The 144,179-nt window shown below is 42.8% G+C and overlaps 2 protein-coding genes across 2 annotated transcripts; one reads left to right on the top strand and one right to left on the bottom strand.

The window, feature by feature from the left end:
• Window positions 1-52,444: 52,444 nt before the first annotated feature.
• LOC107186466 lies at window positions 52,445-107,785 on the bottom strand. The gene is made up of 6 exons (XM_015574329.1): window positions 107,754-107,785; window positions 107,617-107,663; window positions 107,413-107,484; window positions 107,267-107,352; window positions 68,429-68,554; window positions 52,445-52,515 (listed from the first exon to the last, which is right to left on the bottom strand). Exons 1-6 carry the CDS (start codon window positions 107,783-107,785, stop codon window positions 52,483-52,485), a joined length of 396 nt encoding a protein of 131 aa, XP_015429815.1. The 3' UTR covers window positions 52,445-52,482.
• Window positions 107,786-108,061: 276 nt separating this feature from the next.
• On the top strand, window positions 108,062-108,780 carry LOC107186615. The gene is made up of 3 exons (XM_015574512.1): window positions 108,062-108,175; window positions 108,240-108,395; window positions 108,537-108,780. Exons 1-3 carry the CDS (start codon window positions 108,112-108,114, stop codon window positions 108,629-108,631), a joined length of 315 nt encoding a protein of 104 aa, XP_015429998.1. The 5' UTR covers window positions 108,062-108,111; the 3' UTR covers window positions 108,632-108,780.
• Window positions 108,781-144,179: the final 35,399 nt, after the last annotated feature.

Below are 144,179 nucleotides of genomic sequence, written 5' to 3'. Positions count from 1 at the left end.
CCGACGCCGCCGATATCGTTACCAGCGCGCTTACAGGCTATCGATTCGACGATTATCTCGCCACTTCCGCCTCGGTACACGGCGCATCCCAGGAGGGACACGATCTTCGAGCTGATTTCGTTTCGTACTGTACGATGTCTAAACTTTTCTGGACGATCGTTACCGGGGAATCTTGGACCATTTTGAGACTATACGGAGTAGATAAAGGAATTTGTGGATAAGGAAACTGTTTTGGTCCTGCGAGAGTATTATTGATTGTGGTTGAAATTTACCTAGTCGATTGGGACAGTTTTTTCGAGCCAATCTATGTAGATCAAGTGGTCCCTAAGTATACTAACATTCTTGTGGATTGTTAGTAATCACATTACTCGTATTATACAGCAAGTGACAACACCTCGTTTCTGTACATAATTCTGTCACCGATCGTGTCGAACAATAACCAAAACAATTCATCCAAAATACCTACATTCTTCCACCAAGACTTACCAATCCCAAAAACAAAATTCTAATTAAAAAAGAATCAACCCATCAATTCCTAGCAGCTACACATACCAAATTTCAAACAATTCTCCATTCCACAAATAAAAGTTCCCAAATTGATCCACTGAATGAGATTCGAAGCCGTTTCCACGCAGAAGTGATGGATTTATCAAGGGGTTAACGATCTCCAGGCGAATCTACGGTGTCCATCGGGGTTAGGACACGGAACTAGCGGAAAGGGTGAGTCGGTTCGCCAAGGAAGAAGCGGCGAAACGTAGGTATACAATCGGTGCAGCAGCAGCCGATGCTCCCGGGTGTGCAGGAATTGCAGCACCGCGTCGCATCGGAGTCCTCGCGAAAGGGGTCTGTTATCTGAACGGCGGCGGCATAAGGACAGGGGGGGCTTAAATCTCGCCGGTATCTCCTCCTCGTGGCGGTAACAAGTTTCAATTCCTACCAATTCCACGGCCATACATCACTCCCCCGGGTAGATACAATGGTGACTTCGGGGGAGACTCGGGCCACGGCCTCGACTTCCATCCGCGCGGACGATAAATATCTTATTGTGCCGCGAGAAAGAAGTGTACTGGACACCCGTGGTAACCGGCACCGCGCCGATGCCGATATCGACGGGGGCCCCCGGAGGCCAATGAGCGACGATCGGCCCTACACGGGAATAAATACGTATATATACGGGATCGGAGAGTGCCTCCCCTCGATTCAGACGTGATCGTTAATTTAGGGAAGAGGAGATGGTGGAGAAGCAGGAAGAGAGACTTTCTCTCTCTTTCTCAAGCCATTGCTTGGCGACCAGAGCCAACGATATCATTTGTGCGTTATTTGCTTCGATGGATTATGGAGAATTTTAGTGTTTTTTTTGTGCTTCCGTTGTGCTGTGGGAGGTTCTTAGAGTTCTGTATTATTGGATGTTCCAAGACTAGATATGTAGATGAAGAATAGATTATCTGAGAACTGATGTTCGATGAAGAAGAATACCAAGTGGTATACTTTTTTTTCTATGGAAATGTCGAAATCGGGATGATTTCTTGCGGGGAAGTTAATCGAATATTTGTTCCAGAGATTAATCCTGAAAGAGGGGTTCGCGATGGGAAATTTCTGCCATCCAGGAAGACGTTTGTCCCCGAAAGTGGCCCGGTTTCATTGAAAAGGAAACACGCGGGATCGTCCGGGGGATTCTGTAACGAATCGGCAATCGCTATAATTAACCGGGAATATGATCGTAAATCGCCTTTGTCGCGCGAAGACACCGCCTACCAGAGGGGAGGGAAAGACGAAGAGACCTCCTGGCGAAATCGTCGGTCGCCAGTTCCTCCGGATGAGACTGGAACGGCCGAAATTACCGATCGATCGAGGTCCCCCCTTCCGATGAATCGGGGGAGAGCGTGGCCGATCGGTCGGTCTTCCCACAGGCCGACGGGAATATTTCGTCCGTCGAGATAACTAGCTTCCGCGCCTTTAAAACCGATCTTTCTCGGCTCCTTTTTCTTCGTCCTGTTCTGATCGTCACTTCTCGCCCGTTCGCCGTCTCTGTTGGGTCGAGGATGGCTCTTTTAAACGGGCACTGTAACGAAGGAGCTTAACGAATCGCAAAGTATAGTTATTAAAAGAGAACAGCCCATCCCCGCCACCGCCGCGTGGGCTTCGATCGAGCTGGCCCAGGCGACAGGCATCGATGGTGATTTTCGATTTCGTAAGCTCGTACACCAGGGAGATCCGGATCACGGTGGAGCCTCGATCGAGGTGTGCCGGAAAAATTAAAAAGGATCTCCCCCCCCCCCCCCCCTCGTTCCTTTTACCCTCCTTCTCACTTTAGATCGACCTGGAATTTGAATATGCATAAAGAACGCCGAGTCGATTGTGTTTCAACCCGCCACGTCGCGAGCGACAGGTCGCCCCGGTGGATTTTTAATTGCTGGACAATAATTTAAAGCCGGCGTCAGAGATTAAAATATAACCCTCGCGGGCTATTACGGGTACACACGCCTTGGGCGATTTTATTACGGGACCGGTGATCCATCTTTCTCTTTCTTTCGACCGATGCCGCGGGTCGCTTAATTTATACCCCCTCGCAATTACCAGAGGACTCCACAGCGTTCAAAATGTTGCAAATTCGAGGCCCTTGCGGCCGGCCAAACCGGCTGCGGTAAAGAACTTGTATTTAACGTGTAAGCAGCGTTAATCGCGACGGCAAGAAAGTTTTACCGACTCTGTACGATGGGATCGGAGTGGGTTGTATTTTAATGAGATCCCGGAGTCGTGTGTTACGAAGCAGGTCTCGGAGTTTCGGAGAGAGATCTCGTAATTCGATGGATCCGTGAGTCCACAGTGGACGGGAAAATTTTCATTTGTTTACTGTGCAAGATAGTTTCAAAGTGGATACACTGGAAATTCTAGTACAGTTCGAGGAACATTTCGTATGACTTTAAACACGATGGTATAGAGTTGGGCACAATTTTATTCGGATAATAAACGTGTTTCTGATACCAAAAAAATCGATGTATTATATTGTTATGACGTTTGAAGCCACGAAGCTGACTTCGCGTTATAACCGAAGATGCCTCTGACTTCGAGAATCGATTTGTGGATCAGTCAGTCGTTTCGTTGACAACCCCCAGTATTTAAAAAGAGAGTCTACGACATTAACTTGTATATAATTGTATGTAATTAACGTTGTACAGTTGTACAGTTATAAGTAAAATTCGTATGTGTTACAATTTAATAATAAAATACTGCTATGTCGCGTGGCGGAACAATATAATACGCGATACTCTTATCCCTTACAATATCTACAAATTATACTTCATTCACGTAAAAAAACTTCAATTATTATGATCTCTTCCATGTGAAAGAAATATTTTATTTAAACTAAAATTCTTAAATAAGAACTTCTTTCAAATAAATTGAAGACGTAAACTAATAAAATTCATTGGTAATTCGACGATCCTTTTTCTCCCTCAAACTCAAGCTTCCCCTCCTTCTTCGTGTCGATGAATCAATTTCACGCACACGTCTTGAGTCGAAATAGCGTAAGGATAGGCAAAGACGACGATTCATTGCGTCTCGATGCGTTTTAAGGATCGCTGCGTTTATTTGCAATCTGTTCGAGGCGCGACTCCGCCTCGTCACGCCGCGGCGGAATCAATTCCGACGCTGCTTTAATCAACGAACCACAAATCGCGAGAACTGGAGGGTTTTCACGGGATCGATAAGATCGTCTTCGTACGCGCGAGCGCGATCGGACGAGGCGTTAAATATCGGTAATTTCAGGCGTACTTACAAGCTCGTTAAGACGTCGCCGGTACGGCAGTTAATAAAATCGGTACATTAGAAGAAATTCGCGCTCCGCGAAGCGAACAACTTAATTCGAGACGATTATCCCCGTACCAGAAGAGTTTAATTGCTTACGTCAGAGCCGTATTTTCTCGAACGTCTCGGGAATTCGCCGATTCGACGCCATTCTCTGTCAGCTACTGGAACTAAATGCATATTGTGTTCGTGCCAGATGGTTCGCATTTACTTACTCGAAGTACCATTAAAGGTTTATCACTCCATTCTTCTTCTACTTTCTTTATTTTCCGAGTTTTAATGGTCCATTACAGCGGATTATGTCGTTATCTCTCAATGACTTTGCTTCTTAAGAGGTAATCGTGAGAGGTATCAGGGAATAAAACAGTGAATATAATATTACGATGTGTGTTTGTTACAGTAAACAAGAATTATGCACAGAATATTCAGTAGTTATCGACGTGAAGAATTGAGAAACATTTTTATGGTCCTTCACGAAGATGACACAGACAAGATAGATGCTGAGATTCTCTAATTTATATTCCACAGAATTAATTTATTCCTGATTCACATGTTCAATAACCAAAATTTAAAAATATAATCGAAAGAAGGAATTTATTTTCCAGTTTCCTGCACGAAGACCCAAACCAAACTCGTTCATTTACCAAATATCATTTTCAACACTCGATTCATCGAACCAGCTGAAATACCCTCGGCGTAGTAAAATATTCAAAGGCAGGAAGCGGGTTTCGATCGATTCGCGAACGAATATTACAATGAATGGCTCACAGTGAAGACAATCGACGCAATCGCAAAGACAAGCAAATTACGTCACAATCGTGAACCGAGGTCGGTTAACACACGCCAGGCTTTGGCTAGCACCGCGTTCTTTTCTGGCAATTCCGATCGTTTGAAAAAACAATCCCGCGAATTCGCCATAGGTGGCGTGCACGGTTTGTTTGGAGACCACTGGATAACGCCCACGCCCGATGACCGTGTAATTCCGGCGATTACGAGATCTCCACAAAACATTATCGGATCCCTGTCAATGCTCGGCTTCTAGCTGTGTCTTCACGCTATTTTATCCCTTTTATGGGCTTACGTAACAATTAACGATGGTCCAGTAAGGCTTGACTATTTAATTTTCTTTTCAGATAAAAGTCATCCTTCTATTACAAAAATCTCCATCGATGAGTAAAATTCTGAATGGTAAATTCTTACATTGGATCGAGTTCGACATACTTTCCATCAGAGTTGGGTACAACTTGAATCGAATATCGAATTTAATGAGATTAAATAATTGTTTGTCAAATGTCGACTCATTCAAGAAGTATTATTTACCATAAAAATTAGAATATTTACGTGTAAATGTTCACAGATGACGAAGCACTTTTTCATCTTTTATTTGTTATTCGAAACTGTTTTATCTAGACAATGAGTTTGCCCATCTCTAGTTTCCATATCTTTCGATTAAATTTCTTTATATCGTAGGCATCCAGAAATTAACTTTCACCCGCTGTAGGCGGTAGAACACGGCGAATCGTCTCAGTTTACGACACACGAATTAGGAAAGGAAGAATCGCCGATCACACGGATAGCTTGGTTTCGATTTCTTTTTCTCCTACGCGATATGATTCATCGTCGTTCGGTTTAATAATTACCGTAAATAGGTATTTCTCATCGTTAGACTTCGACTATTCGTGTGAATCTTCGTTATCTACGGTTGAAGTATCCCGATTCGACGGGAGACGGGAAAAGATCGCGAGTCAAGGCGTCGAAATGCGGCGGAGCTGACGTAACGAGCGTTCGCAATAAAAATAATCGACTCGCCCGCGGAGACGACGGTTGCGCCGGGTAAATCGACGCGAGATTATCTCCTTTTCCCATAAAACAGCGCGTCGATCGGACGGACCTCGCCCTCGACCAGGCTAATAGTTCCCTCTCTCGACTGATTGCGATGCAAAGGAAATCGTAAAAGCCCCCCGGGGGCGAGCTGGAACCTTGTGCGCGCCGTGGCATTGTACAGGGTGTCCTCGAACCAGAAGATATTACGCAGATTGTATTCATTGAATTTTTAACAACATACTGATGTACACTGCGGAGCTCGATGGAGAACTGGAGGTACGAAAAGTCCCTCCAGGGAGTCTAAATCTCAATTCCAATCTGTAATTTTCATTTGTTAACACTCTCTTTCTGATTCAAAAGAAAGCGAATTGAACTGACCAGACCAAACAGAAGGTAAACTTTTTCGATTGAAAACGTGAAAATGAGAATTAACAGGAGTGAGGATGATAATCACCGATAGGTGACCATCGCCATCCATGTTTAATTAAAATACTTACATAGATCAAGTGGTCTGTACAATTTTATTATACTCCTTGATATTATTAATATTGGAACGTAAACCGGTAACCCTCCAGAAACTAAATGTACGAAATATCATGATAAATCTACATTCTGAATTTCTTAAAATTTTTGATCGGTGCTTAACTTTTTATATGTTTATATTATAGTCAATCACTTGTGTAACCAACCAACACATATATCAGTCGCATAATTTTGAATTAACGATTTAAAGACCTATGCGTTAAAGAGTTAACAATCTATTTAATTTCCATTTCAATATAATAAGCCAGACAAGCCTATATTCCCACGCAATCCGATAACAAGAGTAGGTACATTTTACTGAAATCACTTTCCATGTTTTCGTATCAAATCCACCTCACCAGAACGACCCGATAAAAAGTTCAGGATGCTAAAGCTATCTTCTACCACCTTAGGAAATTCTCATCTACTCCGAAAGATCTTAGCTAATCTCTCCTATTCGACTTCACCCTGCGTTTCTCGGCGTAGTTACGCAACAGGCGTTCAACGGAGCCATTAGCGAGCCATACTATTCGGTGTACACGCGACGATTTCACGATGCGGGACGGCAATATCGCGGCACACCTTGCTGTACGCAGATCTCGCAGCCGGTACCGGTTACCGGTCCTCACGCGATATTAACCTGGTATTTTAATGGTGCCCCACCGTTCGGTCCTCAGGCCACAATACGCGGCCGTCGCAATGCCGTTTAACGCGGATCATAATAAAAAGTAATGTTTGCGCTTTCACGCGATTGTTGTTTTCATGCTGCTGGCACCCGAACTATGCTGGCCACGCGGACGGAGACACGGGGGACCTAGGAGTAATTGCTGTTACGCGACGCGCGATAACAGGACGCTGAGAAACCAGCGATGCTGTAATTTTGTGCCGTGACTGGCGATCGTTCCGTTGATTTCCAGCCACCTTTATTCATCGTACAATGCTCGTGAGCCGAGCCAAAAATGCGCTAACCCTGATTTACGTCTTTAGGTGACAGTGAGCCTGTGATTTGAGACCGTTTCCCGCGTTAATGGTGAACAAATTCGAAAGGAATGTTGTGTACGTTTATTTGCGGTTTCAATGTGGTAATTGGCGAGGGGATTCGGTCGTGTTTATGCTATTAGGTTGAAGGCTTTGAGGAACAGGAATTTTTTATTATTATGGGATCCTATGGATACAGACTCCTCTCGATTATCGTCTGGCTTGTTCTACACGATTATTGTCCAGGCGTTATCTCCATCTCTGGGGAAGGGGTTTCCTCGGTTTTTCTGCCGAAAGTAGGGCATTGGAGTTTCAAAAATATGAACTTAATATCATTTTTCGACTATTCCGTACTTATATTAAAAACTAGACGACTTAGAACGAAATAATTTTTACCACCTGAAAGAGTGAAATATTTGATACAGAAAACATGTGAAATCTCACTTTTTCAAAAAGCGGAATTAATACGCTCTGGCTCTGCGGTCAACATACGAATACTCAACGTTATAGAATTTTCCGTCGGTGAATATTCCTTGGAAGAACGTTCGAACAGAAGACGCTTGCGGCGAACAAAAAGACTTTCCATCGTTACGGAGGTCTCGAACTGGCTCGCGATAAAACAATAACGAGCGACATCGCGATCGAGGTAAATCGCATAGCTGCGAAATTGCGTCGCTTCTGACCCATTTCCGGCCGTGTGCGGCCCGATAATTTCTGCGAACGCAGACCACGGCAATTGGAAAGCGGGATCGGAGGGGAGGGAGGAAGGGAGAAACCGAAAAAAAAAAAAAAAAAAGAACGTGCCACGGATACCTGGGTGCCCCGCAGTCGTTTCCCCGTATCCAAGGGGCAAGAAAACCCGCGAACAATCGATTCCGCGGAACGGATCGCGATCTCGAGAGATCGATGCGGCAGCCAGCCCGTCGCCGAACCGCTGACAGCGAACGAGTTTACAAAGTAAACACGATTCGACGCGGTTTTACCTGGCCAGGAACGCTCGTTCCCCCTTTACCAAACATCACCTCCGTTCAATCACCTGTCGAGGCTTTAACACTTTACGGACAAACTTTCGTATAGCGAAAAACGTATAGCGTGTAATTGCAACTTTTGTATTGAGATTTACACGCGAGTAATTTGTTTCTGGTGAGTAATATTTTTTACACGGGAAATTCAGTACGCGGAGGATTAAGTGTTAGGACACTTATCGAAAATACTGTCAATGGGATTAAGTGACCTTTAATTTACCTTGAATGATAAAAATCACACTAGATAAAGAGTTTTGAATAAAGAGTAAAAGATAAAAAAAAGTATTTTCGAAATTCCAATTTTTATAATAAATTAATATTTCTTCTTAAACGAGTAGACACTTGACAGACAATTATTTCATCTCAGTAACTGTCTGAAGGCCACGACAGCGATTTTAGAAACCGTTGTTTTTCAGTATTTTCGAATAAAATTCTGCCCAACTCTGTCACCCAGACATCCAATTCTTCTCAGTGATGTTATCGTTCAACACGTACAAGATCACTTCCGTGGATCCTCAGGTGTATATTTCCCGCAAATTAACGAGCACGGTGTTCCCGGGAACGGTAAGAACGTTCAGCTAATGGCTGCCAGGATATATTCGTTCCGGCTTCGTCGAGGCCGGCTCTGGTCTTTCAGGTTCTACGTTTCACGGATTCGATTTGATGAACGATCCCAGGGAGCCTCGTGTTATTTACGAGGGAATAGCTAGCGCGTCGTTTTTCCGCTCGGCGATTTCGTTAATGTGCAGCTAAGGGGACACGCGGCTGGACTCTTATCTCGAGTGGTTTTTCGAAACGGCGTAACGCGATGCTGTTCTCTCGGTTGATTTGTAACCTGTTTAGCCTGGAGGAACGCGAGTTATCTGTTGCGCTCGGAAGAGGAGTCCGTGTAATGGCGACGTTCAAGTTTCTGGAACGCGATCGCACTGAAAACCGAAAGTACGAGCCTCTTGTTTCCATTTCACTTGCGGTGAAATGGTTTCTTTGTAACAGGAAATTGTACTCTATTTTTGGATAAGTATGCCGCATAGAATTATATTGAGTATTTAGTGAAATTTACTGATCCGAGTGGACAATAGTACCTCCTAAACGGTTGGGAATAGATGAAGATGGTATAAGTAAAAGTTAAATGGTAGACGGTGCATAATATGCAACTAATTGTATGCACTGTTGTGTATCGGTGTATCAGAAAAATGCATCTGCACTTTTTTTTATAATGGAAACCTATGTTTTTGACTGCACCAATCGATGCAGTTTCTTGTGCTCTACATAAAAGTACTGACATACTTATGCCCTAAACTTATTCGTTAGGAAGTTATCAAACCTTCATGTTTACAAACATTGTAATGGAATATAATGTAAATAGGTACTTAGGAACACTTGCCGAGAGAGCGAAATAATTCAGAGAACTTTTAGCTTCGATAACTTCCTAACGAATAAGTTTAGGGCATAAGTATGTCAGTACTTTTATGTAGAGCACACGAAACTGCATCGACTGGTGTAGTCAAAAACATAGGTTTCCACTTTTAAAAAAAAATGCAGTTGCATTTTTCTGATGCACCGATGCACAAAAGTACATAAAACTGGTTGCATATTTTGCACCATCGCATACCATGTAACTATTACTTATAACATCTTCTTCTATTCCCAAATGTTTAGGAGGTACATTCTGTTCCAATTGCGTGGAACACCCTGTATGTATATTGTGTATAGAATAGAGTAGAACAGATAATACAAGTGGACAAAAGGTCATTCTAGATGCCAAAATATGTGGAAAATGTGGAATAAAATGTTTTCGTATGATGCTCCGTTTTTCAGATAATCGATTTCGAAAATTCATCTGAAATGATTATACAGACCAGCTGTCCCAATCCTTAAGAACAGAAGTGTATTCATGCTGACAGTAAGTAGAAACGAAATGTAATGAACAGACACGTCAGTCATGTACGTATTATTGTCCAGCAGATGTTCGAATCCAATTTTCTCGTAACCGACGTGTCAAATGAAAAAATGTTATCCTGCAATTTCGACTTATTGCATACACGTATACTGACCTCCTGTCCGGTTGGACCATCCGTCTTGCCCCACCCAGTACAACACACACACACACACACACGTACGTAAATCGGACGAAACATCGAGTTGGAAAGAAACGATCAAGCACGCACGCAACCCATTAAATCTTCTTAAATTACCCATTTACGTGGCATAACTAGCACTCGAGGTTACCTTAATGAGAGAGCCCCTAATTACGTTAAGCACGATATTACCGCCCGAAAATGTCTCAATCATTCAAAAAATCGCAGAAGCCTTTACCCCGACTCATCCAGCAACAAGATTCATTTACCCCTCTCGTAATCGAAAAACCATGCTGTCGGAATGTGTAACCCGTTCAAAAATCGATCCGCCTTAATTCCTCCCCGGTCGCGAGAAAAAGAGAAAAAGAACGCCGGTTTCGTCGACCAGGAAATTGCTCCATTCGCCCGACTGTTCCACGGTCCGAGCCACGAAATACACCGGTTCGACGAGGGGGTAATCGATCGTTTTAATACTTTCCGAACGAACGTACTGACAAATTAACGAGGAAGCAAACGCGTTAAGAAAAAAGCCCCGCGAGTGTTTATGAAAAATTGCCCCAGCGTCGATAAGAATCATTAAGCAGGACCGTAATTATCTTCGGTGAGCGCGCGAGCGTACGACCGTGACATCTAATTAAAGTGACTGGCAACACGGCATAAGGTAGGGGGCATAGGACCCAGTAACCGCAGCGCTTGTAATCTCGCGAATACCTGCATTTATAAACAACCACGTAATGATTACCAATTACGTAATTTTATGTGTTTTTCACAGGTTCGATTTACGCGGAATTCGCCGCGAGGCCAATGACTTCCTTCGTTCATCCGTTCCCTCCGCCCCTGTACCGTGTTCCGGGGTCTCGATTTGCATAACGATGCGCATTAAGAACGAACTAGCGCCCGTAAAGTCGAATTAATTAAAGGACACCGACCGTGAACCGCGCCGAAAATGAGTCACGCGTGATTTACGCTCTTGCCGGAGCAATATGCTGGGCCACAGTGGGCCGAATTAAACGGCACACGTTTGATGAACCGGGATGTGTTCGGGTGGAGTCATTTCTTTCACCGTTCGGTGGTTCATTATAATTAAGCACTGATTAAGGGGCAGTTGGATCGAATGATTAGGAGATGGAACAGTTCCATTTGGTACTTTACTTGTCTCAATGACGTCTCATGGTATTGATTGTAAGTGAAATAGTTAGTAGAAGTTAGTTTCAACGGTTGTTATACGTAATCAAATATCGCTTCATGATTAGTAGATTGGGAAACGACAACGGAATCAAGTGGGCGGAAACATACGTGCAGTCATAGAATGAGGAACTGTCAGTAGAAACGTCCAGTATGAGGTCAGACACGAAGTAATATTGCTGAATGGAAGTTTTACTTCAGGAGAATTATAAAATCATTTGTATATGTACCGATTCTGTAATTTTTATTATATCGTAACAGAATAATTAATTACTGTTCCATCAATCATGAACTCTGGTTCCATACTTCTGGCTGGTAGGGTATGTATTATTTACTGTTACCTCTTACTATTAATTATAATACCTGTTCACATGATTATGTTTATTAGAACAAACACTATATCAATCGAAACAATTCTATTTTTTAAGAATCAGAACATATTGCACGTTGAATAACGACGAAACGTCGTCGGATTTTTGTCGATCGATTTCGCGAATCGGAATCATGTGAGCCACTTTTGCGCGAGACGGGTGTGACTCGACGTGGATCGGGCACACCGGATAGCCGATCGGTGTAAAATTCGGTAAAATGTATCGACACGCGGAGCACCGTCAATTACGTTCCGTGAAATTAATCGGAGAAGCAGGCCGGTTTCTCCCGTGAGAGAAACGCGAACGGTTCCCGGATCGCAGCGCGCCGAAATCCGACTTTTATATTACGCAAAAATGTCGCCTCTACGGGCCTTGTATTTCGTTGCAACATTGTATAACGGGTTTCGAGTATACATATACATAAGTGTAATGTACAACGAGCTACAAGAGGCGTGCGTTTGCTTTCAATTAATTTATTTATTGGTCGGATCGAGTGGGTCAGGGAGGGGATTGGAGACCCTTTGGTCACAAAGATCATTGAAAGACGATGTACAGGCTGAACCTATAATACCACCACCTTACATATCCCTCAAATCAATGGAATTGTGAGAAAAGTGTTTCGATCAATATTTCTTCCACAAGAAAACCAATTCGACCATACAATGGCATAATTTATTCCCATAGTAAAACAATGCAGGCAATAAACCAGGGGTCACTAAAATGGTGAAACTCTAACGCCGTTAATTACACCGTTGAATCATTTGCGCAACATCAAAAAATATGTCCATACAATTTATTATTATCCGAAGCAGCATCGAGTTCTCCTATAGTCAAAACTCGATCGAAACGTGTTTTTTGCAAGGACCCCAGGGACCGAATCCAGGCTCTCTCGACGCTCTAAATCTCCTCGCGGCGCGTAATTGCGCTACGAATTAACCGGAGTTGCAGACACACTCGCGGGCGCGCACGTAGCCCCTGATGGGGCCATGGGAAACGACCTCTGAGTTAATACTGTTTCCACCGGTTTGCCGCCGACACCGCGAGCTTCGACCTCCTGTGTGTCCCTCTAACACCGTCACGTGCAGCCCCGCCGTTACGGCACAACGCCCACGCAACGCAGGGGCCCGACCGGCCGTGCACGTGCAACGTCCATCGAACGGCCCATGGAATCACTTCGGTCCGGGGACGAACAATACCAACCGACAACGCCACGTTCCAGTTGGATATTCTCTCTCCTGGCTTCTTGGGTTTCACGTGCCTCACCCGTGATACCTACTTGCACACTTCTACAGAATGTTTAAACATTCCTGCCACGAATTTCGGTGTCTTACACTACAAGGTTGTTGATGAAAATGTGGCACACCTTTTCACTGATGCAATATGACACTGCATGTTTACGCGATGGTCACTTAGACTTTTTTATTTTCAATTTACCATTATGAAAATACAGTGATTCCTCAATGAATGCGACACGGATAATGGCGTTATTCCCACCACTGGGGGAGGGTTCCCCTCTGGAACCAATCAAAACAGAGTAAGCAGAAGCTAAGCAGAGGTTCGACTTCTTACTGAAAATATTACTGAATTTTTAATTTCAGATGTACCGTTACGAAGTTACAGTGATCACGGCAGACCACTCTTTGTGAAAAGACATCCGGGAGATCGCTCGCCATTTGTTTACTAATACATATATTCAAATAAAAAAATTACCTTATAATCTAAAAACTGCAATCTTTGAAACAAAAATACATTTTTTGAAAAAGGTTTTATAGTTTTTGAGAAAAAAATGCCCAAAGAACACTCATTTTTCGACCTCCTAACTGAGCATGACCCCTTAAGAAAGAAAAAACGAACTCAACCGTGTCTGGCTACACACATCCTTTTTCACTGTGGAACTATCGTGTTAACGATCCAGCCGCTAGAAACCGTGGACGTGATCCACACGGAACCAGTCGACTGCTCCCCTTTTTGCCCTTAAATCTCGTTCTATCAAATACCTTCCGGGGTCCGGTATTCAATCAGGCTTCCCGCGAAATCGAAAGAAAGGCAACGACAAAAAAATGGTTTATCGCGCGTTACAAATCGGCATTTACGCGAAATGGGCCCAGGGTGGTGCGGGCCCCGGCTAGTAGGTACTATCTGGGCGAGGCTGGGCACTCGCGGTGGCTAGCTCGCCGCCGCGGTAAAAAGAAAAGCCGCATTCCGCGCGGGATTCCGCGTGAGGTGTACCGCGATCTCACGCGTGAAATCGCATCCACCGGCGTGAGCGCGCTCGCGCGACCAAGCGTTATCTTCGGACAACGATCGCCGGAGAGATCTCGGCTACTGATTTACAGCCCCCCGTGAATCATAACGCCGATACAGGACCGTTGTCGTGTCCACTAGCCCCCTTCTCGTATGAAGATATTTTCCCCTGGACGAGATATGAATCAGATCCCCCTTCTCCCATTATCGCAGCTACCGTGTTCCGAACGAAATCGCGAGAACTGCGCGCGGAATGTTGCGCAAACTGGAACCTGTCTACGGAGAGTGGGTATGCTGAGAGGCGGGAATTCCTGGAGGCAGGTGAACGACTAAATTGATTGTGTTGTATAGACTTGATAGTTGAGGATTAACGCGTTCGTTGTGGTGGATGGTATGTGTACGATGGATTTGATCGTTTTAGATTTTTCGAGAGGTGATTAACCCTTGCTGGGCGGTGCTTGAGATTGTGGATTTTGTGAGGGAAATTATATTTTCGGAAGTAATTCGTGAAGATCAAAACGAATTTAGGAATTTGTTTCTTGTTTTGAAGGTGTTATTAAGCCTTGAGGTTGGGAGATGGACTAATTTTTATGAGACGACAGATTTAGTAGCTTGCATTTGGAAGGACTGAGGGGTTAACCCACCCTGATCGCTTGGAAATTAAATGTAGGTACCTTTGTGAATTTTTTGTGAGAATACAATAAGGTAAACTGGAAATCAGTTGCAAAGCCTGTAATATATATATATATATATATGTTGAAATGTACAAACATTTTTTTTTTTCATACAAAATGGCGGTGCTGATGGCGCTTCTGGAGAGCACCTTTTCGGCCGACTGTTTCCGCGGTGGCGTCGATCACGGTCGCTAGGTTTGAGCTAAAACAGAAACAAGAATTTTTCATTTTCTAGACGAGATTTGCCGAGGAGGTACGTAGGATTTTTTTAAAAACGTTTAGTTTTGTAAAAATGGTGAGCATTTGAAATTAAAAGAATCGATTTTGGCCAAAATGTGTTATACAAAAACGTCTGTGAGAAAGAAAGTTTTTGAGATATCGAAATAATCCTACGTATTTCCCCAGCAAATTTCTTCTACAAAATGAAAACTTCTTGTATTTTCTTTTAGTTCAAGCCAAGCGACCGTGATCGATGCTGCCGCGGAAACAGTCTGCCGAAAAGGGGCTCTAAAAGGAGTTGGCACTAATACCACCATTTTGTATGGTAAAAAAATATTTTTGTACATTTGAATATATATATTACAGGCTTTGCAATTGATTTCTAGTTTAATTTATTGTATTCCCATAAAAAATTGACAAAAGTACCCAAGATTTTCAAGCGTCAGGGTGGGCTAACCCCTTAATCCTCGCAGGACGATGCCAGGATCCATTTGATCCAAATTTTTAACTGCGCAACATACCTAGACCACGGATTTTTATGCAAAATGGCATTATCTAAAGTAATTCATAAAGACAAGAACAAATTTAGAAATTTTTTTCTTCTCTTAAATACCTCATTGCGTCTCGAGGTTGGAAGATCGAACGAATTTTTACGAGGCGACAGATCCCATAGCTTGTGCTTCGAAAGGTTTAAGGATTCTGAAGGAAGTTTCGTGTATATTTAGATTTCAGACGTGAAATCGGATGATTCAGCGCTGTAAATTTTCCGATACGGATCTACGTGGTTTCTGGATCACGCTCATTCATTTCTCGGCTGAAGCACGTAAAGTTTCGCGTATTTATTAATACATTACTATTCGCAGGTTCTGCGCACCAGATGTTCCACGGTTCTCTATGTACGAAATCGCAATCCATCATACCACTTTGAGGCGACTAGCCGGTCTTTCATTAATTTCTGCCGGACAGTTACTCCGAAGACCAAAAGCAGAGCACCTAGGCTGTCCGAAATATTTTCCGGACGCTCTGTATTCTGGATATAGACACTCTTGTATAAAACATTTTCAAGCTTTTCCTTGTCTATTGTGTATTTTTGTGTGACCAAAGCTTTCTGTAATTGATTCAGATTATCCCTGTCGATACAAATAGATGTAGGATATTATAAATAAATATGAAATCATTCTGGTTCATATGAAAATTTTGTCTTTTTTGTATGTGCATTTCAATAACAAGGTAGGGAACCATTGTCTGCAAAAAATGTACAGTACACACAAGTCTTTTAGGTATATTGCTCAGAATGAATTACTACAGTTCGAATTATGTAATGGAAATGTTTACGAGATAATTCAAGAATCTAGAAAATTATTTTCAAAAACTGTTTGTGTATAAACGCCTATTCCACGTTGCATCATCGCTTATCCGAGACCTACTTAGAACTTCCATTACATCCCAACACATCATAATTTTCGTCATTTCATCCAACAGAACATATCACCGCTCCAATAGTAATGTTGTGAAAGTGTAATTTCAGCGAATCTTAGATAAATGCACGATTTCACTTGTATACCCACCGTTACTCAACGATTCGTCAAAACAATCTTCGATTATCACATTCATCACTGGGATCGTTTATAAACCCTCGAGCTTAAACAAATTTCCTGTTTCTCAGACGGCACAAAAAGCTTGGAGTACTGTTTTTCTTATTCTAATCGCGCTTTCGCCCGAGCAGTCCCATTGTCTACCGACTTAGAAAGTTACCACTGTGCGTGGACGACGAAGAAGAAGGAAAAACTGCTCGGTAAGGAAACGCCTTTCAACGATTCCCGCATAAATTAAGTCGGACAAGAATGAGGCGCGTGGTGGGCACAGGAGAGTTACTCGACGCGTCTTGGTGTTCGTTCAGCGTACGCGTTTAACTCTATAAACAGTGTAATAAAATGATGAGAAAAGACAGCAAAGAATGCCATGGTTTTTCGCCATCTAAATTACCCCCATTTGTAACAACGTAGACAGAAAAAAAAACTCGTTCCACCGACTCGCTTTTCCTTTTCTCCACGCTCTCGATTCATCCGCGAGGCATTAATAAACGCGTTCGACGCGTACACACCGGGGGAACGTTCGGGCGTATGAATCAACGGAATCCGGCAGCATACGGATATACGGACGAGGGAATGTCGACCGTTTAGAGGTCTGTTAATGGGGAAAAATGCGATGGAATTTAATTCGACGTCGAGGAAAGTTATGGGAAGCCGATGGAAATACAGATATGTACAGGATGTCCAAGGATGGGGTGGTATAACCGGACAGACGGTTACTCTACATGTAAAGTTAAGGCGAAAATGTGTAATAATATTTTTTTGTACGACGCTTCATTCCCGAGATAATTAACTTTGAATATCTGCTGGAAACGTGTGCAACTGAATAGGTCTCGGCTGGCGCGTCTGTTCATTACAGTCTGTTTCTACTTACTGACGCACTCTAAAAATTCGATTACCTCGATAACGAAGCATTGTAGGAACAAATTTTATTCCACATTTTCGACGTATGTTTCTATGTAGAATCACCTCCTGCCAGTCCTTACTTAACACCTTATATACAGGGTAACTCATAACTTTAGTGCAGTCGACAGGATACTAATCTTTGTGGAGTTCTGTTCGTGAAAAAATCGATAATTAAATAATTTTAAAGCATACAGTTCGAGGTTTGTCATACCGTTGTCGTCGATTCGACGGTTCTCGGAGTACCCTCTCCCTCCCGAATGATAGAAGGATATTCGAGGTTAGCAATTTCTACCCGCTCTCGGCGAGATTACCCCGTAAATACGCTCGTCTAAAAGTTACAGCAGCCGGGACGGTTATCCGCGCTAACGCAAGCATTATTCTGGATTCACGAGAAAGGGCCCGGGATTTATGCGACGTGCCGTAACGTGGACTCGGAGTTCGCGAGGAGGCCACCGAGCGCTTTTATTGCTACTACACCGAATTCATTACTACGCCTCGTTTACCCGGTATTCGTCTGCTCGTTATAATTGCACCATTGTGTACGGGGATCGACTGGCTGCAAGGAAGGGAGAACGAAAAGGAAGAAAAGGAAAGAAAAAAGAACAACAACGGCGGCATCGTTCGAGCCCCCGGGAGCCTTTAAACCACAACCAGTCGACCACCATTGTGCACCCGGGGCTCTTGATGCGGTTAGCATAAAACGACCCTATAGTGTGTCGTCCAATGAACAAAAATCAAAGGATCACAACGTGTCGGGGATCTACAAATTTTTCTGTCTTGATATGTTAACAATAAAATGTAGTTTGTACTGTTACTTTTAATTTTTAAAACTAACAATTTTGAAGGATTAGCTGAATGTTTTTTAACACAACTGTATTTTTTTCTATGCACTGATCGATGCATTTAAAAAAAGTATTAGGATACTTGAGTCGAAAATTGATTAGTTGAGAAATTATGATTTTTGTCTCAACTGCACTCTGTAGCGCGTTACTCGGGTACAAAATAATCGTTATCGCGTATAACCTTCTTTTGTTTCGTTTCGAAACCACGCCAATGAGAAACAATTCGGTGTGGCCTCGTTTTAATTAAGCGAAACACGAGAAACGATCCTCTGTCGTGGCGAAGGCGACGCGACTCGGGGACACGCATTGTTCACGGAGAGATCTATGAAGGAGCAGGTGGAATCGCCGTGGTGACCGACGACGGGAGCAAACAAAGTCGTCGACGATCGTTCGTCACTCGAGCAGTCACGCGCGAACGGTCCGGAGATTCTTCAACAAGGTGTCCAAACACGACGGGAACGGACGTCTGTTTCCGATACCGACGAAGGGTGGTTGGATGGAAGTGTGACACGGTGATATATAAATAAATTGTGCGTAATGGTGGCATTAATCGATCACGATCGAACTAAAATAAGGGAAACAGTAGGAATAATAATAAATAAGGTAAATAGTGTGTATTAATTGGCGATAGATTTGAATTGTAATTAACTCCTTAAGGGATTACACACAGTGAGTCACAGAAGTATTCGTACCCTCGCAATTCTTGAATTGATATATTGTGCAATAACTAAGCTTTCGAATGTTACAGACTTGTGTCTGATCACGCACAGTACGTTTCTACTTACGACATCGCTTCAGTTACTGAATCCAGGCAAACAACATGATGAGGTATAGTTTGTGTTTAAACAATATATATTAGTATACACTGTATAATGTATATTATGATAAACAAATGTACGTACGTATACTATAATAATAAAATTATATATCTTAATTTCACGAAACCTACATACAACCTATCGATCTCTGCAAAGACAAATGGAACTTCACGAAACTATAAAGCTCCATCAAATTGTATGGATACATACGATACTCTATTTTGTTCTCTGACAGATTCAAATAACAAAAATGGCATCAACTGACTTTAATTCTCAACAAATTCACGCTCTCACTTTCAAGATTCCCCATCGCCATCGGCAACGACCAAAAACACACTATTCACTGCCTATTGGAATCAATAAACTCGATAAACCCGACTGAAATTAAAATAAGTCCCCGATAAACTCTCCCACAGAGCATACAAACCTTGATTCGTATACACAATACACCGATCATCGAGCTTATATTGAAACCGCTTGACGCAAGCATCGGATCAAGACCGCATTTTTCGCCTTAATTTTAAACGAGAATTTACTCGCAAATGGGATCTCGTGTACCGGATCCAAGAGTCGAGAAAGAGGATACTCGTTCGAGGACCGCTGCTTCGGGAGGAAAAACGGTCACCGGAGAATAATAAGAGGATAATGGGCGAATAAACGAGACCGCGCGGGCGGTTCTCATGAAAAATCCGCGAAAACTCGTCCAGAACGAACTCGAACGGAGCCAGACAGCAGAAGAAGAGGGCGTGTACGCAACACTTGTAAAATGTTAACCGTCCACACGGGTATGCGAACGTTACGACGGCCAGACGAGCCTTGGGTGGACAAATTTTATTAGCCCGTACCCCGCGCATAATAATGCGAGAGGCAAGTGAAGCAGAGCGGGCGTCAGGGCCGCGCGCGCTCGTCTCGACCGACTTTATACAGGGTGTCCATACAATCATAGTATAACTGAACAGAAGGTGATTCTATATGAAAAAATAAGTCGAAAAAGAAGAATAACATTTTTTCATTTACGGCTTCGTTTTCGGAAAAAATGAGTTTAAAGGTGCGTCAGATACTCGTGTATTAATCCACTCGCGTCATATTAAAGTACCTTGACTGAGGAGTCATGTTTGAATACTCTTAGTTAATACCCGCTGGTTGTACCTGCCATGATTTTGGGGACACCCTGTATTTCGTACCTCGAGACCAGGGCCTCGCCTTCGTCCTTACCGTGCCACGATCATCGTTTCAACGTCGTCCACGAATTTGCGGCGCTGATGCTCGGATGGCCCCTCGCTCGTGGGTGAAATCGCTGAAACGACCAAACCGATTCTACCGTTACCATGCTCCGGAAAGACCTGTTTTCGCGGACGACGATATTTCTCGGTAGCTTGTGGAACGAAGTGAGGTAATGGAGTCCCGTGAATCTCGATTTGAAATAGGAACTCGGGGGCGGGATTTCGGAACGCTCGCGGTGGGGACACTCTGGCGGAACACGGACGTCGAATGTAGATTTTACGATGATTGCGATTCCATTTAAATGTTGGGAATACTCGGACTGGAATAGTGCTCGGGGTGTTCCTACCGTTCACGTGGAAGAGGGGAACGATTGTTTCTCTTACGGAGTTTAAATTACTTTCTTGTTATTCTCGATTCGATATTACGGGATTCACGAAGTTTTAAATTTCTTCTGAACCTGACGAATAAGGAAACAGATCTGCGAGCCCCTTTACTGCAATACTGAATGTAAGGATGTAAAAAGTTTGGTGATTTCTGTAATCTACGTTCTTTTATATTCGAAGATTTTAAATCTGAAAAATTACAATCTCAACAAGTTTAACATTTTCACTGCCACGACACCGAAATATAGATGACACGTATATTGCAAAGTGGCTGGATTATTTAAATACCTTCAGAAAAGTTTTGTGTGAAATTAATATCGCAGTATAATTGAAAACATGATCAACGATTTATGACTTCAAACACGAAATAAAATGTGTCTGGCTACGTATGACATTTTCCACTGTGGAAGTCAACGTGTTAATTATTATCAAAACGGAGGTGGACTTTTTTCTATTGATAACTAGATTCATGTTTTACGTGGTTAAAAGTTTGAATTTCATGTACTGCTTACGTTAATACGGAATAGGATTCGATGCAGAGTGTACATACGCAGAGAAACTTCAAATTGAATTCCCCGACCCTGGCCGCCGCGGGCCGAGCATCTCCTCAGGTATGAAACGAACGCGTGTTCTCGCGAGCACGAAGCGTTTTACGATTACCTGTCCAACCAAGCCGTAACTTCATGGTGCATCGTACCAAGTGATTCGAATTAGATTCGCTCGGAAACCGGGAAGTTCCGCGTACGCGCGCCACGAGTCAAAGACGAGACGAGATTTGCTCTGTTTCAGACGATTGCGATGTCTGGCGCGGATATCTGGATTTTTGAACCGTGGAATGTTCCTTTCTTCTATTTTATGTCAACAGAGAGTTGAACAGTCGATCGAATTAATTTTATTTTGTTCAATTTTGTAGAATAAAATATTGTTCCCCACATAGTAAATTGAGATCAATTACTTTTATTTGAATTTGGCGGAAAAACATTTAAAGGATTACTATCCTTAGTATATTCCGTCTTCATTGCCTAGCAATATTGAATTTAACTCCTGTTCTCATAAAACTCAAGATAACTAACATCTTTTCTGTAAAACATCAATGCTTAATTTTGTTTTCACAACTCGAATATTTCATAAAAAAACAGAAGCATTAGTACCTTCCAGAAAAGCTGTTAGTTCATCAAGCCCGGAACAACTGATTTACTTCCCACGCAAGATTGCCGCAACAAAACCGCCCACTCGAATTCCTTCAGGTAAATGTATTTCAATCACAAAGAAAAATACCTTGTAACGCTTTCTTCTAAAAAAAAAAAAAAAAAAAAAAAGAAGAAATAAAACCTCCGCAATTTTCCCAGCAATCGTAAACCACGTAACAAAAATCCCGCCAGATTCTCCTCTCTCTCTTTCTGTCGCGAGCCCCGAACGAAAGAGGGAAAAGCACCAGAGAATTTATCGGGGCGGCGCGCGAAACGTGCGCTGGTTTCCGAATCGAACCGTGCCAATCAGCGACGATCCTCGAAAACCGCCCGACTCTTTGTTCGATCCCCCCCCCCACACACCCCACCCCCTAGCGAACAGGTTCGCGAACAAGGAGAAATAAAATGAAAACACAAAAGCGTTGGGAACGGTCGGTGCCGCGAGGAAAATATTCTCGAGCCAGCTGATCGGACTTCCTGCTACAAATAGGCGCGATATATGTACAACGCGCCGGTTTATTTCAATAATTCGGTCGTTAAAATGCTGATCGAGAAGAAGCAGAGAGGAGGGGAAGCGAGACGGGGCCGACAGACACCGTCTCGCATCTGTCGGCGGGTTCAAGTCGGAATCCTCTAGAGCGAGCGAGGCAGTCGCGCTCGCATAAGTGAAATAACTGCATACGGGCAGCCCCGGTGATCTCGGTTTCTTGGCACTAGGCCGTGTGCGCGCGCGATCCTCTCGGCGTGGTTCACCGGATCATCTCATACGTTCGTTGGTTCGTTCCACGACGAAATAAAACGTCTCGATGCTCATCCTCGCCCGGCGAAAGTCCCCATCGGTTGACACAGTTCGACGTGTCTTCCCAGTTGCGGTTTCGCACGCCTGTTTCGTCGGTCACGCCTCCCTTCCGCTTCCGTTTTCGCGCGCTGGAAGGTGAACCCTACCGATTCCACGAGGGGAATCTCTAGTTTTTTTTTTGGGGGGGGGGGGAAACGTTGAAGAAGGTTTATGTAATCTTTAAAAAAGGGTTTGGGAAGGTTTATGTAACTTTTTTGTAAAAATTGAATTCTCCTGGTGGAGGATTTTTAATTTAAATGTAGTAAAAGAAGAAAATCGAGATAAAGAAGATATAAAATCGAGACGATGGAATAGTAACTCTTAAACTCAGTTTACTGTAAACTTGATACTGGTTACATAACATCTTCGTTATCCAAAGCCTTCAATTCTCCATTAGAACATTTTTCCTATTCCGAGTGTGACCGTCGAATTCGAACGGTTTAACGTAAAACACGAACGGGTACCTGTGGGGTGGGGGGGAGGGGGCAGTTTTTATTGGCCAGAATCGCGGACGCGTTACGAAATCGCGAGAACTCGTTTCGCGGGCCTGATATGAGTTAGTGGTTAATTAAGAGATTTAACCGTTGCACGCACGGAGCATCGATTACGACCGGGGGCCCCGGAACACGTTCGATAATAAATTCCTTAATTATGATTTAATTATCGGCCACGGTTGTCGTTGTGTCGGGCGTGCAACACAGAAGCTCACCGCGAGTCGCTAATTCAAATTCGGACCGTTTTACGAACCCGCTCGACCGTACGCCTGTATCAATCACGGTTATTTAATTTCCACCGGTTGTTTCATTGAATTTACGGGGAAGATTAATTAAAACGACAGCTAGCCGGGGGCTTCCGTGCGCACCGAGCCGTTAATCCTTCGCCTGGTAACGCGATTTCTTTCATGGAAACACAGTTTCACCGTGGAGACTGTGGCACTTTTTAATTCGCGGTGGACTTGGACTTCCCCCCGTTGATATCGATCGAAATGTTTCGTATGCAAAAGAGCTACCGGAATGGGACGAATCGTGAAATTAAAAAGATACATTATGATTCAAGTCGGTGTACATACAAGCCATACCGATAAATAATCGTCGAATTCTTTCGATGCGCAAACGGTAATATCTTTATCCTAGAATTTATTACCTTTCGAATATTTTTCGTTGCAAGGTGAAAGTCTAGAAATCAATATTCTTTAATATATCACGCCGTATTACGTTCCTTTCGACCAATTACAGAAATCAACCGAAATATTCGAGTCAATAAGAAATTACTAGTGGAAAATTACATAATACGCCTCACTATTCGATCATACATAATCCAAATTTCTGTATATTTTTCTGCAGACCCGTAATAATGACACATTTCCAAGACCCCAGCAACGAAGCACCAGCAATAAATCACGACCACCCAACGATCATAAAGCAATCGCAGTGTCGAAAGTTTCCGAAAGAACAGTCGACCACGCGGTGACGCAATCGTCGAGGAGAAAATTCGCATTAGTTTCGCGGCTCGTCAGTCCACTCGCCGACGAAACAAGATGAAAGGAGGACCCAACGAATCGTCGAATATTCGCCAACGAAACCGAATGAAAGAGGGAACAAATCGTCGGATATTCGCCGACGAATTTTCTGAACGGGACACACTATACACACCGTTGTATCGTGTTGCTCGTTAGCGATTATTATGAACTCGCCACGCGGCTGAATCACCGTCCTCGAGTTTCGTGGCCGAACCGAGTCCACAGCCACGAAACGATCGGAGCGCTCGCAATCCACCAAGGGGGATCGAACAATGAATAAGAAGGAGACGAGCATCGAACCGTGAGATACGCCTGGTAATAAGCCGGGCGGGGTTCATTAAGCGCATTGTTGTATCCGAGGCAAACTTTCTTGGTCCCTCTTGTTCGCTGGCTGACTGCAAACACGCCCGGATCCTCGCCATTCCCTTTGACCGATCCACGGCCCACCGCGGTACCGATCGAAAGGAAGCCACGGAGACACCGTCCAGTCCCCTCGAATCTTTATTTATCCACGCTCGTCCTCGAGGATCGACGCGATGAAAGGACACGCGGCAAGTTTGAGCGACACACGCCCGAAATCGCGGCGTTCCATTGTCGTCGAATCTCGCGGCGTTTCATCGTGTCCTTGTGGGCGGATTTCTGTGACGTGACTCGAGAATTATTACGGTGATTTTTCTGGTGAACTCGATGTTAGGAGGCAATTAACCCTTTAAGCACCAGCTTCGTAATATTTCGTTTGTTACGAACGGTTCTAAAATTCTACGATCTAAAGTTCGATGAAATTTGACCGTGTCTTGTGTACTACTCTTGTCTTATATTGGATATATTATTGTAATGTTCTATACGATTCTTTTCTTTTTAGAAATTAATATTATTATTATGTTCTTCCTAGGTTACAAACTCCGGAATAGAATCGTTTCTAACCACATATTATGTGCCTTTTTTGTGCTCCAATCATCTCGAGACATCTAGGATATATTTATGGATGACACATGTAACATAAATTTTCCTAAATCCTCCGATTATTGTTAAAACGATAGGCGATACAAATTCTGATATTGAAAAAAGATTTTGATAAATATCTACAGAACCTTAACTCAAGATCACCAAAGTCTATGGACGAAAATCGACTCCGATTTCACGAAAATAACACACCATTCCATCGAATCGAAATGCATCGTTCTGTGCGTGTGTTCGACCACCGAACCGTGACAAACACGCTCGACGTAATTTTAACCTCTTCGTCTTCTTCTTCTTCTTCGTGTACTCACACAGAATAAATACGAGGACACTAGAGCTATAGCAGCTGGCCCCTGTTTGTCACCGCGTATAATCCCAACAATGGCTTCGGGGAGTAAACAAAATCGTGGGAGGTAACGACAAGGCGGTACCGCGTACGCCCAAAGCAAATAACCGAAATAAACGGCCTCCCGTTATAATTATCGCGACGATACACCATTTCACGTCGCGTTCCGTCGGTCCATCCGTCCATCGAGGAGCCGCACACACACACACACACACACATCGACCGCAGAAGTGGAGCAAAAGTCCGCGCATCATATGGGCGTCTACTCGTCCATGCGAGGAACCGGTACCGAACCGGAGCCACATTTTTCACAAAGATGTCTTCTCGACACCGTCGAATTCCTGCTTCGATTTCGCTGGGAACCGAATCTGAGATCCCGTGCGTCATCAAGTTTCATGAACCCTTTAACACCGTTGTTTTTCGCAGTGAAAAAGGCCGTACGTAGCCAGACACATTTTATTTTCAATTATTTTACGGTATTAATTTTGTGCAAAAATTTTCTAACGGTATTTAGTTAATCCAGTCTCTTTGCAATGTATGTGTCGCCTATATTTGGATTAGGTGGCAGTCAAAGTGTTAACCAGATGTACGAAGACAGTTATAAATTAAGCGACAATAATTAGACACTAAGAGGTGCCAGAATGAATAATCTTGTAGCATAGCTCTTGCACTGGACCCTTCAATTTGTACATGGCAACTGATAAATTATCAGACGATTAGAAGACTAAATCAAGTTCTTTCGCCAGGTGTATTGTTGAACAGAAAAATGGGCAAATTTCAATCAACGGGTTAGGCCTGTCGGAGCCCTTTAATAATAATGTCAATCGCGTCTAACAGCAAAGGAAGATAATGGCCGACGAAGGGACGAGATAAGGGCGCGCTAGCCGGCCGAGTAATTAATATTCGAGCGGCGAGCTAATGGCGTGCATGTACCTGCATTATGCCGGTTGATTGAGCTCTCTCGAAAATCCGCTGACTCCTCGCGGCTCATTATTTCAAGCAAGCCTCGCTGATATACCGTTCTCTCATACCTTCTTCGTGAATTAATCGGGGGCTCCTGTCCCCGCCCCCGCGTACCTCCTGTTTTTTTCGTGATCGAACGACTCCGTCCGCGTTTATTTGCTCGATTGTACCGCGTGAACGCGTCGAATGCTTAAAAGACGAAATTAAGAACGAAACTCGGTTATCGTTTGTACGCCTGAAACCATGTCTTCCATTGTTTTGTCGTTTCAGGTATTACAAACGAATGGTCGAAAATTATATCGAAAATACTGGAATAATGATTTCTGTTTATTTTAGATCGTTTTGGTGATCGAGAAACCACACCCAATCTCAACATTAGTGCGAATGGGGATTTTGATTTTTGAAACAAAGGCAAATTGAACTGGTAATATATATTTTAGAGTAAAATTTCCGATTGAAATTCAATGGTGATCATTGCAAAAATGAGAAATAATTTATGTTTGTAAACTTGTTATAAAGAAATGGTAAATTTCAAAATGAGAATAAATAAAACAATGTTTCGCTGGTGCGAATTCGCACTAGTGTGGTGACTGAGGAATAAGAATAAGGAGAAGAAACTGTAAAAAGGTGGTTGGAAATAGTGTCAAGTACAGAGTGTGACTTCAATTTCACTGATTATGAAGACTCGAAGTACACACGATTTACCAAGCTGCAGTTCGTGATACAATCGTCATCGCAGATGGCCGCCGGACGAAGCATTCGAATGATATTTTCACGCCGGAAAATAGACTGTATATTAATACCATCCTTGTTAAACCGTGTTCCCGAGTTTGATCCGTAACGTTCAGGCGTGGCCAGAGCTTAATAAGCTCAGTTCTGCCAACAACCCAGCCGTGCGTGGTTAAACGAACGGTATCCAGGTATATCACGACGTATTCACACGTCTTCACCCAGAGCATTTCCAAAGAAACCGATCTTACTACTTTCAAAAACAGATTTTCAGAAGAATATTTTACGATGACAATAACATGGACTGCAAGTTCTTCTTAATTATCGTAACATAGATTGTTAAAATAATGAATAAACGAATTAAGTTTCTTTTTAAAAATTTGTCACAAGATTTAATTATAGTACTGTTAGAATAATTTTAAGTCAGCAATTGGGACACGGCTGAGAGTATTCCCCTCGAATTTTGAGGAAGCATGTTCGCGCGGTTACGGGCTTACGAGAGTCAGGGCCTAAAAGCTGAACCCCATACCGGGTGTTAGGAATGTCCGAGCCGCAACATGCCTCGGATGTTTGGTAGTGCAAACCCCGTTTGGGGATTGGTTGCATAACGGGCGAAGGAAACGCGAATAGAAAGGAGAAGATTTGTGCCAGCACTTTACACGACGAAACCTTCTCCGCAAACTCCAGACTCTACCATTTAACAAAAGAGACATCTAAAAATCTCTTCTATCCATTATTTAAAATAACAATGATTAAACATTGTTTTAAAAATTCAAATACATTTTTAGTAGAAAACTCATCGAAATTACGATAAATCGCTGAATCTGGCAACACTGCTCCATATTCCGCTTATTTGTTCCCCTCAAACATTCTCCCCCTGTACAAACCTCTGATCGATGGTGTATACCGAATGTAGCGACCGATCGAAAATAAATCCTTCTTTTCTTTACGGGCGGAAATAGATCGAATCGAAAATAAACCTCGGTTCGGTAGCGTTGTTGACGTCCCCCATCGTCAGCACGTACGTCGTGGAAACGACGAGCAAGGGAAATCGTGCTCGCGTGTGTCCCTTCGCGCCCAGAGACGCGGAAGAGGATCTAATCTCCTCCATTCACGTGTGCCCGCTGTCAAATAAAAGCGGTTCGTGGTACTTGTCAGCGGGCGAGCAGAGAGAGCCTCGTTGCTCGTAACCACGCACCGAAATAGAAAGTGTCGCGCTCGGTTTTAGGACCGCTAGTTACCGGTTAACAGCCGCCTAGAGTGTCGTCTAGGGGACCCTTTCGTGAAGAAGACCGTGCTGCCTTCCGTCGTCCCATCTGGGAACGACAGGTCGAGAAAATAAAATTGACTTTTTAACGCGCCTGTCGTCCGATTCACGCCCGACACGATACCCACACGGTGACGTTAAGGAGCGAACGGTGATAACTGGTGATGACGCGAGGGAGACGTCGGTTTCGTCGACCCAAACGTAACGGGATAATTACTTCCGAAACAATGGACCAGTCGACAGGGATCGAAACGGGTGTTTATAATTGGGGAGACGTGGGCGTTCGTTGTCGATAATTTTAGGGGAAATTATGTTCTTGGTATTGTTGCAGGGCTATCTTGAGCGACTGAAACGAAGATTTGGTCTGGACGAGTATGCTTCTAGGCCGAATATTAAATTCAATTTTAGAATGTAGAATCCTTAATAAAGGGAAAATTCGCGATGGTAGAATTTGCCTCTGTATGTATAATAAAATACGTGATAGGTTATCGTAGTGATTCAAGTGACTTCGTACCATCTAGAGACGCACCATTTTGGACTGGTGATGAAACTATAGAGAGCAGTGGACATGATTCTACGGTCGCCTTCTTTCTCGTCGTTATGCTATCGACTTGAAAATTCTATTATCGACATTTACCAAAATTTACTAAAAGAGTAAGTCACCAATTCAACTTTCAACAAAAGTATCCATGAAAGTGCAGGTGCAAAAAGTTACTCCCGTGTGGACTTCAAGAGAACAGTGACGTGATACCAAGAAATACCCTGCACAAAATGTCCAGAAAGCTCAAACTAGGACGCAAGAAACAATTCCTCGAACGATCCTAACACAGCTCTGTGGATGTCAAAACGATCCTGGAACGTTCCTCAATTGCCCCTGATAATTTTCTTCCTTCCATTCGCACATCAGACAACCACACACACACACACACATGCACACTGTCACAGACGGGGAAACGTCGCGGAATTAACATTCCTAGCGTAACGATTATAGGGTCGTCGCGGTTTTTCTCTATTCCACCGCTCCAAGGACCTTCGGCTGGGATCGCCTCAATTCTCAAGAAATTCCCTCCCTCGGCCGGTTTGCGGTTTTCTACCGCGCCCGTCACGGCAACCGCATCCAAGGATGCGCCTTTCTCTGATTCGCTCGCGAACGCATCGGTGTCGTCGGGGTCCTATTCCCCGTGTATTTCTTGCTTCTTTTTCTCTGTTCACCGGCTGAGGACACCCGCGCTCGCGCGCGAACTTTCAACCGACTTATCGAGAGGGGAAATGAGAAGTTTAATTGGTCTGCCGAGATTGCGCCGACAATCACGCCGAGCCAATCTCCAGGCTTCCGTGATCTCAGCGAATTTTATCTCTCGATGCTCCTTGGAGAACGTGACTCGAATCACGATTCTTACGAAATGTCATCCGTGGATCTTCTCTTACGTTCTAGATTCTAGTCGTTGAAAAAATTCAGAAACATATTTTTCATCGTTTATGGCGACGGAGAGACTAGAGTGTTTGTTCTAGTCCAGTTCAGGTGAGAAATAAGTAGATAGATGAGTCAATAGAAAGAAAATAGTATACAGATTTGGGTAAAATCTATCTATGTGAATTATACCGTATTCTTACTTATGTGGAGCGATCAGTTGATCTGTAGATTGGGGATTTACCAACATCTGACTTGCCTTAGCAATTTGTATCGTGACATTTATATGTATTACTATTATTAACGATTGATAATCTACTTTACCAGTGCTGTTAAGCTCTGCCAATAGAAGGGTAAAACTGGAAGCTTGCTTACCTGGAACAAAAAAGAAAAACTGTTTTTAATGACAAGATTCGAAGTTCTTGAAAGAAGAATTCTTCAAAGTCTTTCAAGGCACACAAAATTTCAACCTTTCTGATTCAAAGCTTTCATGCTGAACCTTTCGAGATCCCTCTGCATCGTTCAAGGTTCCCAACATTCATCGGAACATTTCAAGATTCATAAAACCCATCAACATTCTTCAAGACTGGTTAAATCCTTTCAAGACAGTCAAGAGGCTTTCCAGATTTTCTGGATTGATCAAGACCCTTCTAGACATTCAGGGGGCATTTGAAACTATTAGATTCGTCAAGGTTTCCAAGGAGTTCAACACCTGCTGAATCTTCTAACGATCAAACCTCCAAATTTCTTCTTTCTAGCCATTTTCAAAGGAATTCGTTTTTTTTTTCATATCTTTTTGAGTAATTTGTATGTCTCCAGGTAAAAGAAACTCGATCATCGATGTAGATCACGTGTGTACATGTTAATCTTGCCAGAGACCAAACGCATAAAAACGCACCATAGTACGGAATTTCGGGGGTAAGACGACGAGAGCGCGGATATCCTTGAAGCCACTGAACATTACGTGCCCGGGTTGTTACGTAAGCATTGTTATTTATCTTGGTGAGGATCGCCAGAACGTTCACGTTAAAATAATAACGCGACGGCTGCCAATGTCCCCGAGAATGCAACCGGCTGACGGAAAACTGCTTGTTATTCCGTTTACTGCTTGTAACACCGCTTAACGCTAGCCGGAGCTCGATTTATCGACACGGCCATTTGTCTTCGCTCGAACCGCCAGGTCATTCTTGTACGAGAGAAAACGTGAAAACGACAATTAGTTTAATAGCTTCTTGCAATAAAGAAATGGTACGTCACGGATACTTTTGTAATATAATCCACGAATCTACATGATCGATTAGGTACATGTTGTTCATACCGAGGACTTCGAAAAATTCTCGTTAAACCCCTACTTGCAACTTTGAACTCACAGACGAATTTCATCACCATTATTATGCAGGTAAAAGTGTATTCTTTCACGGTAGACCAATGTAACTTGAAAGTTACACTACTGGCCTAAATTATTGCTGCACTAGTGAAAAATCGTCGAAATTCGATGTTCAATAATATTCTTAATATTCACAAAAATTTGACAATTTTTCAAAGAAAAGCCTAAAACCACCGAAATTGGAAATTCCAGTTCCACGTGTTCAATTTTTAAACAATACAAACACACAATACATTTCCTGACAATGAAAATTAATTTAACAAGTAGAAGGGTAATGCATCACGTTGCGTAAAAAATTGCAGAAGTAAATGCATCGACCCAAACCCTATTCCAGTTCGAATCACGAACAAAAGATAATTTCGTCCGAAATAAAATCGAATAAACAAAGACCACTGCACCTATTCCCTCGAACCCGGAATTCACCAAATGTCCTCCCGCGTTCGACAGCTCGAATAACCTGCGATATTTATCCCCGAGCAAACCGAGCACGGAGAAAAACTCGCTCGTGTCCCGATACCGGGTCGAGATTCCTTTGCATAATGGGCGACCAGCTTGCGTAAATTACGACGAATATTCGCGTTCGATCGTACGATACGGGGCCTCGTTAACCGAGGGGCGCTTGTTATCATCCCGCGTAAATAATCCGACGTGGTCCGTATCCCGATGGACGATGTCGGACAACAACGATTTTTAATCTGCTATTCGACGAACAATTGATTTGGATTCAAGACGGAGCTTTTTATTTAACCCTGCTGTTATCTTCACTTCTTAAAAAACATATGTTCCGTCAAGTAAAATACCTCTAAATATATTATTTTATAGTAATAACGATTTTTAGAAAGGTCCTTTTTTTAATGCAATAGTCAGATTTAAGCATAGGGAAAAGAAAATAAAAAATAGAACATTTTTCCAGATACACTACCTTCATATTAATAAGTTCAACTCTGTTGTTCACCTCGGGTCTATATAACCCGAAATGAAGATTACATTTCAGTAGATATTATGTTTTTAAATATTTATTTCTGGCATCCAACGTACGTAAATTTTAGGTTTACTTTCTGTGTATTTATCATTTCTTAAGAACGAATCATTTCAAAGTTTTAAATAATTTTACTCAAAGAGATACAAACGCGAAGAATAACTAAAACGAACAGCAGGGTCAGGCTCCTGATTCACCGAATCCTCGATCACCGATCAAACTGTAACGATGTAAAGAGACTAAATATTTATCAACTATATTTACCAAACAACAAACTATCACCCTACAATTTCCTCTAGCAAAGTGAAATACTAGACTCTATCGGCTACCTACTTTTAATCCATCGGATTACAGCGATCAAAGCCGAGACTTCCAATATCGAATTATTCGGCACGGTACGAGTGAGCCACGATCCGCGGAACCAGTTGGCGTAATTGAACGTCAAATCCTCGAGCCTGGCCGTCGTTAAGGAGATCATTACCGCCGTTGCTCGCGGGGAGCTCTTCTTGCGACTATCGGTGAGGCTGGCACGCAGCGCTACCGATAATCGCTACTGCTAGACAGCAAGAAACATTCCCGATAAGTGCTTTCCAGATAAAATCGCGCATGTATGCGGTCGTTAGCGGTTCGTTTTTTTTTTATATATATATATTACATATATACAGTGGCTGCCGCTACTCTCGGTTGCATCTTAATCGGTTGCGGTCTGTGTATATCGATGTATATTATTATACCAGAACGCTTTTTCGTCGAGTCCTTATTTCACACCCGACAACCCACGATCATAGAAATTTGCGTTATCGGTGCTTGACGATAACTCGATTTAACGAGACAATAAGATCACGAGTGTCCGCGAGATTATCCACCTGACTGCGAACTGTTATCGTTTCGACGTAAATGGTATCACTCGACGCAATTAGGTAATGTTGTTTTAGATGAAAACACCTTGCGACGATCATCTGGTTTAGATCGCAATGGAATTTCAGTTATCAGGTTCGATTTTCTTTCTTTGGTAGATTTAGATATACAGATTGCTATTGTAATACTGTTTTTGGATTAGTGTATCGAGAATTATTGTATTATGTAAGAATTAAGTATTGTGGTCACAAACACTACTCCTTTACTTTATATATTTTTTTATGTTGATACTTGTACTAGATGTACAAATACTAATGTTTGTTCTCTTTCAGCCACATATGACCATTAGTTTATGAAATATTTGATGTTCCGTGCCGAGGAGCCTTCGAGCACTAATCGCGAATTTACTGCAGCACACCATAATACTGAATTCCCGTAATACATTACAATATAATTAAAATTGTTGACTAGCGCCCTTCTAATTTTACCCAGTCATCTAATTATTCAAGTCATTCAAAATTTCCCACTCAATGACAATTCATCTAATTTCAACCATTCCAAGACCAGTCATCGCTAACCACCATAACCCTACCCGCAAGACAAGCGCCGGTCACAGATCACCACAATGCCAGTGAACAAGTAGTAAACATTCCAACGAACACCGAAGAATCTCCAAAGATTCATCCATGGGCAGAAAACCTCGTAGACCGTATCGGCGTGCGCGTGTCATCGTCGTCGAGCACGGAAGCAGAGAGGAGAGCATGGTGGCACGGTCGTTCCCGGTCGACGAGGTTCGCCGACGCGGCACGGTATCATTAGTTATCGCGTGCTCGAACCGGAAAACAGAGGCAGAAGAAAGTTCGGGAATCCTTCCAAGCTCTACGACCGGGTTTCTGGTGTGTGGCATCGGCAATTCAGATTAGGTCTGACCGCGTTGCTGACCGCCGGTTGCTAGATAGACTCTTCTCTACGGGGGGATGCCGAAGAGGGAAACGAGCGGACACCGCCGACGACGACGACGACGAGGATGGCGGCGGCGGGTCGGGGTGGCGCGGGTCGGGTCGGAGTTGGTGGGAAGGGGGAGAACAGGACGTAAGAAGTCAAGACGCAAATAGAACTCCCAAGTTAGACTAACAGGCTTGCCAGAGGCGGATCGGGGGAAAGGAGGAGAAAGGGGACCGTTCGAAGACCAAGCACATGCTTACCAACCATCTTCTACGTTTGCCCATAGCTTTCATCCTCTTTCGCTGTATCCTCTCGACACCTTTTACGCCCTGCACGCAAGTCCGTTTCACCGATCGTCTTCCGCACGTTATCTAGCAACTACTCGATCGTTGATATACTCAACAGATAAATTGCTGATCACCAGAGAACGTAAGGTGACATTCGTCAGGGTGGATTCTAGAGCGACGTGTGGTAGAAATGTGGTGTAACTAGTTCGACGTCGGACTGTTCTGTTTATCGTAACCGAGGATATCTCATGGGAATCTTGGGCTAGGTGCTGAGGGGAAGATCAGTTTGTTGATTTTCTGAGGCGTTCGGAAAATTCCGGTCTGATCGATAACATATGTGGACTTTGGTTCGATGGTTTTAGGAGGGTATCGTGGAAATGTTTGCGATCCTTGTTGCTTGAATTGTATGGCGATAGGATAATCGAGGCATGGATTATTGATGGTATGTGTAAGAACGAAGGTGAATAAACATATCATGGGAATTGAGACTGAACAGAGACAATTTTCAAACATTTTTCAATGTTATAGATCATGACTGATTACTTGAGATTATTTTTTACAAATAGTACATGGAATTAGTGAAATTTTCTACTTGAGGGTAGCTACAAGTTATGACATTTTCGCACATCGATTTCGCAGATCCTTCGGTTGCAGGAAGTCAAGATCGATGACAAGGAGACTGGTCCACGTTTGACCAAAGCGACAGATCCTACGACACCCAGTCCGATATGTTTCGTTAACGTCGTTCTTGACAAGCGCAAAGATTGATCGCGCGAATGTTGGAAAAAAAAAAAGAATGGGAGCAATGAACGAATCAGCGCGGAGGGCTGTCGCGGCTGTGAGCAAGACTCTCCTCTCGCACCTTCCTTAATTCAATATTTGCTCTTCGGCCGAGGGGGATGAGGGCGAAGGGATCGAGAGGCTTCACGGAGGGGGGCTTCTGTTGAGGAGGATTCTGCGGGTCGACGACAGCTTTATGAAAGCGCAGTTTTTTCTCGCCGGCCACGGACCAGTCTGCCTTGCTCTGATGGGAAAAAATAGAGGTTCCTGGTGACTTTCTTCGTATCGAAACTAACTTGGACTGATGCCAGGATATCGAGGAAAATAGTCGGTATATGGAAGAACAACTCAGACAAATTTCGAACGAATTATAGAGAAGGATTATAGGACAATTGTGTATCTGTGGCTAATTCGACAACGAAGATTGTTATCGATGTTTTGTACAGAACTGAGGGATGAAGTTTATGGCGAAATACTTTTTATAGTTGCCACAGAGGGCTGAACATTACTTAAATGTTCGAAGCCTCTTCGGCCCTGACAAGGTGAAGTCCCCAGGTGTAACTCAGACTTTGTAATGAGGTTTTACCCAGTGATAGAGCCTGGAATTCTCAAGCCAATGATATTTATTTCAACCACATACAGCTATTAGTTTATGAAATATTTAATGCTCAGTGCCGAGGAACCTTCGAACACTCGACAATGATTTATTGTAATTATTACCGGAATATTTCTAAAAATTTTGCTGGCATTTTAACAGAAATTAATACAACTTCCCGGTTATTCTACTCGAAAGATGATCACGCAAACGATGGAAACACGCGTGCTTGATACGTGCTGATCCTGAAACGTGATCTCATCATCGCGGGCGGATGCGTCGGTCCCGTGGAATTCGCGGTTCGAGTATCACGGTCCCGCGTCTGTTTCGATGAAAAAGGAAAATGAAGGGGCAAAAGGAAGGCAATGAAACGAACGGAGAGAGAGAGAGAGAGAGAGGCTCCTCGTGCAAACATTTCAGTTTGCAACGCGGGGGCTGCTGGCGTGCCACGAACTGGCGGTTGCACCCGCCGCGATCTTTACATCTGCACTTTATATATATTTTTATATCGCTCGACCAAGCGCGTCGACCCGCTGACACAAAGATTTCCGTACCACCACATGCCTGCGACTGCCTGCCAGCGAACAAGGAACGGGTTCGCGTAACTTTTAATGAGTCCCTTGCACCCGAATTTAAACCACACATCCGTCTTCGAAATCTTTTCTTGTATACGGTGATTGTAAAATGATCGGTAAGCACTTTGATTAGAAATTTTATGTGCTCAGACAATAACTGAAACTTGGCAACAGGACTTGCTTGACCATCTTTGATGGAACTTTGTTCCAGGAAGATTTCATCCCCTTACGTGGGAAAAGCAGATTCATCCGCGTTGGCTTATACCTTTGTATACAACCTTACGTCGAGAAAATGGCCGCCAGGTCAATTCATTTTAATAATATTCTAAGGAAAGAAACATTCCTTTTGTTTTCAATTAACTTTAAAAATTGGAATTTGCTTTTTATAGTCAAAATCTCATGATTCGATGAGAGGCAATATCGAGACAATATTTTTCGATCTACCGACAGTTCGTAAATATTGCACCAAACATATCCAAAATATAAACAAAAGAATTACAAGATCTTCACATCCAAATGGAATTCACAACCACCACAAATCACTCTTTTAACCCGACCAATTTATCCAACTCTTTCGCCACGATGTTCCTCCCCCCACAATCAGGAGATATCCAAGATTTTTCCACAGAAAACAACGCAACAGAGTAAACGACCGTTGGATCAGAAAAACTTCCAGGCACTGACAACAGGAATTTCACGCCTGGAGACGTCATTTTTTTTTCATCCACAAACCGAGGGGGTCTGTTTCTGGTTACAAAGAGGGTGCAATAATTCTCGAGGCGTTCTTTCGTTCGGCCTAGCAAGACTCTTTCTCGTTAGTGGTGCTTTATTGTGTCCGTGTGTCGGTGATTACGCGAGAATTACCGACGCGGGAAAATAAGCCGTGATTAATAGGGAACGACGGGGTGGCCGTGAGGAGTTATGGCAGGCAGGTGCCGCGAGAGAAACGGAACTGTTCCGATTCGACGATTTCTTTATTCGTTGGATTCCGCGGACGAACCCCGTGCTGTTACAGGAGAACCATGGTGTATCGACTGAATTTTTTCGTGAAAGATCCTCTACCGTTGGAGACATGAGATTTGCGGGCCACTCGAGACTGACGCTTAACGAACACCGAACACCCGCACCGACGTCTTTATTATATGATTGATGCCATCCCCGTTCGAAATCACCACCACCAATTATAACTGTTACGCGAAGAGACCGGACGAATGTTCGGAGGAGGGATTAACGACCAACCGTTACGCGATTCTACGAGCGGTCGTAGAATATCCGCCAACGGATTAAGAATACATTCACGAGAAACACCGGAAATCTGCTGTTTTTAACCCTTTAATTCTGGGCCGTTTAATGGGTGCGTATGGTTCGGAGCTTGCAACAGAAGGGGTGAGTTTAATATATTCGAAGACGTAAAGATTTTTCATGGTATTGTCTTAACTGTTGACAAAGTAAGAATAGCATGAGATGATTAGATTGCAGATAGAATATTATAATAAAATTTGTAATAGAATCATTAATAGAAATTATTGACAGTAAAATAATTCTGGAGACTGCAGTCGTCGAAGAAATCATCGACCAAAGGGTTAATAATAAATCCACTACAGGAATATAAAATGCAAATACTCGCATACAATAATATAATCTTATACATATATAAGTCATGTTAACAGTCATATACGTTCACCTGTTGGATAACACGAACATTCTTTCGCTATTTTCATTTGGCTGCCAATCCTAATAATACCACTATTCATTCAGAAACAAACAGATCAAGAGGTCCCCATTTACAACACTGACCTATACGAACAAGTAACCAGCCAACGAAAATTCTACGCTACACAGTTTTTCAATCTTGCCAATCTCACGCGACGTAGAAGCTTCTCGATAGCGCCACGAAGCAGACTCACCGAGCCGGTTTCATTTGGCAAACACACAGAGGCACGAACTCGAAAGCACACGGCTCGATTATTCGGCTCGCGGCGAATTTTCCGTGGCGGGAAAACATCGGTGTTCGGTTGTGTACCGAGCCCATTCGACAGACAGTGGGACAGACTAACGCACGATCTGCTTATCGTGAGTCATTCGAGAAAATGTGGAGTGGTGCCAGCCGACAAGAGGGCGGATGAGGTCGGTTGGCACTTCGACCCTGGTAGTAATACATCATTCGTGTCTGGTTTCTAGTTTTAATATCCATTTCGCGGTTTTACCGACCAGCCCCGTATCTTGGTTCCCTCGTTACCCTTATATTTAGCGTATTTCCACTGCCTAGAATGAGAACCGTACCTCTAGAATGCCGACGTGAACAAAAATCCACTGGTGGACCAGGCTCTCGAAATAACGCGGAAATGATTTTTCTCGGGACGCTGAACTGTGACGACTGAACAGAGACATTTTCACGAAAGGAACACGACTGTTCCATTTGAGACCATTATTCTTGAGTGATGCGGGGCGTTGATCCACTTATATTTCTGTTGTACAAGGTACAAGGCTGATGTACAGATTTACACGAAAAATCAATCGGAAGAACCATCACATTTTCATCACATCGAGAAGACAAGTCGAATATATGGAATCCTATTTTTGGACAAGAGGCCCGGTTTCTGAAGAAATCGATTGGGAAACACGCAGTGCTCGACTGTCCGTCTACTGTCGACTGTTTCTACTTGCTGGAGTGCTGTTATCTGTTTCCTATCGATCTTAGTATCTTCTAATTACGTGTTAATGAACCATCGCGAAAAAACAAACAACCTTAGATTGTCAGACTTTATAAGTGCTCACCGAAATAATTCTTAATCGCGGCAATTACCGTGAGACTTTAACATATTAAAATAGACACCGATAAACGAAGAAACGGATCTTGTATAAAACAGCTTACGTGAAATCGGAGAAAGAGAAACAGAGAGGACACGCGGTGGTGGCCCGTCAACTTCGACTTTAACCGGCAGATTTCAATAACGAGCGTGAAATTGAATTCGGCTGGACGATAAGAAAAGCCACACGGCTCTTCGCCAAACGACGCCGTCGCTCGACAAAGACTGTGTACAGGGTGTTTCGTAACAGCGATGTGTGTGTGTGTGTGTGTGTGTGTGTTTTTTCACAAAGCCGAAAGAAAGAGAGATAATGTCTTAACTGGCCGACGCTGGAGAGTCGTTCGCACATCGATCTGGAACGAGTTTAAGTAGCCGAGGCAAAGCCGTTTACACCTTCCACCAAAAACACGACTCCGTCTGGACGAGGCCGCGGTGATTATGGAACGCCACCTCTTTCCTATAGACGCCAGCATTTACATACGCCGCGAACGATACTTTTCACTTTTTTACTTTTATCTCAACTACTGCTTTTTGCCGAAACGCGCTGAGTTAAGCTCGATTCACAACGTGGTCTTGGCTGGTGACTTTTAGCAGGGTTGCAAATCCTGAGTATCTTATTAACACATTGACTGCCACAGTGAAAATGGTCGTACCTAGCCAGACACACTTTATCTCGATTTTGAAGTCGTAAATCATCGAAAATATATGCGTGTAGTTAATAGACGTTGTTGGTCTTGTTTTAAATTATACTGAGATCGTAATTTATGCAAAATTTTTATAACAATATTTAGGTAATCCAGATTCTTTGCAATGTACGTGTCACCCACATTTGGGTGACGTGGCAGTCAAAGTGTTAATAATGTTTAATGAATCACAGTTTGATTGTAGTATATCATTAATGAGGAATGGAATACAGTAAAGTATAGATGAGTGTTCGAAGGCTCCTCGGCACTGAACATTAAATATTTTATAAACTAATAGCCATGTGCGGCTGAAACAAATATTATTGACTTCAGTTCCAATCTCTTCTTGTGAGTGTCGAGGAGCCTTCGATCACTCATTGAAGATTTACTGTACAAATCTCTGAGTATTTGTACGATCATATGAATTATTAGTTTACAAATAGAAAAGTGAGATAAGATTAGAAGAGCCAAAAAACAAAGATTACTTAATTATCTACACGTCCAATTCGAAAAATATAATTATCCATTCAGAAAATGTACAAAAACGAATACGTAGAAAGCAATTATTTACAATTCGCATACGCAAGTAGATTGTAGATGAATATCGAGGTTCCATGTGAACAAGGCCTAACGAAAAAACCAAGTCAGCCGAGGCATCGAGGAACACGATCGATAAAAAACAGCGGCGACTCGATGAAGGGTAAATATTAATTTGCTTCGAACACCGTTGCGCCCCAACAGCCCGGTCGCAAGAACCGCCGATGATAATTGCGATAAACGGCCGCTTGTCGATGCGTTAAAATTCGACGGCGACGATTACGTACACGCCCGAAGAGAAAATTGCGCGCGCGGATAGCGAAAGAAACGTCGAAAGAAACGATTACGACGCATCCTTCCTCCCCGTCGCACCCGTGACCGTGCTCGCTCCTCCTCTGAGTTCGAACGAGCGCTTTCTTCTCGGAGATCCCCTCACCATTCTGTCCCCACCCCGAATATTCCCGTGAAGACTCACGAGATAATGCGCTTTATCGCTGTTTGGACCGGTGCTTTACACCGGACGACCGTACACGACCGGCCTGGGGAGAAAAAAAAACCGCAATTGTAAACGTCAGGTGTATCGATGGACGCGATCGTTAATTTTATGGGGGCCGTGTCCCCGGGAACGAAAGTGGGCTGAATGCCTGGTGAAAGAAGGGCCAACAGATGGACGCTGCTCGGGGATCAATCATTCGTCTAACCGACGACGAGGCTCTTGGTAAAACTGATCTAGGAAAATTCGTGTCTGCTGGTTAAATGAGGGATGTTTCAATTTGATTTAGAGGGTTTCAGGGAAATTCTTTAGGGTGTACGTAGTAGATTCCTAAATTTAAGTAACTAATTGCTACGTCTAGGTAATAGATTGGTAAGTCTCTGGGTAACAGGTTGTTAAGTCTAGGCAATAGGTTGCTAAGTCTTTAGGTAACAGATTGCTAAGTCGATGTAATAGGTTGCTAAGTCTAAGTAACAGGTTGCTAAGTCTCTAGGTGATAGGTTGCTAAATCTAGGTAACAGATTGCTAACTCTTTAGGTAACGGGTTGCTAAGTCTTTAGGTAACAGATAAGTCGATGTAATAGGTTGCTAAGTCTAAGTAACAGATTGCTAAGTCTCTAGGTAATAGGTTGCTAAGCAATGGGAAATACTTTTGCAGAATTGTAGTTTATATAAACGATAAAATGTCATCGAATGTTTGATACGAAAGAACAAGTACGAAGTGGAACTTCAGCAATTCGGTTGACAAGTTTTTTTCGCCTGTTCACATCTTCGCCGCATTCTGCTAGCCAAACGTTTCGCGGCAGGTGCGACTCGCAGCCAAGCAGACTGGCACGAACAAATCAATTTAAGCTTCCAACGAGAGAAATGCAGGAAGTCTACCATGCCTAAAACTGCAAACGAAGCTCGTAAATCCGAGAAGAGACCGGGAATGTTTGACTTCGATTACGCAACCTAGCTAGGGCTTGACTTCGCGTACGTTTATAAATTCTTTCGAAAATCCGTTTGAAGCCGATCCAGGGACGATCAATTTCGTTCGGAGTAGAATGAAGACGATATAGACCAGACAAGCTGTAATTGAATAACACGGAGAAGTAAAACGAAGGATAAACAAATCGTGAATTCGAGTAAATTAACGAACAGACTAAATACAAGAACGAAAAAAAGAAAATAATCGTCGTTGGGTGATAAATAATATAACAACGATAGCACAGAAATCTAGAAGAAAAACAAAATTACGATGGATTCAATGCACAGAAAGTATCCAATGAGACAAATGGCGAAAGTATCAAGCAGAAGTAAAGAAACAACGAAAGAAATAGACGATCGAAATCAATATACGAATCGATTAGATGGTTAGTTCCTCCGTTTTGTGTGCGCGGCCACGTAAATATAGATCGATATTATAGGTTCGAGCACGTTTCCACGCGATCGAATATCTTCGCGGCAAGAAACGAACCATTAACGTCTTAACTGGGATCCGAGAACTGGTTTAGAAGCGAGCGGCCCGGTTCGCAGCGGGTTCGCACCTTCCGCGAAAACAGCCAACAAAATGATCGCCACACGGTCGTGGAATAGGCCGCTATCGACGCCTCGAACGTCACTGCTATCGAATGCTAACGGAATTCCTTCGAAACGGTGTCGTAAATTACGCTGGCCTCGATATCGACCATCGCTGCACGGTCGACAAGTGCAATCAGGTGCACCAATTAATTGCTATCACACTTCGATTATATGATTAATATTTCTCCGAACCTCTGGGTTGATTAACTTTCACTTTAATGAGGTGGAAAGACAATTTCTTAACGAATCTAAAAGGTTCTTTAAAACAATTTTCTCATTCGGCCAAATGCCTCGTCAGCTTTCTACCTGAGACCAGAAAATACCGATCGTTAAAATGTTCGAGAATTTACTAATCGTTTAAATATTAAATTGGGCAGCTGTATTTCATCTAATAGCAAATTAAAAAATTGTTTTAAAACGCGTTCTATATCTTCAGAAATCTTAATACTTTCTAAAGTATCTCTACATACCTTGAACCGTCCAAGACGTTGCATCCTCATCGAGAAAATCTTGCTCGATCCGCAATTTCATGAAACTGTTCTTTCACACAATCACGCACTCCCTATCAATCTCAGATTAGATAAGACACTGAAATGATACTACGCGTACAGCACTATTAACTGTTATTCGACCTCGAATCGACCACCTCGGAAACTCCACGAAACCAAAATGGCCTAAGAACTCCGGAAGATCATCACACGACCACTATCACTCGTCGATTGAAGCCTCGAGCTTTCCTTCGCGAATTCACCTACATATTTCACGAGTGTCCCGTTTCACCGGAACGTAAACACAAAACAAAGAAAGTTCGTTGGGTGATCCAAGGACGATTTTCCGGTCGAACCCAAACATATGGCCTGGCCGACCGAGCGAAAGAGGAGGGCGGCTGTGGCCCAGGTTCGTTTAGAGGCAAAAAAGGGGCAGAAAGATTCGCAGCGGTCGCTTTACATAGCGTTTGCCAACGTCTGGCCATGCCGGGAATGGCAGAGGGGAGACGTTCCCTGCCTTTATACCGTCTAATACTTTGGACGGAAATATCCGTAATGCAAGGACAGAGGCTGGTCTAGCCGGAGAGCCCTCGAGCGCGAAAATCTCGGGCTCGTGGCGCGCGACTGTGATCGTCGTGGGCTAAGCTTCAGAGCCGTTTCCTCGGCTATGGAGCGAGCTGAACAGCTACTGAAAGTCACGGTGACTTTTCGAAGATTATCCTAGCTGAGATTAACTTCATGCAGGGCTGAAGTGATTTGAAAGAAAAATGTCCGATATATGAAACACTCGTAGTTAAAGTACAGATGTTATGCACTTATAACCTGAAGGACTCTGCGAAATATAATAAAAAATAAAACTTTCATCAGGCACAACGAGCTTTCTATTTCATTCAGATTCCAATAATATACTTAACACATTATCCACCGGTTGCTATTTCAAAGAAAAAGTGTTCGGACCAAATAAAGAGTAGAAAAATCAACAAAACTTGGTAACAAATCTAATATTCCGAGTATATTGCAGATATTATCTGCAAATTACCACATTTTCATAAACCAATTCAAGACAGGCGAAACGATCTTCGAGGCGACCCAACCATCAAATTAATCTTCTTTCTGGTAGCTGTACCATCGCGTGAAACGTGGCGTGCACTTTTCGAAAAGCCAGTGGGCGCGTTTGACAGGTCGTTCTTGAACTTGAGGCGGTTCGTTAGCGGAAGCCCACTTTCTGCCCACACGTACGATCGTTCGTAGGCGAGGAAATCGCACGGAAATATCCCCCGCAACCGTTGCTTTTCGGGCATACAATGTCTTATCGCGTGGCGCGACGACCGTTGAAACTGTACGTGACGTCCGAGGAGACCTTAAATGCGCCTAGTTGTTTATCTCGTCTGCCAACTCACAGCCACCTAGCCGGATACCCAAGAAACGCGGAGATTTAGTCTATTCTGCGGGCACGATTATATCTTTCGAGGTAACGTTACCAATTTTATCGTCCAGTATCCGGGAATTCGAGAACAATAATGCTTCGCACGGAAACAAAACGAGCGGTAATATCGTTTTCGAATGACGTCAGAGCCCTGCTTCGATTCCTCTTGGAATTATTCAGATCGGATCAGACGTGGGATTAATATGCGAATTTATTATGCTTGCTTAAGACACCGTCTGTGTCTATTTATAGTTAGGAAAGTACTTCTGTTAGAGTGTATCTTGTGACAATGCAGTAAATGATCGATAAGTGTTCGAAGACTCCCCGGTACTGAACATTAAATATTATTGGTTTCAGAATTCCAAGCTCTATCAGTGCGCTAAACCTCAGTAGAGTCAGCGTTACACCGGGGACCTCATCTTGTCAGTTCCGAGGAGCCTCCAAACAGTCATTGATGGTTTTCTGTATTTTGTGATCTTCGTTTATTTATTTGCCTCGAAATTTCTCTATTTAATTGTAACATCCTATATGTCACTTAGTTAATGATTAGGTATATAGAAATTAATTCCTCTATCCTTGGACCACCAAGTATGGATATAGTGCAACCGAGAGGGACACACCTGAAGTCACTTTGGCTCGACGAGGCACTACACTACCGTACTAACATCGATGTTTAAGAACTGACTTTTTACTTCATAATAAAATTTAAGTTGATGTTGACACTAAATTATTGCCAATCTTCAATCTCCACAACTCTCCACTGATTTGCCTCACTAACTATTACTGAAAATGAGATTAACCTTATTAACCTTGCAGTCCCAACGTCGAACCGAACAAGACAATCGTAATGTACACATATACCGTAATATACAAACAGTTAAGCAACTCTCGGTAGGTACATTTAAGCCTGAAGACGATAAGAGAAACGTTCGCACGAAACGATTCAGCCGCGTTCTCCCCTCAAGGGGAGCTATCAATGAAACGAGTCGGTGTCGCAACGCCCGCCGAAATTCCCCCGCGGCGAACCCCGACACGGACCGGGACGGATTAAGACAAATGGTGGCGGTTCGAAGTCGCGTTCACTCACAATGCCTCGGGTAATAAGGGCGCCAGCAGTGGCTGCGGCGCTGTCATCCTCTTGACGCAACTGTATCCCATCTGATTAAACGGCGTTACACTCCCCGGGCTTTTGACAAATTCGGCGCATTAAGCTGTCGCCGTTCGTAATTTTAGTTGCGAACTGAAAGCGAAGGAAGCCACCTAGCTAACGACTATGCCTCGCACCTATCCCCTATCCTCTCAATCCGCGATACACCGGCGTGCACGGTTTACGTTTTCCAACTGATTAATAATCGTGTCGTCTGCGCGTGAAATTGAATAAGCGGAGGGGCATTAATCACCGTTGTGCGACCGAGTTTCCCTGGTCTCCAAAACAATTCGCCGTACCTCATGGGACTTCAACCGAAATCCTAGGGCCTATCGCGACCAACCGGTCATCAGGAACGTGTCTGACTACAACACCTGACGGACTTTACGCACTGGTCTTGATTCGATCACCGTACGCTGCTTGTTAACACGTTTCGTTTCGTAGGAGATCTTACGGTGTTTCGAAGTAGGCTAATGTAAGCTCGTTACGATATCTCTTGTATGACACTGAACTTTATTGAAGACTCTAAGGGGAATAGGTACCTTAAGTGTCAGACAGTCGACTACACTATTCGAAGAGAACGATGAATATGATTTTCGATGATGTCCATTGATTTTAATTCGTTTCAATCAAATCGGTCCAATCGACCATCAAAGAATCGCCATGGCTAGCGATACGAAGAAACAGTAACAGGTGATAAAGACTTTCGAAGAAGTTTTATCGAAGCGTCAGAAAATGATTCTGGGACGTCTGTCTTCATTACCATACTCGTTACCAATTTGTTAACGAACCGACGTATATAGAAGGGCTATGGATCGAGAACGAGTAACGTAAACGAGTTAACCAGACCGCCGTGGACAGCGTTAAGCCGTGATCTTACGAAATCGGGCAATTTGCTGCGACAATGTTGTCGAGAGGCCAAATCCCCGACTCTCGTAACGACACACGCGGTGGCGGCGGCGACTTTTAACGAAAATCAGGCACATATCACGGACCGGGACAAATCGCGCCTGTTATTCTCAAGGTCGTCGATAAATCCGGCGAACCAGTTAGCGGGGCAACCGTAAATACCAAGCGCTGAAACGAGGCGATTCGTGGACGCTACAAACTTGCGTTTCTCATGCGCAAAAATAGACAATTCCAATTTGTTCCATGTCCGTACCTGGGCTTATTTGTGTTCACCTGTTCGACCAGCCTCGAGCGTTTTGGTCTTGCCAATCGTTCGATCTCTTTATCGTATACTAATTCGGTTCCCATCGATCGCGCGAAACTTCGATGACAATCCGTCGATTACAGTTCACAGAAATATGAAATGCTTCGATACCTGACTAATCATCTGTACAAATTATATTTAGAACCGATAAATACTTGAACGGAATTGATCGTGAATCACTTAACTCTGCTTGTAATAATACTCAGTTCAGCTGTGCATTTTAAATGGCATTCAGAAAGTGTTTTAAAGTTTCTTTTTAGAGAAATTAGACCATAATTGTGTCGAAGGCGATTGGATGACAACAATAGTTTTAAAGGAAGCATTATTGGACAGAAAAGATTCTAAGAAGTACCTAGGTTGATCTACATCTAAAACTGCATCTACACAAGTCAAACGAACACGAACAAACACGAACAAATATGATGAAACATAATCAAACGCGAACGAATTTCCTTCCCTGTCCCAACAATCAATGAATCCCGTTCGCTAGCATTCGACGAAGTTTATTCGAGATTGTTTGACCTCGTTTGAACCTCTGTGTATGCGCAAACGCAAAGAATGAAATTTCTGACTCAGACTCTTAAAAAAAAACGACCGAAAATTGCGCTCCTATTGCCGAACGTTGGCCATAACACCTCAATTAACTTTCGAAAACTGTCCCCATTTTATCGCATCAATCGTCGCTACGCGACAGCTGCAAACACTATTCCACGCCCGTCCGTAATAAACAGACGTCATTATTCCGTATCATCGAAGCGAAATGCCAATAATTACGCGTGAGCACGCGCAATAATATCGCCAGACTCGCCGTCACCGTGCCGCGATTTGATACGTAAAGGAGTTATGAAGTCATTAAAGCGAGTACCAGCGCGGGTCCGGTACGAAATCGCAGGAACGGCTGTCATCGCGGCAATAATATCTTCGCGCGCGCTGCTTCCAATTTTCTCGTCGCGGCGGCGCAACGTTACGACTCGATAAACTCGCTTGTTTCCACCGCGACAGGAGCGAACGAGCAAGAAACGACGTTAAGCTGTTGTTCTAACAGCCGCATAGTTCAACATAGTTAGCAGACAAATTAACGCGCGTCATCTTGGATGCACCTCTATCGTCGTTCGTCCTTGATTCCACAGAACGATCCTGTTCGCTGTTTTTCAAATGTCTCGCTAATATATATCCATGGACTTTTTTTCTTAAGTTCTCAATCCTTTTGTTCTCTCCATCTGTTCGGTACTCTGGTCGAACGTATGGAAACTAGGTTGATATTTCGATATTACAGGCTAGCGATTGGTAAGCTGTTCCATAAATTTAGGACAGTAGCTTTTCGTGAAATACATGGGAAATCGAGTGTTCCGAAAAATAGATCGCGAAAGTCCTGAACTGGACGTCCAAAGTTAAAAAATACCCTTGGAAAATAACCCTTCTAATGAGACAAAATTCCACTTTAACAATTTCAATTCGAGAAGTTCTAAGCTTAAAGAATTACTGTGTAAGATTAGTTGAACAATATAATTCTGAAGGTGAATGCTGTTCTATGAGTCTGGATTTCCGTAACGACACTTTCATAATAGCGCTCCGTTATTGTTTTCCTTGAACAATCATCTTCACAAGACGTCGTGACAGCAAACAACACGCTTCTTCATCGGACCTTCATAATTCTTAACAATCCGAAACAAAGGCCCTCATCGTCGCGCAACAGTTCCTGACACACGAGTTGCTTTAAATAGCTCGCCTCCTCCTCCATTTGTTCGCACCATCGGCGCAATATCTCTGACAAACGGCCTGCAAATACACACTTGAAAATGGCGACACACATCGACATCCATCATTTAAAAATAAATAAATAGATATTCACCGAAGAAATTGGCCTGGTTTTACGCGTACCCACCGATCGGGAACGCGTCCGGAAGGCAGCCAATTCGACGAACGGCTAGGAAAACACAAAAGCCACGGCGACAGGAAGCGGATAATGCACAGAAGCTTTTTGGCAAGATTCGACGAACGCAGGGTGCGTTCACGCGATCGCTTGGAGTTAACTCCGTTCGAGAATGCTCTGCTTTAACATTGGCATTGAATCGTTTTCCTGGTCGATCGGCGTCGTTATCGATCGCTCGACGCTGAACCGTCACTTGTTCACTTAGTTGCCCGCGGAATACACTAACTCGATGAAAACTGATTGATATCGAATATGTTTCGACAGCTAGAGTCAACAAGGTTGGAAATTATATTGTCCGTTCGCGGGTTGTTTCATCGATCCTTCGAGTCACCTTTGGAATTCTGAATCGGATCGAGGTTTGCAAGGTCAATAAGGGAATTGAAATTTTTAACAAATACGGATCTCGAGAATGATTTAGAGTATTAACTTACAAATTTAAGAACCCCAATTTCAGTTTAGACAGAATTAGGTCATAGGAAAGACTGACCTTGTGGAACCGTTTTACACTTCACTAGTATGCTCGGCGTGTAGAATGGTGGAACTACTCGAAAGCGATCACTTGGCAGCAGGATCGAAGGTGAACACGCGGATTGAGAAGTAAAATCCCTCTGCCTGGAAGTTCATAGGCTATGTAAACAATTGGAATGGCAAAAGCTCTAGCAACCAATCCACAGACCTACAAGCTAGTGATCCAAAAGCCCTAAAAGAAATCGGTTCTAAGGACACAAAAGAATGATGAACCTGGGCGAGGCCAGGGAATCCGATAAATTTCGTGAACACTCGAATTGGTCGTTTATTAATCCCCCGTGACAGATACAAAGCTGTTTACCAGAGCGACCCCAGAGTTACCGGGCAAAACTGGTGCAACGCGCGGTTCTCCAAAATGGCGGCGACGAAAAAGGCAGCGACGAGGATGGTATTTCGTTTGGGCACCATCCAGGTCACGCTCCGGCCGGCGATGGTGATGAGGGTGGAGAGAGAGAGAGAGAAAGGCCAAGGGTGGGGAGGAGCAGGAGGAAGAGAAGGAGAAGACAGCCAGACCGCGAAGCAGACAGAAGCAGTTGACAGGAGAAACAGAGTTAAAGAGGCTGGACCGGTCCCGTGTTAGGCTCATTAAGGGCTACAACGGTCGAAGAGGCCAAGCTTCCTAGACCCGAAGCCAAGTCCATGCCAGGCGTCGTCATATCTTGTCCGATTCATCGTTTTTCATCTGCTGGTGCTTTCCCTTGTTCAAACCGTGGTTCTGTAATCCGCGCGTTATTAAGCGGCCCCGTTATGCCACCTGATATTCCGTCGACCGTGTGAATTATGATCATCCTCGAGCGCGGAGATAGGCTAGCTGTCCGAAATTCGCACAAAGGTCTAGAATAAACTGGCCGATTCTCGGAGACGTTCCCTTCGCGACGTAGATCGTGGACGACGTGGATGGGCTCGTTCGAAGTCAGAATTAGGTAAAGAGGTATATGGAGACTATGGTTTGTCTCCTGATTCATTTTAACGCGTTAGTTTTACAATTCTTGTCATTTTGGAATAGTATCTTCTAGAAAACTGTTTGAAGTGTTTATTGATACTTCCACATTTTTAACGTAATGTGATTCCACGAATGTAAAGTCTCCAATCTTTAACCCTTAACAACAGATGTTTGGCAAAGAGGTCTGGATATCGTGGTACGTCTCCCGAATCCTTTTAGCTGTTAATTTCAGGATACTCGAACGGTACTTCCAAAATTCTTCACTAGGTTGTGACAGTGTAATGAAGATTCAAATTCGTCTGTAAAGCAACTGGTTTATAGTTAGAGGTTAACGAAGAATACAATGACTGCAATAGTCCAGGTCAAATGATCCAGCACCCACTGAGCGAGGGGTTACTAAAACGTCTTACATCTCGCTTGTGGGGTTTCACCATACGTTTTTTTCTCCACGAAGAACATCTCGGCGCTTGGCAGCGCGCATGGTAAGGGAAAGGTATATTCATAACGCGAGGAATGGTGCACATCAACCGGAACATCCTGACACTCTAGCCCGAGGCTACGAGGGTGGTCAGGGTGTCATAAATAACAAGGAAGATTAACGACGATCGCCTCCAAGGGGTTGTTGTTCTTCCTCTCTCCCCCTCTGGACAACTCGACGGTGTTTATTTTTTCTAGAAGAACAAATCCATAGACTGATAGATCCTTTTTCCAGGACTCGATAATATCAGAAATGGTAAAGGGTATAACGCGCGAACGATCGTGCAAGGTCATCGTGTTTTTCCCTCGTAAATTTTCCCAGACACTTCCTCGTGTGTTATTGCGCGAACGAATTTACGATTACGCGTAACACCCCGTGAAATGATCTTTAATCTCGTGTACCGGGTAACGTTTCAGGACTGCCGCCCTACCGACATACATTGTATACCAGCAACCATCTGGGCGCAAACGACGGCCCCGATGAATCAATGCCGGTTAGAGCGATGCAGCAACGAACAGCCGGCCGCTCGCCTCCTCTGTATAATCCGCGCCGTTGCGATCTAATTTCGTGAACCGTCCAGCTCTCACTGACTCACTTGGCACGTCTCGGGCCTACGTATTCTTTCCTGCCCGACGCGCTGTCGTTTTCGTGGAATATGCCCGATGATCGCGAGACACCGGGGAAGGTCAGGAACTTTGGCCAACTCGGAGGAACGAAAATCGAAGATCTAACTCGTTAACACGTTCACTGCCAAACCAATATCCATGGAAAGTTCTAACGGAGTCAAATCGACTTTTTTCGAGGAAGTTGAAACCTTGAAAGTTAATTCTGCTGAACTAACAAACTGATCAACATGAAAATTATGGGTGTTTACAGTGGAGACATAAGGGTATTTATTAAAAATTATTTCAGTTAAAAGCAAGTGTCTTCTAACCATTTATTTTGCAATTATTTTAAAGAAATGCAATTTTATGGTAGTTGGACCCTTCTCGAACATTTTCGTTTCAGAAAGGTTTCCGATGCCGAGCAAGCTGGATCCGTGTCCTAAGTAGCTGGTCATCTATCATAGTTTGTCACGATCTGGCTGGTACTATTTGCAACATCGTCGCCGTCGTCCTTCCGTCGGTCACGAGATTTCAGAGTCTGGTCACGGAGGTCCGGTTCTAAACTAGTAACACCACGCATTTACATCGTGCCACTATTCGACATCGTTTACACGCTGCACTTTTAAATCACTTTTACGAGCGACAGTAAGGCTCGCTCCAGAACGTCCTAGGCTCGACCGGGATCGAGCATCAATGAAAAAAAAAAAAAAAAAAAAAAGAAAAACAGAAAAAAGAAGACGGAGATTTTGCAGACGGTTTTACGAACACTCGTTACAATCGACGTTATGGGATACTTAAAGCTCCAGCCCCCGAGATGTTTTCATTACATAAGATATTTATGATTTCGCGACCTTGAGCCTGCTTGATCCTTCAAACAAAAGAAAACCACAACCACCGCCACCCTGAATAGTCGAACAGGTATTTTCTTTCTCATAATGACATTTTTAATGCACAGGCAGAGATCCTATCATCCATCACTGCTCTGTAGCCTTGTACCCTAAAGCCTAGTCTACATGAACTAACGAGCACTAGATGCATGTATCCAACGAATTGGCAATCATCTTTCCAAGTTGTAGCAACTTGTGTCTAGAAGCTTCTATCGAGCCACTGTCGACTTACAGATGACGGTTGCTCGGTTCAGTCTCGAAGAACTACCATTCTGTTTCAGAAATAAAGTGTAAGGATAAAAGAAATTCGGTTGACTTCCTCGACTACCTAAAGTACCTGGGTCATTGACGATTCTTCTCCCGATTCATACAAACCAAACAAAGGTAGCCACCATTCAAACCAACAAGAATAACTAAAATCTGAAGATCAGGTCACCCAGTTTCGATGATTCAGTGTCTCCTGAAACAACGAAAAAGCATGATCAGTTGATCAACGTGTCGATCCATCTATCACATTCTGATCGATATTTGCTTTCGTCCAACGACGGGGCCAGGTGAAAGGTCTCCGTCCGAGGCGGAGCAAGCCACAGGAAGAAGCACACCGCAGGTTTCGGTTCACTGGTATCGTAAATGAAACGGAGACCTCGGGGACGAGGTGGATATACACCGTTGGCGATCCGTTTATTTTTACAGCAATGCCAGGGTGAATGCTCCGCGGAATGTTTAGCTTCGGCACACATCTCGCGCACGTATACACACGCGCGCGCACGATATCAGCGGTCACCTCGAATTCCACTAGCTACCGCGATAGATCTAATGATTCATACTGCGGATCCGTTCAGGAACCATCAGAGTACTCGTTTCGCTCGACATTTTAATATCCATTATTGAGATATGTTGACGACAGCCGCAGAAGAAGCTTCCTAAAAAGTTTAAACCTGACAGTTACCGTATGTCGCAAAAATTATCAAAAGGCTCTTAGAACTACCTAAGCGCATACGGCCTGCGGATGTCCAGACATCCAGATTCGTAAGGTTCGACGACAATAGAACAATTTAGACCTTAGAGATCCTGTAGCCGTTAGTTTATGACACGACAACGTAATCTTCTTAAGATCTTTACTAGGTCACTAGATTCTTCCGAATACATTAGATAAGGGAGCTTTTTATATATACTGTCTGTTGTACTAGTAGCTAAGGATGCAATGGTGAACAGAATCCAGGAATGCAGAGGACAACTAATCAAGAGATAATAGTTGAAGCCAATCGGATGACTTGACCCTCAGTCAGACCTCATCGAATGTCAGGTCATTCTGAGCCCATAGTCTAACAAGACCAACAAGGTCTTCGAGGCAAGAAGGACAAGATTTCAAAAACTCCGCGACATATAGAACGATCATGCTTATGCCATAAATTCCATCCGCGGGCGACAAAAGCTAGGCCAGAGGGAGGGACGGGAGGATCATACATAGAAAAGATGGGGAGAAAGAGAGGCGGTCGCGCGCGCTCGGTCGGTTCACTATATTTACGCGTAAGCGGGGCTGAGCTCGGTTGAGGTTGTCGGTCCATTAGCGATGTTTTGCGCGAGCAAAGTGCGTGCGAGCACAGCTGTTACCACGTAAACCATGCGCACGGCTGCCAAGAGCAACAGGAGGAGGATCGTACGGCCGTAAGCGCGCGCGAGAAGGGTTGACCAGGGAGAAGACAGAGAGAGAGAGAGAGAGAGAAAAGAAAAAAGAAGATAAGGGGGGAAAAGATGGCGAGATTATCTTCGATCTCGTTCGATAAAGGCGCCCATCGTCGCCGCCACCTGTCCTCTATCCGGAACGTCAACAACTCAGTTCTCCACAGGGTCCTCATTCCCCTCTTGATCTTTGTCGTTCCTCGTGTATCGGTTGATTGAAGCCGGATATATTTATTGCAGGGGGGATTGTTTGGAAGCGAAACATGGTGTTCCTTTCTGGGCATGTCTAAAGATTAAGTAACTTTTCGACGGTCGATTTTTTGTCATCGGGAAAGAAGCAGGGTGCAGAGGTTCTTACGAGGGTTTTTGAGTACTTCGCGATACTTCAGATTTGTTACTTTAATACGTTCACTGCCACAGTGAAAAAAGCCGTACGTAGCCAGACGCTGCTGGTCTTGTTTTAAATCATAGTGCGATATTAATTCGACGCAAAAATTTTCTAATGGTGTTTAAATAATCTAGCCTCTTTACAATGTACGTGTAGAAGTGTTAAATGGGTCGTAGAATAATACTAAAATATAGAGTATCAATTTGAGAGGATAGGAAAATGATTTTGTGACCCTTTAGACATCGTAGATTCTAGGATCAATGTCTCAATGGCGTTTGAAGTACGGAGAAGAAAACACCACGGTTTGAGAATCCCTGACACCTGGGAGTGGAAAGAGCGTTCGATAAAAATGAAATAAGGAGCAGATGGGTATCTTCGTTCCCGAACCTGTTATCCTTACGTAAAAGGTAGCCTGTTAACTTACAAATTATTCAATGTTCGACGTTATTCAATGAAGAAAGCCCGAGCCATCGGAATTACATAACATCTATTGACACAAGCAACCTTCGTCGAAAAATCAATTTCCGTTAATATCAATATTTACCGAATCTACAAATGTAGCTCCTCTTACATGACTCACTACGGAATCCATAGTGTATATACACACACAAAACGAACCAGATTACAGCCAAGCAGGAATGTTAATGAGTCTGCAAATAATTCAGCAGAGGCCACTTGGCCATCGCAAAATTTTCATTCCGCTGATAACGATCGAACCGAGTCGAGAAGAAATGTACATAATCCCCGCGGTGAATGCCACGATTTCCGGAACCGGAAACGCGGTTCCCTTGGTATCTCGAGGACCGACCACAAATAAATCTAATCGCCAGCTCGAAAATAGAAAGGTTACGGCGCGTGTGACCGTTCTTCCTATCTTTTTTCTATCCACCTCCACTCCCATTATCGTCCACACGACGAGTAAAACACGAGGCTACCACCGCAGTCATTAATGAATGTTCCATCCCCCTGGGGATTGTCACGGAGATGGGAAAGGAATACAAGAAGAAGAACTTCCCCCAACGATGGTAACCGAGAACACCGATGAATCTCCGAAATGACGAAGGAGGCTCCACGATCTCGCTTCAGTCAGGCGCACACGTACACACATATACACAAGGATGCATCACTGGGTCTATTTTTACGAGAAATCTATTAATACGACGCGTGGATTTCCCTGTTTGACGATTATACGTCGACGACGTAACATTCGGATCTAAGAATACCGGGGCTGTCGTCGGCCATTCAGACCTCAGGGGTGATGAATAAAGAACGGTATTCAGCGTGGTCGCGGCGCTTTACATCGCAAGCTCGCGTATTTCGGTTGGCTTAAGGATTAGTCATTGGTCCGGTCAATTATAATTCTAAAACTGTACACACGGGCCTTGACTGTATTAACCGACACAACGTGATGTTGGTAAACTTGGACTAACCCCGCGCCGCGACCAAACTTGTTTATATATTCGGATGAAATGCCTGGCACAATGTCCATGCTCTGCATCGTCGAAGTGTATTCTATGAATCTTTTAGAGAATGTTTTCCCTGTTTTTTTTATACTCATTGACTTCCAACTGCTGGCATCACGAAGAGAAGGTATTCTATTAATCTTTTTTAAAATGTTTTCTCTGGTCTTTTGGAACTTATTAACACTTTAGCTGGGTAAGGATTTGATGAAATATTGGACTATAAATGTTGAACTATAGCATCAGAATTTATCCACATACGATCACGCAGACCCAACTAGAGAAATTGACGTAGTTAAATTCCTTTATTGCACACAACTCATAGAACGAAGTGCTTTCCTAGGGTCATATATGGACACACAGTTCCTTTATAAAGTTCAGTTATATACCCATTTTGGTACAGTAGTTGAAGTTATAAAGAGTTTTCAAATCTGCCATTTTTGGCACTGCAATTTAAAATATTTAACTTTCTCTCGGGTCACTTAGGAGAAATAATAATTTCATTACATTCGGTTAAAGTTTCTCCTTACTAAATTTAGAAGTATATAACAGCTTTATTGAAACACGGGAATGCCTACGCAAGAAGCTTAAAAACGCGCGATCGTCAGTGGGTTAATAAATAAAAAAGAGAGAAAGAATACTAAAACCCAGTTCAGACGAAACTTCGCGTCACTAGTCGCTCGTAACTCCTCAAGAATAGAACTCCACCGTCGGGTTACCAGAACGACTGCAATTTCTCAGGGGTATCCAGCTAACACAAGGCCCATCATCCAAATTCCACAAAACTAAATTTCCCCCTGGAGTCCCCTCCAACAATACTGTGTCGAATAAATTCGCAGTAGTGGTTCAATCGGGGGCATAAAGATTCCAGCCACGACCCAATAATAAACATGTGTCGCGTCTCGTCTGAGGGAATAAAAGAAAGGGTCGAAAAGTTCCGGCAGCGATTAACCCTTTAACGCCCAGACCTTCAAATCGTTACTATAAAATTATTAAACTGATGTCTATGTATATATTGTATCTTGTTATTTTCAAGTCGAAAATATCGATATTAAACTGTGCCCATTCTTTTCAAATTTTTATTTATTTCTGGAGAGAATACTTGAATTTCCCCACCGAAAACGCAGAGATCTACTTTATTATCAGTGAAATGATCCTTACATACAAAAGTCAAATATTAACCAACAACAGAATTGGACGCACTTTTAACAACACTGAACGTTAAAGGATTAACGGGAGGGGGGGGCGGCAGGATAAAAAATACTCCTGGTAACAAATTACCAGAACAATTTAATTTTATGTACACTTTTCTCCAACTTTGTTCAAATTGGTCCCGAAATGTTTAGAAAGGGAACCATTTTGATTAAAAATTAAAAATCGAAAGTCGATTATTTTACCCTGCTCTGTTAACGGGGTCGGAAAGAGGCGAGCAAAGGAAAGCCAGACGCGACGGTTCGCGCGTAATCACAAAGCGACACGTAACACACGTACATACACGCGAGATACGTAACGCGAAGGAACGTTGTGTGTGAACACGGGACACAAAGAAGTCCATAGGTGTGAGGGTGTCGCCGTTTGGAAAGCGGCCAGCGAGCGGAAAGGAACGGGAATACAGAGGGAGAGCTGCCCACGCATCCCCGCATACCGTCCCGATAAATAATCGAACTAGGCGTCACTAGTGCCGTCTAGTGCCAGATTCTCGTACAGATAGTCCTGCGAAGGTCGCGAGAGGGGTGGTTTTAATCGTAGGGAGTCTTCAGGCTATAGCGAAAGGCTTTGAATGGTAGCCTAGTTCTCCAATTGGAATTGTGAATTTTAATCATTGATAATACTGGGTACTCGAAAATAATGTTAACCTTCAATTGGTGACATCATTTGCTACTATCACTAATGGTGATAACAAAAAAGGAACGAGAGATAATACGTTTCTTTAGAGAAATTGGTTGGGTACTTAATTGTAAATTGGTATCTATGGTAGCAAAATATGATCAGATGGAACGGTTTGGGGAGTACTCATAATTACTTTTAATCCTGTAGTTAACCTAGTTAACTTTGGAGGAAGGTGCAACGAAAGCCACAGCTTGACAGTCTTGTGAAAATTGTATCGCAAAGTGTGTCTGAGACTTGGAGAGCCTCGATGAAGGACTTCACTTTTTTGATTTTTAAAGTGTATTGTAAGAAACCATGGAATTATTGCAGGTATGCCAAAACGATATTGTTAAGGAGTACTTGTCTTCGATCTTCGAGTCTACCTCGTGGATGATCGTGGAAAATCGCACGGAATTCGGTGGATGGAGTCATCTGGAGACTCCGAAAGGACAAAATATCACCGACCATTGTCCAGATCGCTAGAATGTATCTCCCCGGGTTGGTCAGGCTTAAATTTAGATCTTGTTTCCCATCGACAGCTGTTGGGCTCGGAGTTTACGAGCCATTCGCGAACCTACGAATCACTTTTAACGCCACCCTGTCCAAGGATCGTCGTATAGACCTCGTTTGAGTCATCATTACGGGAACAGGAGGCGTTGAATTCATTAAAGTGAATAACGAAGGCAGGTGTGCGAATGATATTATTACGAAAACGTAAAGGTAATATTTCGATTTAACAGAAGACGAAGGGTAAAATCGCTGAACGAAGATTCTATATAACTGTTTGATTATGAAACAAATTATTTCTATTTAAAGGGCCTAAGCCCGAAATATCTGGAACGAAAACAGAAATGAAATTATCGTCTCGATATCTCCCTCCGTCGGCCAGCTCGAAGTCAGCCATGAAAAATCACCGCAGCCTAAACAAGAAATTAAACATCCGAAAGAAACGTCGTTCCCGGATGGTCTCTTCTGACAGAACTGAATAATACCAATTCGACCGACAGAAGACGCGACTAGCTCGTAAATAAAGCAGAACCCACGTTAACGAACCAGGGAGCACCGCCAATCGGGTTTCGGCGGGTTGTTTTAACGGAACGGTTCTCGCGAGTGGCCTATTAAATCGCCTCGAGCCGGACTATTCACCTTCGGAAGCCATCTCTATAAATCAGATGCCACTCTAAGTCGGTTTTCCACGACCGATTTCCGACACGATCGTTCTAATCTCCCTTGCCCAGGAGAACACCGTAGTTGTTTTACGATAACAGGACAGAAGGGTGCCGACCGTGTCGTCGTGTCGATTGTAAATCAAAAAAATTCGGAAGATACAGGAACACGTTCCCGTGGCCATCACGGGGGGGGGGGATATAACGATCGCGGCCTTGGGGACGTATCGGTAAGACCGAGCACGCGTGAGCAAGGGGGGAGAAATAAATACGAAGACAGAAATAATACTGGACTTACGTAACCGAGAGGGGGTGCGACGGGGGAGGAATAAAAAGCCGCGGAAATAAAGACGAACGAAACGGACGATATTTCACTGTCCCTCCCCCGTGCGGCGAAACGTTTCTTTTCGAAGCAACACGCGCGATCTTCGTGAAAATTAAGATGGTTCGCGTTGGAGGATATTTCTCCAGGCGAGGTGGTTCGGAAGAACCGACGTAACACGTCTGACGGTGACAATTTCTTCCAGACGGCTTCCTGGCTGTTTTCGTGATTCGAGGCTGTATTAAATCGAGAGCCATCCACCCCCTGACATCTACTTCGCGAACCCCAAACAATTTCGTATTATTGCGCGTTGATACATCGACCAGGAATTCTGTGCGTGAGCGGATCCAGATATTTTTTAATCTTCTCGAGACTGTGCTCTAGACTACGGTCGTGGACGAGGATTATGAAATTGGTGGAGACTGGAAAATTTGAATGCATTGGTCCGTCTTGAAATGTAGTATTCTTTTCTTTTTTTTGAAAGCAGATGTACCAATAGGCGATACACTTATTCGTTGGTAGATCGATTGATTGATTTTTAAGGAAATTGGAACCCTGTGATGTTTCAGTTATATTTGTGCTTGTGCTTAAACAACATTTAATGAGATTAAATAATTATTTGCTGAGTGTCGACTTATTCAAGTATTATTTTGTTATAAAAATTGGTGTTTCCACGTTCAAAGGATTAAAAATGACGAAGTAATTTTTTATCTAGATAATGAATTTGCCCACCTCTGGTACGACCGACCCCACCAGATGACAAAACAGAAAAATCCAGTAACATTACTTCCGAACAGCAAACAATCGCCAACGTCACCAAATCCAACGAGTCGGTCAATTAACTCATGACAGCGTGTTTATTCCCCTTGGAAGGGCAGTCACCCTTAGCGCCGAGTCTTCTAGCTGATTAATGAACGAAGTAATTAAAAGGGGCGGACGTTCGTTAACGACGTGGCTCTCGAAGGATGAGGGAACAGATTCCTCGTAATCATCGGCCCGTCCCTGAACCATACATCACCGTCTGGTTGTCGGTTCACAATGGATTCAAAGTCTCGTCGAGTTCGACTCGTTATCCCCCCTGTGTCTCACTGTCGATGTAACCGGACTATGGAAGCTCATGTAAGTTCACCTTTCTACAAACTATAACATACATCTAAAATATTGATAACAAATTAATAACGTCCAAACAACAAAAGGAGAACCTTTTCAACCGAATCCACTGAAGTCTCTATACCTCAAAGACTTAAAACTTTCATAACGTATTATAATTGTTATCGTCGAACCTTCTGACAGAAAATTTTGTGCCATTGAAAAAACTATTCCAACCTGGAAGCCTCGCTAGCTATAATCTACGCTATAAATTAATTAGATTACGCTATAAATCTAAATTTGAATTTGATGAACTTCCAAAACACTATACTACTGGGTCAATATTCAGGTAATAGTATTTTCTCCTTTTTATCGAAAGATTCCGGTCAAATAAGATCGTCAGTTTTGAGACACCCTGTACAATTAGTTTAGCGCAAGCTTGTACCGAAATACGACCGGCTTCATTCGTCACTCGCGACTTCTTCCTGGTCTCGATGTTCTCTATCCGTGAACGTGTTCGACATGCTTCTCTTTTGACAAACACGCGAATCTAGTTACCGTGGACTCTCGCGAGGTCTTATATTTCACTGCAGTTTCCACTGACGAACGTGTCGGTCAATGGTTGCTTTTGATCATCGTTGTCGTTCCCAACGCGGAAGACGGGCATTATCTTGCTACATAGTCCACGGGCTTCATCTTGCAGGGAAACGAAATAGGAAAACTGGAACCTCGTACGTGAAACTGCAATATAATCTGTATAAAATTTATAATAAATTCTAACTTGAAATTCAATAAAATTGAAAGACTTAATCCTGCATAAGGCACATATTAATTCCACAACTAGGATCGACCGCGGCGAGAAACGTAGAAACCGGCACCTCTGTGTTTATAAGTTTTGTTTAAGAATTCCCGATGCAGACGTAAGAAACGCGGCGGAACGATAGCGAAATCCTTTTTTTAATCGCGGCCATCTGGTACGATCCCCGGTTCGACGTTTCGAAAAACAGAAAGAGATATGGCTGCGAAACGACGACCGCCGTGCCCCAGGAAAAAAGCAGGCCAATACCCGAAAGTGATCGTTACCATTCTCGAACGATCCGTTGTTTGCATAGGCGATCGATTCGGAAAGAAATTCAAATAAACGACCGCCATGTTAACTAATCCCCACCGTCGCGAATATTCCACGCGAATTTTTTTCTCCCGCGAGGAAATATCGAGACGGACGTCATTGTTACGATATCCGACAGCTGAACGTTTTGATGTTCGCGGCGATAACCCAGGGCGAACCTAGAAATGTTTCGATAATTTTAAACTTCCACCACGAACGGTCGATTACGTGTAAAGTACCGTATACTTTAATATAATCGATGGTGAACGTGGTCTGATGGTTTAATTAATTGCGTGTAATCATTTAAATTGTACTGTCGAAGAGGATTGCAATTTTTTGTCAAAATTCGAGAAGATATGAAAGTTACAACACAACCATGAGATACGTAATACGTCGGTTCACGGACCGACTCTAATCACGCTACCTCGAATTAGACGTAATGGGTTACGGAAAAGAGATTCGGAGCTGTTGTTTTCAAAGAAAACACGCACAGGCTGAGTCACGGAAGTATTTGTGGTCACGGATAGTTCGCATCAAACGATAGATATATGTTTCTTTTTTAGAACGCACGCGTTTGGAAAATCCTCATTGATAGAAACATATACACTGTACCAATCACTATGTAAATACAGTTTAACAAACTCTCGATTCGACGTGTTCATTGAAAAACAACAAATCAACTAATACAACTATCATTTTAAATCTGTCCAGAAGCAATCCCGATTCCTCGATCAAAACAAAATCGAGAACTCCGTTGAATCTTATCCGAGCCATTACGCGTGTGTTTATTGGTCTCTCGTCGACCAGCCAGAGAACACAATTGCGACCGTCGCTGAGTTTTATCAGCTCGATGAATAAACGTATTGTCGAACGACGAATAGGGGATGGAGTGGAGAGGGGGAGCAGAGGAGACGGAAAGAAGGCATGAATCCAGGTGGATAAGGGGCGCCTCTATTCGCAGATAAGAGGGTGAATAACCGGGGATAAAAATACTGTCGGTGTGGAGCGCGAGACGACGAAAGAAGAAGGAAGAGGCGGGACGAGGGTGAAGAGCGGAGGGGAACGTAGTTGGACGTGGTTGCCATCCGATTGGAATGCGCTATGCGCATTCGCCTTGGTCTGCCTCAAGCCAGGTCCAAGTGTCCGGCCACAGCCGCGGAATAAATGACCCACAGATAAAATGGCCTCCTATTCGTTCCTAATTAAGACCGACTTTTCCGTGTTAGAACCGCCGCCGTTGCCCGTGCGTTCTGTCCCTCGCTCTTGGGAAAACGAACACTTCAAATGGACAATAGACGACCGCACGAATTTCGTATTGAAAATCTGTTTTACCAACTCGAAGAATCTTTTAAAAAAACTAGAACTAACGACCGTAAACGTATACCTATTTTTATGAAATCGAAAAAAAAAAAAAATTTGTAGAAATTAATTTGTTTGGTTATATATTGTCAGAAAATTCACTACTGTAACATTTGTTTGAAAACAGTCTGAGTTATGAATGTTTTGATTTCAGAAGAGGATATAAACGGTTATAAATTTAGGTTCATGACTTGAAAGTCATCGACGTTTTAAGGGGTTAAAGCTGTAATGTTCGTACGATGATTTAGTTACGATTTTTCGGTGTTTATTGTTCATTTTAACGTTCGAAGGTACCGAGAATTTCACGCTGTCGAGACCTTGACTTTACGACAAATCACGAAAACCTTCGGGAATATTTCGCACCGAGTTGGAAACATTTCAGCTGGCTAGTCTCCACTTTTTATCTGGACAAAACCCTTGAAACATTAATCGAAGGATTAACATACACAATCGAGCAATGCAGAACGCGATGGAATTTTTCGTCGGCCGGTTCTTCTGGTTCGATATTGCGGCATATTTTAATCCTACGAGGCTCGAAACGTATAAATACGCCAGGAACCACAGGCATAACAGTCGTAAGTCTGTTTCATTGTACGAATTATATCCTTACAAAATTTTTACGAAATCACGCTGCAATCATTTTTCTGGATAAAAAAAAAAGTGTATATTTTCCATCCATTTATTCGAAGAATACTCTTCCTACAGACTACTGAACTCCCAACACATCGGAAGGCATCTTCAAAGCTACTCTTCTCTTCACCTACCTTCCGTTCACCCAGCATTCGCAGCAACGATTTGCTTAAAACCTCCCCTCCAACAAAAACAACGAAAACAAACATAAAACAAAATCATGCAAAAAATCTCTGTTAATAATTCGTTACACAAACTGCAACATGATACACACTTTACAAAAATAACCAATAAAACTCGATAAACTCAATAAAGCAACAAAAGCAAAAAACAAACAAACATCTCTTAACTCCCATTCTGTGAGTTACTCGAACCATCAGCGACGTCAAACCGAACAACCTTCGTCGCTGAAGGGTAGTGGTTGGGTTAATAAAGTTAAAGCGTAAGAGTGAAAAGGGCCACACGAGAGCTTTATTGAAACGTGGTTAGAAGGGGTTAAAAAACACCGGGTCGATCATTCGCAGACACGAAGAAAACCGCAGGCCGTGTCTCGAGGATCCAAGCAGTGGTGTGATGCTGGTGGTGTCGTACCGTCACAGTGTTTACAACGCTTCGCCCTCGGCTCAGGCATTCTGCGGTGACCTCGTGACCTCACCGATATTCCATCGTCGGTTCCTGCACTGTACAACACTAAACCACACAGAGGCACGGGTCACGCACGCACGTAGCCACGCACGTGCACTCCACCAGGGGGTAGCTGCACGCGTGCAACCAACGAGAAGATCGAGTGAGAGAGAGAGAGAGAGAGAGAGAGAGAGAGAGAGAGAGAGAAAGAGAGAAAGAGAACAAGAGAGAATCAGATGGAGTCCCCTTCAAGAACAGTCTCCTTCTTCCTCTTCCTCCTCCCCTTCTTCTTCTTCTTCTGCTTCTTGTTCACGCGGCCGGAGTAGAAGCCACCGTTTCGTCGACAGACACATCGGCCTCTCTCCAAAGTTCTGTCCCGCGTCACTGGCCCGACATAACTTGTCCAGTCGGTTGTCAAGCTACGACAGCCGAAACGATCCTGACGCGACCATGCGGATTACACGCGCTGCCCTGCTCGATCATTGCCGCGAGGATCCCCGTGAATCGTGGATAACGTCGATCAACCGATACTCGGTGGGTGAGGGAGACACCTGGGACCGATGTGTGTTTACCACCGGGCAGACATGTTGTTCGATTACTCAGACCAGGTTAAAAAAAAAAGTTCCTTCTCCTTGACACTCGAAATGACGATTTCACGCGGTCCAGAAATTATTCTGGGACTGTTGCTATTTCCAAGTGTACATCTGGAGTTCACTTGGTCACTAGGTCACCGAAGTGCAAGTCCTTGACCTATGGAAGTTCATAAAATAAGAGGACTCTTGTAGTCCGTTGTCCGATGAGCATTTATGTACAACGTCGAGACGCTGGCGAGTCTTCCAGGTCTCGACAAGGCTTTTCTAAAGGGAATGCAACCGTCTCTCGCTGCGGGGAATGATACAATCAGCCTCGTTTCCTCGGAACAAATCCGCCTGTCCGTTTTAACTCGCCATCTTGCTTGGCTCGTCCGTCTCCTCGTTCTCTACATTTTCCTCGGTGAACTTTCAACGACTGTTCTAAGACTAGGTAAGAATCACTTTTCGATTGGAAACATTGACGATCCTCTGTGAGCTTTGTCCACTAATATTCTTCCTCCTCCATGGGGTTCAAGATCATCGAAATCTTGTACGATCGTTTCATCAGACTCGATCGAGCGAATCCACTTCTTTCTTTCTTCAATATTCTCTCCAAAGTACCCACTCTCTTCTTCAATATCCTTCACCAATCACCCAATAACCCCTCCAAACTGAATTCACCCGATAACTGTGCTCACAAAGCGAAGTCAGTGGTCCCCCATAAATGGAACCCGGAAGCTCTCCACTGTCTCGAAATCATAAACGTAATTCTAATCGGTCGATGATTTATTCAAGGTCCCAGCAATCAAACGGAATCAGTAATATCAGTCACGTATCAATATTGTTTAGTCTCCCAGCGCCTCGATCCTCAATTCTTTCACCAGACGAGTCACCTTCGAGGATCCTCCACACGTCACAATCTTTTAACCAACCAAACGTGCTCAGTAATGTCCAGCAATAAAACAGAATCAGTGGAATAAGTCACGTATCAACATTGTTTAGTCTCCCAGCGCCTCGATCCTCAATTCTTTCACCAGTCACCTTCGAGGATCATCCACGCGTCACAACCCTTTAACCGATCAAACGTGCCGAGTATTGTTCTATCAGGACCTACTGGGCGCACCGTTCCGCGGATTTCGCTCGAAACGTGCCACCGTCGAGGGTCGTTGATCCGAATCGCGGTTACTTTGGCCACGGCACCGCGACGGGGTTGGTACACGCTAGCCACAGTGACACAGGCGAATGCAGTGTACGCCAGGGGGGATGCAACTTGTCGTCGGGGGGAGGATCTCGATTGAGCGATCTCGTTCGAGGACGCCTGGCGGGTGTGTTCTCACATCGCGTGGTGGAGGGCGTCTATGTCGACGTAGCGCCTCGCAGCCATGTCGCACACGCACTGACGGACGCTCGACGCCGGGACGCCGTCTTCGGCCGGACTCGGTCCACCCTCTCGGGAAGCGTCGGGACGCCTCTGGCTGAACGCCAACGGACGGAGAATCGGGCTGACTCGACGGTAGGCCGCGACGTGGCGCTCTCGATTGTCCGACGAATAATCGTCGGGTTGCCCTCCATAACGATCGGACCGTTTTCTTCCTGACGCAATGAAACCTTCTTTCTTGAGGTAATTCGGTTTGTCGCTGGTGAATCGGAAGTTTCTGTACGGCACATTGGATGTACGGAGTGTCCTATGCAACGGTTGCAACGAAACGTTAGGATGGTTTCTGGTATGGATCTCTCGGGCATAGTGATCTGTTCCGTATAAACGATCATCGGGACACGTTTGGACTATAGAATTTGTATTGATCTGATCTGTACATCTACTAATACCTAATTTCCAGCATTTCTCAGTTGTTTTCAAACAGCAATTGTATACACTGATACGTTTGAAAAATCGTGTAACTGATATATCCTATAGATAAAAATCTTACAATCCAAAATGGAAAGACGAATAACTATAAAGGATTCGGGAACCCACGTTCATCGAAGCGGATAACGATATCTTTCCCCAAATAGACGATATAAATGAGTAGAATCGCGGCAGGAATCGTACCAGCGACAAGTAAATAGTCTCGAGCTCCCTCAAAATTCACCTGAACAACAGAAATGAAAGGAGACACAGTCATCGGTCACGGGACCGTTTCGCGAGCCCATAGCCCGTCGAAGCTGGTGCGTTCCCGTTGATTTACGAATGACAATAACAGTCCAGCTGTGTTGTTCGTGCTAAAACCGTCTCCAACCGCGTGAAACCTTCCTCGAAACCTGGTTCGCGACGATTAGACGAACGGTCGTTACGGTCCGCTCGTATAATACCGCGTCAGTCAGTCGCAGAGGGGGGAGGGGGGAATCTGACGCTTAGAAAGCAAGGTGGAGAACGCATAGTCCGCCTGGGGAAGACTACGACGACTAGCGCGGTCAGGTAGGGGAGAGGTGGGGCAACAAGGTGGCGCGCGATAGCGACCGTTGAGTAGGCGTTCATCTCTCCGTTTATCTGCCGCTCGCTGGGTGACGTCACCCGGCGGCATAAAGGAGACTCTAAAAGCGAAACAGATGGCCTTTATAGTTTCACCATAGACCGAGCCAACGGCGAGCGTTTCACCTACGGAATCGCGAAACGCAGACGCCATTACGGTCTGTCTAGGCCAGAGGGAGAAGTGCTATTCGAAAACATCGACGCGCCACTCTGCTGTTAAATGGAGTTGTGTAACTGGGTCGAAAGAGGGACGCTGGGGCTTTCGTGCGACGAAAGCTTTTCGGTGTAATTCGTCCGAACCGAACGTGGCTCGTCGTGTTCATCAAGTAGAGGAATGACGGTCTTTGAGATATTGCGTGAAGGATGAAGTTTTTTCATGGACCTTTCGCTTTATTGAGATAGTATTGGGGTAACACTGCTGTGAAAATTGTAAGAATTCTCAATGACAGACGTTAGCGCCTGGAATGGGTTTTTTCTTGTGGAAGCTGAAATATCAATTCATTCGACGTCAAGTGAGCTGCCTGATTAATGGCAATTTGTGTTAATTTTATGCATTTATATTCCATCCAATTTTGGACACATTCCAAACTGTTTGAAAACTCTACTTATTTCTTCAGGAGTACAGTAGACTCGCGATAACTGCCTGCTGAGTAAGTACCCGTTTGAAATTCCCCATGCTCATACCCATTACTTTACTGCATTCTCGATAATCATGTTTCTTAGAATTGTCCGCCTCTAGAGCCCCAGATAAGGGCAATTATCGCGAGTCTACTGCATTCAAGTTTCATCGACTATCAATTTCAGCTTCACATACTCTTATGACGCTCTCTATTACAGGAGCGGCTCTAAATTAAACCATTCTTCGTTTTCAGTACACGAACGATGTCAACCACATATTAAACTTTCACCTTAATTTTTGTTTTGCAATTAACAAACATATTTACAACAAACACTAGAATATCCTACACACACAAAGATCCTCAGTCCACAGCAAACGTTTCATTAAACCCATAGGTATACGAGTTCACGATCGCAAAAAATTTCCCAATTCTCGCATAACCGATCAGTTTAAGTCGCAAAGTGCCCTGTCTATTCCGATGAACGTTCGGATCGATTACCACCGGGTATGCAGTAAAAACGAGCGGTCCTCCAAGGGTTCACGCGGCTATCATCGTGAAATTTACGACGGTACTTTACGAAAACTTCAAAGCTTCATCGCGAAACGGATCACTGGCTTCCTGTCGTTGCGACCGCTGTTAAAGGTTTGGTATTTATAACGACACGGTCGCCGTCGGTCGCGATCGCAAATTTCGCGCGCGCACGGCGTCGGTTAAGTGCGCGATCGTTAAAAAAGGGGTGGTGTATCTCGTAACCGAAGCGTTGCAGACGGGCTTTTTCCAGTATTATTTCTTACGAGCGTCGGGCCCGTTTAAATGAAAAGGCGCAGAAGAGAGCACGCTCTCGGGTGGAGCACGCCTGGAAGAGTTTTATACGCGCGGGTAACAAATAAACGAGCGTGAAGAACGGCCGTGAAGGGGGGGAACACGAACGGGGGGGGGGAGGGACCCCGAGAAAGTAACGAAAGCACATTTTATTGAGTTCCGGCCGGCTGTTCCATGGTGCAAGAACGTACCTTACAAGTTAATAAATTCCCCTGGTTTTCCTCGTGAACGTCCGCCTGGCGGCTGCGCGTGTAGTGTGCACACACCCGAAAACAATCCCTCTGGCTTGGATTTTTACGGCGCCGCGAAGGTTTCTCCTGTAACATACACCACGTAGATTCCCAACGTGAGGCTGAAAATGTTTTATGGTGTTTCGGTGTTTAACGCCCACAATGGGCTCGGTAATCGGAAAAGAAATCGTGGGATATATGTGTCAATCTGGAAGTAAGGTGTCGGGGGATGTAGGAATGTTAAATTTGGAGTGGTCGGTCAATATTAAAATTATACTCAGTTTAGAAGTCGGGAGTGATTTCGAGATTTTTGAATATTAGAATAAAAGAGCTGAAGATATTATACAGGGTGAGTCAGAGTGATACACGTAATTATTTCCGAAACTATTTGTTGGGGAAAAAGATGTTTCAAGGAAAGTTTACTTGGTTCCAAGGGGGACATCTTGGTGGTCACGAATCTTATGTAGGTGTACATCCCTTCGAAATTTCGAGGTGATCTTTGTTTTTTTGTTTTTAATAGAACCACACGTTTTTATTCAGGTTTCAATTCATCGACTCATAATATGTTGGTGTTCCAAGGTCATTCAAGGTCACTTTTTGCGTTTCCAAGATTAGTTAGACGATAATTGCGTATGTAACTTCAAATGGGTCACCATGTATATATATTTGAAATTTTTTTAATTTTGTAACCCATGTTATGAATAGATGATCCAAAGACGATCGATTTCTAAGCGGTACAATAGAGGTTTTGGAACGATTCGAGTGAACCGGCGGCGTTCTCAATCCCGGCGAAGGACAGAAGTCGCGTCGAATTAACTGCGTAAGGTAACCAGTGCGAGAAGCATTGCCTAATGGCAACTACCGAACGACCTAGAACGGCCTTCGACGGCTGCAACTACGCAATGGCCGACCAACCTCGACGTAGAAGGCGGCGGTTTACCACTTAAAACGATGCCAATCCTCCTCCTGGTAGGTATATTTTTTATCGGCCACCGTCGACACGGCTGTGAGAAATACAATTCTACGTTGAGATAGAAACGCTTCGGGATTTACGAACGTATTACGACAATGTAGAGTCACGGGAATCCTTAGAGACTCGAAGGATGCTGGTGTATTGGACGACAAGGCGACGAAACACTGAACTATCCTGAACAGAGGTTGGGGCAGAATTTTATTCGAATACTGCATAGTAAAAAGCAGCGGTATTTTAGATTAAATAATTGTTCTTAAATAATTAATAATTTGAATACTAATGTTAGTATCAGTAACTTCTTTGTAAGCCGATAAAATTAAATGCATAGCCTTCTTATAAAGCGATTAAAGTATACAAGAACGCCCAACATATTAATATTAATAACTACATTCCTCCTGTACCCTTATCTCTGTGTCCAAGATAAATCGAACACCTTATGTACGACCGTCGATACATAATTTCCATTCTCTGAATACTTCGTAACCGGTCAAGATAAATGAAACATGCTGTATAACTTAAACAGACCCGTGTTTAACACCATCTCCACCGTACAATTTCTTCTCCTTTTTGTCAACGTGGAATCTCGGTACACGATTTTTGCATCATCCTGTACCCCGTAAACAACCAGCCCACCCCGGGGATAGAGGAAACGAACCGCGTTGCGACAACATTGTGAGGAACAAGTGACGTAAATATGTGATAAATTTCGTCGAGAGAGAAAATAAAAAAAAAAAGAAAAGATGCGATTCCCTCTCAGAAACAACGCACACGAGGGAATAAATCGTCGGCGTCGTGGTACAATACCAACAGCGCCTCGATTAATGTTTAACAAGGGTGTCCGGAGTGAATTTCGCGGTCGGATCGGAAGCGAAGCCTCCATTTTCGTTTCTTCTTTTTTCTCTTTTCATTCTTTCGGCCGATGCAAAGGAGGACCGAGAGCCTTAACCTAATTAAGGAAGACAAGACCAGCGTAAATCACCCGCCCCGAGGAGAAAGTGATGACGAGAGATAAAGGCGCGAGGAGAGCCACTCCACTCACCCGGGGATTTATTTTTCTGCTGGACCTCTTTTTCGCTCCGTCGTTTTTTACTTTTCAGCTGCAAGGCTGCGTTAGATCCGCCGCGGATGCATCCAACGCTTGCGAAGAATTCGATTTTCACCGATCGCGGAAGGGGATGGCGTTTAAACCTTGAACGAACGAGTTAGAGAACTCTTGTAGTTTTTTAATATATCGAGAATTGAATCTTATGCAGAAATTGTACAGTATTTTCACCCAAAAGAACCGAATATCAGCAAAAACAAAATATTACCCGATGCTTCTAGTGAGGTTTTCTAAAACCTACGGAGTTTAAACAAAATCGGAACGTTCACGGTACCCAAGTTCCCTCGTAAGTCAAAACATGAAACAGAAATAAACTTCAGTAATGTTACTACGTAAGTTTGTTCTACTCAATGAGATCAAAAATTTCACATAAAAAGCAACTATGTACCAACTTATCAACCCAGAAATTTTCTGGATTCGTGTCCCGAACAATAAATCTCGTCGTCTTAATTTTTCGCAAAATTCTCTAATTCTACGAATTCTCACGCTGTAACTCGGGGATAGAGAATTCTCAGGGTAAGTTCAGCCCGTCAACCAATGGATATACGCGCACGTACGTTTCCCGGTTAACTGGGTCATAGTAGCACTCGTTAAACCTACGTACTCTCACCTCTGCCACGGTGCATAAATCTGCGCGTAGAAACGCACGTGCACCTTAGGGCGGGTACACACACACACACACAGACAGACACCTGGGCGGGCGGTTGAAGCAGTGAGGACGTCGGTGAATTTTGCTACGTCGTCTCCGTGTTGGCGGGCCTCGCGCAAGAAATGGCTCAGTGTCAGTTCCCCCGAACGTGTTACTGTGTCAACTTCCCCTGCGCATATTTCTGCTTCGTCCAGAATTGCGAAACTCCGCGCTCAGAGCGCTCGCAAGGTGCGAACCGAAGAACCGAAAAGGAAAATCCCGTGAAATCCACTTTCTACCGCGCCGATCGGGCAACCTAAATCGGAATCTATCATAATGCTGATTTATCGCTGGTTTCAGACGCAGTAGGTACGGTTTGTAATGAAGTGGGGAATTACTCGATTATGAACGCTTATGCAACTATAATTCTTTTTTACAGAACAACGCCTTTAGGCATTCTTTAGTCGTTGCAAATAGATATTTGGAAATAATCACTTTTTAATCTGCCGTTGTTTTGCATCCATATTGAATGCTTCTTCTGTGATAATTATAGTAGTTATATTTTACAAAATTTATGCAACAATAAGGGGTGGTTTTTAAATTATTAAAAAAGAACACCGTAACATCCTACACAACGAAACCTAAAACGGCTCATAGACCGTTGGTATAAGTGCATACGTAAAAATGTGAAGTAAAAATCCTCGGTTCAGTATTCTGATTAAACTTTTATATTTATTACTGTCGATATTAACGAAGTAAGACACATATGTGTTTCTACTTTATTAAAATTCCCTTAAGGGATGAAACTACCCCTCACTGAGCCCCACCTTTCTGATACTACTTTAGAACACTGAAGAATATACAAAGCAGTTTTCTAAGGAAATTTCCTACCCTATTTCCGTTCTCCCAATATTACAAAAATATAATTCCCCTCCTACAGAATCATCCCCTTACGAACTCTACCAGTGATCATCCCATATAAACACGGATCCGTATAATCCGCATAAATTTCGACCGGCCCAGACAGAGCTACAATAAAACGGCCAGCACCCCAGACGCTAAAGACGTCGTGGAAAAAAGTAATCCCCGAGAAACAAGAAGAAAAGACAGTCCAAAGATAAATATAAATGCTCCCGAGGGTATATACAGCAATCACATCGCGAATATTATTACTTTCGCGATAAGTGACAGCATTCGAAGAATCCGCGAAACAAACGAGGTCCTATATACCAGAAACAAAATTTTCCTCGTTGCCCCGTCTCCTTTCTATACGTAACGCTCGACAGAGAGAAACAGACAGCCGTGCGCAAAGGGCAACGCGTGTTACACGATCGTGATGGTGGCTCCGGCAAATCCCCCCGAATGCATCGGGCACGATGAAATACGTGCTCGTGACGCGTCGCCGCGTGCTCGCTCGACTGTGTACCCGGCTTTACATTACGCGGAGGACACACACACATAGAATGTTTTTCTTGGGCGCGTGGACGTACGGTTCGAGAGGAACGAAGAACAGCCCAAGAAGGAGTGGGGGGTGGAAAAAACAACGGGGAAAAAAAAACGCCGTAAGAACGTAAGAAAGTAAGACAGGGCCCCCGTGGATATCCGGGGGTGAGGGGGAAGTGAACGTCGCGCTGGAGGGGAGACGAAACGCGGAGGAACGGACGAAAATACAACGAAATCGGACGTCGAGCACGCAGGAAACGGTGAATCAAAGAGACAGTCGTTTCGGGGGATGTTTTTGTAACGACTTCATCTCATCCCCACCTCTCCCCCCACGCCCCGTCGACGTTCGAACGGCTGTGGAAAAAAGGGACCTGATTTAATAAGTCAGCGCGTGTACCCTGTCAAGTAGCGATAGTGGAACTTCATCTGAAGTGATATTTTGTGGAGAAGATTCGTTTGGTTGGTAACGAAGTCGCAATTTCTTGCATCCTTGGGTTTTTTTTGGTAGGCACAATTCTGAATTATTTTCTTATATTACAGGCGGAATATTATTTTTTTAATGTCAGCGGTGAAAGGAGTAGTAGGTACTCGGCAGAAAAGTGCAAAAAGTGGCATATTAAGGACTTTAATCATTCCTTTAAGTCAACCCTTACGCTACTTTTTGGTTCACATATTATGAATTTTTTAACAAACTTATATTAGAGTACTACAATGTTAAAACTGTATATATATTTTGAATTTGCATGTACGTAATGTTAAGAACTTTAGTAACAAAATGTCATTTTCCATCGTATCTAGTAGACATTACTAAACTTTACACTTTCCCTGTGGAATGGGTATTCGTGTGGATTCACGAAACATCAATGCAAAAAGGAACTGCGAGAGGATTTAAAATCGAGATGATGGTCTAAGTAGCGAGGTTTCGAAACGACCGTGATGGGGCGTGAGAAAGGAGCGTGTGAGAAAAAGCGGGACAGGACACCACCGTTGTCCCATTCCACGCTCGGATATAATTTTATTTGGTGGAGCGACACGCGTCGTCCACGTAATTACGTGGGACGTCACTCAATCGAATTGAAATGCCCGCTGGTACATTGATAACATCTACCAGCTGTCGATGGACCGGACTCGACGAGCGTCAAACCGAATCGAGGAAAGTGAAAATCACGGTACTGATAGAATCAATTTTAACGAAAGTGTCGAGATACGAATGGATGCGATTATCGTTAAATTAAATTGAATACCGAACGTGCTTGAGTACGTGTGATGTCAGCCAGAAATTCTCAGCAGAGGAATAAGATACAGTAATAAATAAGATAAGGTAGTACTCAAAAATATCTATCGGAAAAAACCATGATAATAATTGTAGGTAATCACTTTACAGAAATTGATTTTTTTAGGGGGATTCCTTTAAAATCACCATTGGTGACCCTTAGGGTCATTTTGGGGATTCTATAGGTAGCTTTTCTAGACTCACCTTGGCACCCCTGAGGTTAACCTAGAACATCCTAGACCTTCAGTATTCTGGAGTGGCCCTTCAACCTTGTGAATATTATTGTGGGACTTCCAAAGCAACGTGATGACTAAGAGCAATCTAGCATGGACCAAAGGATGAGTTCAAAACAATATTTATAAAAATAGCCTCACTTTTGTAATAGATACATAAAGGTGTACAGGTTTCCAAGAATTCGACGTGACAGATTAAAATGTAATCGTTAATTACTTCGAATGAATTCCTGGCAAACCTGAAAAATTCACCACGGATCAGCGTGCTCAATATCATTAAGCAGATATTTTACCGTCAAAGTGCCTTGATTGATGCTAATCGAAGTGTGGCCTCTTAACTGATGAATCAACCGAACGGTGGATCTCGAGGACCGCGCGGCTCTCGAGAATCAAGCTCATCAATAAAATCATCTGGGAGGGTTTAGATTGACGATCAGGCCGGGTACAGAAGGTGTTAACAGCGTCGGCCAGATTTACTTGTAACGAGTGGGTCGGGCCACACGTCGAAAATAAAGCGGCACCGAGACGTCGCCGTGGTAATAATGCCGAGATTAATTTCTCACGAGCCGCCCTCTCGGAAGAGCCGTGCACAATTATCCACGCATGACGTCACATCAACGACCGAGCCGGACTCGTGCCACAGGCAAGTCAACGTATTTGTTCAAGCCCCCCTCGTTTCGAAAGTAGTAACGTCCGATCTAACAGACAGTAGTAAAACAAGTCCTACTAAATCATTATCGTACCAAGTGGAATATTATCGATAACAAATATTTATGTACCTACATACACTCCCGTATGTTCAAATATGTATGTAGCCTAATACATTTTAATCGATTCCTGCTGAAAAATCAGTATCTCCCAAGTCCCAACTGTCAAGCACAGTTAATTGACTGCCACGTGACCCAATACGAATTTCATGTACATTGCAGAGAGGCTGGATTATTCAAATACCATTACAAAATTTTTCCCGTAAAATTACCCTAATGGCAACGTCCACATCGTATCCGACCGAAGTTGTAGTTCCCCTTGTGCTGTGCCCCTCTCTATTTTTTATTATCCTTTTATTATTCTCGTTTTAAAATATTTTTTATTATTCAGTAAACATGTAATACTTATAACTATATTATTATATATTATATCAACTAAACGCATATATTGTATTCTCTACGATTGGTAACTTAAAAAACAAAATAAAGTGTGTCTGCCTACGCACGGTCTTCTTTACTGTGGCAGTAAACGTGTTAAAAGAAACACATCTCGCCAGTACCTACTGGTCCAAATGAAAATTAGGATTGTCGTCGCGACCGAATCGACAAATAAAGAATCTCAAAGATTTTCCACTGATGCTACAGAACGGAAAAGAGAAGGAAACAGTCGGCGATCAAGAGACAGCCGTGGGCGCGAAGGGGGTAAGGAAACCGACGTATCGCGTCCAAGAATAAAATTCGCGCTTCAATCACGAGCAAAAAGGACGAAGGGCGTCTTTCCGCGACCACCCGGTACACTCGGTTCACGCGATACGCTCCAATTTTCCGTGGCGCATCGCTTCGAGAATGAATTCCGGGACGGTGTCGGGGCGGATTTACGATCGGCGCCCGATTTAGAGGCGCGCCGGCCACGAACTAATTGCGGCAAAACGATCCGTCCGAGCTGTACCGTAGCGACGGCTTGTCGCGAATTAAAAATGAATGCGGTAATAATGAAAAGAAAAAAAAAAAATGGAGAGTAGGGGGATGGCTGGCCAATATCCCCGGCAGAACTGAAAGCATATGGTGGGCGTCTTCGTAAACGGAACTTTCCACCCTCCTGGAGAAGGAAATCGTGATTTTAGAACCCCTATCCCCAGTGTTGCGTTCATCGATAATTGATTTTTTAACACAAATGACCCAACTGGCAGCACGTCGTAGTAATTACAATTATCCTAAAAAAACTGTTTTCAAAATTGTGGTTTCGTTCAAGAATTTTTTCAAACCCGATGAAACTTTCAATATCAATTTTTAACAATGGAAATATAATCTACATAGTTCAAACTTCAACTCAGAATTTTTTTCGAGTCAATTTAACGAATAGTTCTTAAACAACAGCTGACTGAATATTGTCAAATTGGCCCACTGTGACAACTACGTGTGAAAAAGGAGGTATGACAACGGAGGGTTAAGATTAACAGGGAATCAATAAATTGTTTACGTGCGTCGAACAGCGGGTCGTTTCCCTCGTCGAGGTTGTTTTTACCCATCGGAGCGTGCAGATCGCTTAAGCAGCGTCGGTTATTACAGGAGACAGACGGTCGCCCGAATGGACAAAGTGGTGCCATATTTTAGGAAGGATTCATGACTAACGTCGCCGTGTCAACCGTGCGACGTTCGCCGGGGCCGTTGTACAAGGGACACTGCACTTTTGTAATGGCTCGACATTTGTTCGTGCGCGGCCGCTTAATTGACCAATTTTTAATGCCGCCGCGACGGTGATATTTAAAGGACAACCACGAGAGATTCTCTCGGATTTCGTACGAGGATGGAGGGGATGGACCAACGGCTCTGCGCGAATACATTAGCGGTTAATACGCTGGAAGCGATTATTGAACGGCACATTTGTTTTTAAATATACGAGGACCGTTCATCCCGCGATGCGTCATTCCGCGGTAAACGGGGAAAAGGAACGCGACGGAATGAACGGGTCGCAATACGAGGCTCGTTACGCGTTGTGTTACAGAACGCTGCTAATGTCGTAATTTATAATAATTTCGGGAGAAGAAATATGACGACGGTTTGTCTCCTGGGGACCCCAAAGAGGCGTGTCCTCGAGAAAAAATTGGAGCACGTTGATCTATCTGGGTTTTAATGAACGGGATTCAGAGATCGGTGGAATTGCCCGATCTAGAGCCACAAAGGCGGGTAATTATCGCGAATCTACTGTATATGTATAGATGGAAGAACGTTACAAATAACGACGGAAACTAGATAATTGATTAAATATCTACGTTTTTTTAATCGCCGTAAGAAGTACAGCGGAAAAAAACCGCAAAGACTTAGTTTACAACCTAATATTACATTATTATTGTAAACTAGTTGCATCCATTCTGATAAAAACAACGAAAGTGAGAGTACTTTGGGTCTCACTATTAAATATAGAGAAAAAACAAAACAGAGGGCATCTGTCCCAGATAGCACGTGACGCCTTGAAGACATCCATTTTACGGCTATTTTAGGTCTAAGACGTCTTTAAGCCGTCTTCAAGGCGTCATTGGGCGTCATGCGCTATCTGGGATGCTCCTTCAATCCAGCCTTCATCCATTCAAAATCACCGATAGACCCTTATCTCCCCGCTCTAAATCCGTTCTCGGAAAAAAAGAAACCGCGTGGAGGTCTCCGCGAACGGATTAACGGCGAACTCATCGAACCGTTGAGGAATTAAGTAATTTTCGCGGTGGACCCTGTTCATAATTCACCTAGACCGGGTGCATCGACTCGTAAATAATCGCGCCTCGCCTCGTAAAAGATAATCGCGGAATACGCGTCGTTACGGCCAGAGGAGCCGGGTTATGCATTACCCAGAAGTCGGTTGCTTTTACGTCCGCGGGCCGTGAATTTAAAAGCAATCGAGACGACGACGCTCGCAGATTAATCGGCGTTGAACGACTCGGGAACGAGTAGGTGTAAGGGGCGAACGAAGGGGAACGGGGGAGGCTGAAGAAAAAGATCACGAAGGCTGATCCGCGAAAGAGGAAACGAGCGGAGAAAGAAGGGAACACGAACGCAGATGAGGATGTTTCATTGAGAGTCGACGAATCCGGGTGGGAAGAGGCAGAGAACGAAGAAGACGGAGGGGGGGAGGGAGAAGGAGCGGGTGGATGCATTCAAGTTATTTCTGGATCGACCCAGATATCCGCCGACATGTTTTCTTGGACCAGTGCTTTAAGCTGTTTCGGATAATTAACGAATTGAATCGCATTCGCGCGCGTCGAGCCCCTCCGCCATTGTCCTCGATCCCCGAACAAGAACTTCTTTCACCTGGCGGCCATTCCCGGTCCACGGGCTACCTGCGTCTCTACGCCGTTACACGGGCAATCAACGGGGGCTCGATACGACGGGATGAAAAGTGAAGAACGATTACAGGTAAAATTCGTATTCCTCTGAGGACATGCTTTACCCTAGTTAGACTGAGTGATGGAAACTGGAAAATATGATTAAATATTGATGATTTAACCCTATCGATATGGCAATATCTGATGTGCAACGTGTACACGATACTTTAGATATTAACTTGTAAATAATCTCTTATCAATTAATAAGAACTGTTTAATGTACACCGATGAGCAAACTCAGTTTCCTCTAAAATAAAAAAGTGACGCAGGGGTAAGTGCTTCCTGCCACTTGGTAAATTTAATTCAAGTACCGAAATAAATGTTAATTTCGCAAAAATTTCATTAACTCCCGAAACCAGGTGACGAAAAGAAATATTAATTTGAAATTAATCAGCACTTGAAATCGTCTCAGGATCGACTCAATTTAAATCCCCGCACGAATCGCTGCACACCTAGATGAAATTCTTTCGGTTCTCGTTCTATCTCGCAATCCAATCTCACCCCCGCCTCTTCCGCCCAACCAGTTCAACCCAGGGGGACACGCCTCACAAGGTTGCAAAATGAACTTTCTCTCGATCCGGACCAATTAACCTGGAATCGCGAACGCGAGCGATCTCGAGCGAGGACACGGGATAAATTTCAATTATTCCGACTAACGAAACAATACGCGTCCGACTGGGAGGGGTGGAAGATAACGTCGGTACCTAACGGGACGATAAATAATCCCTGAACGTTGCTTCCGTGGGACACCGGTAGCTCGAGTAATCACGGCAGGTACATTGTCGTCCCATATATCTCGAAGAACACAAACCGTGTATAGTCTCTGGAGAAGATACAGCGAACTTGTAAAACTTTTTTAAGTGACCGTACGAATTTTTTCAGAACTTGGAGTGTTCTTTATAGAAAAATTTGGGTGGTAGGTACAGGAGCTTCGTCAAAATTAGACTAAATTAAAATACCGTGTACAGACCTAAATATAAATACTATCCAGGACTGGAGCAGTGTTTGCTATACTGAAGCGTCTTTTAATAATCACTAATAATATAATTCAAGATGATAAATACGAAATTTATTATTTTTTTATTCGAACGGTATTGTTGTTTTATTGTTCAAATTGTACTTGTGTTTTTTAGAACGGGGCAAAGAAGAAATGCGTAAAATCTAAATGGTCTTTTGCTTTAGTAATCTACATCAATTATATTTACATACATGTGTACTCATATGAATAGAAAAAATCAACTTGTGGAGGAGGAGGGTTGCAAGACTTTCTCTAAGCTTCCAAATATTTCAAAAGCATACTCCATTGTTTTGCACCACTATTGCTTTCGAAGGCACCAACCCATTATCACCAAGTACAATTAAAAAAATCACGCACTAAAGGTGCAACAACTCCAAAAATTAACACCTGGAATATCGCTTCCGCTATCAGCCACGGTCGCGTTTATCTCGCGAAATTTCTCAACCCAACTCGAGGGAAGCTCCGATACGTACATACATCGAAGCGATTTCGAAGCCGTGCACGCGGGGTGGTACTTAAAGTCGCGGGCAGGGACGATAAATTCGTCGCGTGTAAACGACACGTAGAGCACGCGCGAGCGAGCGAGACCGTGTGGCCGGGGTCCAGCTGTTTTTAATATCTGCCTGGGGAATCTAGGGGCACTAAGTGAATCGGGGACGTCGGGGGAAGAAGTTCGACGAACCCGACGACGGGCCTGGTAGGAAAGTATGTATCCTCGGGGATCGAGTCGATTGAAAACTGAAATAATAACGATGTTGCCTCTCGAAACAGCTTCGTAGAAACGGTGCGAATTAGAGAACCATAGAGGACACACCACGAATCTGGAGTTTACAGTGTTTGGGAACGTGATTGGTTGGATGCTGTAGGGACTCGGATCGACACGCGTTCGTCGTTTTACGAGCGATTCTGAAGAGTTATAAAATTGGTTCCAAAATTGTACTCAAAGGCACCGTCGTCCAAAGTTTGTATAATTCTACTGAAATTAAGAACATCAGTGGAATTGAGAACCGTGAAATTCCACCCTCTAAAGAACCATTTCGGAATATTTATGAAGCCCAATTTAAAAAAAATTTTAAACTGTCAGATATTTCAAACATAAGGTGACTTTAATCGACGTAATTTCCAAGATGCTCCCGTTGAAAAATTTCAATTACAGGTAGCCGGACGACCCGTCGCGGCTATAATTGAGCCGAGTCACGCGTTCTACCCCGAGGACACAGAAATTTGTTTTGTGGAGGGGTGTCCAGACCCGACAAAAGACGTAAACGACGGTTGACCGCGACGAAAATCGGGACCGTGTGGCCGATCATTAAATTGTATCATGCAAACGAGCCGCGTAATTTTTTGACATTCCAGATTTAACGCGGCCGGCCGGCCAGGCAGCTACCAGCTGCTTATTTTCGTCTTTAATTGGTATCGCGCTGCGCGGCTCGTTTAACGCTTGTTGCCCGGTTGATCGATGTATCGTAAATGTTTATTTATAGCGGCCTGTCGCCGGTTATGACACGAACGCTCGTAACTAGTTTCCAATATCGATGGCCGGGTTTTTCGCGTTCCGGCGAACGGGTTCTCGATTTAAAGTCCGCCTGAAACCGGGCACAGCCTGACTCCGTATCGTGTTCGATGAGTGTGTGTGTGTGTGTGTCCTGGATCCGAAAACGGTAAAGAAAAATCGTTTCGTAAGAAGTATGCGACGCGTGGATTCGATTGCCTCGTGAAATTTTCATTCATATACAACGTGTGTATATCTTTATGCACGGTCATTCATACACAAAAATATCTTTAGTATTAAATCCCTCCTCGTAAAGATCGAGCCTTTTGATAACAGAAATGCAATCTTGTAAAGCAGTGGAGAGAATTTCGAGATCGAGTTTATTGGCTGACGAGTCGTTTCTGTTTTTGCCTATCTACTTTTGTTTAGCGCCCTGTGGGAGTAATAGGGGTAGCAATACTATACATGTAGAGTAATAGTTGTGATCCAAAAAACCCAAGCACTCGACAAGGGTAGTTTTCCTTATGAACCCCTTACAAACAGAAGAACAAACCGCAAGTACAGAGAGGAAGTACTCTATCCAAAGCTCCCCAGCCACTTTTCCTGCCCCACTTCTAACCCAGCCCAAACAAATCACCAACCCAGTGCAGACCACAACGATCATCAGTCGCAACATTACCGACTATTCTAAAAAAAAATACCGGCTACAATCTGCAGATCGCAGCCACCATTGTTTGTCGACTTTATTTATGGTCCATAGCAAGCGTTGCCAAAGCAACACCTAAATATACGACAACAGGAAAAAAAAAGTGTGTCAAATCGCATCCATCTCACTTCTGTTCCTCTTCAGAGGAGGAAAGGGGTGGAAGAAGGTCCAGAACCGGCGTCGAAAGATCGGCCAGTCTCGCGAAAAATCACCGGCACCGATCTGAGACACGACGGTGACGTTCGCGGTTTGTTGTGAACGCGGGTATGGCGAATGTATTTCTGAATGCGGTGACTCACCCGACACCCACGCGTTCCACACGCACACAGAGAAATTGCACACAGTACCCATGACTTGGTCCCCGCGAACGCGGCTCACCTTGCCGCGTCTGCGGCCACGTACACGCGTGCGATCTCGTGCACGCGAGTTTCTTTTTCGTTTTTTTTTCCTCGTTCCTCCGCTCGCAACCGATTACGCAACCGGCTCGCGCGAGCTTATGCCAATATTCCGCCGGGCTCGACGCTCGGGAAGAAAGTGTTTCACCGTCTCGACGAAGGCTGCCCGATGAAACTGCCCTGGTGTATCTTTGTCTCGTTGCGTCTGTCATTTGTTCTTTTTTTATTGAACACTGGAACTTTGATACTTTTTTTTTTCCAATCACAGTTACGGGCAACGATCGGTAGCCAACGTTACCGCGGAAGCTCGTCCGACAGACTCGCGCCATGATTGGTCGGGATTTTCCGTTAATATCTTGTTAACAAAGCTTCGGATAACATTTTTACTAAGGAAAAAGTTGTTTCAAATCATTCTATCTATCATCTATTTTGGGACACCCTGTAGAATCATCGTCGAAACATGCAATTTCTTCGTATCCGACGGGGAACGATTTATCGTCGCGGTTCAGGTGTGTCTCATCGAGAGCAGATCGCCCGAGATAATCCCCGCCTTTGAGCGTTGGATGAGTCACCGTTAAGTGGCAACCTGCGACGTCCAATTACCGGTGAGGTCGTGGCCCGTTCAACCCCGGTGTGGCTCCCCATAAACCAGGGCCTAGCGTTAATTCGCCTATATACCCCTTTTTCCCCACCGTCTGCCCCTTAATCCTCCGTCACTCCATTGTGCCCCGTCGACGTACAAGGTGCTGATGCCGGGAAAAATGGAAACAAATTCCTGTCTCGGGGACCAGAGGCTCAACAATGGACCAGGCCTACCTTATTACGGTGCACGCGACGATTCTCCGCTCGGTTAAATTAGCACCTATGAACACCCCTTTTCCCCCCATTGATTGGCCAATCCTGGTCACTTGTGACGGTTAGTGAATCATAAGCTCAGTTACGGAGACGATATATCGGGCGTTGAATTAATAACATGTACTATTGTGTCTGGTGTCCGCCTTCGATATCGACGATGGTCCCTTTTGGGTTAGTGACGTATGAATGCAAGGGTAAACGAGATGACTCGAGGTGAATTATTGTGGTGGACGTGGAAGGTATTGTTGGGTGGAGGATCGTTCTTGAAGAGTCGAATTGAGGTGAAAATAATTCCAAGATTTTTTCAAAATCGGTAATTAAATGTACGCTATCGGTTAGGAGTATGGGACCAGAGTTTATGATTGATGGAACAGTACCCTTGATTATTCTGTTATGATATAATAAATTTTACGGAATCAGTAGATTGTATACTAAGAATTGAGAATTTAATTTGAATTACTAAAATGGAGAACCAAGTGATAATGCCCGAGAATGAAAGTACAAGCGACTTAAGATTCATTCGAACGGCGTTTGGGAAGTCCTGCCGGCCAAGGGAATGAACTAAAATTAGAGTAGAGACGGAACAGATTCCCTAATGACTAATTGCGATGCGGTGGATGGCAAAGTGGAGGGGCAGAAAAAGTAAAAATCCGAAAGTAACAGTGTACCCGGGATTTTCTTTACCGAGGATCGGAATGTCGCGAGGAGGAGCTGTCAGCCTGGGAGAAAAATGGCCAGAAGATGGTGCAAACCGCGCGATGTCGTTGCTCGAGTAACACCTACCGCGACGAGGGGGACGAGAGTAACTTTATGGAGCTCGATAAGCAAGAGTATCACGATTATTTCGAACAAAAGACAATTGTACTAACGTAAGACAATCATAGATCTAACCTTAACATAAGACATAGCCTGCGTTACTGTACAAAAGTAGAGGATCGAGTGAACTCGAGTACTTTTCATGGAAACAATATAAATAGGTGTTTACCATTTAGGTAACTAGGAAAATTAATACTAATAATGTATGAAACACTAGGTTGCCCTTCAGTTTGTTCCTTTTTGTAAACTATGAATACCTTACGTAAAAGATTCAAGGGTCTACTTCCTGCTCCACGCCATGAACACCCCCATTAATTGCTGCATGCATTAAGGAAGGATCCAGTAGCTCCAGGCACCGGGTAAATAATTACCTCTTAATTAAGGCACTCGGTTCGAACATCTGTTTCTGGAGAATATAATCTCCGCTCCGAGGCTCGGTATCATTTTCCTCTTTTTTTTCCCCTCCACCTCGAAAATAAAGTCCTGATTTACGAGGTTGATCCCCACACGACGGGCTCGCCACCGCCGCCGCCATCGCGACGAGGACAAATTACACCCCGTGTTACTTCCTTTCGCATTATCGCGTGAATTATATTTTTGAAATGGCCCGCAGAAAAAAGTAACGCCGCTTCGGGATCTTCCGAGCGACAAAAAAAACTTGTTCATCGTCTTTTGAAACGATCTAGCAATTTCCGATTTTCCATCGATTTAATATTTCAAATTTTGATCTTAACCTGCAGTTCTGGAGCATCCTTGTACAGAATCGAAATGATTTAAGATCATTTACAACTTTCATCTCCCAATAATCTCCAAAACGATAATTCAGAATTTCGACGTCTCGTTCTCAGCAGCCTGGCTTGTTCGATCGGTCTTTTCCACGGATCCGTAGATTATTATTTAACAATCCTTTGCGAAACCTTACATAATCCAGCATCATTTCAGGAATAAATACGTTCGTAAAATCACATTATATTTTTACGAAATCTTATCGCGAACGAGAGTTTATGTTCCGTGCGATCGGATAAATAAATAGTTCGATGCTGGACGCGTGGGTGGCAACGGATGAAATCGCCGTTATACGATACAAATGTATCGTAACGGCACGTCCCAGGCCAATTTACGCGCGAACGATCTATCGCCGGTGCAGGTGTGTCGCGACGAAGAACCGTAGAAATTGAGTGGTTCGTAATGAAAAACAACTCCTGTTCAATGTTTCAATTTTTTGAGATAACGAAAGATTTTAAAATCGACAGGAATTGCTTTTCCTTATGATGAGCCCCTAAATCACGAGGATAATTAAACGCGCCAAATTACCATTGGTTACGAGTGGTCTTTGAACAAACAGTCCAAACATACTTGAACGTTTTCAAACACAGTATGTTCAAACGGTTCAAACATGCCTGAACCTTTTCAAATACAAGATAGTCAAATGGTACAAATATGTTTGAACTTCTTCAAACACAAAATATTCAAACAGTTCAAACACGTTCAAACATTTTCAAACGCAAAACGTCCAAACAGTCCAACGAGAATGTTCAGTCCTATTAAAAGTTTGAAACAGTTCGAATGTTAAAAACGACCGAACTCCGTTTAAACTGTTTGAACACCTTGTCGGGGATTTGATTACCCACTCACGAGTCGAAACGCGTGTCGACGAGCCGCGAAGATCCTCGTGAAACCATCCTGCGTCCACGATCCTGTCCACGAAGTGACGCAACGGATTTCAATTCGACATTCTATGGATGAAATTTCGCAATATGTAAATGGGGACCGGTCGCGTAACATGATTTCACGTGCGGTTAGACGCTGGATACTAACGAGAGAGAAACTTCCGTCAGAATTGATACCGTGATATTTTCGTTCGGGCTTTTCCGCGATCCTGGGCCGAGTTTTCCACGTCGCGCCGTGAAAGTTCGCTCGTGGAACAGGCCCGTTAGATGAAATACTGTTATTGTTTTTGGTGGGAACCTTTGAATAACGTCCGTTTTTATTACATATTTGCACGACACACCCATGTAGTCGTTAGAGTTTGCATTAGCAGACAACTTGTGGCAATATCTGTCCAAACGAATAAGTGTGTAAATTATTCTGTGTATTTTAATCCGAGGAGAAGTTGGATAAATATCAAAATGAATACAAGGAGACTGTAGATACATGTAATTACCGAGAAACTTCCAACAGAGTTTCGATTTCATTTCTAATTATAGGTTGTCTTGTAAATGATACTATGTACCCCGTAAGAAAGATGGGAAAATTTATTATCTAGATAAAAGAGCTTCAAAAAGAGTAGAAGATAAAAGAAAGTACTTCGCCATTTTTCATCGATTCAACGTGGAAATTCAAATGTTTATACTATAACAGTACCCTGGCAAACAATTATTTAATCCTGTTAACTTGCCTTTCATTATTGTTCGAATAAAATTCTGCCCAACGCCGTCACGTAGAAATGTACTACAATCACGAAATCTTACCGACTACTGGAACACCTCCTTTATTGCTTTTCTTTTTCTCAAACGTTACCTTGACGTAAATTTCAGTAACATCTTCAGTGAGAATTATTACAAACGTACAAATTTGAATATTCCCCTCGAATTAGAATTCAGGCGACAAACAAAAACCGTCTTAAACATTCCGCAACGTGTCGCGGTTCCGTTATCAACTTGTGATCTGGCAAAAAAAAGAAAAAAAACCGAGAGAAAGCGAAAAGATGGCAAGAAGCTTGCCCGCCTCCCCTTTCGTCACCGAATTCTCTCCTATGACCCTAACGGTCAGCGTAATTGGATTTCGTAAAAGGTCCCTCGGCTTTCGTACGGCTCGGATCTCTCGGTACACGAGATCCCGACGCGTGATAACGCCTAAAGCCGTGTCGCGGCTTTCCAGCCCCGATTATTTCTGGATGACACGCTCGAGGCGTGAGCCTTTAATTTCGTCACGTCTCGGCATCGTGCCGCGAATTATGCAGAAAATCGAACTCTACGAGGAGCAATGGAATTCATTCGGTCGAAGGTTTTAATTGCAACGGGTTCCCCACACGATCAATGAAATTTAGCCGAACTTGTTAAACGAACGATGTACATACGCGCCTTGAGTCCCTCGTTTGATTTATGTCTGACCAGGCGCGTTAACATTGTCGCGTTTTAATCTCCTGAATAATATTAAAACAGCTGCGTGGAGAGTTCTTTGAATTTGCACCGTCTGAATTATCATAAAAAGGATCTTATTATGCAATGAATTTACACAATATTGTTATGAATACAGAACTGACAGGAGAGAACTTGTGGATCGAGTTATGGTTATAGATTCGAATTCGTGAAATATTTTGCAATTTTGGGATAAATTGGTTTTATGAAATTGCAATAGAATGAAAGGAAAGAAGAGAGATTCTTGTTTTCGTTACCGTTTCAGAAATTTGCACAGGGTCTATTCTTTCTACCGATCTGTTCCGTTCGCCTTGAGGTAACCGAAATAGTGCAGACCTTGCCGGATTCGTAAGCACAGCCACCGAAAAACGGATTCCCGAATAATGATGAAGTGTCGTTTTCTGCGACTAGTGTTCTTGTTTCATTATTTTCACCCTGCTACGAATCAATCGAATCTATTTCGTTCTCAGGGTCATATCAAGATCTTAATTAACTAGTCTAACGATCAAAACCAACCAACAGAATTATTACTCCTTTGGACACTCTCATACAATGTACGATTTGTGAAATGAATGATTCACAAAATAAAATTCGGTATCCCCTAAATGACCTTGTACAAATCTCATAAAAACTGATCGAAGTTTCATCAAATTTCAATTTTTGAAAACCCCTTTTTTAGTTTATCACGTTTATATAAATATAAATAAAAATATATATTTTACAGAAAATGAAAGTTTCGTAGAGGAATGGGGTGATCCAAGAGTTTTGTCGCGGAGTCGACGCCATCGCTACCGTGACGCAGGGTTCCACGGAAGTAGCCACCCCCACGGGTTCCGTCCCGGCGTGAAACAACGGGGGGAGGGCGCACCGGGTTGTTTATATGGCCGTTTCAACGCCGGCGGAAATTTACAGCCGGCGATCGTAAAACCCGGAGATGCATTTATACGCGGCGGATTTATATGTTTACAGCGAGCTCGGCCGAAACCAACGGGCGAGATGGGACCCCTGTCGAACAAGAAAGACTGGACGGAATTATGTATGGACCTAACACGGATACCCGGGGACCAGGTTCACAGTGCCCGCCTATCAATTCCCTGCTCGCAGTTTCATGAGAACCGCGAGATGGTAACGGTACATCCAAGAGGAATTTCGATCCCTCGGTTTCTTGATTTAATCGGTTAACTGGGGAAGATGAGAGATAACTCTTACTACGCTCTTGGGCTGGCCTGTCGATACGTTTTCGTTTACCTATACAGTTCACTAATATCGTCGATTAGGTTAGATATTGTCAGTAATAGAAGCTTAAGGTTTGTTGGATTATTCTATCTGTACCTGTCTGCTCATTTATCCTCGAAAAATGACACTGTTGTTCGGGTAATCACGAGCCCATCCCAGGCCAAAGTGGTTAACTCCATTTTTAGAAGATTTTTATGCAAAATTGAGATTCTTATAAACCGATCCCTAAAGACGAGAATAAAAGTAGGAATTTCTTTTCTCACTTGAATATCTTATCGAATTAAGAATCTGCATCTGCTGAAAGTTTTGTCATTTTTATTGCAATTCACAGAACCCCTAAACTCTAAATGCATAAAATCCACAGTCTAGTAGCGACAGATCGAAGCGTGTTGAAGTTACAACTGATTTTCGACAATAGTAAAAATAAAACTGAGATTCGACAAACCGTGATGGAAAAAAAAGGAGAAATAAATCATCCGCGCTGCCGGTCTGTCCGCGCGATGACGTTAGCGGTTCCCTGACTAGGTCAAGGTGTCGAGGAGAATCCTAATTGTCCGTGTGTATACCCTTCGTGCTCGCCTCGGTCGGTTCCACGAGCGGCGAAAGAGCCGGTTCGTTCTGGTGCATGGGTGGATCATTTGGCAATGAAATCGGACACAAGTTACATCAGTCGGCGATGTCGTTAAGTGATATTTGTATCCGAAATTTAGTGGAACGTCCTCCTCGCGAGCTGTCCCGATAAACAAGTGCTTAATTCTCCGCCCCGAACCGATTCTCGTTGGCTCGATACCGTTTAATGGAAGCATTTCTCTCTCTGTGTTTTCCTATAGCCTCACGCAAATCACGCAACAGCCACGATTTGTAACCAAGATGGTTCGTCATCGATATATTCTAATCACTATTCCAAAACAAAATCATTCACGACGTAATAATATATGTAAATCGTTTCAAGTTTGTTCTGTCATTTGTTCATTTTTGCGATCCTCCTGTACAGGGCGTTCCAAAGTTAAGCAAACGAACTTCTTCAGCTATTTGGAATCCAACAATTCTTGATAGACAGATGTCTAATTCTGTTGTAAACACAGCGGTCAGAAAGATTATTTCCAACTATAATATCTTCTAAAAAAAACATACAAGACAGATGGACTCTATCACCTGAAACATTAGACCGTGCAATTTCCATTTCATTCAAACGTCTAGCACACCAAATCCCTTACTAGAATGTACAATTTAAAACTTCCTCGACCAACTGAACTCCACAAAGTCCCCCTTCATCCTAAGCTCACAGTCCAAATTCCGTGTCCCCAGAAATTAGCCTTCAAACGTAACCGCGACTCAATCAAATCATACCCAGCAGAGGCACACGAATCTCCCCCATCGACTGCCATATTAAATTAAACCGTGCCCGCTTAATCCGTTCGAAGCAGAGCTCCCGAAAATTGATTAGATAAATCCAGATCCTCCGTTAAAAGGGTGCATTCGAGCGGGACGCTGACACGGAGCAATTTCTAAGGGAGGACGTGACGGACAAAAGGTAAAGGTTGGACATCTCACCTCTCTCCGTGTGACATGTGTGTGTAGTCCTATCGATGTCGTAGTTCTCGATCGTGATATATAATTTTCGAGGCGGGGCTCTGGTGGATATACCGCGTTTAAATTGAAACGACCGATGGCATCGGTTCACGGGGCAGGCGACGCGTGGCGCCGTCGTGTAATCAGATTAGTTCGAGGTTATAAATAATGTAATTGGTTTGCCTCCTGGTGCGAGGCACGCCGCGGGGACGGTGGACGGGTGGCCAGTCTAACAGATAGAGAGAGAGAGAGAGAGAGAGAGAGAGAGAGAGGGCTGACCGGCCGAAGACAAGGATAAAAAAAGAAAGACCCCAGCCTACCAGTTAACGGAGGAAGGTGGAGGAAAAGTGTGATATCGTACCACGGGACAGATACGAAGGCTCCGTGTTCCACTCGGAAACATTAATTTTAACTGCCCTTTGTTCGTGCGGTTGAACAGTGGATCGGGGTGATTATGATGTTTGCGTTTGCCAGGAGTTTAATATAACGCAAATGAGTGTGTAGATGGATCGAGTGTTTGATTAAACTTTTAGTCCTGTAATCTCGACGTTACGATAATATCTGGTTTCAATATTGTTGAGCAGATATTGCGGAGCACAATGATTGTAGCGATCTGAAATATATTTATTTAGAGAGAAAGAATATAGATTAAAATAGATCAGAAACTAAAAAATGTAATCGCCAACAAGACGAAGAAACAAGAAATCATCGAATGGGGAACAGAATCTTAGCACAGGTGACACCTAAGTCGGTCCCATCAGATTTCGGTAGATCACAGTGAACCTCGATCCCAGCTCTTTCTGTTCATGTGGTCACGCGGAGACCGATTTTCGTTGAACGAACGGATTAAAGTGTCACTCGAATTTGTAGTGCTGGTAATCCCGCTTTAAAGAGTCGTTTCCTGCGGGGCTGTTGCGGCGAGGACACCCGCGGACAACGGACGAGGTATCGCTCGGGACCCGTGTCCTCCGCTTATCTCCGCGGTTGTTCCTTGTTCGAATGGAATTATCACGCTCGGTTCATCAGGATTAACGAGAAATGTCGCCGGGCCGAGACGCGACATAGTTGGCTGTGTTATTTTTAATTGCGGCGACGTCCGCCGCGTGTTACGGCTTCATTCGAGCGCGTCTGACCGAGAATTAGCTGTTCGGTTAGTTGAATGGAAGAAGGGGTCACTTTTTGGGCTTTAGAACGGATTTAGTATTTGCATTAATATTGATAAATATACTGGATATATTATAGGTCGATTGAAAAATTTGTATGCATATAGAAAGTGGAGTTGCTCTGATATTGATCAAACTGTAATTTTACTATATTTTCATCATAACTTTAAGGACGTCCTCTCTTGTTATTATAATTTTGTGTCAAAGGGTGTTTATCCCGTTGATAAATAAATAATAATAAAATAATTATATCATCCATAATATAGTGTGAACTGATACTATATTATTATAAATATTTTTTTAACTTGTGTGCTCGCAATAGTCGAATATGACTACAGAACAATTGCAGAAAAATATATGTTATATCGAGTTCTGAAAGATTAGCTTGAGAGCTTTTGAGAAAGCTATTTTTGACCAAGAACAAGCGACCTGTTATCCACGTCACGTACGCGTTCGAGACAGTTGGCAGTCGACGTGCATAGCACGTCATTCCAGTTCAAGTGGTTAATTTGATTGAAGAATAGAATATTGGAAGTTAACTTTTGTTACCATACCATGGTTTGAGTATGTTGGCACGCGGGGAACGAAAAGTAAAGGTCAGCTCACACGGCCAACGTGATCAGTCAACCTTCTGTGTCTCCTACAATTAATTTACAAGAAGATACCTGAGCAATGATGGTTGAACCAACATTTTTCATCAACTTCTTTCATTCAAACGATCAATTAATGCCTACCAGTAGACACAAAACATACATCTCCAAACCAGCCCCAGAAAAGTACGTTTACACGTTCAAACAATATTCGCAAATAAACTGATTCATTGTTTTCTACGTGAAGCCCATTTACTCTTCCAAATAATTTCCGCAAACTGACTCGTGCATTATTAAAGTCAGTTTATGAAAAATTATTTGAACGTCCAAACAGGCCTGAAGTACAATTTCAGTTTATTCGCACGCGTGCACAAGTGAATTTGCGCAAATTTATTTCTTCCGTTTGGACGCAACGATTTGCTCGCGCAAATATGAATGCAGAAGTCAGTTTCTGCAAAATCATTTCAGCGTGTAAACGGGTCTGACAGCCTAATCAAATTCCCTCGAAGGACAAACAATTCCAGTCATCTCTCCCTCATCCGAGGACAATCGTGGCCTCCGTAAAGCGGAATTTAAGGGCCCGCCGTCATAAATACCGACGGAATTGCCAGCAGTAATTAGAATTCATTGCGGCGGATCGCCGCCACCGTCGATCGGGTCGTTATTGTCCGACGAGACAAACTGGTCGCGGCGAATCGGATCGGTCAGGCGCGTCCACGCTTCGAAAAGGGAAATCATTAGGATCGATCCGCGTGATCCGTTTACACGGCGATCCAACCGCCGTGTGTGCAGCCTGATCGGGGGAAAGATCGCCGCGATCGTGGAATCGGAAACTCGAATCCACACACGCAATCCGGTTTTCCCGTCCCTCCTCTTCTTTCTCTGGTGTCCCTTGCGTCGTTTTCGAGTCGAGTTGAATTATTCGAGGACCGTGACTTTTAAACGACTTCTCCACTGCCGTTTCGTCTCCGAACGCGAACCGTCGCCTCGCGGCGTAATCTGCTCGGCCATTGTTTAATTGGCCGCAATTAACGAGCCCCCGTCGCGTTTTGAGCGAGCTTCGACTTCGATTTGGAAGCGAAATTGCCTCCGTCGCTGGGCCTCGATAAAGCGATTGTTGAACACGGGGACGGGAACCGATGTTTATGAGGGGAACGTGACTTCTCTGAACACTTTGCGAATTTACTTCGCCTTGTGTGTCTGTTCTGGGAGATAGACCCTTAACTGGTGATGTGGAGTCTGAGGGATCATGTGAATATTTTTGGAATATTTTATTTTTGGTCAGTTGGTAACTGAAGTGATGATTGTTTATTTTGATGGTTTCTTGCTGTGAGAATACAGAACGTCCAGTTGTGTAATAAATAATAAGATTTCCATGTCACCAGTTAATCATTCGATGCCTCGAAGAAATAAATTTGTTTAATTAGTATTTAGTTCTGGATCTGTAGAAAAGACGTATTCGCTCGATTTGGAAACAGTGATTTCATTGTTTTTCTATACCAGTAACATTGGTTTGAATATTATATAAAATAAGCTTTAGTTTCTACTTTTTTTCTATCCATGCAATTATTTTTCCAAAACGTTTAAGAACCAATCAACAAGTAGTTGCGATTCATTTAGAAATTTTACAAGGAATTACAATTCTTTGAACTATTGAAAATATCAATTTGTATATAGAAAAAATCGCATACCTAAATAATAGAAAAAGGAAGAATAACAATGACCCATTATTGTGTACCGTTTCTGATCGATTTTTTCTAAACTCACATACATTTACAAAATTTTGATTTTTCAGCTCACGTGTATCGATAAAAATTCATCGAGTTTTCCTATAACTCTTTACGAAAGCGTTTCAAGCATCAAGAATCCGATTCGCATTTCGTTCGGTAGGAATTCCATCGCGATCAGATAGAAATGCAGAGGTTCGGATATTCCGCGTGTTTCGCCTTAATCGCGCGTCCGCCCGTGAAGTGCCTTTAATCGCCGTTACGAAACCGGCCCTAAATCTGCCAGCGAATTCTAATCCAGTCGCCTGCGGCGGGACGCGTAGGCGTTGTCAAATGGCAACGACGAAGCGGCCTAAGCCGACGCTGGTCTGAGAATTCGGCTTAACTATTTCGGGTTCCCGTGCCGGCGATGCCTGTTTACGACGGTCTCCTGACCGATTTTTACGCGGTTCGCCGAATACAAAAGGACAAGCACGGTTAAAACCGATTCGCCTCGTTCGCGCGTATCGAGTGATCGAGCGATCGAACTCGTAGATCGTTCTGAACCTTACGTATTTCCGAATATGGAAAGAAACTCATAATTAGACTGTGGATTTTTATGCAAAATAACATTTTCTAAAGTAATTTGTAAAAACAGAAAAAAATGCAAAAATTTATTTTTCCTCTTAAGTATCTTATTGGGTTCAGAATAAAATAGAAAATTCGTTGGATTCGATACAAGTTTTGTTTGAAAACAATTCAATCCGATATTGTATGACAGTACATTAAACTGTTCAGTAAAGTTCACCATCAACTCTTGCTCCTTAACAATTGTCGTACAAGTAAAAATTAACCCACGGTCGTTAAAAACTTTTATTCTTGCCAATTCATACTTTCTTAAAGTTCAAGCAGCTTATCTCCCCCCGAAACAAAACCTATACAATCGTCTCTTAATTCCATAATACTGACTTTGTAACCAAACTAAGAAATCATCGAAAAGAACTAAACCCACGCAAAAAACCGCAATAAAGGCTACGAATTCGAATAGGGCAATATTTATTCACCAGGCCAATTTATCCGCATACAGGGTGTAAATCGCGGGCTCAGCCACTCGGAAGCTAATAATCCATACCAACCGGTTGACGGAGTCGGGACAGGTGCCCGCAACGGTTTTCCTCTCTAATACAGGCCTCGTCGAGCATCACGACTTCAATTTTCGGAAATGCGTTGTCGCGAGGCGAGAAGTCCCTGCTCCCTGACCGAGACGCCTTTATTTCGAGAATCGCCCAGCTAGAATGCAATAACTCAACCACTCAGATATAATTCATATAGAGCGCCGGGACACGTGTGCGCGCGCGCGAAGACACGATTACGCGATGCCGAGAAATACATAACAGGCGAAATATTAGATTGGCGCATATAAAATTGTCGTTTTATCAGGAGTTCCGAGAAAAATTCCTTTAGGACAATATTGATGAAAATAATCCACGACGTACAACAAGAGAAACAGCCTTTAAATAACGTTGAGGAAACTGCGCATGGTTAAAGTTTCATTTTGTGAAAACGAAATTTCATATGCACCAACCGAATGCAACCATATCGCCGCTCACCCAAATTGCTAGATTCCTGTATACGGTTAAATAATTCACGACGTCGATTTGGGGCGGGACGATCGAATCAACTATCGAGATATTTTATATTGTCGACGGTATTCAGGCGACGCAAGGTACGTCGATTAGACTAATTCGTTTCGTTAAGTATGCAACGATCTTGCTTAAAAATATACCAACCAAAAGAATGTTAGACAAAATTGCACCTTTGAACGTGATATATTTACGCACGATTCATGCTTGCCCCTGCGCGAGACAGTTCTCCGTCGATTTTTTGTCGTTCGACTCGCGATATACTGGTTTATTAGATTTATAATTTACGGCGTCGATAAATCTCACTTTCGAACCGGCATAAATTAGGACAGATAAAGGTCGCGCGGATCTGTCGATTCAGAACGGATAAAGATCACAATTCTGATCTTGCACCGATGTATCTTGTGTAGCGGGCCAACCTGCTTACGTTTAAGTAATTGCTACGGTTGATTAATGGGCTTGTCTTTTATCATCGCGTTAGCTCGCGAAATATTTATTGTAATAGAAATCACATCGTGTTTCTGAATGAAAATCGATTCATAAACGGGAGTGGAGATTCCAGTTATAATTTATTTCTTCAACGAAGCGATCAGGTGATGATCCAACTGTTCTTCTAATATAACCTCACGTAAAAGTGATATATTTCTGTGATCTTTTCCTCCCTGATCTAAGATATCTTTACTCTACAAAAATGTTAACAATCCTCTGCATAGAAACAAATATCGCATAATTACGCCTTCCATATTTCCAGCCTTCACATCATCCACAGAATCGCCCCAAACCTAACCTCATCCCATTAGTTCCTCGATCGCCACCAAAACGATCTTCGCTTCGAGTCCCCCACAGCTAAAGGGTGAAATTAGAGGTAGAAATATTATTAATACCCACTAATTTATATCGTTTCCCAGCGACTGGGTCGCAAAGACCCCAATTTCATTCCAAAAGTGCCAACGGTGACAGACACTGGTGTTTCAGTGCACAGCATGAAAATCACGAGTAGCTACCGCTTTTGCTCAAAATGTAACCGAGCAATTTGTAACATCAAAGGATGCTCTGGGCAACGGCGAACAACCTCGAGAATCCGTCTTAGCCAATTTAACAGGATTGCCTAACGTTCCTTAGGGAGAGGGAGAGGGATTACGAAACTGTTGGTCACCTTCGAGACTGGCGGATAAACAGGTACTTAAACCGGGGCTAATTTTTGACGCCGCGAGGCTGGCCGATTTGACGAGTCATTAAGCCGAACCGCGCGCCACTGTGGAAAAGGATTTTGGCAAAATGACCGATGCCAAGGCGGCGATGCTCGGTCCGCGATATCTTCGACGGATACTTTTAAACACAGAAACAGTTTACCGTTTTCTGTTTTAATGATTCGAGACATTTGGCAACGGATGACAGGTGCGAGAGGACGCCCCCCTCACCCCAGACGGGGCGGCAGCGAATCTTGAATTAGCCGACGAGTGAACCCGAGCAAGAGCAAATCCATGAAATTCCACGGCGCCCTGTTTCGCACCATAAATTCCGAGGACGACGTTCCGTTTTCCCTAATCACTCGCGCGGCCAATTAAACAATTAACGATCCTGGCTAACACCATCGACCTGATACTCCTTCGTATCCCTTGGTACTTAATGACTGGGGTGGTAGCAAATATACAGGGTGATTCAGGGATAAATAGCCCCTTTCGAAATCGTATTAATGGTCTTCAGAGTGCAAAATGGTCACAGAAGTGGAAACGTTATAAATTGTTATTTTTTATCAACGTGAATGGAGTGAGCCCTCAATGTTAAATGACTTCATTTCGAACACTCTCTACTGCGTTAATTTCCTGTAATAAGGGAACTTGGTTAAAAATTCTAATTTTCTTAGTAAAAGGGAATTCTGATGATTTTGCTGATATTCAACTCTTCGGGGTGAAACCATCCCTCGACACTCTGAGTACCACGTCAAATATGAGGTTACATTTTTACGTGAAATTAATTCAACAAAATAAAACAGCAATCTCTGTTAACTAACCGCATATATTTTCTCCGAATTATGACTTAAAAAGCGAAATAAAGCGTGTCTGGCCACATACAGCTTTTTTCACTGTGGCAGTCAACGTGTGTTTTCCTGTACACTAACAACTTTCTACTAATTCCCCTAAGCTTCACTTCTAAATCTAAAGTTTGCTTCAGAGAATGGTATCTATAATTACCAATAATTCACAACCTCCGCTAAAAGAACCGAGAAAGAAATGACCCCAACAGCCCGTCTTCGATTTTAACAAGGTTTTGTCAGATGATAGTATTCAGGTTCCCAATGGTAAATATATGTGAAATATTAGGTGCAGACACTCGGTAATTAGTAAGTGCAAATTACAAATGGTACCCATAAACATTCCCATTCCATTAACCCACCCTGTACATTGAACTTGATTCCACCCTTATCAACAGAATCGCCCGTTCACATGCAAAATATCTCGAATCACGCGTATCACCGACTCGAACTGTCACGTTGGTCGCAACGTGACGCAATCGGTTATCGGCCGGTCGCGTGCTAGAAAAATTCAACTTGTCGCTCGTATCCCCGTAGCCCCGTTCAATTAAATCGCGATCAGAATAATTGCCGCTATCGATCTTATCGGTAATTAGTCGCGACGCCGGGCATAACGCGGGGGAATTAAATTTGTCGGCCGCGTTCCGTGACACGGTCTAACCGACAAATTGTCCACGTTTCGGAGCGAGGGAACGTGGATTGGAACGTTTGTAAATTACGTTCGCGGTTCAGCGAGCTTGGTTAATCGCCGATTATTCACCTGGGGAACGCGTCAACGATACCCTCCGTTGACGCGTTCATTGACACGTGGTCCGTTTGTGGCTGATACAATCGAATAGATCTGATAAAGAACGAATCTGTGTAGAATAAAATAAATAAAATTTTTCATCAATTTTTGTCAAGAAAATGGGACGAACTTTCGCATCAACCTAATACATAAACTGTGTAAATAGCGTTTATATCGTTACGATATATCAGTTGTGTACCGATAAGTAATCCACTTCTTGACGAAATCAACATTCGTTTTCTATAGAATTTAAGGAATTGTACTGTTCAATTTGTATCCATAATGATCTTCCAGCATCCTGCGTCACGATTATTCACAAGACTGTATTGACAGTAACACGAAGAAATGGAAATTGTACCAAATATGGATCGAATTTTCATGAAATATCAAATTTCTATTCGCGGTGAATGTCCTAGAAACTTTGAACGAAGGTGTAATTCAGTAAGTAACCAATTCCCTCTGAGAACGGAATGTTGCAAGGGAATTGATTCAGTGGCAAACAGTTCCGAGATGCACAATGTTCACCGCGGTTACGGTTCATTATCAGGACCGAACGTACGGTGCATTCCTCATTAAGCAACAGGTGTGACACGATGTATATCATCTTCATTAGAGGCTCTCTAGAAATTCTCGTCGCGAGAGGGAAAAGCGCTCTTGGCTCGAGTCTGCTTGGGTTGTTAACAAAACTTCATTACAGCGTGTCCCGAGAATGGGTGGCGCGGTTGGACGCGCTCGGACGTCTTTTCTCTGTCGGTTTTGACGTAACAAGCACTCTCCGCTCTGCGCCGCTTCGATCCGCGATGCATCCCCCTCCCACCGCCCGCTAATTTACCCCCGTTCACGAGATGCTAAATGCTCCTGTTTAGAAATGGAAGATTTCTTCGTGTAATTTAATGGCTCCAGTCACATGTGACTATAATTTTCATCGAACAAAAGTTCGTACTTCTTTCAAAGAATTTCTCAAGAAGTATATCCTGTGCAAAATAAATCTCCGATCAATGTTCGTGAAGTTCCTCTCGCCACTTTTCTCGCCTCCTACAACAAGAATTTGTTTCGACATCGAAAACACTTTTTCCCCCGTTAAATAAAACATTTATACTCTCGTGTATTTATTTTCCAATGTATAAGACCACGTGTTACGTACACGTTTCTCCCATTGCATAATTCGGTTCCGAAACAAACGTAATCGGCTCGCGTGACGGTTAGACAGCAATTTCATCGTTGGACGTTTGACGATTCAAAAATAATCTTCCGTCAGCGGGCATTTTTCAAGCCGACTGAACGACTGCCAGAGAACGTAACAGCCGCGTGAATGATGGTAACGCATCGATTTCGATAGAATATTCACGGGGAGAGCCAGGGTTAAATACCGAGATACGAAACAGGCCGCGGAGACGAGCGCAAAAAGCATCGGGCCGCGTTATTACGTCCGCGATTTCAATTTGGCAGTCGCTGAAACTTGGCTCGAAGTACAACTTCATTTTCGCAAATGACCGCGATGATCACTTATTACGCTCGACTCGTAAACGGCAGTTTTCAGTTTCGTCGCCGGAGGCGCCATGCGATTTGGTACATAAACTGTTCAGAGGTCAAAGTGACTACCTCCAGTTTTTCAAATTTTATCAAATTTCAGTCCCGAAGCACTTGATTGGTGCTTAACTTTGTGTATTTAAAATAAATTTCTTCCATACTTTCTATGGACTTAATTAATTTGGCAAGTGAATGGTTCACATACTGTTGTAATTTCCCTGAATTTAGGGAAAAGAACTGGTATTACCATAAGGATAGTGTGAGCTCTAATAGGAAAGGTATTTAAAATAAAATATACCTAATAAAGTATTTAGTCTTCCTAAACATGTTTAATTAAATTATTGGACATTCGTGTCCAGTACCTCGTCAAAGAAAATGATACAAATTGATTTAGATCCTATCGAGAAATAATTGCGATAACTTTAAGCTTCCATCTGATCCTACTTCGATCGAAAGAAATTAGTGAAACAATCGAGAAGTAAGTTTATCAATCGTCAAGCTACAAAAATGCTTTGCCATAGTGAAATCATCGATGATGTGTGGCATATGTATATTGTGCGTAACACAATTGTTACTGAATTCGCGATGAGCAAACTCTCGTCCGGGAATAGACAAAGTTTCGTGCCGCTGCAGACTCGACGGAAAAAAAGAGGCATTTAATCGTCGTTAAAAGAACGTCAATTTCGTTGGGTTTATTCGACGGGAGGGGGGGGGGAGGCTTGAATCACCGCCAGAGAGGCGTCTGGACGCGGTTACGTGGCATCGGGATGGAGAATTACGGTTCGCTCGAGGAAACAGTATTCGGGATAAAGCATTAAAGCCGAAACGGGACCCGTATACATTATCGGTCGCCGGCTGCGACTAGCGATGGGATCAACCGCACACGCAAGTAATAATAGAAATCTGCCGCCACGATAAACAAATGCACTGTTTTACTTATTTTTACCTTTAGGTAACTTATGTATGAGATAATAGGATATATATATATATATATTTTCTATCACTTTTGCTACTTCGCATTAACGTATGATTACTACAATGTTTATTTAAAATCTTCACTGCTTCCACAATGATTAGTTACATTCAGTTTGTGGCTGTCAAGTGGGCCTGCAACTCAAGCAGGAAAGATATCTTCTAATCATAAAATCCATTAACACTAGAACCATCGACGTTGAATGTATGCTGAACTAAATATAACATACTGATATGTACAATATATAATACGATAAACCAGAATATAGTATAATGTAAAATGTACAAGAAATTAAAAGTCAACATAAATTCCGACAGAACCACCCTTATGATTTCAGTAATTCTAAAATAAATTTGAAATTCGTTATTTCGATGGGTTTAATTGTTCTAGTGTTGACCGAAATTTTCCGTAAAATCAAAACTATTATTATTATCTTCGATAGTCGGTTCAATATAAAATCACCTTCCGTTCCAGTTAAACAATCGCCGAAGAATATCCTAATAACCCTCGGAAGACGGATGGGTTTGTTGATGTGGGTCCGTTTGGATCCCTATATATCACTCCTCCTAAATCAATTTTCCATCATATTTCCTTCTGAATTGGCTCTCTTCCTATTCGAATTAACCTAAACAATTACTAACTTAAATTAATCATCGAAAGCTGTCGAGGTGAACGAAGTTCTCGAGTTGAAAATGACCCAGTGATCGTCATTCGAGGGTCAACAAAACGAAGACCAAAGGTCGAGATTGACATTGATAGGTGCAAATGTAACTTGGTCCCAATGCTAGCCGCGAGAAAACGAGCGGTCCAGCGAGCGCAAAGCCCTCTTACTCGTCTTCGTCGTCGCCGCTGCGTTACGCTTACGTATTTCGAATCTGGCAGTGGGCAAGCGGCTGGCACAGATTACGCTCTGGCGCATTATTATGCGAGAAGCGTACAAGACGCGTAGGCCGGTCGTCGTTGCCGCGCGGTGAGTATTATTGTCGTTTTGGCAGCTCGGCGCGATTTTCGTGATTTAATGCACCGTACACCCTGGGACCCGGTCGTCTCCACCCTTCTCCTCCACCTCTACGCCCAAAGCCGTGTGTATTCCGCGTAAGACCGTGGCCCAAACGCGCACCCGCCACGCTGGATCAAAATATTCCGTTCGGTCGGCCTTTTCCCGTACAGAACGTTCTTGAGTTATTTTGCGACGAGGTGAAATGCCGATGCTTTAGATTTTTTCTGTCTCTTCGGAAATTCACCAGATCATTGTAACGTGTTGGAGAATTATCTTCGACGGTTTTCGCGTTTTTTTTTTCAACGGAGACCAGAGAAGTTTTGGAGCGAAGAACGGTAGGTGTTTCTCTGATACATTTTTTATGGGGTATTTGAACGAATGTTTGTTAATTTTCTAAAAAGGACAAAACAGATGAGGTGCATCTTGATCGCAGATTTATAGTATCAATTAGATACTGAAGGTATGGAGAAGGGAAACAGTCGAATTTCGTTCGAGTTACAGAGTTGCCTCTTTAGTTGTCGCCGTACACGTGACTGTATCGCAACGGTTATCGAGGCAGATGGATATTTTGAGAATTAGTCGTTGCTACGATTCTACGACGACTGTGACTCATTGAGACTGTGACTCACGCCCATGTGGGCACATCGAAAGTTGGTAGCAGTGAAACGATTGCCAAAACTGGGTACAACTGCACAATATATAACGAAGCAGGGTTGGAAACTACAGAGTTCTCCCTTACGAAGTTCATCAGAATTCATAGTATGTAACAGCTATTTCTTTAGGACATGAGAATTGTCACAAACCACTGTGCAGTTTATACTACTTGTACACGAAGTACAGTAATTCTTCGATGAATGCTGGGAGACCCCCTCTGGAATCAATCAAAACAGAGTAATCAGAAGCTAAGCAGTGGCTCAATTTCGGGTAAAAAATGAATGCTCCGAAGCAAACCCGAATACGTCGCACTTATCGAGACGTTACTGTAACAGGCCAAAAGCCGTGGCAATACCAATACGCTCAGCCGTCCCGTTTAAATTTTCATGTAACTTGGAACTCCATCGAATTTTTAATAAGATAATTGTGATTCTATTTGAGTTTGATTTCTATAAATTACTTCATAAGAGTTTGTGTTTGCATAAACTTCCGCAGTCTAGTACCAAATAATCAAATTTCTTTGTAGTAAGATTTGTATAATAAGTTCTAAAATTTCCACCTCACCGATTAACGGTTAAAGAAACGTTTAATATTCCCGAAATATATTCACAAAAAGAAACTCCCTTCTCATAAAAACTATTTTTATCCCCTTGGCAAACACTCTAACAAAGTCGCAATCCTTAACGACGTACGCACGTGTTTACATGAAAACCAATCAACGATTGTTCACACGAATCGAGGAACTGGAAAACATGTCGATCAAGCGGAACGTTCTCTGAATTTCATTCCCACCGATTACTATCAGCCCCGCGGTACGCGTACCGGGTTGGTAATTACGAGGAAGCCAAGGATAGACGATTATTCATCCGCGAGGCACGAACCGACCAACAAGCAGCCGCTACGTGGAAATAATAAGCGGCAGTCGTTACTGGACCGACGGACAAGATTTGTCACCATAACGTTTAAGTGGAATAACAAAAACAAAATAATCCGCTCGTCCGACCGGTGTCTGGTTCGACCTAAATATTACGGCGGGGCCACCCCTTCGCCGCGCCGTTTTAGAAACAATTCTCATCTCACCGCCACCGCGGGTCAACATCGTTCCTCTCCTCCCGGCGTGTCTAAGCGGACTGTTTTTCGTGCGGCGCCGCTGCTTGCCAAGCCGCCAAACACTACAACGATTTGTACGCCTCAAGGTTTCCTTGTTCCACCGTGAATCCGGACTAATTAACAAAGAGCCCAATCGGGATGTTACACGGTCCACGCCAATCACACGGAGACATTGTATTCTTAAAGGCGTAAACCTTTGGATAACGAGGCTGTTCGATGTGTGCATCCTGCACCCTGTTTCCTTAAGCGTTTCGAAGGGACGATTCGATGGATTTACATTTGAATTGTTTTGATTCGTTCTTCGGGTTAAAAACCGTATGACTTACGAGAGAGAGGAAAATGCAATGGAAGAAATTGTACGTTCGTGTTCTTGCAACAGAAAATCCAAGGTTGTAGAGAAAGATATTGATAATAGAGGATAGTGAGTAGGGTAAGTTATCTCTGTTAGAGGACATAGGGGCACTTACCCCCTCTGAGGGAAAAAAGTGGCCTTCGCCTTACCCTAGAGAGAAACAAAATTGGAATTTGCCTACCCCCTAGAAGAGAAACATAATACAGTAAAGGTTCTATGAGAGTTGGATAGGAAGTTCCTCGTAAGAGTTTCTACTTCATTTCCACCCACTGGGGAGACCGTGGAACCTGTCAAACACATAATTTATTGCCCCCACCCGTGAAAGTTTCGAAGTGGTCCAAAGATTCAAATTCTCATGGAGCCTTTGCTGTATCATGAAATTTACCTTAAGATTGCTTATGTTTGCCCCACCTGACTGATAACCTAGCTACGCCTATGGTTGAAAGTATAACTAAAATAATGTTAATCGTCAAATTGAACTGTAACACGATCCATGGTCTTCTATAGGCAATTGTATTTTTATTCGGCATAAAACATTAATGAAACCTGAAATAAGGGATTGTCAGGACCTCTAAAAACATAATGGTGATAGTTATGGTAAAGTGAATATTATCGGGATATTATTCGTCGACGATGTTAAACGCAATCACAGAAGCCCATAAAATTTATACGCGTATTTAGGAACGAGTGCAGAACATAGTAGGTGGTGGTTAAGTACCGATTTCCAGAAGCACCGGCGCGGCGGCTATAGGCAAACAGGCGCAAGGAGCAATGCGATTCAGGAAATCAAACAAACATACACACACACCAGCAGCAGCAGGCGTAGATTTAATCGTTGACAGGAAGACACTAGCGCAGGTGCGAACGCGACCGCGTGGGCAGGGCCATGAATAAATCAGTTCGACTCGGTGCGCAAACGTACGTTACACAGATCGGTGCACCTATCTGGTCGAAGATCTCTTGTGGGTGCTGGCCTCCTCTCCTAGAGAGATCCCCAAGGAAATGCAAAACGAACCGCCGTGCAACAGCCAATATTTTCTCGGGGGAGAGGGAAACGGTTAGCTGGCACGAGGAACAAAGGTAAAACAATGAATGTTCGTACGCGCTAGAAAAACACGTAACTTGTGGAAAAAATTAACTTATTATTCTCGATTACAGTAGGACCCCCGTATTCGCAGATCCAATATTCGCGGTTTCACTTAACCGCAGGTGATTGCGGTCCGAAAAAATTGCATTGCAATTACTGGACACTTTTCCTCTACTTCGCTACAAACTCAAGTGTCTCATTCTTCGATTCTATTCGCAAGATACATTTATATACCCCAGAAGTCGCATCAAAGATCAACGTCAGATCCGATCGACGTGTCCCAACAGAGGCTCCGTGGGGCAAATAAACGACCAAGAAACCAAACGAAATGGAAACGAATGGGGACTGTGCCCATTCCACGAACGGGGATGCGCCGTCTCGGGGAGCTCGCCGGGGGGGGGGGGGGGGTAACGTGAGGCCCACGGGGCCACGTGTGTGGTCCCGTCGGAGCACGTGTCGAAGCCGAGTTCAGGGGCGTGTTGGTTTTTGTCGAACGGGGAGACGCGGCTCCGCACGGTTTTTCACGAGGAATCCGAAAATTCCAACGGCACTGGAGCTGCCGAAAACCGGGGAGGATCGGGCAACAACGGGCGAGCACTGGCAAGGCCCCGTCGACAGAATTCGTTCGGCGAGCAACGGCAAGAAACACGGTTGTAATTATCGCGGAAACCCCCCACCCCCACCCATCTGCCCACCCCCTCGGCTCCAGCGAATCGATCACTGTCAATTCTTCCTCCTTTCTTTCGTCGAACTATTCGAGCATCGAGGCACCCGAGAGAGGGAAAAAAACTGGCCAATTAAGCGGGGAACGATTTATCGCGGTACGTGGCTCTCGTTTTTTTTTCTTTCTGATCTTCGATTACCTCACCGGCTGGTATGGATTTCATTGTTTCTCGCGTTATGTTAACTTGGAGGGTGGACTTGGAGGTAGAGGTGTTAGCGATGGACAAAAGGAATCCCTTTTTGCCTAGTTACAAACGGGACTTGGATGTGGGCCGTGGAAAGAAATGGTTTGATGTGTAGGTCAAGCAATTTTGGACTTGAAAAACACAGACCATCGTAATGAGAAGATGAATGATCATCTGTAACTAACGATACACTGAAACTCTGTTTCTCTACATCTCAAATCTAAAAGTTCTATGGTGCTGAATTAGGTCGAAATGGGGTCTGAGTTTGACTTGGTCTGATTGAAGTTCTGCATCAGAGTTTGTTCAGTTCTATTTCAAATCTAGAAAAAACTCGAATCATACTCGGTACAGGGACTTGAGCAAAATCCAATGCCACCTAACAGAACAATGAGCTCATATTTTAAAGCAGCGATTCTCAAGCTCCGAACATCGTAATAGTCCCCCGGGTGTAGCTTTCATTTTCAAAGGAACTTTTTTCCCACTGAATCACTCTTTTAAAAATATCAACGACCAAGAATACACTACCCGTTTCTAAAACACTGAGAACCACTGCCAGTAGAGCACCATAAATCGCTAACCGTACAGGTTCGATGAAAGCAACACTATTCTTTCGTATTTAAATAGTTCCGTGTTTCGAAGCTCGGGTTAACATTCCCTAGCAACGGGGGGGCTCGGTCGAAAATTCGTCTAAAAATAATATCGCCCGGCGGTTAACGATCGATTGCGATCTAGGCTGGTACCCCGCCATTTTCCGTTCGACTCGAAAGTTTCACGATACCGCGGGGGGATTGTTCCCGCCATCGTTGGCCAAGACAAAAGTATATCATAAATATGAGCGGTTGGCTGGCACCCGTCACAGAGAAACAAAAATACCGTGGTTACGAGCCGAGCGGTTGCGCGAGTGTATTTATCGCTCGGCATTTTCGGCCGGCGAGTTTGACAGTAAATATCAAAGAAAATCTTCGCTAATGCAGAGGGAACGCGTTTATGCACGGTGTTCGAGACGTATCGGTCCAAGGAAACCGGAGTAAATTGCCCGTAACTCACCCTAGAGCACCGGCCACAAAATGAAACTGGTTTCTATGCCCGAATAACGTTAGTGCCCAATTTTGCAATGATCCGCCCGACTGTAATAATGCTGCTCTACAAGCTTTCAAGCTAACCTGAACACATTAGAACCGTATAGAAAACTCCGCACTGTTGCGATTTCAAAGTGTACGCTTGCCAGACTGATGCCTTAACGGTGTTTTCAAGATGGCGGCAATGGTATTTAATTATGCATGAACATAAATTCGGTGAAATATAATGTAAATACCTATTTAATTCTGTACCGGAGATATTCTGGGCATTGTATTTGTATCAGTAGCTTGTAATGCAATTAATATTGAGGTCACTGCTGCTACGACTGAATAAAATGAATTATGGTAATTCAATTTGTAAAGAAAGTTTCGGAAGAACGTATAGAAACGTATATAAGTCTGGAATAGGATCAGATAGAACAAACATGTGTATCAACAGTTTTTCTTAGTTTGTTTTTTGACTAATTCATCCCTAAACTTTAGTCAGTGTATGGGAAATAGATTGTGAATATTTATGTGAATTCATGTGATTTTCCTAAATGTATAGGGTCTACATAGACCGAGGCATCGCCGTCTGCACGATCGTTAAAAGTGTCCCCCTCCGAGGGTGAAAAGTTTATATAACAGAGAATTTCTGAAAATTAAGTGGATCCCTTGTGGATCATATCGACCAGTACACGAGGGATAAACAGGTACATCGTCCGATTGGTGCACGTGGAGTCATCTGACAGCATGCGGTGCAACCAAGAGACTATCGAACCTTATCGATGGCACGGAGCAACGTCCAGCTATGTGGGAGACCCGACTTAACCCCAAAATAGAGTAAACATTCGTGAAAAAATCGGTTTCGCATGCCTTTCGATGGAGCTTCTAATCAACGTCCACAAAAAAAGCAATATGGCCGATCCGCCTGTAAAAAATCCCGGTCTCGTTATCGTGTGAAACACCGAATGACATAATTGGAGCGAACGCATGTTCCGGGATACTACTCGAAACGTCTGTTTACAATCAACGAATTCAGATCGCTGGTACCAACAAGCATCCATTGACCCGTTGGACAATAGCGTCGCGAATGACAGCGCGAAAAAAAACAATGACATTGTTCATCCAGGCGAATGTAAAAAGACGTGCGTGGGAACAGGGGTGTAAGTTACTCGTGCACATTGTTGATTTTCACCGTGCACGGCTTTTAATTTAAAGAGATTCTTGTACCAACCTGATTGTCGAGGCCCAGCAGGGCCTGTCCTGTTGATCCCAGCTGAACGTATTCGATTCCCTTATCACCGAACTTGAAAAACACCCCTCCAAATCACTTGTCACTAATTAAAGGCCTCACGATGGCGGCCATCACTGCCGTTTTACTGTGACTTTGCCACGCCGATCCCGAGATGGCGACACCAGTTAACTGATACCGCGCAAGCGTGACTGTTCTACCTGCAATTGAATACAGATATGTATTTTCAATTTCAATTTGAATCTTTCATTGACAACTACATTGTAACTGCCTTCGAATTTCGATTTGACAACAATACGTACTCTACGTTCAAGGACTTTAAACAAACTCACTATCTGATCTTATAGTTTCGTTAGAATTAGTACTTGACAAAACTGTTCTTTAAACAGAACATGAAATGTTAAATTTTAATGTTTTTAATACTTATTACTATAATACTTAATTACTGTTTGTTATATCGTATAATTACTGTGCAGTAGTTGACTTAAGGAAGAATAACATATCGCTCTAAAAATGACACAGGTGGAAACAAAACATTTCAATTGTTGAGACTTCCCAAAACATTCCTATTAATTCAACAAAATTTTAATCGCATGCTATAGTAGCTGAAATTAAGATGAACTATATTCTTATATTACGTAGAAGAATGAACGACTGAATAGATTTAATAATCGTATGTGCAATTGTTAACGCGATACAATTTGAATAACCCGCCTCACTAGCTCGATATACCAATTTATGCGTCTGCTGGGTCTGCTAGTCTGCTGTACATTTCGGTAGAGTACAGGTTAGTAACGTCTGCTAACGCGTAATATAAAGTTGTTGAAATGAGGATTCTATCGGAAATCCCACTTAAACCGAAGTTTAGGAAACTTTATGGTCAAACTTTGGGTACGTTATAAGAAGCTAAACACAGTAAACAAAACATGTGATTACAAGGTTTATAATGTTATAGGATTCAAGATAAGGTCGTTCATGCTTCAAGCATGGAAAGAGATGCCAGAACTAGTGGCACTTACACCTGCGGTTTTCCTATCCGCTGCAATAGCATATTATACAATATGGACCAGGGATTTTACTATACCGCCCAGATATTTCCGTGACAATACCAGTAAGTAACTGAATCTGTTTTCTTTTCTAGGTTAGGATACATTGTTATGCAACTGTGAGTTCATAATGATTACGTTATTACTGCAGTGTCGTTGATTGACAAAGGAAGAGGTTATGTTTTCTAATGTTAGCAAAATTTCAGTTTATAGACCTGATGATCCTAGAGTCCCTCGCATTAATAGGAGTGACTCTATAGTACTGGAACGACCGATAACTGGTCAACACGGTATGGACTAACGAGGTTAGTTCTTATTGTCGAAGAGAAGAGGTTATTAACATTTTGATTATGTGTGTATTAAAACTAAGCTATTATAGTCACGGAACTTTTATGTACCAATGTTAACCAATATAAAAATATCAATAAAAGTTTCATGTATGTTATATGATTTTATAGTTATATCTTTTGATTTCTCAATGAAAACAAAAAAGTTGTAATGTATCAATTCATTGAAAATTATTTTTATCAATGACTTGTAAAATTTCTTTACATAGCTTTGTAATAACATTAGCAAAGATCCGAATATTCTGTAATCTTAAAAACAATGAAACACTTTGAATAAAGGTATGTAATAGCATCTTACCAATTTCACCATGAGAACAATATTATAAAAAAGAACATCTGTGTATGTTTCTGTTACACAAAATAATATTTTCGTATTGACAACTATTGTCGAAAATCGGCAACATACACAGCGGTGAATATGAACAATGACACAATGCAAACTTTTGAGTTTTAATTACAGAATCGAACGGATATTAAAATTTAACTTTGGAACTCAACATAGTAAATGAAATGTAAAATTTTACCTTATAAGGTGAAGAAATTGGAATAGATTCGCGTGTCGACTTGACTCTTGTGATATTCGAACTTGCATTCGGAGTCACGTGATCGATAATTTACTCAAGTAGTACCGGAAGTAACGTAATGAAATTCGGAAATAGACCACAGGAGTAAAGCAAACAACTATTACCGAAACACAAACAGTATTCCTCTTAAAATGTGTAAGTAAACATTAATGATAACTTAAAAATTTAATTGATTTATGTAACTAAATTAACGTTGGAAAATTGCTAATATTAAAGATTCCGTTTTATCAATGGTATCTACATAATGGTGAAATTCTTACTGAATTGCGAATGTTTGTGTTCATAGTAGACTTGCATATGCAGTAGTCAACAAAATAACCTTAAGAAAATGCATTGCAGTCACAAATAAAAGTCCTAAAAGTTTTTAAGAATTTAACTTATTAAAGAACAAACATTTTCAAAGTTACATCATCTTATTTACCCCATTTATTTATACCGACATATAGGAAATTATGTTAGTGTCACGTAATGGGCGGCTGTTTCTGAAGCCTCTCTCTGTATACCAATAACGTGACAATTACGATGCCCCTGTGCACGAAAATGTCGCCACTAATCAATATGCTAAAGGGGTTCGTGGAAGGTCAGCTTTTGTAGCCCTAATACACCAAAGCGCATCGCAAAGACACCCCGTTACTGTCACGTACGCGTGTTGGAAAGTGCACATCAGACTGGTGTTCATTTCAATCCAAAACGGTAGGCAGGTCCTGTTGAAACGTGGAATGTTACTCGAGCCGGATGACATTTACCGAGCGAATATTAGCCGTTTCCGGTGGCATGTGGTCCGATACCGTGCAAACTGCTCTGGACTCTGTGTATTTATTGAAAGTGATCACACGAACAATGAACGTTGCCCGTTCCGAAAGGAATATTCCGATACGAATGCGAAATATTCGTAGCATTTGCTTCATTAACCGTGCACGAGTGGTGCAGGAGGCGATCAAAAAATGCATCGTTTCCGTTATCTATGCCAGCAACGTGGAAGAGAAGTTTGATTGTCTGAGTTGGTCCGGAGGTACAAAACCGTAGGCAGACGCAGGTTCTAACCTTTGTCCTTAAAACTACCATGGTTTACCAAGAATACGAATTATCGAGGAATTTTTAGGACAAATGAGATTTTCGTATTCATGTTCCTACTGTAGAGTTCACGTCACTACACCAAACACGATAAATAATTCCTCTTTCGAGATTGAATCTTCAAATGAAGTCATTTCTTAAATGCACCACAGATCTCCATGTCCCATTCGAAAGATAGAGATGCCCTCGCGAGAGAAAAATCACTACCGAACATTGTACCAGGTAGTAACGTCACGTTTCTGGAAACTGCACCAGTGATGCAAGTAGAACGCGTCTTACTCTTTACGAGCCCACAAAATGTTTGAAGGCGTCGTGAAAGTTTTACTCTAACCCGAGGCAACCATCAACGCCGACACTCTGCTACGTCTTGAAATTTTCGAAGTTTTGTAACCGCAATAACGAACACGAGAGTGCAAAAGGGCCTAGCAATATAATACGGAAAAGGTGATACGATCGTGTTTGCAGGAAAAGGTCTAGGATTATTAGTTACAGACACTTCTGGTTGCCCTTCTAAGTATGTACATGATATACCTATTAATGTTACTGGATATGCTTTTCTACAGAATACTTTCTTGCCTTTTAATGAATTAGATTTTCTCTATCCACCCATTAAGATTCAATTTTAAACCGCTGCACTCGTCCCATTAAGACGGTACAAAATAATCCAAAAACACATGAATCCTAAACTTGGACCCAAATATCAATATCCTTTTCAAGTTCAATGACACAGTGAATATTTTTAAAAAATTCCATGTAATCTTCAGACGAATATAATAACACCCGCACAGACATATCATCCACCTTGAAGTGTCACTAAGTCCATACCAGTATATTTCCATTTCAGATCCTCTCAGGCGTCCAGGTCTCCTCAGCCCTGAAGCCAGCTGCCCACGTAGAAGATTCATTTACCCAAATCAAACGCAACCCCGCGGAACGGCCGTGCATTTTCCCCCCGTCAAATATGCAAGGAGCCAGTGTGGGGGCAGCTTAAATCCTACACGAGCTGGAGGGATGCACCTGATGGGGGTAGTGCGCAGAATCGTAGGATCACGGCGGTCTGCGTTTCCTTCTGTAACGTGTACACGCCGTTATGCCAACGCCGTGGCGTGGATGAAAGCACGGAGGGGGTGGTGGGTGATCGTGGAGAGGAGGTGGCGATCAAGGGAGGCAGGGGAGTGCAACAGAGAAGACTACTTAAAAGGGATGGGGAATGGAGCAACAGGAAGGAGGGAGGCTAAAGCGAGACGGAAACTGAACCAAGGACAAGGAGAACGAGATGTAACGTACTACCACCCCCCCCCCCCCCCAATATAGAATCAGCAAAGGCAGAAGAAACCTGAGTGGAACGGAAATGGACATGACGGATAACAGAGGGACGAGGAAAGGAAGAAGGGACGCAATGGATAGAAACGAGGTGGACCAGGTGAAAGGGGTGAACACGAATGAAACAGAACCACCGCCGTGGAAAGGTTTGGAAAGGAGAGGGGGGAGTAAGGGGAGAGGGGGTTGAGCGAGAGAGAGAATAGAGGGACCTCTCCGTGATACGGACCACCCCTCGGTGGTCTCACCACTGGTTCAGTCAGCGTTTCGCACCGGCGTCCGCTTCTCCGCTCCCTCGGTGATCGCGTACGTCCCGGTCAGCCTCGTGTGCGTATAATCGCGTGGCCCTGATGTCTCGGGATCAATGAGCGACCGTGTGCGATTCGCGGGAACGAAGGGCCTCCTGGTGTGGATCGAGTCGACGAGCCCTCGTCTCGGATAAAGTGCCGAAAAAATCACCCTTGATCGCGGGCAACTCGGCTGCTCCGGTGCGCGGTCTCCTCGAACACTCTCTCGGTGGTGTACGAAGAAGTGAGTCGGTTGTGGGGAAAGCTCTACGGTACCGGGAATAGCAGAACTGCGTACGGAACGAAGATCTTTCGAGGAGCCAGGAACGGTGTGCATGTCCCAGACCCTGCTTCCTAGCTTTTCACCTTGCGAAGCTCTGCGTACGTCCCTGAGGTGAGTGATCCTCTGTTCTATAGAATTCTTTAAGTACTCGTATCTTGTGGTGCAACGAACAATCATTGTTGGAGAATGGAAACATTCTTGAAGAATCCCTTTAGTGGACGTTATCTCAGATTCTGTTTCTTTGGGGGTATCGTAAGACTAGAATTTTTAAAAGAAGAACGTCGATTTCATGTTTAGCGGAGAGTTTGAGTGGTAAATTCGGGACGAAAAAATTAGTGGGGATTAAGGGCGGAAAATTCTAATTTAACGATACCCCGTTCCATCAGACGGTTCTAGTGTAACGAGGGTTCTTCAGCCCAACGAAGGATCAATTACGTTTCTACTTGATATCCGAGCGTTCTTTCACGAGATTTGGTCTCGTCGATCGGGTATTTTGACTCCGCCGTACCAATCATCTTAATTACACACGGTCCAATGATTTTCCCAGTGCGGCACCCGTGTCCTTGTGTTCTTTCGCGAGTCCTCGCCTATGCACGCGTCGAAACTGGGCATGGTTTTCCGATAGAACTTGCGGCCAATGTATGTGTATTCAGTTTTTGCTATCGTAACTGGACCTTCTCGGAGCCATTCATCGATCGCGCGCCTTCCTTTACAATCCGATCCCCCGTCTGAATCGTTACAAACGCAATGAGCATCCGATCGCGTGTGCTTACGGGTCACGGGATCAAGATACGACAGGGGTATTTGCGTTACGGCATTAACTTCCATGAATATTTCGCATCGATTCGCTGTAAACCGTTCCTAGAAAAAGTCTACAACTACACAAATCTCGACTGTTCATTCTACAATAAATCCTCGATGAGTGTTCGAAGGCCCCTCTGCGCTGACAAGGAAAGGTCCCCAAGTGTAACACTAACTTTTTAAGGAGATTCAGTACAGTGATAAAACTTGGAACTCTGAAGCCAATGATATTTGTTTCAGCCGCATATGGCCATTAGTTTATGAAATATTTAATATTCTGTACCGAGTAGCCTTCGAACACTCATCGAAGATTTCCTGTACTGAAATCACTGAACACACACTCTGTCTTTCAAATGTCGCGAAAAGTCACCGAAACTATTCGAATAATTGTAAATTCACCGAGCCTGTCGACCCCAGGATAAATTTAAAGCATTTTGCAGCACCTAGTTGCCCAGACTTCTAGACTTTTCTGGTGTTCTAGGCTCACTTGACACCGATCCCAACGATGATTCTCGTGTTATGCCTCTGATACGACCCCGGCCAGGTAGTTTCCGTCATTCACGGGTGGCACAATGGGCGAGCAGCTCGGGCGAGGCATCGTAAACCGTGGTTGGACGTCCGCCAAATCGGGAGTAGGTATATACCATGACTGAAGGGGGGCAGAGGACCGGGTATATAACTGCACGCGGCTAGAGAAACAGCTGTTAACCCGACTTGTTGCACCCTCGAACAAACGTCGAGCCATGCTGCACGTTCCCGCGACCTTATAGACCGGCATCGACTCTTTGTTATTCAGCAAGATGCAACAAATCGGCGGCACGTGCACCGCCTGCGATCTGCATCCCTCCTCCCCCGTTTCCCTTTCGTTCCTTTCCACTGGTTGATTCGACCCACAGACGTCTCATGAAATATTTAACGTTTCGACGGTCAATCGTTCGATAGAACACGGATTTTCCAGACACTTCGCCGCTTTTAGAAAAGGATATTTCAGGTAGCATCTCTGGAAAGAGTACTTTTCGAAAATACCATATTTTTTACGTCCATTTATTTTCCCACGTAACTGTGGCTAAGCACGCAGTCACGCTAACAATGGTCAGGTTCTTCGACATCTTATCTCTTCTAATATTTTGAAAACGTAGCAATAATAGTTTCTTAAGATTTTCATGGATCATGCAGGAAACCTAATTGTTTCGTCGAATCCGTTCTACCTTCCTTTGATCATTTCGCAACTTTTTGCTTCGACAGTTCACTTCATCGCTTTACCGTTAACAATTGCCTTAAGAAGATTACGTTGCATTTACCTCGGGCCGGATTCTCTTCTTATTCCCTCTAATATCCATAACGCCGCTATGGAAACTCGGAAACCTGTCGGATACACTTCCTTCTCTTTTCGCCGTCGAACCGGGGGTCTTTCGTAATCATCGAGACTCGTCGTCGTCGTTCAACCGGCAATTTTTCCATCGACTGAGAGCCCTCCCATTCTTTCGCGAGCACGCTCGTTGGAAATATTCGTGCACAAAAAATTCGTTCGAGTAAATCAACGGCGTACGAATTAAATATCGACCAGGTACTATCAGCGATAACTCAGGAATACGTTCCCCAGTCTGTTCGATTGTATTCCTAAGATTTCACTGTTTCTGGGACACGTACGCCTCTCCGTGCATTTCAGCTGCGTTCGAAACGGATTTACGATCGTTCGCCAAGGCGGACACAGGCTGGAAGTATAGCAAGTGCAGTGGCACGAGCTGGCCGAAGCACTCTCGGCTCAAATATCGACGTAGAACGCACCCTTTCGTATAGACAGAGCCTTACACTCGTGATCGAATCGAATCGTCTCTGATTTATCTGGGACACCGACTTCAAACGAAATTTCACATCCACGTAAAATAACATTTTTCCATCGAAATTACAGTTCTTTTTTCGTCCATTTCTGCGATTTTGAGCCGACTTTTGTTCATTGAAATTTTATCGGTGGGCTGACAATAAATCCTCGATGAGTGTTCGAAGGCTCCACTGCGCTGACAAGGAGAGGTCCCAATACGTGTACAATATTCGATTCATAGAGTTGTATTCCGCGGAAACAATGGACCCTGGCTATCGTTTGGGAACACTTTCCCAGGGAAATGACGGGGATCGAGGTATTTCGAAACACAACCGAAGGACGCTAACCGGAATAAGGGCTATAACTTGGATCCCATCACGTTCCCAGTTTCTCGTTCCTCTTCGTTGATTAAGTGGCCGTCGAAAAAGCTGATTGGCCGCCGTACCATTGCCGCTACGAAACTGTAGGAACAACCTGGACGGCCTCGATGAAGAAGTCGTTTAATATCTGCATCTTCGCTCAATCCGAATGGAACCATTTACGATGGGTTCGTAAATGAGACATGTGGATAGATGCTTTGTTATACTTAGGACGCTTACGTGTTACGACAATCGTAAAATCATCCATTAAATAATAATACTCTCTAGAGGTTTTATTTAGGTATTTATACGAGGAAGAAAATAATCCTATCCGGATCAGTCCAATATAGGTATTAGACGCGTGAATGAGCTATTCACATTTTTGGTAGTAAAATAGCAGTGTAGTCCAAGTTTAATATATCTTCATCACAGTACGATGAATAAAAAGGATTATTAGGGAATAGTAATAAATATCACGATGAGATCGTATATGTTTCGTGCTTTGAAAAAGATTGAATTTAAAAAACATACCTTAGAGGGAAAAAATTGAATTTTGTCCCTCCGTCAAAAATTTTTATATTATATTAACTAGTATTTTGCATGTAAAAATAAATCTACAATCCATATAAATAATATTACGAAATTTTCTTTGAGATGAATTTTGCTCTACAAAATTGTCTGAGTGGCTACGCCCATGCATAGTGATTTCTATCCAACAGTACAGTTGATATATTCGAATGATCTACGTATAAACTGTTCCTTCCGTTTTTCTATTTTTTACATCGTCATTAATATTAATGCACTGTAAAATTAAGGATAGGATTCTGTAAAATTGATAGTACTTTGACAGAAAATATGGACTACAAATTATGAAAACATGATTCTGGAAGGTCATAACGGTGGAAAGACTTCGGAGAGTAGTTTTTCTTCCCGATGGATGTTTATTTCCCGCGAGTATTGGCAAATCTGTCGAATGCATTCGATAGTTGGCGTGCTCCGGTGTACCGTACAAGCGTTCGAAATGCTCGAAGTTACAATCGAGCTGAACGGACCTGGAGTGAAGTAGGAAAACGTTTCGTAACTCGCGCGAAGGTGAGTGGCCGAAGTTTCCCGGGGAGCACGAAACTTCGTAGGGGGTACTCGACAGCGTGTTCGCATCTTATCAAATTTTCGCTGGTCCTGGTTACAAGAACCGTGGCGCGACCCCTCTTCGTTTATGACGGAACGGAGTTCCAACGAAGATCGGAAGCGTAAGAGAACCGTATAACTTAACGGTACGAAGTTCGGAAATGGGTGCAACGATTATTCTCGCTTCCAAATTCTCATCGTGTTCATTTCTTGCGACTATTTCGGAATGTGTTTTCGCTGGAATGGAAACGATGTCGATTGTACCCAATGACAAATACGATCACGTTATTCAAAATGGTTTGTGATGTTGCAAAATTTATCAAGTACTGGATACAATTTTCATTTAAGGGCCATTCCATAGAAAATCGATAAAAATGGAACTTTTTGATCATGACCATAACCAATTTTTTCCTTTTTTTTTTTTGGAGAAAATTAGATACCATGCGCACAAAATGGCGACTGTGTTCAAAATGGCGTCCATATTTTCAAAGCATTAAGAACTCATTGACATCCTTCAGATATCCAAGGATGTTACCTTATCACCCCAAAATCGACAACATTGTTCCACGGATATCGATGATCGTTCCGTAACACCATCGAATCGATAAAGCGGTTCGATTGTTCGAAGTTACCCTCTATTCTGGCTCGCTGGCGTCGATCAACGGAGGTAGAATTGTGTAATGAGTGACAGAAGTTGGGGACACGTCAAAGGGGGGGACAGGCAATCGCGTCTTCTCGAAGGAATAAATGTCACGGGCCATTGAATTATTGTCATTCGAACCGCGAGTTCACGCTGTCGATGGATCGTCACGATTGAAGCCATTCACAAAGCGTTCCGCCGCCCAGCGGCTGCTGTTGCTCGACGTACCGCGAGAAATTCGATGCCACGATCTACTGGTACGGAAATCCGTGCTCTTTCATCACTGAGAAATTTCTTTAAAGCGCGCGTCGGATCACTCCAAGGGAGTGAAGGGGAATGTCTACTCGAGTCGCGTTTCGAAACGGAAAATACGATATTACGGATCCGCGAGTAGACAACGACGCCGAATCGAATGTGTGGATACAAGAGGGCTTGGACCAGCTATTGCGGTATAGTTAACCATTTATGACCGACAATGTCAGATTTATATCGGTCCACAGCTGATAACAATACGCTTATTTATTGCTCATTGGAATTACTGCTTTCTAGATTTTCTCGGTTAGCCAGCGAATAATATTCGTCTACGAAAGGTTACGGGCCAGAATAGAGGTAAAACGATCCCTATTCAATTACCGTGGGTCGTAGATACTGTTATCACGCTATGAATACTGCAAGTGTCGATTTGAGATGAGGACAGAAGCTATTAAATGAATAATGAACTTTTCCCGCGGGTTAATACTTACGATACGGCGGAGCAAAAACTAGCGCAAGGCTATACCCTCGTAACCGTGAACTCTTTGAGGATGTACGTTATTCCGTGATGGAGGAGAGATAGTATCGGGCTATAAGATGGATTAACAGCGATGATGGGGCTGAAACCTCCTGTAATACTATATAATTTTCATGATTGCTTTTAATGCGTGTATAGGTGACTTCGGATGTGACGTGTAACAGCTTTCTACCGGTTGTATATTACGTAAATTAACATTCTATAATAATTATTTCGTTTGTAACGTGGACAAGCTTGCGGCTAGATAGGATCGATAGATTACCTACAGTGACTGCAACCAATTCGATGAACTATTTTTTTTTTTTTATTTTTGATCGAGTACATTAATAATTACGTTGTCAACGGAGCTCGCTTCCATTATCGTCGGACGAAGGCTCATAATAAAAACCTGCCCTCTCTCGTTAAATTGAGTTTAATTATCCGAATCGATTTTCCGGAACGGTGGTCGGCAAAACATGACGCAGCGTTTCATCGTCATTAGCGTCGATCATCAAACAGGTCGCCTGTAGGACTTCTAACCACTAATTATCGAATCGTTTCCGTGCTCTCCTCCACGTGTTGTCGTTTTATCATTACGAGGACGCCTCCTACGTCGTCCGTGGTTCACGTGATTATCAGATCTATTCGGAATGACCTATACAAGTCCATTAAAATCGTCTCCCTTCGAACGGGAACGAATTATGTATTCGAACACGGAAACGAAAAATTCCGACCAATTTCAGGAGACACAGGTCCGCGTCGGGAGCGCAATCGTCGAGCATCGATTCGAATCGTACGCTCTTTTCCGTTCGCAGGCTCTTTCGTAGGTACACGGATTGTCGACAGGGCCTGATGTGCGGTGATTGTGGTTGTTTAATTGCAATTGCCAATCAATCGGAACAATCATGGGCTTAATTACCAAAACCTGTTCTCCATTAGAGGCTCGCTCGGTTGTTCGCCGATTGATCTTCCTCTTTAACGGGAAACCCATTTTAAATTCCCTCGTATTACCGATAACGTTCATATTCACCCGAAAATTAAGATTACAGACGCGTGTATCGATATATATATATATATATATCAGGTCTTTCGATCCAGACATAAATTATCTAATTCGACTCCAGAAAGTATAAAAACGTACGTAAGTTCTTTCCCCCCGCCCCTTCACTTCTCAAACGACCAAAGTTACCCTGTAAATTTGCATTTTCTGAACAGCTATATTTCCTCGGGAGTGTCGTCGTTCAATTACGATAATACTTCCTCGGTACAATGGACAGAAGAACTGTACTTCGAGTTTCTACTTCTTCCACGTTTCCATGAAACGTAGGGGTGTATCTGTCTTCTTCTTTGATTCGTCGCTACCTCTCACCGGGATCAATAGAGCCTGAGATTCGTACGGCCATTCGGAAAACCTCTCGGAGAATCTTGAAAGAAACTCACGGATATTCGAGGTACTATCGTCCCACCTGAAAACAGTCTTTCTATTCTGAAGAAGGTTCAAAGTAACCGGAACAATTCGTGCGACCGCACGGTGAACACGGTTGAAAGGACACGCGTCGTTCTTCGGGAACGCTGAACGTTCGCGCAGGCGGGTGCCTCGAAAGGAACTTTTTAATTAAGCCTGCCCCCCCCCCCACTCGTTGAATTAACCGAGTCGAAAAAATTTTCCAACGAGCTCTCGGCTGCTCAACAGACAAAAAAAAACACCATCCTATTAATTAGCCCGGTTCACAGAGGAACCGGAAATACAACATCGGAGAGTCAACCGGGAGAAAAAAAAATAGAGAACGTTTGTGCGGTGCGCTGTGTTTAGAAAATACTAGCTCGAAACTACCTTCGTTGGAGCGTTGAAATTCCTATAGTCGGATTAAAGAGCTTTCTGTGAAATTACGGACAAACGAAGAGGAACTCGAGATTCCAGTAGAAAATGTCGATCTCTGATCGATCGAGGATTCTACGTCCATTTAATCCTTTCGGCTTGTACTAAAATGAGAGAATGTGGTAAAACAACACCCACTTTTATTATGATCTATATTCCTTGTGCTTATTATAAATAATACGAAAATATGTATTTTCACATATTTAATATTACAAATGTTGACGGAAGAGAACTAGTACTATGCTTTCGTTCCATTCGATGCTTAAAACTAGTATGATCTTAATCAGGGAAATCTATCAATCCGTCGAAGCGAACGGAACTTCGATCCCCCATTACAAATCTAAAATCTTCCCCCTAGTCTCATTACTTAATCCTTGACCGACTGTTCTCGCTCTGTACACTTTCTGTTGAGTGGTTTTGCTTGCTGAAAACGTAACCGGATTGCCCTCCGTGCCGGCGTTATTCCTTCCGCCGTCGCCTCAGCCGCGCGGCCCTAGGTTTAAGTAACGATTCCTGAAGCTGCTCGACTTATTAGATCGCCGGAAAAGGCGAACGAACGCGGCAAATAAATTGAATAGACTCCCGCCGCCCCGCTTCCTCGATGGGAGAGGATTTCATCGGAAGCGTGGCACGGATGGACTCCAGGGTGCCGGTTCTCCAAGCAATTCTTATTTTCTTTTGTATTCCTTTCCTGCCAGGTGATTCGACTACCTTTATCGTGGCTAATCTTTGTGTAGTTTATTATTATAAATATCTGCTCTCCGTTAATTCCACAGAATGTATCCCTGTAGTCTTTTCTCAATACACAAGTATATAAGACTATTTCGCAAACTGACGTCAATGTGATATTAAAGAGTAACGCAGAGTACTTACCATTGTCATACAAGGTGTCCCATTTAAATCGACCCACTCGAATATCTCTGAAAGTATTGACTGTAGGTAAAAAATGTTTGAAAGGAAAGTTAAATGGTATCAAAAGACCCACTCTCTGATGTAACTTTTTTCCATGTGGACATGTAGAGATCATATGAAGGTCAATTTTCTATTTCTAAATAAAATCGTACATTTTCTAATGCGCTAATTCGCCATAAGTGACTTAATACTACATGTAGGAAATAATCGTAGCAATAAATAATGTATCCAACTCAGAAATCAATATTCTAAATTCTAAAGTATATCTGTCAAATATAATTCTATTTCACTATTCAAAACTTCGTAAGTTTATTAATTCCACAAGTTGCGCAGAAAATACTGGTCGATGTCTGTCACGGTCCTCGAGCACTCGGAGAATTTCGAAAAGTACCAGAAACTTTTAAACCTTTGAAGTATAAAGTCCTCTTAGAGCGTTTCTTCCAATACGACTTTTCAATTCCGTTTCCTTAACCGGTCAGATAACAGGACGTTTAAAACCGGACTCGAGTCAAGGCAAACTTAAGCAGCTTCAAGGTACCAGGGTGCAGACTTGTGTAATTCATTTTCCCCTCTAGAATCTCGTTTCGTAAAAGTGGACTTTCCCATCGTGGTCTCCGGGGATTCATCGGTCATCGAGAAGAAAGCTCGCTGTCCAAGGCGAGTTTCGGCGAGTTTCGCGTAAGCCGAGCGAGCACGCGATTCAATTTTGCCGTGGCTCGAAGCCGCGGAAACGGTGATCGCCTATTCCCCGGGCAGACTTTACGATCTCATCCATTCTGGGGTAGCTGAGATGGATACGTTCGACGGGGGAGTAAATTCTGAGAGCGTGTCGCGTGAGATAAAGTGCACACCCCTGTTCGTAAATACTGGGTCACTTGGTTCGTTTGATGAGAATTTGATGTTCTGTAACATTCATGCATGCGTGTAGGGTGCGTCAGAAATAGGGGAAGGCTGACGAATTTCGAATTTTGAACTTACAATTTACACTGTATGATAGATGATATCTGTATGATAATGGTGACATTGATAGTAAAAACATCACGTATTCTTCGCACAGCCCAGGTGCCCTAACACACTTATGATGTACATTCGAAAATGAACATTGTAGCAGGTCGATCGACGTTATTGCTGTTGGCGTATAGTTCGAGAGAAAAGTATATTAAAATTTCTCATTAATTAGTGGCAAAATTAAACGACTTCGCTGGGGGGGGGGTTCCTGGTCGTTACACTGCACATGTTGCTAAATATACGCAACGATCGATCGTACGTTTTATTTATAGGGGAAGTTTTCCGTCGTGCAACTGGTGTTCGAGGAAAATTCTTGCCATTATCGTGTCAATGGACTTGGAAATATTCCGACGTCATGCGACGAAACCTGATTACATAAATAACAAGTTTCGAAGTGGTGTACACATAGCGTGTACAGATTTTTTTTTTCTTTCTCAGGGAGTGAAAAATATTCTTCAAGAGTTTCGTGCGAACGATCGATGGAACGGCGACAAAGTCACCCACGAGGAAGTTAGGTCGAACTACGAGCTTTTACCTGGGGGATTAGCATGTTTCCTTAAGATGCGGTTAATTGCAAAACGAGCAACTTGTTCCGGGACCGTGAGCGTCTTAATAAGGTGTCGGTCCAAGTTCACCGTGGGGCTAATAAAACTAGGCGTAAAACGGCGAACGATAAAGACCACAACGTAGACGACAGACCGTTCAACGGCTGAAGACTTCACGGTCGGACATGAATGTGGCTAACCCCAACGTCCGGAGAACTCTGTATACCATCAGCACTCCTGCGGGCAACGGTACGGTTAACCCTTTGTGGTCCTTCGTCCTAATGAACTCTATATTACATTAAGCTATTGCGGGAGGAAACGTTCAATTTTGCACACCGATCCGCAGTTATTAAGAATGATAATTTCAAATTTAAAACTTGCAAGTTTTTATTTCTATTTAAATCGTGGGAATTTTTATTTAAATTGAAAGCTTGGAGATTTGTATTTAAATTTTAGAATCAAACTATAGGAAAAGAGTCTAGCGAGGGTTTAGTGAAAGGATCATTCGACGAGGATACTGTAATGCTTATGCGTTTGATAAGCTTGTTAATACTGAATAAATAGATTCGTGAAGTTCTTTTAACATTACTAGATTGCGGATGTTTGTGCACTTATAGCGGTCCTTAACATGGAAAATGCAAGCAAAAGAAGGTTTAAATAAAGTTTCATTGTATTTATGTATTATTGTTAACGTAGAAAAGCCTCCAGGGCAGAATCCAAAATTCTGTGCCATTTTAATTGTAAGGTATTTCTGTCGAAAATTCATTCTGAAGTTCGATCATTACTATAATACGAATAGTTAAATTAATCCATGTGTAAAAACGAACAGTTCCACGAAGATATATGACATGTACAAGAGCATTGTTAAAAACAAGAGAACGAGAAAAATCGCAGATATATGACGGCTTATCTTTTTCCGGGAAAATTCGATGCAGCTACGGGGCTGAAAATATTGAAATTTTTCGCTGACCGAATTCACACGCCGCAAGAGAATCTCTCCTGTATAGTTTTCCCTTCTTTTTTTTGTGTAGTATTATGTTTCAGCACCGTCGAGTTTTTTTTGCGAATGCATCGCTGGTGTTTGAACTGGAGATCGCACCCTCCCCCGCTTAGGGAAGTTGTTTAACGATCGTAGGATGCTCAATGAAGGGAATACACATTTTTCCACCTGTTAAGCAAACAGGCGACGAGCTGTGAACAATTTACTTAATCACGGATAATCTAATTACCAATCTACAGGAATATTTAAATGTTCTCTAAAAAACGAAACAACCTACCAATTTCACTTTTTTTAACCAAAAAATATACGTATCCGATAGAAACTATTATTCACTAGGAAAGTATTTATTGTTAACTCAAAACTTATTTATGGTCGATTCCCAGTGGCGAATGCTTCATTAACTTTCAACGATTATCGATTTTAGTCTTTTAACCCATACGGAGGTTCAACGTTCTTCCACACTTTCTTAAGTTCAGGTGAAAGACATTTTTTTATTTCACAGTATCTTAAATATTCACTCGATGTACAAGCTATTTCATTCCATAATGTTGCTAGAAATTTAATATTCTCATTCAGAATCTACATCAGAGGCAATTTCTCTGTCTGCATAGACTTCCGCGTAGCTTATAAAAGTTACAATACATTCACAGAACCTGGCTGCAGTTGTCGGACACTTTCAGCCACTCCCGAGAGTAGTTACCCTCAATTAGACGCTCAGCATCACCATGAAAAAGCACAGCCACTCGGCTACCTCAGAAGCCTCTTGCGTAAGCAGCTGGAAGCAAGCGCGAACCTTGGACCGAGCAACCCCGTTAAATATTTACCGCATCACTCGGATACATATCTCTCGTAGTCAGAAAACCCCACCTCCTCTGGCTAGAAATGTTGGAACACAGAGGTTTCACAGAAGAAACAACGGAGGGACAGTGTGTCCCGAGGGGGGACGATGGTCCGTGCCATTCACGTCCGTGACTTCAGCGATATTAGAACGAATGGCTCGGGGCTTAATGGTGTTCAGCCTAGGATTAAATAGGGTGGAGTAAATGTCGGTGGCGTAATTATATATACTCGAGACCGGAGAGTGTCCCACTGTCGGAATCTCATGCAGTTTAATAGGAAAGACTCACCTTGCCCCACGAACGGATTATGAAAAATTAATACGAAGTATTAACTTCGTTTTCGCGGATTTAGACTCTGGTCTCGAATTTAGACTTCGCAATTCATCGATCGAGTTTCATCGACGGAGACTCGAAACGACGCAATCCCACCCTTATTGGCATTGTTTTACCCTCTGAGAGTCGAATTACATACTTGCAACCTTTCTCGATATTTGTACAGGTCGCTGAAGACGTTGACTGATCGGAATCACTTTTAGCGTTTGAACACAGATTGCGTCTCTCGGTTTGTCATCGTTGAGAGTTAGGTTACGTGGAAAATATTTGTATTGTGATCTATAGGATGTTTGACTGGTGTGATTTAATGTTTGTTGTCGGACTGCTAATGATATTGCACGTGAACCACGGTATTTCGTCTTTATAATTGCGTTCTTTCGATCTCTTCATAGTCATAGGACCATATTCACCATTATTATGAGTAGGGGAACGATATATTGATATTTTAAAAATATCGATATTTTCTGTCGATGCATCGACGTTTGGAAATCTATAACACCGAAACCATCGAGGTGTTTTTTATGGATTTCCTAATTTGAATCTATTGTGTAACAGGAACTTTGGGTTACCGATTTTACTCTTTCTTCCGTTAAAGAAGCAAGACATCGGAAGTCTAGGGTCCTTGTTATAGCGGAGTTACCACGCGTCGCGTTGGAACGTGAAGGGACCGAGAAAATCTAGTATTATAAAATCATTACATCCGCATTTAGCGGAAAACCGTCAGGGGGAATCCGCTTACAGAGATTGCGGTGTGTACCAGCCGATTGTGAGAGCGGGACAATGGTTGGCTATATCGAAAGAAGTTTCCGGTACCATCGTCCGGCTGACGTTCGAACACAACCGCCGTCGTCGTCGCCGTGAAAGACTGACAAATGTAATTGACTTTCACCTTTGCCCCGTGGACTCGTATTTACGTTGGGGAACAAGAAATAAAAAGACGAGTAATCACGAAAAATCCTTGTCGTAGGAAGGACGTTTCCTCGCGGAAGTTCGAAGACCTGTCACGGAAGAGGAATAGATTCGGGGTCCGAAGTTACGAACGTTTCGAAGGGACCAATTACTACGAATAATCACCAATCTTTTTTAAAGGAATTAAGTTTCTACCCGTGGTGTTGTTCTACTACTTTGAGCTTCGAAGTTTTACAACTTCGAGATTCGACATTTTACAACTTCGAGATAGAAAGTTTCCGACATTCTGACCTGTCACAGGACACGGAGTTACGACACTTTTTTTCTTTTTGGGGATAACTACTTGGGGGCGGATAAATTAATGGATATACCTGGCATCTATCTTTTAAGTATCAACGGGGATTAAACGGGTTATCGAAAGGGCTGACAGGCCCCAGAACCGTGCAGAACAAGCGTAACAACGGGAATCTCCTCTCGGGCATCGAATATATCGGAGCAACCGAGCGCAGGATCACCGATACCATTATAATCCGATTGTCGTTGTTATGGACATGGTCGACGAACGGTGGCGTGCTGTGCTCCATCGATGTATCGTCTATCTCAGTCCCGCGTTAACGCAAGAACAATTTTTCCGACATGCCGCGCGCCGTGTCGACAGCCCCGCGTGGCGTTTCGTTCGACACGCGGAATCGATACCACCGATGTGTCCCTTATTTATCATTCGTTTTCGCCTCGTGTCGGCTTGTAACGTATCGTGACATCGATTCGATGGAATTGTAACGAGGGATACACGCGTGTCATTTTCTTCGAGATATAGCTGACTCGCCATTTTTCCAGTTCTGAACTTCTGTTGACATGTTTGCTGATTACTTGCGAAGAGTCTTATCCAATGAATCTGATATCGAACTTATTTTTTTACGATTTCAGAAGGATATTTTAATTGTTCTTTTCTTTTTTTAGTTAACCCTTGCTTTGAGGGTTAATATAATCACGGAACTGTTTATTTTAGATTGTTGATTAACAATTTAGATTATTTTTACTGATTCCGTTACCCCCTGGGTTGTTTATGGTCGCAATTATTTTCTTTTTATCTTATAGGCTGCTGAAAAATCTGAAATTCTCGAAAATAACTTGAGAGCCAAAGAATGCATTAGACGTTACCAGCAAAATAAAAATTTGCAAGTATTTTTTTGAAAAAAGAATCGTCCTGACCAGTGGACTTGTAAAGTAGTTTGAAGGTTGCAGAATTAATTTTTTAAAAATTGTTATTATCTGAAGAAATACTGTAAGTTAAAAAATCCGCAGAACTTGGGCAAACCAGATATTGTCTACCTACAAGTGTCTATGAAATCTTATCACGGGTCATTATTCACCCAGCTTTCACGATTCATACTTTAAATGTCAAACTTAAAGTTTTTTCTATCCCGATAGTCTTGATTTTCTAGGCGCAACCGCCGCTTAAAAGTTCAAGTTCTCTGAACAGAAGAAGCTTTGAATAAATTAGAAACTTTTCTAACGAGCTCCCAGCGCAGTTTTCTGGGATCAGGCGAGAGTTCTACTGTCGGTACGTGCCGGAACAAAAACTGATTAACAATTACGAAAGTATCAGTGTGCACGCCCGACGAAATTTTCCTTGAAATGTGAATCCATTATACGTATGCGTCGCGAAGCTCGCGACCACGTCGTAATTTCAAAAGCTTTTGCGTTCCGTTCCGCGCCAGTTTATTCGCCATCGGAGAAGACGTTCTGCGAGGGAGAAATGCTTTTCACTTTTTCGCCATTTATTGCTTCCCGTCTGTCTCGTATTCTTCTTCATACGAGCGTCACGTGACGGTGCACACTCGCTGAAAGACATGTTCTTTAAATGACAGAACGAAATGTACGCGATCTGTAGCGTCGTTACATGCTCCTGAAGATGATTTGTTGAAAAAAGAAATTGTCAATCTTATGCTTAAGTAAGTCGTGGCATAAAGGAATTGTAAAAAAATATGTAAGTTACATAGAAAATCACATTTTCCCTAAATGCAGTATTCCTATGTTATTTGTGGATTCGCTTGAGCCTTGACCTACCTTAACTTATAGTCAGTAGATGATACGAGAGCGACAGATCTTCTGGTTGGAATATTGTGATATTCAGAGCTGAACAGTTCGCGTCCGCAAGGAATACTAATTTAATTCCTCACAATATAATATCCACCCCCATGCTCCATCTTCTTTATCAGAGAAACAAAAAGGTTCGTGGTGTTCAATATTAAAATACAGTTGCCAGTAACTTCATTTTAAAATTTCTAAATAGACTGGTCTATTCGACGTGACTTTAATGGAAGTTTCAAATTGGCCAGAAACGTGCGGAAAATTCACGCAACATATAACAGAAATTCCAATATCGATGGGAATAAAGTAACAATGACAACGCGAGCGCCGTTGATTAACCAAATGGACACTACGTTAACAGAGTGCACGGTTTGTGTAATTCGAGCGTCATCGTTAAATATGTCCCAGGGGTGCGTGAATAATTGGCAAAATGTACGGCGTAGAGACAATGACCTGCTTTTACGCGGGAAGATGAAAAATGCGAATAGTGCGTTGGGAAAAAAATATGAACGCATCGCTGAAGTGCCCTGTATATTACCCAATCTCCATTTCACCATTCGACGTATCACTGTGCGTTTGCATGTGAGTGAAAATGACTTGCCGACCAACGAAGAAGGTCACCCTTTCACGTTTTATGAAAAATGAACTTGTGATGCACGTATCTTCGAAATTCACGCGTTTGGTATAAGCATAAATTCATGCGTTAGTTTAGAACATAGTACATAGTTTATTATTATCATTTACAAAAATTTTCAACGTAGTTCTACACTGTGTTGAAATATATTTTCTTTCTGCTGTACAGGATCTGGCCGAATAATATATAAAAGCGGGTACTACATTATTCCTTACAAAAAAATATGAAAAAAATATACAATAAAAGTCATTTTCGGCTAGTTTTTGAAAATAATCGAGTCTGAGATGCGTGTGTTCATTCATGGTAGTAAGTAGAAACGGAATGGAATGACCAGACGCGGTAGCCAAGTCCTATTTAATTGCACGCGTATCCAGGAAATATTCAAAGTCGATTTTCCCAATAACTAAACCGAGAATGACAAAATTTTATTCTATATTTTTTTCTTATTTTTTCATAAAGAATCACATGGTGCCTGCTTTTACGTATTATTCAGCCTGACCCTGTATTTTGGTTGCACTAAATAAATCAGGACACAACATTACAATTCTCAATCTACCTACAAGCGGGCTTAAACTTTCGAGGGGCAACGTATCCAGTCGAAAAGCAGCGGAACAATAGAGCGATCGAAACACGTCAGTGGGAGAATCGGTAAATGGAAGGGCTCCCTGTTATTAGTGTCAGAAGGATTACATGGGCGCAGTCTCGTCTTTGGTCTTGCAAAATTAATAATTCCGTCCAGGCACGATGGCCGACACGTGTACACAGAGAAACGAAATTACAGTAATGATTAATATTTATTAATAACCTACCGCTCTGGAGCGTGTTCCACGGTGATCAATGAGAATAGCTGCGAGAACAATTTACGAAACCGACGAAACCCTGTCACGTCGGAACGTTGCGAAGGAATAGCCTGTCACTGACAATAATCTGATTGACATTAATGCGCCGGCAATATCCTTGGTGAATTGCATTACATTCGATTTTATATGGCCGTCGATATATTATGGTAAACCGAGGGGACGTTTGTTCGATCTGCTCTCGGATCTGCATATACTTTGGAAGGAATGTTCGGAGGAATAAAAGTGCCTGTTCAGGATGATATTTTATGATTCAAAGGAAGAATTTCTATAGAATTTGATTCTAGGGTGTTAAAAAAGTTAACCCTTCGTCACAATGTAGGTTATTAACGACCCAGGTGAATTATTTATGTGTATAATTTTATGAAAAAAAAATGTTTGTAGAAGATATTTTTCGAAAACCTAAAAACAGTAAAAAAATTAGCCCTCTATATGAAAAAATGTTTGCCTACGGAGGGTTCAGAATGCCGATCAAAAATTTTACAAGTTCATTGCGTTCCATCGACAAGGGTACTTCTACAGTTTCGTCTCGATTTCTTCGTGGATCGATACCAACAGTTCGTGAATGGTTAAGGTTCGCTAAAGAAACTAAATTGTGGTTTTTTGTGTGTGAGGGGTAGATGGATTCGTGCCTAAGAGGGTGAAATATTTAGTCACAAAGGATCCGAGACGTTTAACGGGATCAAAGGAGGTATTTGCCTGGCCGAAAAGCGAGAAGGGGATGGGGATCTATGGGGACCGTGTCGAAGCGGCAAGTCGCGTCGAAGTAATGGAAGAAAACTTCTGCGGGTTAACAGAGTTATAACTCAGCTGGGAAAGTTGCAAAGCCAATTTCACAGCGCGCTGAACAATTTCAAAGTGGACACGGTTTGCTCGTTTTAAGTTAGCGTCAACGAACCCGCGGCGTGCCAATTATTTCGTAATATCTTCTCGAACCTTAATCGACGAGTACACGCGATGGAACGATACACCGAAGTATTTTCCTGGCACACCTCCCGTGATTCTCGCAAATCTTTGGGAAATCTTCGGATGCCCTACGCAAGTCGATAATTAGAAATGAACCCGCGAAACTTTCGAAAGCCAATCTAATTCGAATGTTCAATTTAAAAATGTACTTTTTGAAAATTTTGTAAACCAAATTTTTATTTCATTTTTACATTTAAAAATGTAACCTTCATTAGGTTCACATATTAGCTTCTAAATCGACTTCGTAAATTGAAATACAATTCTAGTATTTAACACGTTGACTGTCACAGTGGAAAAGGCAGTACGTAGCCAGACACACTTTATTTCCTTTGTTAAGACATAAATCTTTGAAAATATATTTGATTAATAGAGATTGCTTGTCTTGTTATAAATTATACTGTGATATTAATCTTATGTCAAAATTTTGTAGAGGTATTTAAATAATCCAACATGTTTGCAATGTTTCAACTACGAGTTATCTCGTAGCTGGCAGTCAACGTGTTAATATTTTTAATACTTTTCACAAACCTATTAGGTCCCAATACGGATCAAAGTATTGTGACGAAATTGACGGAACTTCCGTGTAGTTCGTAAATAAAACGAACGTGAAAGAATCTCCAACATGGAGGCCGTGTCGAGGAGTGAATTCCTCGTACTCGGGGGATACGTTTACGATTTGGCTTTGAATACCCGTCGCAGATGGTAATAGCTCGCCTTTGGCGGCGTCATAGTGGGAATTCCGTGGACCGAGTGGCGGCTATGCAAATGCTAACTTGCGTCGAACGTACGCTCGAGCCGAATAGCTAACGCTCGTTATCTCTTATCTCGGCCACAGTCCTCTGAACGGATGATCGCGACTCGAGGGTCCGCGCCCGTCCCCGATCGAGTCTTGGACGGAGGGCTCAACAACCGCGACGAGATTCCTCGTCACTATCACCCCCTGATTGCTTCTTTCTGAGTAATGACGTTCGCTGAAACGCCGAAACGAGCTTTTCTTGTCCCGAAACTGACTGCACAACGATGTCAGAGGACAGTCTGATAAAAATTTAGTGCTTACAAGGGATGTTTGCAAAGTGATACACGTGACAAATTTTTTTCTTGACAAATTTTTCTTACTATTGTATGGACAACTAAAAACGATATAAAATTTGTCTTAACTTTTTTTCGATTTCTTTTGTAGTTTACGAATTACAAGCGAATATGTAAAAGGGGATGGTGAGCTACAATGTATTGAGTAATACTCAGAATGGTTAAATATGATGATAATTAAATGGATTAGGTAACTGTTAAAGTAGTTAATTAAATGAATATTGGGAAATTGTAAGGCGTCAGTATCTAGTATTTTCAATATGGCCGCTATTTTTTCAAATCACGTGCGAACGATTTAATATATTAATATTTTACTAAAACTCTGCCACAGGAATTTAAAATGTCAAATGTTCCTGTTTATTTATCATAAAAAATAAATGGCTGGGCTCTCACAAAGGACCAAATAAGATGAACAGTAGTTGATAAAAGAGCCATGCTTTAACCAGAACCCTTCGGTTCGCGAGCAGCTTTTCGCTGCAACTGCTATTCACTTTGCCTCAGTTTGCCTTGAAAATTCAAGGTAAGCTTCTCGATACACGTAACAAAGCTTCTTCCTACCTGCTGGGAACACCAGAAAACCGTGGTAGCTCGCCGAAATCTTGTAAGGCCGTTTTTGCTTCGAGCGCGCGCGCGATTACATCGAATCATGCAACGTGTGCGAAAGATAATACACGAGGCCAATGTGTTAGGATCGCAAGAAACTGCCTTTGCGAGCCGTTAACATCCTGTCGCGTGTTTTTTCCCCCCGTTAATAAGCGCGCTTTATGCAAAGTGGACGCCTGAGCACGGATAAAAACGCGATAAACCCCGTTGGCCTTCCACCGGTGTGAAAATTTTCGGCCAAAACCGCCATTTTGTCTCGTGAACGACGATCACGAGTCGACTACCGTTTTGCAAGCCTGTAATGATGTAGATTGCTGATTCCTATAAAAAGCTATTATTTGTTACATTCCCGAGGAAATCTGCAAGCTTGCACTGTAATTTGAATAAATGGAGAATTTAGTGCAAACGAACGTGTTCCAGGGGAACAGATTGTTTAATCGCACAAGGCACGAATTTCGTGTAGAACAAACGGATATCATCGTTCCTTGGCAGTCCTGTGTTTCGCGAAGAAATTAATCCGCCTCGAAGTCTTACGGCGAAATGAAATAACAGCGCGGTTCAACGATAAACAACAATTACTCGAGATCTCTTCGAATTGCTCTGTCTCTTTAAGACCGTTTGGAACCCTCTTTCAAGCGAGTAATATCTGGGGAAAAAGGCCAAGAGTCTGATGGTATTCATGCACATTTGCGAGACACAGGATAATCCTGATCCTTCGCGAGAAAGGTGTCCTCGAAGCCTTCACTATAGCAATTCGTTCTTGATTCTTGGTCGAATTATCAGAAATAACTCGAATATCGTCACTAGGGATTTCCAGACCAGTAGACCTTTATTTATTCGTGGAAAATTCTATCGTATTTCACAGGTTAGACACAGGAATGTTTTTCCTTACTTTTTTTGGATGAAAAACGGTGCCCGAACGAAGGTTGACCGTCGGAGCGACAGACTAGCGTTCGATCCACTTTTATTTGTCGAGTTCGTTGCGGGGGAAAAGACGAATAAAACCAAAGCTACCGAAAAACAGCAGGATGCTCGACGGCCGACGTGTTTCGCGGAGCTAAAACACAACGAGTCCCGTTGAAATTTTCCTGATGAAACGAAATGGGGTGTGCCAGCCGCGCGTGATTTAAAAAGAGAAGAACAAAATGGAAACGAAAGTTTGTCCTCCTGCTGCGATTAATTGGGAACGGATAATGGAAGGACGATACTTGAATACGATTATTAATCATCCCTGCGAACATAATACTGAAATGGAATATGTAATACGTAAAGATGGAGTGGTTTGAAATCGACCGATTTGAGAGGTTGGCTTTACATCATTAATTGTCATTCTTGGCGTTTTCACGGATTATCAATTACAGATATATTGAAGCTGTATTGGTTGATTGCTATTAGGAAGCTTCCAAAAATGTTCGCGAGTCAAGTACCGATATTTATGCGATCAAATGTATAATTTAGTACTTGGATCTACATATCGTTTGTTCGATTCTGTATTTAGCACCATTTTGTCAATCTCGATTGGTACGACTATAAACACGGAATATTGTATAAGAGTTGGACAATTTAGATATAAAAACTCTTTTAAAATAAATAACATTGCATTTAGAATATTTATATTCAGTAATGGAAAAATATTTTTAACCAATTATCCCAGGTTACTGTACTACAGAAGACATTTATGTTACTAAGCTAGAAAAATTGGGTTCCACAAAAATGGTTGAAAAATATGAGCAGCAAGAATATTACATAAAATGTATTTAATCGATACAGATCTAAAAACTGGTTGCATACAGTACAAGTGAAAAGAACCGACGACAAGCTTCGCCCCTCAACCGAATTTCCAGCACTTTCGCGCGACCGTAGGATCTCTCACAGGGAAAACAGCTTTTCGTTTTCCCATTTCGTACGTATGAAAGTCGGTTCTCTGCCAATCTTCTTGCAAATTTTAGCGTCCTTTATCGATTCACCGTGGAGCCGAGGAAGGTTCTCCTCAGAATTTCACGCCGAGAATAAAAACCCCTGGAACCTCTTCCACGCGGTCTAAATTGAATTTTGATTCAACGCAATCGATGCCCGCTGAACTCGCAACACTGGAAACGTTCGAAGTGGAACATTCTTGGTCTAATCTGCGTTCACAAAAGAAATTAGCTCCGCAGACTTTATTCGCCGTCTGACGACGATCCAGGCCCGTTGAACGAGACAATCGCGGCAATCTCGTAGAAAAGGATTCTCGAAGATAACGGAACGCGAGAGAGAATGGTCGTGAACAGACAAAGGGAAAAAAATGGACCGTAGAGGGGGGTAAGGGCTCGGAGCAATCCTCAAGACTTGGCAGGGGATCTGAACAAATTTATTTAGGAACCGGTGGAGTGAGGACTCAGCTCCGGTGGTAAACTTTCATTCTATTCTGTTCGAGCAAACGTTGGCTGCTTGCTGTCTGTTTCAGAGATTCCCGTATTTTTTCCGCGTCCACGCTCGGCGATAAGCCCGACTCGCAACCAACAGTTGGTCCGACAGGATTAAATTCCGAGGAAAAACTTTGACCGATCGGCGATTTATCTCAGTCAAGTAGATTAATACTCCCTTGAATGCCACTCGTATCTAAAAACTCCTGAATTCTTTCCTTTAAATGATACAAAATGGCGTCTGCTCGTTCCTCCACATCGCCACTTTGGGACGTTTGAATTTAAGGAAAATGCGTTCTTCTTGCTTTTTCTCTATAGTTGTACCGAAAAACTCGAGTGAGTCTTCGGATATAAGCCAGAAAATTGTTAATATTCTATGACGGCCACTCGTAATTCCTTCCACCTCGCGTATTCTAAACCAACAAATTCCAAGGAAACACAGTCCTTTTATAACTTTCGCTGTATTTTCTCAAAGAACCCGAGTGAATTTTCAAGTGCAGCCGGTAAATTTGTCAGCGTTATTTCATTCTTCCGATGAGGAACACCTTGTAAAGCTGCAACGGGCTCACCTCATGAATATTCCCTTTCACGTGCCGTAGATAAACGGTGAAACTTTTCTAACAACAAAGAACACCGATCTATAAATGTCCCATAATATTAATTAAAATTTCAACACGATAGTTCATTCCCGACAACGTCGCGAAGCATGACCTCCATTAATTATCCGCCGTGCAAGAAAACTGCAAGATACCGGCCAACGGAGCCACGAGTCTCTAAATAATTCCACGGCGCCGTATTTTCGGGTGCAAACGCGGCTACACCGTAAAATTCCTCGACGTGAACGAAATTACCAGAGTATACTACGGCCGCTGAGGGAATTGCAATAACCGTCGATAGGGTTCAAATATTTAGACCGGGAAAGCGTCTGGTTCGACTTGAGCTCAGTCTGGAAGGGAAATTGTAAACAAAACGATCTAATTTTCCAGAATTGCGAACAGCTTAATGAATCGTTTTAGTATGTCTCCTTGATCCCTTATTGGAAATTGGAATTTGATATTCTTTATAAAGCTCTTTGGAGATTTTGAAGGGTAACGCGATTGGTCTTTCTCGCCCTAGAAGAATTCAATGAATGGGTTTTATTGTGGGCGAAATAAAGCAAGAACCTTACAAACTTTTACTAAAATTTCGACTGCAGAAAGTGACGATAAAAGTTGATTCATCGTCAACAACGTCAATAACAAGTTTGAAAGAACGATACGCGTGGGTCAAAATTGCTCGAGTGGACTTCCTTGAAAGATAAGAATTCTGGTCCATTTCTGTTGAGAAAGGAACAGAATCGAGTCTGGAGTTTCCGATCGTGGTGTACGTCGAAGATTGAAGTAAGGAAAGAAAATATTTCAAGAAGAATGTTTTTCATATTGAAGCAAGCAATACATGGCTCTAGATGTCGGTACTTTGGTAAAGGTGATATCGTCATTATACGATATAGTATAGTTACGAATGTAATGGAAAATACATAATCTGTATGAAATGCCATCCCTTCAATAATAACAGGTGTCCAGTACTTATAGACAAGATTCTACGTCTATTTTAGTCCCTCATGACGGTATCAATAACGAAACACAAAGAAGATCTTAACCTTAAAACAGTCATTTTATCAGCGGCACACTGGCGAATTAATCGATGTTTTCTCGGTTCACTGAATTTCGATCGAGTTGATAACAATGGGAAACGCAGAAAATGCTTGCCGAGCGAAAGCAACTGGGTCACAACGCCGCGAATACACCTGACGACCCTGAAGTGTGCCTGCAGGTGTATAACTGGGAACCGCGGCGGGACCAACCCCGGCCGTCGAATCTAAAACGATCTGTCCGCCTCATTGAAAATTCATCCCGGTCGATCGATTTCGGTTAACTTATCGCCGACCGATTCCGACGCGAATCAACTTAGACGAAGTTCCCCCTCGTTTATGTCAGCGCTAGTTACGATAATTTCCGGACGTTTCGCAATATGAAATTTTGTCCCTGCCGCCACGCCGCGAGGAAATATCGTTACGTTAACTACGATCCATGGAGAAGTTCTTGGGTTCGAATAGTCTAGCGAGAAAATATTTTTCACGATGATAAAATGTATTTAGGGGAATATTTGTTAAATTTAATGTTACGAACGCGAAATATTTTTCGGGTACCCATGATAAGATGATGGGTGAAAATATGAAATATAAATATATTAACACGTTAGGGATCATGCAGTGAAGTAATACGATTTTTAACTCTCATAGACAATTGGTTAATACGTGTCAAAGACACGATTCAGTTAATAATTGTTTGTAATTTGGAACGTGGTCGATTGAAATTCTGGATTAAGGTACGATGTAAAAAAAAATGTTAGTTCGTTCGAAATCAATTCGAAGGGAATAATTAAACTTTTAACAGAGGGCTGGGGCGAGGGAAGCTCTGCTTGCGTTCGTTACACACGTTTCACGATTACAAAAGCGACGATTTGCGTAATGCTCGCGCAACGAACGAATAATTATCGGGACGGGACACGCGCGGTTGAACGTATCCGCGAAAACGATCGACTTTTACGTAATAACGCTGATCCGCGCGATGAGTCGCATTTGGAATAACAATTCGGATAAAAGAAACGGTAACTGCGAGCGTCATAATGGCCATTGTTCGGGTCTTCTCTACAGGAAATGGATTCTTCTGGGCCATCCATGGAGCTGATTCGAGTTCGAAATGAAACTTTGTATTTACGCGAACAGTTGTCGAAAAATATTTTCGAATCGAACCGTTCTGTTTGCCAAACGTTTTTGTGCAAACTGAGGCAATTAAAAGGGAGTCCAAAAGGTGGAATACGAAATTGTGCTTTGAAAAAAATTGGGTTAGAAAATACATGTGGTTGACAGAACATGACATGTCTGACTATAGCTCGACATTTCCACTTGTACTGGTTTTGTTGCCCAGGGCGGATGCACTAGTGAACGAACATGTATCAGTGAATGAACATCATACTTGTACAAAAACGAGGAAATTAAGTTACTAACATGAATACATGATTAAATATTGAATATTTTCTATCCCTTTTTTCATATTTAAAAAAGCTTCGCGCCATTGGTCAGAAATGTTCATTTACTTAATATTGTTCTTTCAATGGTGAAATCTGTATTTCTTCTTTCTAACTCAATAAATTACATTTTTCCTATTTTTCAAATTGAAATCTTTACATTATAAAAGTTATAGGTATTAAAAAATCTAATTTTCATGTGTATAAGTGATAGGTATTAAAAATCTGATTACATGATCTTAAAAGACTGTTGCTGAAGAAATCTAGACGTTTATTAAAATAAATACGTTTCCTCAAAGTTGTACTGCATCTTAAAGGGTTAAAACATAACAATGGGAACAATTCCTCGATGTTTATAAAATAGAAACAAAACCGTTCCATTTCGACATAACACACCCCACATTTAGACCGTACAATACCAACAAATAATTAATAACAACAGCGGGAACATGTTCTCCACCGCGACAACTTCCGGTCTTATCCAGCCATCTCATTCCCAATGGAATAACATTGTCCTCCGGATCACGCACGTTCTAAATTATTTACGTTCTTACATTATTCACCCTATCGTGCGATGTCCACGTCGAGAATCGGTTGGCCCAACCGAAAACATTTCTTCCCCCCCCCCCCCCGAAGCTCTTACATAGGAAGTGGTTTCTGTCGTTCGAATTGAGTTTCTGTGTCCTGTTACCCCTAATTCTACACTCTCCTCGAGTATGTTCCTTTTAACACGGGCGTAAACCGGACGCAGTGGCGATCGAACCTAATCAAATTCTAAACCGTTTCCCCTGACCGTTCATTCGTTCCGTTTTGCCATTAATGGAGGTTTACACATTTTATCGGTTATAATTTTCCACGTTTCGTTCGCGTGTTACAGCGGCCCACGCGCAATATTATCGTGGCTCGTTATCGCACAGAACTGGGACGTGGACGCGTGCGTGTGCTGCGTGAAACGGAGGGTTATTTCACGGGTGAATAAATTCCTCGTGCCGGCTGAGGGTGAACGATAAGCGATTCGGATAGAAATCGAGCGGCTGTTTCGGATTTTACCCCGTAAGCGCGGTCATCCGAACTGGATCACCTGGAATTTAGTATCGATCATACTTATGGAATAATCGGGTTATGTTATCGCTAATTGTTGAAGCTGAGATCTAACCCTTTTGTTCGCCAGATATGAGTACATAGACCAGCGATTCCCAGCCTGGGGTTCGTGTTTCAGGGGTACGCGAAAAAATATTGAAATAACAGAAATTATATAAATTACAATTATATATTTATATACTGACTGAATGGGAATTAAATGAATCTAGAAATTCCTATAACACAGAAATGTGACTGAAAACTATGGTCTCTGTTCGGGTCAAATTGCCCTGAATAATACACGAAGGTTAAAGGGCGTTGTATAGTCACCGATGGTAATCACGTTCTTTTATTCACTGCGTGAAACAAACGGATCGAATATGCCACCATTATTAACATATATACCAATACTTTACAATGTAGTGGTAACGCAGGTTGGTCAACTACACCGTAACTGAGGAATTCAATTTTTGCTGCGGGACATCCCCTAAGTTTTGACGGCCAATTCTGTTAATTCAATTATTGAGAAGTTACTTAATGGAGGGGACGAATAAAAGTGAAGATACCTTTCACGAACGCAAAGTCTTTAAGAGCACCCTATACGATCTCTAACGTACACAAAACGTTTTCCCTCCTTCCAGGGTCTCTTAAATTAGACGGAGCCCTTTCTCTGTAAAAATATCCAGTTCCGTTTGTTCTGCGATCCTCTGAACACGACCCTTAAATGGACGAGAATAGCCTCTCGACTACGGACCGATCGAACCATGCGTGTGACACGAGAAAGGATGCTGGACGAAATCGATCCGGACATGTGTTACGTAACGGTTGTCGTTCTATGGAAAACGATGGAAATCCGTAATTCTTTTTTCTTTTTGCACGAGCTCTGTGAATGTAACACGGAGAACGAAGGGTAGCAGACATTTCGCCCTTGATCCATAGGTCGGCGGGCCAACGGTGGAAGAGCTTTAACGCGCTTTGACTTGGAAAATTCGGGAAAACCGACGGAATCGGAGTTTATTTGAGGGAGAAATTGTATTTTTCGTGTTAACCGCAGTCATTGGGGTAACTTTCTCGAGTGAATAAGTGAATAATTTCAATGATTGCAATTTCTTATATATCATAGACAACAATCTTGTTATCTAATAATTCGACTGCGGAAATTTATGCAAATTCACAATTTCAGACACGATTATCTAAAAATTAAAATGGGACAGAATTTTGAATTTTGTACTAGAGGCTTTACAACGTCAGTAATAATACACAAAATTTTAATTTATTCAAATCTTTACTTTATTGCATTTTCTAAGCTGAGGGATGCTATAAATGCATACACATCTATAGTTTACTAATGATCTTGTACGTTAAAATTTGTTTGTAATATCGAAGAAAAAAACTAATCTACATAAACGGGATAAAATATTACGAATAGTAAAATGGTTTGACATCCTTCCTTATCAGCTGTAAAAATTGATCCAAGGTAGAAAACTTTTTAAGGAAGTCGACAGAACTTAGCACCGTAGATACACGAGGGAATAATTAAAGTCGCCGAGTCTCCTATTGTTCCTTTCACTTCACTTAAGATCCGCGACAATCGGGGGGCGCGTCTTCACTTTATCCGTACTACAATCCTCGGCTTTTCACGAAGACTTCCTCTACTTTTGAAAAAAGAAAATCTGCATTTGCTCGGGAGAAAATTGCGTTTCCCGCGTTGCAACAGTCGTTAGAGCAATCGCTCGAAGGCGATGAGGTGCAAAACGGTTTGTAAATGGAAGAAATCTTGGTAAAGCATCGACCTTTTCCATTTCAGTGACAGCCCTCGTATTTTTTCATTTTCTCATTTTCCAACGGGAAGGACTTTCTTTATACAATCCCCGACGACGTTTCGTTTCTGCAACGTTTTTGTAAGTTTTTGTTTTTCAATGGAGAAGCTTATCGTTGCGTTCAATTCTACATTCAACGTAATGTAATTGTTAGGGGTTGTTAACGCTGGCGGTTAACGGGGAATGTGTACCATATAATCTCAAATGTCACATGGGATAACAGGTTCCACAACACGTACCAACGTAATAGTAATATAAATCGTAATAATTACGCCTGAATGGAGAGAGCACAATAATAACACAATCTTTAGGAGTTACTGTCATGTGGATACTCAGCATAATATTACGTAACATTCGAAAACTATTCCCACGTGGATACGAATTGCGTATAGCATAATAGTAACCTAATTTTCGAAAGTTATTTTCAAGTAGACATATGCCATAAACAATAATGCAACGTTGAAGTGTTACTCTGATGTGTACACTTAGAATAATACTGCATAACTTTCGAAAACTATTCCCACTTGCACACATAACACAATGCTGAGGTGACCCTGAAAGGTTACTAACGTAGCATAAAGCCACACATACCTACACTCTCTGTTAAAACCTTCCTCGTTCATGTTTAAGACATCTAACTGTGTCTTTTGTCCAACATTTTTTGTCTCCCATCTAGAAACAGAATTCACGTAACAGTCGCGACGATATTCCCTCGTAACAATAATGATAAGCAATAAAGCGGATGGAACTTAATTGCTCGTCATAGGCCGAGACGATTAATTCGAATCGCCCCCTCCTCCCAGTCAGCTGCAATACTCGGCTAATTATTGAAATAATCGAAAACGACCATTGCCACCGCGACGCCGATAATGTGTCTCCAGATTAACAAGCGTCCAATAAAACAGCATTATACCAATATATCGACGGATTCGCGATAATTACTCTAGTTAGATAAATAGTAGAAATATGCGCGGTTGGATTACCGAGGGAACGCCCCGGGGCCAACACGAGAAATAAAATCATATAGCGATCGTGGTGCTCGAGTAAATTCAAACGAATGGTTTGAAGTTCTTTCAAAATAAATTATTGGCCGTGCAAATATTTATAAATACCTGTCTCACTGGTTTCGACATTATCTGTAGCAATAAATAATACAATACTTTTTCTTTAATATATTGATGATATCGTTTAAAGTGAAAATTATACAAATACATATAATTTGAGTATTAATAATAAGCGGAGTACAAACATGGCTGTCACGCGAGAACAATGTCGAGCAGGACACTCACTGACGAGTGGTTCATTTCCTATTACATAGGATTTGATTTGAAAATGATTTCAATTATACGTGAAAATAAATCAACATTTCTATAATATACTTATAAGGGAACTTCGATACCCCAAATTACCATTCTCCGCAATTTACTGACACACCATATATTCTGTTCGACATTCCGTGGATCCCGTTTAGGATCGTTCTTATCAACACGAGAATAAAAAAATCTCGTACACCTATTCCAAGCTAGAGGGACAAAAAAAGGAATAACTATCATGAAGTCTGTCGTGGGTTCCCAGTGATCGGAGCGCACGATTTCCCGGACGCACGCTCGTTCGCGTGTGAACCACGCATAAAAATGTATCACGTCGAACCTAACGAGATCGCGCCGCGAATTAATCCCTGCGTCCCGGATATCCGTTGGACCCCGGTGTCACGTTCGCCTAAGGGAAACGCGTCACGTTCTGTATTAATATTTTTTTCATACACAATGCTGGCCGTCCTTACGAAGACACGGCGCCATCCAGACTCGTGGAAAACAATTGTACCGGTTCATATGGAAAACGTGCGATGAAAATCGTGTCGCTCGATATTCTTCCTACCAGAGAACCTCTAATACATTTCTCAACTGATATAGTCGGTACTTCTTTCAGAAAAATAAAATAGAACAGAATTTTTATGATTTTTCGATCTTACGGCCATGAAAAAGCACTTGGTTTGCAATATGTTATATACAGGGTGTCTGATTTAAATGTGATTAATCAACAATTCTTATGACCTTCACGTTTTTTTTTTTTTGACACGATCGAGTTATATTTGTTTAAATAGGTTTTCTTTGGCGATGGTCAAACGTTCGCTGCTTTATTGGAAATTAAATGGCCAATAAATAGATATTGAACTGTACAAATGGTAAAATTTTATTCAATTCCATAACTAAAGTTACGTTGGAACACGACAGAATTTAATTATGTTTCATTACTTTGTTACATTTTATTCTTATTTCCGTCACTTGCAATAAAAATTAATCGTGCTTCTTTCAGACGAATCGAGTTCTTTACCGTAGTATTTGCTTAATAATTTCACAATTAACGGGTGGCTGCCACCTTCGACAGTGTCCTCTTGCAACTAGGTGCATTTTGTTTCAGCCATAGCAATTACGTGAAATTCTTCAGGCATCGTTTCCTGTACACCATAATTAATTGTAAGAACGTCCGCAGTAAATAAATTTGTACACAATGTCGAATAATTTTCAATTAAAACCAGAGCTAAATTGCACCACCGACGCAGTTTTATGTTTAATTAAAATTTTCCGCGACCCCGTGTAATTAATCTCATCTTCACTGAAACAGTCTGCAATCACTTATTAAAAAAATAGTGAACGGTACTTCGTTAATTTTCCATCGAATACCATCGTCGTAATATCAAATTCAATGAAAAAAAAAGAAAACACTAAATAACAGTAATAGTCGTATTCAGTAGATCGTGAGCGTAACACTCGCGTAATGAACGTCCGATCTAAATATTCATGTTCGTTTCGGGAAAAACAAATCGTCCGTGAAAAGAAAAAAAAAAACAAGCGAACGGGATCCATTCCAAAATGACGCGAACATTATTTCCAAAAAGAATTTAACTTCGCGCACGCGTTTCGACCCGATAAAAATGTTCGAGCACCCGAACCCGCCTGAAATCCAATATCTTCCGTTTTCACGGAAGCTTGGAATAAAATCGCTCTAAAAATGGCGGACGTCGCTCCATCGTTCGAAGTGTTTAAAACATTTAAACGGGGTACTGTATTCCTGTTGCTCTATTCTTATACACAGAGCCGCTGAATATTCGTGGAACAACGAGAATTTCAATGACAAAAGTTATATTTCAATTCGAAGGTTAATATTGTGGTGTGCACCTGTTCATTTAGGTTAGGTCACGTGACTTTCGTTGGGACGCGAACATTCTTCTTGAAACTCGGGGAGATGAAGCGTGACGGGACGGAGGAGGAAAACTTGTCTCGCCAACAAGAAAGTACATGTACATATATACCTATATCTTCAAAAAACTTAACAAACAACACTCAGTGTGCCTAAGTTTAGCCTTTACGGGAATTTGTTATAAGTTCCGTGTCTTGTGTTCCTACTACTTAACGGAAGTTGGGACTTCTCCCATTTTGGTTTGCTACCCGCCTAGCGACATATAAAGGTTGCAAATCCAAGTGTGTTTCTAAAAGTTTTTACCATCTCAACTTATATGCAATATTTAATAAGAAAGTCCTTTAAACTACATATTGTACATATTATACAAGTTGAATACGTTAACCCCTACTTGTTTTAACTAACCCTAATCCAGACCTAACCCAGACCTGCCCAAAGATAAATTGGGGTACTTATATCTCGGATATTTCAAACGGAATCAGTCGAACAGCTTGAAAAGTTCATCCACTCAAAAATTCCAAACGGGATCCAGTAACTGCACTAAAATCCTCCACAACCCTACCGAACGATTTTTCCCGCCCGAACACTTGAAAACTCGGTCCCAAATATTCTCCGAACCTGGCGTATAATCCTGCCTGGATCGAGGGCATCGATACAGAGACCTCCGGTTGTTATTTATTCCCAGAGCCAACGGACCGTTTTAAAATCGTGTCTCGGTTTTATTCGTGCCCCAAGTCTGAAATTCCGAATGTGGCCGCGCACGATCCTCCTGGTTTAATCTCCGTTTCACAGGATGCTCGCGATAAAAAAAAAACAAACACGCCCGGGTGAGGTACAACGACAAATTCAGGACACAAAATAGACGGTTTGTCAAATAGAAAGACAGTTTCTCTACCGTTGCACGGTGAAATAGCGAAGGTCGGCGTACGTAGCGAGGGAGAATCGGTTGAAAATTCAACGCAGTCGGCTGTGGAAAACCGTGGAGAATTATTCCACAGGGTGCTAATTGCTAATTCATCCGGGGCGGATATTAAGCAGAGCCGGGTTTTCATTTATTTACGCCGCGATTCGTTTAGATCCGACTTAATGTAAAATGATTTTCACCGGCGGTGAAGGGTCGGGGGACATTACCGCGGGGCACAATGAGCTTAACCCGGGCTTCTCTGTCGTCGACGAGTAATTTGTTTAATGT

This window comes from Dufourea novaeangliae, unplaced genomic scaffold, assembly GCF_001272555.1.
Source record: "Dufourea novaeangliae isolate 0120121106 unplaced genomic scaffold, ASM127255v1 scaffold65, whole genome shotgun sequence".
In the NCBI taxonomy this organism is placed as follows: domain Eukaryota; kingdom Metazoa; phylum Arthropoda; class Insecta; order Hymenoptera; family Halictidae; genus Dufourea; species Dufourea novaeangliae.
This window is presented reverse-complemented; position numbering and strand designations above follow the sequence as displayed.

Bases quoted from the DNA above. Each gene is read 5' to 3' on its own strand.
- LOC107186615 (XM_015574512.1), top strand. From the start codon at position 108,112: ATGAGGATTCTATCGGAAATCCCACTTAAACCGAAGTTTAGGAAACTT. The intron at 108,176-108,239 runs GTACGTTATAAG...ATAATGTTATAG, and splicing joins ACTTTATGGTCAAACTTTGG to GATTCAAGATAAGGTCGTTC. The intron at 108,396-108,536 runs GTAAGTAACTGA...GCAAAATTTCAG, and splicing joins ATATTTCCGTGACAATACCA to TTTATAGACCTGATGATCCT.
- LOC107186466 (XM_015574329.1), bottom strand. From the start codon at position 107,785: ATGTTATTCTTCCTTAAGTCAACTACTGCACA. The intron at 107,353-107,412 runs GTAAAACGGCAG...AGTGATTTGGAG, and splicing joins ATCGGCGTGGCAAAGTCACA to GGGTGTTTTTCAAGTTCGGT. The intron at 52,516-68,428 runs GTACGTTCTTGC...TCGTTGTTTCAG, and splicing joins GGAATTTATTAACTTGTAAG to GAGACACTGAATCATCGAAA.